This window comes from Mytilus edulis, chromosome 7 (assembly GCF_963676685.1).
Source record: "Mytilus edulis chromosome 7, xbMytEdul2.2, whole genome shotgun sequence".
Taxonomy (NCBI): Eukaryota; Metazoa; Mollusca; class Bivalvia; order Mytilida; family Mytilidae; genus Mytilus; species Mytilus edulis.
Window position 1 is genome coordinate 43,957,197 of NC_092350.1, and position 144,179 is coordinate 44,101,375.

The following is a 144,179-nucleotide window of genomic DNA, read 5'->3' on the forward strand; positions in this document are numbered from 1 at the left end:
TTTTGAAGCATATTTTCTAAATATACCGTTTTAGTCTGTGTCCCCAAAGGTACCCAATATAGGATAAGGCTATGTTGCTTCTAGGTACATTGTACAAATGCTCGCAATAGAAATTAGATGCTTTTCTTTGTTCTGTAACATTTTGGCGGGAATACCTAATCTACAATAGAACTTAGAATTATTTATTAAGAAAAGACACACTTTTAAAATTTATGAAGAAAAATCCACTGTCTATGCTGAGACTCGAACTCAAGACCTTAAGTATACCAACCCACGACACATACCCCTAGACCAGGACAACTGCAGACCAACCCTTAGTAATTAAACATATTTAAAGGAAGCAAGATATTTTCATAAGTGAGGGCAAGTAAGCATACCTTCATTCAGTGGTATATTAACCCTTTCAATGAATAAGGTGAATTTTAAGATTGGTTGTCAATGGGATTTTACCCTTTTTCATAAGTGGGGCGAGTTTGTAAACAAGAGTGGGGCAATTTTTTATTTAGAAAGTGGCGAATAAGTGTGGGCCGATTGGCCAGTGAGGCGAGTTGGAATGGTTTCATATGTTAGGGGGTCATAAAGGGTATATATTATATAGTAATATATAAAGTATATAATAATGGTTGTGTGGCGTTCTACAGTAAATTTTCTGAATTGTAAATGGTTTTATCATACTTCAGGAACTGTAATTTACGTTTTATCAAAACTTACTTTGGATTATACCTAAAACACAGCTTTCAAATGATTTACGAATTGTAGCCATTTTTAACGTTTTATCCCGCTATTATGGAACCGGAAGTCACCTTTTTATCATTTATGTATTGTTTTATCGTAGTTTTGGAACTGTAATTTACGTTTTATCAAAACTTGATTTTGAATGTACCTATAATACAGCTTTAAAAGGAGTTACGAAATGTAGCCTATTGGATATGACGCCATGTGCCAGCAGCTGAATACACCGTTTGAATCTGTGTCCCAAACCTTACCCAATATCTGATATGTTTATTCGGGGTTCCTATGCTCGCAATAAAAAAAAGAAAAAAAACACTTTAAGTTGAAGGATAAAGAGTACGTATGGTGAGCATATTTATGATTTCTCTATCGATGTAGCACACATAGAATCTTTATTGTCATATCCTATTAAATTCTAAGTCTGCGTTTTTAGATTTCATTTTCTTGTTCTCGTAAATTGATAGTTATTTTGAAGCATATTTTCTAAATATACCGTTTTAGTCTGTGTCCCCAAAGGTACCCAATATAGGATAAGGCTATGTTGCTTCTAGGTACATTGTACCAATGCTCGCAATAGAAATTACATGCTTTTCTTTGTTCTGTAACATTTTGGCGGGAATACCTAATCTACAATAGAACTTAGAATTATTTATTGAGAAAAGACACACTTAAAAATTATGTAAAACAATCCACTGTCTATGCTGAGACTCGAACTCAAGACCTTAAGTATACCAACCCACGACACATACCCCTAGACCAGGACAACTGCAGAACAACCCTTAGTAATTAAACATATTTAAAGGAAGCAAGATTTTTCATAAGTGGGGGCAAGTAGGCAGACCTTCATTCAGTGATATTTTAATCCTTTCAATGAATAAGGTGAATTTTAAGATTGGTTGTCAATGGGATTTTACCCTTTTTAATAAGTGGGGCGAGTTTGTAAACAAGAGTGGGGCAATTTTTTATTTAGAAAGTGGCGAATAAGTGTGGGCCGATTGGCCAGTGAGGCGAGTTGGCATGGTTTCATATGTTAGGGGGTCATAAAGGGTATACATTATATAGTAATATATAAAGTAAATAATAATGGTTGTGTGGCGTTCTACAGTAAATTTGCTGAATTGTAAATGGTTTTATCATACTTCAGGAACTGTAATTTACGTTTTATCAAAACTTACTTTGGATTATACCTAAAACACAGCTTTCAAATGATTTACGAATTGTAGCCATTTTTAACGTTTTATCCCGCTATTATGGAACCGGAAGTCACCTTTTTGTCATTTATGTATTGTTTTATTGTAGTTTTGGAACTGTAATTTACGTTTTATCAAAACTTGATTTTGAATGTACCTATAATACAGCTTTAAAAGGAGTTACGAAATGTAGCCTATTGGATATGACGCCATGTGTCAGCAGCTGATTTTTTTTTACTTGTCGTTAAGTCAACCTTGATACCAAATTTCATGCTTGTATCACGATTTGCACAATTATTTCCATAACATCTCCCACTAATGTGGGTAATGTAAAAGTTGTAAAAGATTTTACAGTTAAATCTTAAAAATGGCTAATCCCGATATAATACTGTCTATTTTTCAATGTTTATTCAATAATAAACTGTATGTAATTAGATCTTTGGATATTGTTTTAATATACACTTTCACGGTACTAAAATCTGTCGATACTTTTGGCATTGAACCAGTGTCATGTTTTCTCTGATTTTGATGGCGTCTTTACACTAAATTCATTGCACAGATTGATCTTTTAGTCTTGAACACATAATTGTTATATAAGATGTTATTGGCTTTGAACAGCTGTAAGTAACTGATAAGTCATCTTCGACGGATTTTTATTATTTGTTCCTTTGTTGTGATATAACACCACTGTCCTCGGTTGAGGAACACTGGGCGCTAACAAACATGTTCACCCCACCACATTCTGTAAGTTCCTGTACCAATGGTTGTCAATGGTTGTCGTTAGTTCAATTCTGTCATAATTAATTTTTTTTAAGTAAATTATTTTTTTATAAGTTAGGGCGCTATTTTTCTTATTGATTTTTTTAAATAGTTTCAATATCTATGTTCAAATAGCCGTCTTTATGGTATGTGTTTTTCTCATGATTGAAGTCTGTAAGTGTATAATCATATAGTCATCTCAGTCAAATATATTATTTACAATTTTACAGTATCACCACCAGAAAATGAAATGTAAATATATTAAATAAAGGCAACAGTAGTATTCCGCTGTTCGAAATTCATAAATCGATTGAGAAAAGAACAAATCTGGGTTAGAAACTAAAACTGATGAAAACTCATCAAATATAAGAGGAGAACTACGACACGACAGAAACACAACATTAAAATAAAACACACACAGATACGGACTATAATATAACAATGGCCATTTTCCTGACTTGGTACAGGACACATTAAGAAAAAAATGGTAGGTTGAACCTGGTTTTGTGGTATGCAAAACCTCCCGCTTTTATGGCAATGTTAAATATAACATTAAAATGACAACATTACAAGACAGGACTACAATACAAATAAATGGGAGAACATATTGGACAGAGAAACACAAGAAAAACAGCTAACAAAAGGTACCAGGTTTAAAATTTAATACGCCAGACGTGCGTTTCGTCCACACAAGACTAATCAGTGACGCTCAGATGAAAAAAAAATGGAAAGCCAAAACAAGTACAAAGTTAAAGTGTACTGAGGACCAACATGTTGTGACCAATACGGCTAGGGTTTTCTGCCTGAACATAAGAACATCCTTATGTTAAATGTAATGCATACTTTTGCAAACAGTAAATTTTATAAAATGAGTATATAATAGATATACATGATAAAATCGAAATCGTGAACTACAGAAAAAAAGGGTACATTACATAAAACAACCTAAAATTAACACAAGTTTAAGCGAATTCTACTATATTTGCAATTTTAGTGCGCAAAAAATAACATAACTCGTATTTCCAGTGGTATGGAAATTTAAAGACTTTGTAAATGTTTCAATTTGTAATCAGAGTTATTCTGCGACGGAAAAAAAATACAAGGTCATTGTTTTACTACTCAATTTCGAAATTCATTAAGTGTTACAAATCAATTCAAATATTTCATATAGTTATAATGAATACAAATTATTGAGAAACCAAATTAAAAGCTTAATATTCAGGTCAGCCATGATCTGCATAGCAATAGCAATGATAATCCAGCCCATCTCTGATATGACAGCTCGTTAATCATCAGATTTAATCTTGTTAAAGGCAATCAACTGTTGAGACAAGGAAGCATTTTGTTCTTTCTCAATCTAAAACTAACTAAATTTTTAGATTGCTTTCCAGTTTAAATGAAAATATTTGTTCTAGGATTATATTTAGCAAAATGCATCATTTAAGTACAAGCGCACTTTACTCATTAAAAAAATTATTTTCCAGTTTGAATCTTTGCTGTTTAGCAAATTTAATTGGTTTCCAAGTTAAGTTTTACCTTCAGGAAGGGATCGACGAAAAACGCAATATTGTTTATTGTTTTTTCTCTTTATTTTGTTGAACTAGTTCATTTTCACTTTATTTTGTCTTTGACTATAAAATAAAAAGAAGATGTGATTAGATTGCCAATGAGACAACTCCCCCTAAGACACTAAAATGACACAGAAATTAACAACTAAAGGTCACCGTACTGCCTTCAACAATGAGCAAAGCTCATACCGCATGGTCAGCTATAAACGGCCCCGAAATGACAATGTAAAACAATTCAAACGAGAAAACTAACGGCCTTAGTTATGTACAAAACATGAACGAAAAACAAATATGTAACACATAAACAAACGACAACCACTAAATTACAGGCTCCTGACTTGGGACAGGCACATACATGTATATACATAATGTGGCGGGGTTAAACATGTAAGCGGGATCCAAACCCTCCCCCTTACCTGACACAGTGGTATAACTTGCTTCTTTTCTTTTTGTTTAAAACTCAGATTACTGTCATTGCAAAAAGGGGTGCGTTACATTTATTGATGACATAAATTACATATACTGTGGATTCATTTATTTTCGTGGGTACCAATTTTCGTGGTTTGAGGAAAACTTGCATGTTCGTGGGTATTTAATTTCGTGGTTTTGACAAAGTATGCATATATTTCTTTAGAAAATTTGCAAGTCGTTGAATATTTAAATTCGTGGTTTCCCGGTACCCACGAAATCCACGAAAATTGGTATCCAACGAATAATAACGAATCCACAGTATGTAAAAATTGACGCAACAGAAAAATTAAAGTAATAAATAAATACGTACATATATTAAATTAAGAATTCCTTTTTAAAAGGGCAGACAAGTGACATGTTTCTTCTAACTTTAAAAACCTAGCCAACTCCACTAACTTTCAAAATAATACGGTTTGATTGAATGAAACTGCGACGGATAAAGTGGATGTAAGCAACTGAAAAAAAATAACACCACCAAATTGGAAAAAAATCAGGAAAGGGCTTTACAATTTATATATGAAGACTATGTTAGTTCATATGATGAACTACTTTTACGAGCAAAGGTTCCATCACTGAACATAAGACGTATGCGTAACATGGCTATTGAGTGTTTTAAAATTTTATATAAATTGTCACCACCATGCTTACATGATTTAGTTGTATTGAAAGATTGTAAAGATAATTTTTGATATTCTAATATTGTAGATATACCTAGGGTCCGAACATCAACCTATGGTAAAAACTCTTTTAACTACACAGCTGCTGTTTTATGGAATGATCTACCTGATGATTTTAGAAAAATTGCTAATTTTAGTCAGTTCAAAAATATTTTAAAGTCATGGAATGGAAATGACTGTAAGTGCACAGTTTGTGCAGACTTTTAGTTTACATATTATGTAAATTTATTTACCATCTAGATCATACCCAATTTTTCAAATTTTTATGCTATGCATTTTGTCAGCTTTTATGCCTAGTTTACACTTATATGCTTTTAGCTTTAATACCTAGCTTATGCTTATATCCTGCTTTTAGTGCTTCATTTTTGTGCTGTGAAATTTATTGCATGTGTATTATATTATGTGTTGTATTGTTATAAATGTTGTATCGTTAAAAATGTCTCATATGTCGGTTAAAAGCTCATTAGAGCTTATGTTTGACTATGTTTGTATACCTTGCCGACTCTAAATAAAGCTTATTTATAATAAAGGTCATTGTACAGCCTTCAAGAATGACCAAACGCATACCGTACCTGTAAAAGTACTCAACAAAAATTAACATACTAAAAACACAAATGGTCTGATTCATATACAAATCAATAAACAAAAACCGAAAATTAATCAAACTGGTCATTACCAATTCAATAACACAGAGTAAGAAAAGTACTATTACCTAACCATATTCCAGACAATTTGTTTTTTTAGCAGATACTTACTTGTGACTGAAGTTCTCATTAACTATCCAAGCAGTTACTCTTATATGTTCTCGACACATGTGTTAAATCAATGTTCAGAAATCTTTTTTTCCTTTTCATGACCACTTTATAAATAGGTCATGTTTATTTAACATGATATTTGATTAGTTCAGTGTCGCAAGTTGTCATAATATTGATAGTCATTTTAAAAGTTCAAAGAGAAAATACCACAAGTTTACTACTGTAAGATTCTGTAAGGATGGAAACATGTTGGTCAATTATGAAAATCTATATATGTAAGCACCCTGTTATTTATTCTCTATTATTTATTTTTTGGGTCCATTTTTCTCTATTAATTATTTTTTTAGTCCATTTTTCTCTATTCTTTATATTTTTTGCTATTATTCTCAGTTCTTTTAATCCTCATACATATCATCAACTTATGTGTTTATTTCATTTGTCACAGGATGTTACGTCACAACGTATCGATAATTCATTGCATTATTGCATAATCCTATATTTTTTTAATTCACAATTTTAATCTATGTCCCCAAACCTTCGCAATATAGGATTAAGATTTGTTGTTCTCGGTACCTATGATTGCAATAAAAACGTAAACAACACTTTAAGTTCAAGCTTTAGGAATACTTATTGCGAGCATATTGAAGATTTCTTTATCAATGTAGCACACACAGAATCTATACTGTGATATCCTATTAAATTCTTAGTCTGCTTCTATCTTTTTCTATTTATTCTCGTAAATCATGTAAATAGATAGTATTAAATATCTATTGAATACACCGTTTGAATCTGTGTCCCAAAACTTACCCAATATATGTTTATTCGGGGTTCCTATGCTCGCAATAAAAAAAAGAAAAAAAACACTTTAAGTTGAAGGATAAAGAGTACGTATGGTGAGCATATTTAAGATTTCTCTATCGATGTAGCACACATAGAATCTTTATTGTCATATCCTATTAAATTCTAAGTCTGCGTTTTTAGATTACATTTTGTTGTTCTCGTAAATTGATAGTTATTTTGAAGCATATTTTCTAAATATACCGTTTTAGTCTTAGTTTTAGGTACCCAATATAGAATAAGGCTATGTTGCTTCTAGGTACATTGTACCAATGCTCGCAATAGAAATTACATGCTTTTCTTTGTTCTGTAACATTTTGGCGGGAATACCTAATCTACAATAGAACTTAGAATTATTTATTGAGAAAAGACACACTTAAAATTTATGTAAAAAAATCCACTGTCTATGCTGAGACTCGAACTCAAGACCTTAAGTATACCAACCCACGACACATACCCCTAGAGCCGGACAACTGCAGAACAACCCTTAGTAATTAAACATATTTAAAGGAAGCAAGATTTTTCATAAGTGGGGGCAAGTAGGCAGACCTTCAGTCAGTGGTATTTTAATCCTTTCAATGAATAAGGTGAATTTTAAGATTGGTTGTCAATGGGATTTTACCCTTTTTAATAAGTGGGGCGAGTTTGTAAACAAGAGTGGGGCAATTTTTTATTTAGAAAGTGGCGAATAAGTGTGGGCCGATTGGCCAGTGAGGCGAGTTGGCATGGTTTCATATGTTAGGGGGTTATAAAGGGTATATATTATATAGTAATATATAAAGTAAATAATAATGGTTGTGTGGCGTTCTACAGTAAATTTTCTGAATTGTAAATGGTTTTATCATACTTCAGGAACTGTAATTTACGTTTTATCAAAACTTACTTTGGATTATACCTAAAACACAGCTTTCAAATGATTTACGAATTGTAGCCATTTTTAACGTTTTATCCCGCTATTATGGAACCGGAAGTCACCTTTTTGTCAATTTTGTATTGTTTTATCGTAGTTTTGGAACTGTAATTTACCTTTTATCAAAACTTGATTTTGAATGTACCTATAATACAGCTTTAAAAGGAGTTACGAAATGTAGCCTATTGGATATGACGCCATGTGTCAGCAGCTGATTTTTTTTACTTATCGTTAAGTCAACCTTGATACCAAATTTCATGCTTGTATCACGATTTGCACAATTATTTCCATAACATCTCCTACTAATGTGGGTAATGTAAAAGTTGTTAAACAGTTAAATCTTAAAAATGGCTAATCCCAATATAATACTGTCTATTTTTCAACGTTTATTCAATAATAAACTGTATGTAATTAGATCTTTGGATATTGTTTTAATATACACTTTCACGGTACTACAATCTGTCGATACTTTTGGCATTGGACCAGTGTCATGTTTTCTCTGATTTTGATGACGTCTTTACACTAAATTCATTGCACAGATTGATATTTTAGTCTTGAACACGTAATTGTTATATAAGATGTTATTGGCTTTGAACAGCTGTAAGTAACTGATAAGTCATCTTCGACGGATTTTTATTATTTGTTCCTTTGTTGTGATATAACACCACTGTCCTCGGTTGAGGAACACTGGGCGCTAACAAACATGTTCACCCCACCACATTCTGTAAGTTCCTGTACCAATGGTTGTCGATGGTTGTCGTTAGTTCAATTCTGTCATAATTATTTTTTTTTTAAGTAAATTATTTTTTTATAAGTTAGGGCGCTATTTTTCTTATTGATTTTTTTAAATAGTTTCAATATCTATGTTTAAATAGCCGTCTTTATGGTATGTGTTTTTCTCATGATTGAAGTCTGTAAGGGTATAATCATATGGTCATCTCAGTCAAATATATTATTTACAATTTTACAGTATCATCACCAGAAAATGAAATGTAAATATATTAAATAAAGGCAACAGTAGTATTCCGCTGTTCGAAATTCATAAATCGATTGAGAAAAGAACAAATCTGGGTTAGAAACTAAAACTGATGAAAACTCATCAAATATAAGAGGAGAATTACGACACGACAGAAACACAACATTAAAATAAAACACACACAGATACGAACTATAATATAACAATGGCCATTTTCCTGACTTGGTACAGGACATATTAAGAAAAAAATGGTAGGTTGAACCTGGTTTTGTGGTATGCAAAACCTCCCGCTTTTATGGCAATGTTAAATATAACATTAAAATGACAACATTACAAGACAGGACTACAATACAAATAAATGGGAGAACATATTGAACAGAGAAACACAAGAAAAATAGCTAACAAAAGGTACCAGATTGAAAATTTAATACGCCAGACGTGCGTTTCGTCCACACAAGACTAATCAGTGACGCTCAGATGAAAAAAAAATGGAAAGCCAAAACAAGTACAAAGTTGAAGAGTACTGAGGACCAACATGTTGTGACCAATACGGCTAGGGTTTTCTGCCTGAACATAAGAACATCCTTATGTTAAATGTTATGCATACTTTTGCAAACAGTAAATTTTATAAAATGAGTATATAATAGATATACATGATAAAATCGAAATCGTGAACTACAGAAAAAAAGGGTACATTACATAAAACAACCTAAAATTAACACAAGTTTAAGCGAATTCTACTATATTTGCAATTTTAGTGTGCAAAAAATAACATAACTCGCATTTCCAGTGGTATAGGAATTTAAAGACTTTGTAAATGTTTCAATTTGTAATCAGAGTTATTTTACGACGGAAAAAAAAATACAAGGTCATTGTTTTACTACTCAATTTCGAAATTCATTAAGTGTTACAAATCAATTCAAATATTTCATATAGTTATAATGAATACAAATTATTGAGAAACCAAATTAAAAGCTTAATATTCAGGTCAGCCATGATCTGCATAGCAATAGCAATGATAATGCAGCCCATCTCTGATATGACAGCTCGTTAATCATCAGATTTAATCTTGTTAAAGGCAATCAACTGTTGAAACAAGGAAGCATTTTGATCTTTCTCAATCTAAAACAAACTAAATTTTTAGATTGCTTTCCAGTTTAAATGAAAATATTTGTTCTAGGATTATATTTAGCAAAATGCATCATTTAAGTACAAGCTACAAGTGCACTGTACTCATTAAAAAATTTATTTTCCTGTTTGAATCTTTGCTGTTTAGCAAATTTAATTGGTTTCCGAGTTAAGTTTTACCTTGAGGAAGGGATCGACGAAAAACGTAATATTGTTTATTGTTTTTCTCTTTATTTTGTTGAACTAGTTCATTTTCACTTTATTTTGTCTTTGACTATAAAATAAAAAGAAGATGTGATTAGATTGCCAATGAGACAACTCCCCTCAAGACATTAAAATGACACAGAAATTAACCACTAAAGGTCACCGTACTGCCTTCAACAATGAGCAAATCTCATACCGCATGGTCAGCTATAAACGGCCCCGAAATGACAATGTAAAACAATTCAAACGAGAAAACTAACGGCCTTAGTTATGTACAAAACATGAACGAAAAACAAATATGTAACACATAAACAAACGACAACCACTGAATTACAGGCTCCTGACTTGGGACAGGCATATACATGTACATACATAATGTGGCGGGGTTAAACATGTAAGCGGGATCCAAACCCTCCCCCTAACCTGACACAGTGGTATAACTTGCTTCTTTTCTTTTTGTTTTAAACTCAGATCACTGTCATTGCAAAAAGGGGTGCGTTACATTTATTGACAAGTGACATGTTTCTTCTAACTTTAAAAACCTAGCCAACTGCAGTAACTTTCAAAATAATACAGTTTGATTGAATGAAACTGCGACGGATAAAGTGGATGTAAGCAACTGAAAAAAAAATAACACCACCAAATTGAAAAAAAAATCAGGAAAGGGCTTGCGATTTATATATGAAGACTATGTTAGTTCATATGATGAACTACTTTTACGAGTAAAGGTTCCATCACTGAAAATAAGACGTATGCGTAACATGGCTATTGAATGTTTTAAAATTTTATATAAATTGTCACCACCATGCTGACATGATTTAGTTGTATTGAAAGATTGTAAATATAATTTTTGATATTCTAATATTGTAGATATACCTAGGGTCCGAACATCAACCTATGGTAAGAACTCTTTTAAATACACAGCTGCTGTTTAATGGAAATATATATCTACCTGATGATTTTAGAAAAATTGCTAATTTTAGTCAGTTCAAAAATATTTTAAAGTCATGGAATGGAAATGACTGTAAGTGCACAGTTTGTGCAGACTTTTAGTTTATATATTATGCAAATTTCTTTACCATATAGATCATACCCCATTTTTCAAATTTTTATGCTATGCATTTTGCCAGCTTTTAAGCCTAATTTATACTTATATGCTTTTAGCTTTAATACCTAGCTTATGCTTATATCCTGCTTTTAGTGCTTCATTTTTGTGCTGTGAAATTTATTGCATGTGTATTATATTATGTGTTGTATTGTTATATATGTTGTATTGTTAAAAATGTCTCATATGTTGGTTAAAAGCTCATTAGAGCTTATGTTTGACTATGTTTGTATACCTTGCCGACTCTAAATAAAGCTTATTTATTATAACGGTCATTGCACAGCCTTCAAGAATGACCAAACTCATACCGTACCTGTTAAAGTACTCAACAACAATTAACATACTAAAAACATTAATGGTCTGATTCATATACAAATCAATAAACAAAAACCGAAAATTATTCAAACTGGTCATTACCAGTTTATTAACACAGAGTAAGAAAAGTACTTTACCTAACCATATTCCAGACAATTTGTTTTTTTAGGCAGATACTTACTTGTGACTGAAGTTCTCATTAACTATCCAAGCAGTTACTCTTATATGTTCTCGAGACATGTGCTAAATCAATGTTCAGAAAAGCTTTGTTTCCTTTTCATGACCACTTCATAAATAGGTCATGTTTATTTAACATGATATTTGATTAGTTCAGTGTCGCAAGTTGTCATAATATTGATAGTTATTTTAAAAGTTCAAAGAGAAAAAACCACAAAGTTACTGTTGTAAGATCCTGTAAGGATGGAAACATGTTGGTCAATTATGAGAATCTAGATGTGGGTCTATATATGTAAGCACCCTGTTATTTATTCTCTATTATTTATTTTTTTGATCCATTTTTCTCTATTGATTATTTTTTTATTCCATTTTTCTCTATTCTTTATATTTTTTGCTTATTATTCTCAGTTCTGTTAATCCTCATACATATCATCAACTTATGTGTTCATTTCATTTGTCACAGGATGTTACGTCACAACGTATTGATAATTCATTGCATTATTGCATAATCCTATATTATTTTAATGCACAATTATAATCTATGTCCCCAGACCGACGCAATACAGGATTAAGATATGTTGTTCTCGGTACCTATGATTGTAATAAAAACGTAAACAACACTTTAAGTTCAAGGTTTAGGAATAATTATTGCGAGCATATTGAAGATTTCTTTATCAATGTAGCACACATAGAATCTATACTGTTGAATTCCTATTGAATTCTTAGTCTGCTTCTATCTTTTTCTATTTATTCATTTAACTCATGTAAATAGATAGTATTTAATATCTACTGAATACACAGTTTGAATATGTGTCTCAAAACTTACCCGATATATGATATGTTTATTCGCGGTTCCTATTCTCGCAATAAAAAAAAGAAAAAAAACCACTTTAAGTTGAAGGATAAAGAGTACGTATGGTGAGCATATTTAAGATTTCTCTATCGATGTAGCACACATAGAATCTTTATTGTCATATCCTATTAAATTCTAAGTCTGTGTTTTTAGATTTCATTTTGTTGTTCTCTTATGAAGAATATTTTCTAAATATACCGTTTTTGGCTGTGTCCCCAAAGGTACCTAATATAGGATAAGGCTATTTTGCTTCTAGGTACATTGTACCAATGCTCGCAATAGAAATCACATGCCAGCTCCTTTGTTCTACCATTATTTATTGAGAAAAGACACACTTTTAAAATTTATGTAGAAAAATCCACTGTCTATGCTGAGACTCGAACTCAAGACCTTAAGCATACCAACCCACGACACATACCCCTAGACCAGGACAACTGCAGACAAACCCTTAGTAATTAAAAATATTTAAAGGAAGCAAGATATTTTTATAAGTGGGAGCAAGTAGGCAGACCTTGATTCAGTTATATTTTAACCCTTTCCATGAATAAGGTGAATTTTAAGATTGGTTGTCAATGGGATTTTACCCTTTTTCATAAGTGGGGCGAGTTTTTAAACAAGAGTGGGGCAATTTTTTATTTAGAAAGTGGCGAATAAGTGTGGGTCAATTGGCCAGTGAGGCGAGTTGGAATGGTTTAATATGTTAAGGGGGTCATTAAGGGTATATATTATATAGTAATATATAAAGTATTAAATAATGGTTGTGTGGCGTTCATAAGTAAATTTTCTGAATTGTAAATGGTGTTATCATACTTCAGGAACTGTAATTTACGTTTTATTAAAACTTACTTTGAATTATACCTAAAACACAGCTTTCAAATGATTTACGAATTATAGCCATTTTTAACGCTTTTCCCGCTATTATGGAACCGGAAGTCACTTTTTTGTCATTTATGTATTGTTTTATCGTACTTTTGGAACTGTAATTTACGTTTTATCAAAACTTGATTTTGAATGTACCTATAATACAGCTTTAAAAGAAGTTACGAAATGTAGCCTATTGGATATGACGCCATTTGCAAAATGAGCGGTGGCCATCTTGAAAAAATGGATTTTTTTTCCAGCAGCTGATTTTTTTTAATTATCGTTAGGTTAACCTTGATACCAAATTTTATGCTTGTATCACAATTTGCACAATTATTTCCATAATATCTCCCACTAATGTGGGTAATGTAAAAGTTGTAAAAGATTTTACAGTTAAATCTTAAAAATGGCTAATCCCGATATAATACTGTCTATTTTTCAATGTTTATTCTATAATAAACTGTATGTAATTAGATCTTTGGATATTGTTTACATATACACTTTAACGGTACTACAATCTGTCGATACTTTTGGCATTGGACAAGGGTCATGTTTTCTCTGATTTTGATGACGTCTTTACACTCAAAATTGGCTTTGAACAGCCGTTAGTACCTGCGAGTACTTTCAGATCTTTTGTGTTTTTTGTTGTTATGGGTGCTTAAATACCATTGCCACGTCCTTTCTGTGTTTATGTTACACGTATTTCTGCTTTGTATAGATCTGATGAGATAAGTCATCTTCGACGGATTTTTATTATTTGTTCCTTTGTTGTGCTATAACACCACTGTCCTCGGTTGAGGAACATTGTTTTAATATACACTTTCACGGTACTACAATCTGTCGATACTTTTCGCATTAGACAAGGGTCATGTTTTCTCTGATTTCGATAACGTCTTTACACTAAATTCATTGCACAGATTGATATTTTAGTCTTGAATACATAATTGTTATATAAGATGTTATTGGCTTTGAACAGCTGTAAGTAACTGCGAGTACTTTCAGAGCTTTTGTGTTTTTTGTTGTTATGGGTGCTTAAATACCGTTGCCACGTCCTTTCTGTGTTTATGTTACAAGTATTTCTGCTTTGTATAGATCTGATGAGATAAGTCATCTTCGACGGATTTTTATTATTTGTTCCTTTGCTGTGCTATAACACCACTGTCGTCGGTTGAGGAAGATTGGGCGCAAACAAACATGTTCGGCCCCACCACATTCTGTAAGTTCCTGTACCAATGGTTGTCAATGGTTGTCGTTAGTTGAATTATGTCATAATTTATTTTTTTTCAGTAAATTCTTTTTTTACAAGTTAGGCCGTTATTTTTCTTATTGATTTTTTTAATAGTTTCCATATCTATGTTTAAATAGCCGTCTATATGGTATGTGTTTTTCTCATGATTGAAAACTGTAAGGGTATAATCATATAGTCATCTCAGTCAAAAATATTATTTACAATTTTACAGTATCACCACCAGAAAATGAAATGTAAATATATGAAATAAAGGCAATAGTAGTATTCCGCTGTTCGAAATTCATAAATCGATTGAAAAAAGAACAAATTTTGGTTAGAAACTAAAACTGAGGGAAACTCGTCAAATATAAGAGGAGAACTACGACACGACAGAAACACAACATTAAAATAAAACACACACAGATACGAACTACAATATAACAATGGCCATTTTCCTGACTTGGTACAGGACATATTAAGAAAAAAATGGTAGGTTGAACCTGGTTTTGTGGTATGCAAAACCTCCCGCTTTTATGGCATTAAAATGACAACATTACATGACAGGACTACAATACAAATAAATGGGAGAACATATAGGACAGAGAAACATACGAAAAATAGCTAATAAAAGGTACCAGGTTTAAAATTTAATACGCCAGACGTGAGTTTCGTCCACACAAGACTAATCCGTGACGCTCAGATGAAAAAAAAATGGAAAGCCAAAACAAGTATAAAGTTGAAGAGCACTGAGGACCAACATGTTGTGACCAATACGGCTAGGGTTTTATGCCTGAACATAAGAACATCCTTATATTAAATATAATGCATACTTTTGCAAACAATAAATTTTATAAAATGACTATATAATAGATATACATGATAAAATCGAAATGGTGAACTACAGAAAAAAACGGGTACATTACATAAAACAACCTAACATTAACACAACTTTACGCGAATTCTACTATATTTGCAATTTTAGTGTGCAAAAAATAACATAACTCGCATGTCCAGTGGTATAGAAATTTAAAGACTTTGTAAATGTTAAAATTTGTAATCAAAGTTATTTTGCGACGGGAAAAAAAATACAAGGTCATTGTTTTACTACTCAATTTCGAAATTCATTAAGTGTTACAAATCAATTCAAATATTTCATATAGTTATAATGAATACATATTATTGAGAAACCAAATTAAAAGCTTAATATTCAGGTCAGCCATGATCTGCATAGCAATAGCAATGATAATCCAGCCCATCTCTGATATGACAGCTCGTTAATCATCAGATTTAATCTTGTTAAAGGCAATCAACTGTTGAAACAAGGAAGCATTTTGTTCTTTCTCAATCTAAAACTAACTAAATTTTTAGATTGCTTTCCAGTTTAAATGAAAATATTTGTTCTAGGATTATATTTAGCAAAATGCATCATTTAAGTACAAGCTACAAGTGCACTGTACTCATTAAAACATTTATTTTCCTGTTTGAATCTTTGCTGTTTAGCAAATTTAATTGGTTTCCGAGTTAAGTTTTACCTTCAGGAAGGGATCGACGAAAAACGTAATATTGTTTATTGTTTTTCTCTTTATTTTGTTGAACTAGTTCATTTTCACTTTATTTTGTCTTTGACTATAAAATAAAAAGAAGATGTGATTAGATTGCCAATGAGACAACTCCCCTCAAGACACTAAAATGACACAGAAATTAACCACTAAAGGTCACCGTACTGCCTTCAACAATGAGCAAATTTCATACCGCATGGTCAGCTATAAACGGCCCCGAAATGACAATGTAAAACAATTCAAACGAGAAAACTAACGGCCTTAGTTATGTACAAAACATGAACGAAAAACAAATATGTAACACATAAACAAACGACAACCACTGAATTACAGGCTCCTGACTTGGGACAGGCACATACATGTACATACATAATGTGGCAGGGTTAAACATGTAAGCGGGATCAAAACCCTCCCCCTAACCTGACACAGTGGTATAACTTGCTTCTTTTCTTTTTGTTTTAAACTCAGATCACTGTCATTGCAAAAAGGGGTGCGTTACATTTATTGATGACATAAATTACATATATGTAAAAATTGACGCAACAGAAAATTAAAGTAATAAATAAATACGTACATATATTAAATTAAGAATTCCTTTTTAAAAGGGCAGACAAGTGACATGTTTCTTCTAACTTTAAAAACCTAGCCAACTGCAGTAACTTTCAAAATAATACGGTTTGATTGAATGAAACTGCGACAGATAAAGTGGATGTAAGCAACTGAAAAAAAAATAACACCACCAAATTGGAAAAAAAATCAGGAAAGGGCTTTACGATTTATATATGAAGACTATGTTAGTTCATATGATGAACTACTTTTACGAGCAAAGGTTCCATCACTGAAAATAAGACGTATGCGTAACATGGCTATTGAATGTTTTAAAATTTTATATAAATTGTCACCATCATGCTTACATGATTTAGTTGTATTGAAAATTTGTAAATATAATTTTTGATATTCTAATATTGTAGATATACCTAGGGTCCGAACATCAACCTATGGTAAGAACTCTTTTAAATACACAGCTGCTGTTTAATGGAAATATATATCTACCTGATGATTTTAGAAAAATTGCTCATTTTAGTCAGTTCAAAAATATTTTAAAGTCATGGAATGGAAATGACTGTAAGTGCACAGTTTGTGCAGACTTTTAGTTTATATATTATGCAAATTTCTTTACCATATAGATCATACCCCATTTTTCAAATACCTAGCTTATGCTTATATCCTGCTTTTAGTGCTTCATTTTTGTGCTGTGAAATTTATTGCATGTGTATTATATTATGTGTTGTATTGTTATATATGTTGTATTGTTAAAAATGTCTCATATGTTGGTTAAAAGCTCATTAGAGCTTATGTTTGACTATGTTTGTATACCTTGCCGACTCTAAATAAAGCTTATTTATTATAACGGTCATTGCACAGCCTTCAAGAATGACCAAACTCATACCGTACCTGTAAAAGTACTCAACAACAATTAACATACTAAAAACATAAATGGTCTGATTCATATACAAATCAATAAACAAAAACCGAAAATTATTCAAACTGGTCATTACCAGTTTAATAACACAGAGTAAGAAAAGTACTATTACCTAACCATATTCCAGACAATTTGTTTTTTTAGGCAGATACTTACTTGTGACTGAAGTTCTCATTAACTATCCAAGCAGTTACTCTTATATGTTCTCGAGACATGTGCTAAATCAATGTTCAGAAAAGCTTTGTTTCCTTTTCATGACCACTTCATAAATAGGTCATGTTTATTTAATATGATATTTGATTAGTTCAGTGTCGCAAGTTGTAATAATATTGATAGTTATTTTAAAAGTTCAAAGAGAAAAAACCACAAAGTTACTGTTGTAAGATCCTGTAAGGATGGAAACATGTTGGTCAATTATGAGAATCTAGATGTGGGTCTATATATGTAAGCACCCTGTTATTTATTCTCTATTATTTATTTTTTTGATCCATTTTTCTCTATTGATTATTTTTTTATTCCATTTTTCTCTATTCTTTATATTTTTTGCTTATTATTTTCAGTTCTGTTAATCCTCATACATATCATCAACTTATGTGTTTATTTCATTTGTCGCAGGATGTTACGTCACAACGTATCGATAATTCATTGCATTATTGCATAATCCTATATTATTTTAATGCACAATTATAATCTATGTCCCCCAACCTACGCAATACAGAATTAAGATATGTTGTTATCGGTACCTATGATTGTAATAAAAACGTAAACAACACTTTAAGTTCAAGGTTTAGGAATAATTATTGCGAGCATATTGAAGATTTCTTTATCAATGTAGCACACATAGAATCTATACTGTTATATCCTATTGAATTCTTAGTCTGCTTCTATCTTTTTCTATTTATTCACTTAACTCATGTAAATAGATAGTATTTAATAACTACTGAATACACAGTTTGAATATGTGTCTCAAAACTTACCCGATATATGATATGTTTATTCGCGGTTCCTATATATAGCTATTCTCGCAATAAAAAAAAAGAAAAAAAAACACTTTAAGTTGAAGGATAAAGAGTACGTATGGTGAGCATATTTAAGATTTCTCTATCGATGTAGCACACATAGAATCTTTATTGTCATATCCTATTAAATTCTAAGTCTGCGTTTTTAGATTTCATTTTGTTGTTCTCGTAAATTGATAGTTATTTTGAAGAATATTTTCTAAATATACCGTTTTTGTCTGTGTCCCCAAAGGTACCTAATATAGGATAAGGCTATTTTGCTTCTAGGTACATTGTACCAATGCTCGCAATAGAAATCACATGCCAGCTCCTTTGTTCTACCATTATTTATTGAGAAAAGACACACTTTTAAAATTTATGTAGAAAAATCCACTGTCTATGCTGAGACTCGAACTCAAGACCTTAAGCATACCAACCCACGACACATACCCCTAGACCAGGACAACTGCAGACAAACCCTTAGTAATTAAACATATTTAAAGGAAGCAAGATATTTTTATAAGTGGGAGCAAGTAGGCAGACCTTGATTCAGTGATATTTTAACCTTTTCCATGAATAAGGTGAATTTTAAGATTGGTTGTCAATGGGATTTTACCCTTTTTCATAAGTGGGGCGAGTTTTTAAACAAGAGTGGGGCAATTTTTTATTTAGAAAGTGGCGAATAAGTGTGGGTCGATTGGCCAGTGAGGCGAGTTGGCATGGTTTAATATGTTAAGGGGGTCATAAAGGGTATATATTATATAGTAATATATAAAGTATTAAATCATGGTTGTGTGGCGTTCAGAAGTAAATTTTCTGAATTGTAAATGGTTTTATCATACTTCAGGAACTATAATTTACGTTTTATTAAAACTTACTTTGAATTATACCTAAAACACAGCTTTCAAATGATTTACGAATTGTAGCCATTTTTAACGCTTTTCCCGCTATTATGGAACCGGAAGTCACTTTTTTGTCATTTATGTATTGTTTTATCGTACTTTTGGAACTGTAATTTACGTTTTATCAAAACTTTTCAGATTTTGAATGTACCTATTATACAGCTTTAAAAGAAGTTACGAAATGTAGCCTATTGGATATGACGCCATTTGCAAAATGAGCGGTGGCCATCTTGAAAAAATGGATTTTTTTTTCCAGCAGCTGATTTTTTTTAATTATCGTTAGGTCAACCTTGATACCAAATTTTATGCTTGTATCACAATTTGCATAATTATTTCCATAATATCTCCCACTAATGTGGGTAATGTAAAAGTTGTAAAAGATTTTACAGTTAAATCTTAAAAATGGCTAATCCCGATATAATACTGTCTATTTTTCAATGTTTATTCTATAATAAACTGTATGTAATTAGATCTTTGGATATTGTTTTAATATACACTTTCACGGTACTACAATCTGTCGATACTTTTGGCATTAGACAAGGGTCATGTTTTCTCTGATTTTGATGACGTCTTTACACTAAATTCATTGCACAGATTGATATTTTAGTCTTGAATACATAATTGTTATATAAGATGTTATTGGCTTTGAACAGCTGTAAGTAACTGTGAGTACTTTCAGAGCTTTTGTGTTTTTTGTTGTTATGGGTGTTTAAATACCGTTGCCACGTCCTTTCTGTGTTTATGTTACAAGTATTTCTGCTTTGTATAGATCTGATGAGATAAGTCATCTTCGACGGATTTTTATTATTTGTTCCTTTGTTGTGCTATAACACCACTGTCTTCGGTTGAGGAAGATTGGGCGCTAACAAACATGTTCGGCCCCACCACATTCTGTAAGTTCCTGTACCAATGGTTGTCAATGGTTGTCGTTAGTTCAATTCTGTCATAAATTTTTTTTTAAGTAAATACTTTTTTTATAAGTTAGGCCGTTATTTTTCTTATTGATTTTTTTAATAGTTTCCATATCTATGTTTAAATAGCCGTCTATATGGTATGTGTTTTTCTTATGATTGAAAACTGTAAGGGTATAATCATATAGTCATCTCAGTCAAATATATTAATTACAATTTTACAGTATCACCACCAGAAAATGAAATGTAAATATATTAAATAAAGGCAATAGTAGTATTCCGCTGTTCGAAATTCATAAATCGATTGAAAAAAGAACAAATTTTGGTTAGAAACTAAATTTGAGGGAAACTCGTCAAATATAAGAGGAGAACTACGACACGACAGAAACACAACATTAAAATAAAACACACACAGATACGAACTACAATATAACAATGGCCATTTTCCTGACTTGGTACAGGACATATTAAGAAAAAAATGGTAGGTTGAACCTGGTTTTGTGGTATGCAAAACCTCCCGCTTTTATGGCATTAAAATGACAACATTACATGACAGGACTACAATACAAATAAATGGGAGAACATATAGGACAGAGAAACACACGAAAAATAGCTAACAAAAGGTACCAGGTTTAAAATTTAATACGCCAGACGTGCGTTTCGTCCACACAAGACTAATCAGTGACGCTCAGATGGAAAAAAAATGGAAAGCCAAAACAAGTAGAAAGTTGAAGAGCACTGAGGACCAACATGTTGTGACTAATACGGCTAGGGTTTTCTGCCTGAACATAAGAACATCCTTATGTTAAATGTAATGCATACTTTTGCAAACAGTAAATTTTATAAAATGAGTATATAATAGATATACATGATAAAATCGAAATGGTGAACTACAGAAAAAAACGGGTACATTACATAAAACAACCTAAAATTAACACAAATTTAAGCGAATTCTACTATATTTGCAATTTTAGTGAGCAAAAAATAACATAACTCGCATTTCCAGTGGTATAGAAATTTAAAGACTTTGTAAATGTTTCAATTTGTAATCAGAGTTATTTTACGACGGAAAAAAAATACAAGGTCATTGTTTTACTACTCAATTTCGAAATTCATTAAGTGTTACAAATCAATTCAAATATTTCATATAGTTATAATGAATACAAAGTATTGAGAAACCAAATTACAAGCTTAATATTCAGGTCAGCCATGATCTGCAAAGCAATAGCAATGATAATCCAGCCCATCTCTGATATGACAGCTCGTTAATCATCAGATTTAATCTTGTTAAAGGCAATCAACTGTTGAGACAAGGAAGCATTTTGATCTTTCTCAATCTAAAACTAACTAAATTTTTAGATTGGTTTCCAGTTTAAATGAAAATATTTGTTCTAGGATTATATTTAGCAAAATGCATCATTTAAGTACAAGCTACAAGTGCACTGTACTCATTAAAAAAATTATTTTCCGGTTTGAATCTTTGCTGTTTAGCAAATTTAATTGGTTTCCGAGTTAAGTTTTACCTTGAGGAAGGGATCGACGAAAAACGCAATATTGTTTATTGTTTTTCTCTTTATTTTGTTGAACTAGTTCATTTTCACTTTATTTTGTCTTTGACTATAAAATAAAAAGAAGATGTGATTACCAATGAGACAACTCCCCCCGAGACCCTAAAATGACACAGAAATTAACCACTAAAGGTCACCGTACTGCCTTCAACAATGAGCAAATCTCATACCGCATGGTCAGCTATAAACGGCCCCGAAATGACAATGTAAAACAATTCAAACGAGAAAACTAACGGCCTTAGTTATGTACAAAACATGAACGAAAAACAAATATGTAACACATAAACAAACGACAACCACTGAATTACAGGCTCCTGACTTGGGACAGGCACATACATGTACATACATAATGTGGCGGGGTTAAACATGTAAGCGGGATCCAAACTCTCCCCCTAACCTGACACAGTGGTATAACTTGCTTCTTTTCTTTTTGTTTTAAACTCAGATCACTGTCATTGCAAAAAGGGATGCGTTACATTTATTGATGACATAAATAACATATATGTAAAAATTGATGCAACAGAAAAATTAAAGTAATAAATAAATACGTACATATATTAAATTAAGAATTCCTTTTTAAAAGGGCAGACAAGTGACATGTTTCTTCTAACTTTAAAAACCTAGCCAACTGCAGTAACTTTCAAAATAATACGGTTTGATTGAATGAAACTGCGACGGATAAAGTGGATGGAAGCACTGAAAAAAAATAACACCACCAAATTGGAAAAAAATCAGGAAAGGGCTTTACGATTTATATATGAAGACTATGTTAGTTCATATGATGAACTACTTTTACGAGCAAAGGTTCCATCACTGAAAATAAGACGTATGCGTAACATGGCTATTGAGTGTTTTAAAATTTTATATAAATTGTCACCACCATGCTTACATGATTTAGTTGTATTGAAAGATTGTAAATATAATTTTTGATATTCTAATATTGTAGATATACCTAGGGTCCGAACATCAACCTATGGTAAGAACTCTTTTAAATACACAGCTGCTGTTTTATGGAATTGCCTACCTGATGATTTTAGAAAAATTGCTAATTTTAGTCAGTTCAAAAATATTTTAAAGTCATGGAATGGAAATGACTGTAAGTGCACAGTTTGTGCAGACTTTTAGTTTATATATTATGCAAATTTCTTTACCATCTAGATCATACCCCATTTCAAATTTTTATGCTATGCATTTTGCCAGCTTTTATGCCTAGTTTACACTTAAATGCTTTTAGCTTTAATACCTAGCTTATGCGTATATCCTGTCTTTAGTGCTTCATTTTTGTGCTGTGAAATTTATTGCATGTGTATTATATTATGTGTTGTATTGTTATAAATGTTGTATTGTTAAAAATGTCTCATATGTCGGTTAAAAGCTCATTAGAGCTTATGTTTGACTATGTTTGTATATCTTGCCGACTCTAAATAAGAGCTTATTTATTATAAAGGTCATTGTACAGCCTTCAAGAAATACCAAACTCATACCGTACCTGTAAATGTACTAAAAAAAAATAACACACTAAAAACACAAATGGTCTGATTCATCATGTTCATACACAAATCAATAAACAAAAACCGAAAATTAATCAAACTGGTCATTACCAGTTTAATAACACAGAGTAAGAAAAGTACTATTACCTAACCATATTCCAGACAATTTGTTTTTTTAGGCAGATACTTACTTGTGACTGAAGTTCTCATTAACTATCCAAGCAGTTACTCTTATATGTTCTCGAGACATGTGTTAAATCAATGTTCAGAAAAGCTTTGTTTCCTTTTCATGACCACTTTATAAATAGGTCATGTTTATTTAACATGATATTTGATTAGTTCAGTGTCGCAAGTTGTCATAATATTGATAGTCATTTTAAAAGTTCAAAGAGAAAATACCACAAGTTTACTACTGTAAGATTCTGTAAGGATGGAAACATGTTGGTCAATTATGAGAATCTATATATGTAAGCACCCTGTTATTTATTCTCTATTATTTATTTTTTGGGTCCATTTTTCTCTATTCATTATTTTTTTAGTCCATTTTTCTCTATTCTTTATATTTTTTGCTATTATTCTCAGTTCTTTTAATCCTCATACATATCATCAACTTATGTGTTTATTTCATTTGTCACAGGATGTTACGTCACAACGTATCGATAATTCATTGCATTATTGCATAATCCTATATTTTTTTAATTCACAATTTTAATCTATGTCCCCAAACCTTCGCAATATAGGATTAAGATATGTTGTTCTCGGTACCTATGATTGCAATAAAAACGTAAACAACACTTTAAGTTCAAGCTTTAGGAATACTTATTGCGAGCATATTGAAGATTTCTTTATCAATGTAGCACACACAGAATCTATACTGTTATATCTTATTAAATTCTTAGTCTGCTTCTATCTTTTTGTATTTATTCTCGTAAATCATGTAAATAGATAGTATTAAATATCTATTGAATACACCGTTTGAATCTGTGTCCCAAAACTTACCCAATATATGATATGTTTATTCAGGGTTCCTATGCTCGCAATAAAAAAAAAGAAAAAAAACACTTTAAGTTGAAGGATAAAGAGTACGTATGGTGAGCATATTTAAGATTTCTCTATCGATGTAGCACACATAGAATCTTTATTGTCATATCCTATTAAATTCTAAGTCTGCGTTTTTAGATTTCATTTTGTTGTTCTCGTAAATTGATAGTTATTTTGAAGCATATTTTCTTAATATACCGTTTTAGTCTGTGTCCCCAAAGGTACCCAATATAGGATAAGGCTATGTTGCTTCTAGGTACATTGTACCAATGCTCGCAATAGAAATTACATGCTTTTCTTTGTTCTGTAACATTTTGGCGGGAATACCTAATCTACAATAGAACTTAGAATTATTTATTAAGAAAAGACACACTTTTAAAATTTATTTAGAAAAATCCACTGTCTATGCTGAGACTCGAACTCAAGACCTTAAGTATACCAACCCACGACACATACCCCTAGACCAGGACAACTGCAGACCAACCCTTAGTAATTAAACATATTTAAAGGAAGCAAGATATTTTCATAAGTGAGGGCAAGTAAGCATACCTTCATTCAGTGGTATATTAACCCTTTCAATGAATAAGGTGAATTTTAAGATTGGTTGTCAATGGGATTTTACCCTTTTTCATAAGTGGGGCGAGTTTGTAAACAAGAGTGGGGCAATTTTTTGTTTGGAAAGTGGCGAATAAGTGTGGGCCGATTGGCCAGTGAGGCGAGTTGGAATGGTTTCATATGTTAGGGGGTCATAAAGGGTATATATTATATAGTAATATATAAAGTATATAATAATGGTTGTGTGTCGTTCTACAGTAAATTTTCTGAATTGTAAATGGTTTTATCATACTTCAGGAACTGTAATTTACGTTTTATCAAAACTTACTTTGGATTATACCTAAAACACAGCTTTCAAATGATTTACGAATTGTAGCCATTTTTAACGTTTTATCCCGCTATTATGGAACCGGAAGTCACCATTTTATCATTTATGTATTGTTTTATCGTAGTTTTGGAACTGTAATTTACGTTTTATCAAAACTTGATTTTGAATGTACCTATAATACAGCTTTAAAAGGAGTTACGAAATGTAGCCTATTGGATATGACGCCATGTGCCAGCAGCTGAATACACCGTTTGAATCTGTGTCCCAAACCTTACCCAATATATGATATGTTTATTCGGGGTTCCTATGCTCGCAATAAAAAAAAGAAAAAAAAAACACTTTAAGTTGAAGGATAAAGAGTACGTATGGTGAGCATATTTAAGATTTCTCTATCGATGTAGCACACATAGAATCTTTATTGTCATATCCTATTAAATTCTAAGTCTGCGTTTTTAGATTTCATTTTGTTGTTCTCGTAAATTGATAGTTATTTTGAAGCATATTTTCTAAATATACCGTTTTAGTCTGTGTCCCCAAAGGTACCCAATATAGGATAAGGCTATGTTGCTTCTAGGTACATTGTACCAATGCTCGCAATAGAAATTATATGCTTTTCTTTGTTCTGTAACATTTTGGCGGGAATACCTAATCTACAATAGAACTTAGAATTATTTATTGAGAAAAGACACACTTTTAGAATTTATGTAAAAAAATCCACTGTCTATGCTGAGACGCGAACTCAAGACCTTAAGTATACCAACCCACGACACATACCCCTAGACCAGGACAACTGCAGAACAACCCTTAGTAATTAAACATATTTAAAGGAAGCAAGATTTTTCATAAGTGGGGGCAAGTAGGCAGACCTTCATTCAATGGTATTTTAATCCTTTCAATGAATAAGGTGAATTTTAAGATTGGTTGTCAATGGGATTTTACCCTTTTTAATAAGTTGGGCGAGTTTGTAAACAAGAGTGGGGCAATTTTTTATTTAGAAAGTGGCGAATAAGTGTGGGCCGATTGGCCAGTGAGGCGAGTTGGCATGGTTTCATATGTTAGGGGGTCATAAAGGGTATACATTATATAATAATATATAAAGTAAATAATATGGTTGTGTGGCGTTCTACAGTAAATTTTCTGAATTGTAAATGGTTTTATCATAATTCAGGAACTGTAATTTACGTTTTATCAAAACTTACTTTGGATTATACCTAAAACACAGCTTTCAAATGATTTACGAATTGTAGCCATTTTTAACGTTTTATCCCGCTATTATGGAACCGGAAGTCACCTTTTTGTCATTTATGTATTGTTTTATCGTAATTTTGGAACTGTAATTTACGTTTTATCAAAACTTGATTTTGAATGTACCTATAATACAGCTTTTAAAGGAGTTACGAAATGTAGCCTATTGGATATGACGCCGTGTGTCAGCAGCTGATTTTGTTTACTTATCGTTAAGTCAACCTTGATACCAAATTTCATGCTTGTATCACGATTTGCACAATTATTTCCATAACATCTCCCACTAATGTGGGTAATGTGAAAGTTGTAAAAGATTTTACAGTTAAATCCTAAAAATGGCTAATCCCGATATAATACTGTCTATTTTTCAACGTTTATCCAATAATAAACTGTATGTAATTAGATCTTTGGATATTGTTTTAATATACACTTTCACGGTACTACAATCTGTCGATACTTTTGGCATTGAACCAGTGTCATGTTTTCTCTGATTTTGATGACGTCTTTACACTAAATTCATTGCACAGATTGATCTTTTAGTCTTGAACACATAATTGTTATTTAAGATGTTATTGGCTTTGAACAGCTGTAAGTAACTGATAAGTCATCTTCGACGGATTTTTATTATTTGTTCCTTTGTTGTGATATAACACCACTGTCCTCGGTTGAGGAACACTGGGCGCTAACAAACATGTTCACCCCACCACATTCTGTATGTTCCTGTACATGTTAAATAGCCGTCTTTATGGTATGTGTTTTTCTCATAATTGAAGTCTGTAAGGGTATAATCATATAGTCATCTCAGTCAAATATATTATTTACAATTTTACAGTATCATCATCAGAAAATGAAATGTAAATATATTAAATAAAGGCAACAGTAGTATTCCGCTGTTCGAAATTCATAAATCGATTGAGAAAAGAACAAATCTGGGTTAGAAACTAAAACTGATGAAAACTCATCAAATATAAGAGGAGAATTACGACACGACAGAAACACAACATTAAAATAAAACACACACAGATACGAACTATAATATAACAATGGCCATTTTCCTGACTTGGTACAGGACATATTAAGAAAGAAATGGTAGGTTGAACCTGGTTTTGTGGTATGCAAAACCTCCCGCTTTTATGGCAATGTTAAATATAACATTAAAATGACAACATTACAAGACAGGACTACAATACAAATAAATGGGAGAACATATTGGACAGAGAAACACAAGAAAAATAGCTAACAAAAGGTACCAGGTTTAAAATTTAATACGCCAGACGTGCGTTTCGTCCACACAAGACTAATCAGTGACGCTCAGATGAAAAAAAAAAATGGAAAGCCAAAACAAGTACAAAGTTGAAGAGCACTGAGGACCAACATGTTGTGACCAATACGGCTAGGGTTTTCTGCCTGAACATAAGAACATCCTTATATTAAATGTAATGCATACTTTTGCAAACAGTAAATTTTATAAAATGAGTATATAATAGATATACATGATAAAATCGAAATGGTGAACTACAGAAAAAAGGGTACATTACATAAAACAACCTTAAATTAACATAAATTTAAGCGAATTCTACTATATTTGCAATTTTAGTGAGCAAAAAATAACATAACTCGCATTTCCAGTGGTATAGAAATTTAAAGACTTTGTAAATGTTTCAATTTGTAATCAGAGTTATTTTGCGACGGAAAAAAAATACAAGGTCATTGTTTTACTACTCAATTTCGAAATTCATTAAGTGTTACAAATCAATTCAAATATTTCATATAGTTATAATGAATACAAATTATTGAGAAACCAAATTACAAGCTTAATATTCAGGTCAGCCATGATCTGCAAAGCAATAGCAATGATAATGCAGCCCATCTCTGATATGACAGCTCGTTAATCATCAGATTTAATCTTGTTAAAGGAAATCAACTGTTGAGACAAGGAAGCATTTTGTTCTTTCTCAATCTAAAACTAACTAAATTTTAAGATTGCTTTCCAGTTTAAATGAAAATATTTGTTCTAGGATTATATTTAGCAAAATGCATCATTTAAGTACAAGCTACAAGTGCACTGTACTCATTAAAAAAATTATTTTCCGGTTTGAATCTTTGCTGTTTAGCAAATTTAATTGGTTTCCGAGTTAAGTTTTACCTTGAGGAAGGGATCGACGAAAAACGCAATATTGTTTATTGTTTTTCTCTTTATTTTGTTGAACTAGTTCATTTTCACTTTATTTTGTCTTTGACTATAAAATAAAAAGAAGATGTGATTACCAATGAGACAACTCCCCCCGAGACCCTAAAATGACACAGAAATTAACCACTAAAGGTCACCGTACTGCCTTCAACAATGAGCAAATCTCATACCGCATGGTCAGCTGTAAACGGCCCCGAAATGACAATGTAAAACAATTCAAACGAGAAAACTAACGGCCTTAGTTATGTAAAAAACATGAACGAAAAAAAAATATGTAACACATAAACAAACGACAACCACTGAATTACAGGCTCCTGACTTGGGACAGGCATATACATGTACATACATAATGTGGCGGGGTTAAACATGTAAGCGGGATCCAAACCCTCCCCCTAACCTGACACAGTGGTATAACTTGCTTCTTTTCTTTTTGTTTTAAACTCAGATCACTGTCATTGCAAAAAGGGGTGCGTTACATTTATTGATGACATAAATTACATATATTTAAAATTGACACAACAGAATAATTAAAGTAAAAAATAAATACGTACATATATTAAATAAAGAATTCCTTTTTAAAAGGGCAGACAAGTGACATGTTTCTTCTAACTTTAAAAACCTAGCCAACTGCAGTAACTTTCAAAATAATACGGTTTGATTGAATGAAACTGCGACGGATAAAGTGGATGTAAGCAACTGAAAAAACAATAACAACACCAAATTGGAAAAAAAAATAAGGAAAGGGCTTTACGATTTATATATGAAGACTATGTTAGTTCATATGATGAACTACTTTTACGAGCAAAGGTTCCATCACTGAAAATAAGACGTATGCGTAACATGGCTATTGAATGTTTTAAAATTTTATATAAATTGTCACCACCATGCTTACATGATTTAGTTGTATAGAAAGATTGTAAATATAATTTTTGATATTCTAATATTGTAGATATACCTAGGGTCCGAACATCAACCTATGGTAGGAACTCTTTTAAATACACAGCTGCTGTTTAATGGAAATATATATCTACCTGATGATTTTAGAAAAATTGCTAATTTTAGTCAGTTCAAAAATATTTTAAAGTCATGGAATGGAAATGACTGTAAGTGCACAGTTTGTGCAGACTTTTAGTTTATATATTATGCAAATTTCTTTACCATATAGATCATACCCCATTTTTCAAATTTTTATGCTATGCATTTTGCCAGCTTTTATGCCTAATTTACACTTATATGCTTTTAGCTTTAATACCTAGCGTATGCTTATATCCTGCTTTTAGTGCTTCATTTTTGTGCTGTGAAATTTATTGCATGTGTATTATATTATGTGTTGTATTGTTATATATGTTGTATTGTTAAAAATGTCTCATATGTTGGTTAAAAGCTCATTAGAGCTTATGTTTGACTATGTTTGTATACCTTGCCGACTCTAAATAAAGCTTATTTATTATAACGGTCATTGTACAGCCTTCAAGAATGACCTAACTCATACCGTACCTGTAAAAGTACTCAACAACAATTAACATACTAAAAACATAAATGGTCTGATTCATATACAAATCAAAAAACAAAAACCGAAAATTATTCAAACTGGTCATTACCAGTTTAATAACACAGAGTAAGAAAAGTACTATTACCTAACCATATTCCAGACAATTTGTTTTTTTAGGCAGATACTTACTTGTGACTGAAGTTCTCATTAACTATCCAAGCAGTTACTCTTATATGTTCTCGAGACATGTGTTAATTCAATGTTCAGAAAAGCTTTGTTTCCTTTTCATGACCACTTCATAAATAGGTCATGTTTATTTAACATGATATTTGATTAGTTCAGTGTCGCAAGTTGTCATAATATTGATAGTTTTTTTAAAAGTTCAAAGAGAAAAAACCACAAAGTTACTGTTGTAAGATCCTGTAAAGATGGAAACATGTTGGTCAATTATGAGAATCTAGATGTGGGTCTATATATGTAAGCACCCTGTTATTTATTCTCTATTATTTATTTTTTTGATCCATTTTTCTCTATTGATTATTTTTTTATTCCATTTTTCTCTATTCTTTATATTTTTTGCTTATTATTCTCAGTTCTGTTAATCCTCATACATATCATCAACTTATGTGTTCATTTCATTTGTCACAGGATGTTACGTCACAACGTATTGATAATTCATTGCATTATTGCATAATCCTATATTATTTTAATGCACAATTATAATCTATGTCCCCAGACCGACGCAATACAGGATTAAGATATGTTGTTCTCGGTACCGATGATTGCAATAAAAACGTAAACAACACTTTAAGTTCAAGGTTTAGGAATACTGATTGCGAGCATATTGAAGATTTCTTTATCAATGTAGGACACATAGAATCTATACTGTTATATCCTATTAAATTCTTAGTCTGCTTCTATCTTTTTCTATTCATTCTCGTAAATCATGTAAATAGATAGTATTAAATATCTACTGAATACACCGTTTGAATCTGTGTCCCAAAACTTACCCAATATATGATATGTTTATTCGCGGTTCCCATGCTCGCAATAAAAAAAAGAAGAAAAAAAACACTTTAAGTTGAAGGATAAAGAGTATGTATGGTGAGCATATTTAAGATTTCTCTATCGATGTAGCACACATAAAATCTTTATTGTCATATCCTATTAAATTCTATAAGTCTTCGTTTTTAGATTTCATTTCGTTGTTCTCGTAAATTGATAGTTATTTTGAAGAATATTTTCTAAATATACCGTTTTAGTCTGTGTCCCCAAAGGTACCCAATATAGGATAAGGCTATTTTGCTTCTAGGTACATTGTACCAATGCTCGCAATAAAAATTACATGCCAGCTCCTTTGTTCTACCAGATTACCCTAGCTTGAGTTTCTTTGTTTTGCGTGCTTTTCTTTGTTCTGTAACATTTTGGCGGGAATGCCTAATCTACAATAGAACTTAGAATTATTTATTGAATAAAGACCCACTTTTTAAATTTATGTAGAAAAATTCACTGTCTGTGCTTAGACTCGAACTCAAGACCTTAAGCATACCAACCCACGACACATACCCCTAGACCAAGACAACTGCAGATTAACCCTTAGTAATTAAACATATTTAAAGGAAGCAAGATATTTTCATAAGTGGGGGCAAGTAGGCAGACCTTCATTCAGTGGTATTCTAACCCTTTCTATGACTAAGGTGAATTTTAAGATTGGTTGTCAATGGGATTTTACCCTTTTTCATAAGTGGGGCGAGTTTGTAAACAAGAGTGGGGCAATTTTTTATTTAGAAAGTGGCGAATAAGTGTGGGCCGATTGGCCAGTGAGGCGAGTTGGCATGGTTTCATATGTTAGGGAGTCATAAAGGGTATATATTATATAGTAATATATAAAGTATATAATAATGGTTGTGTGGCGTTCATAAGTAAATTTTCTGAATTGTAAATGGTTTTATCATACTTCAGGAACTGTAATATACGTTTTATCAAAACTTTCTTTGGATTATACCTAAAACACAGCTTTCAAATGATTTACGAATTGTAGCCATTTTTAACGTTTTTTCCCGCTTTTATGGAACCGGAAGTCACTTTTTTGTCATTTATGTATTGTTTTATCGTACTTTTGGAACTGTAATTTACGATTTATTTTAAACTTTGATTTTGAATGTACCTATTATACACCTTTAAAAGGAGTTACGAAATGTAGCCTATTGGATATGACGCCATTTGCAAAATGAGCGGTGGCCATCTTGAAAAAATGGATATTTTTTTGCCAGCAGCTGATTTTTTTTAATTATCGTTAAGTCAACCTTGATACCAAGTTTTATGCTTGTATCACGATTTGCACAACTATTTCCATAATATCTCCCACTAATGTGGGTAATGTAAAAGTTGTAAAAGATTTTACAGTTAAATCTTAAAAATTGCTAATCCCGATATAATACTGTCTATTTTTCAATGTTTATTCTATAATAAACTGTATGTAATTAGATCTTTGGATATTGTTTACATATACACTTTAACGGTACTACAATCTGTCGATACTTTTGGCATTGGACAAGGGTCATGTTTTCTCTGATTTTGATGACGTCTTTATACTCAAAATTGGCTTTGAACAGCCGTTAGTACCTGCGAGTACTTTCAGATCTTTTGTGTTTTTTGTTGTTATGGGTGCTTAAATACCGTTGCCACGTCCTTTCTGTGTTTATGTTACACGTATTTCTGCTTTGTATAGATCTGATGAGATAAGTCATCTTCGACGGAATTTTATTATTTGTTCCTTTGTTGTGCTATAACACCACTGTCGTCGGTTGAGGAACATTGGGCGCTAACAAACATGTTCACCCCACCACATTCATTAAGTTCCTGTACCAATGGTTGTCAATGGTTGTCGTTAGTTCAATTCTGTCATAAATTTTTTTTTAAAGTAAATTCTTTTTTTATAAGTTAGGCCGTTATTTTTCTTATTGATTTTTTTAATAGTTTCCACATCTATGTTTAAATAGCCGTCTATATGGTATGTGTTTTTCTCATGATTAAAGACTGTAAGGGTATAATCTTATAGTCATCTCAGTCAAATATATTATTGACAATTTTACAGTATCACCACCAGAAAATGAAATGTAAATATATATTAGATTAAAGGCAACAGTAGTATTCCGCTGTTCGAAATTCATAAATCGATTGAGAAAAGACCAAATCTGGGTTAGAAACTAAAACTGAGGGAAACTCATCAAATATAAGAGGAGAACTACGACACGACAGAAACACAACATTCAAATAAAACACACACAGATACGAACTATAATATAACAATGGCCATTTTCCTGACTTGGTACAGGACATATTAAGAAAAACATGGTAGGTTGAACCTGGTTTTGTGGTATGTAAAACCTCCCGCTTTTATGGCAATGTTAAATATAACATTAAAATGACAACATTACATGACAGGACTACAATACAAATAAATGGGAGAACATATTGGACAGAGAAACACACGAAAAATAGCTAACAAAAGGTATCAGGTTTAAAATTTAATACGCAAGACGTGCGTTTCGTCCATACAAGACTAATCAGTGACGCTCAGATGAAAAAAAAATGGAAAGCCAAAACAAGTACAAAGTTGAAGAGCACTGAGGATAAACATGTTGTGACCAATACGGCTAGGGTTTTCTGCCTGAACATAAGAACATCCTTATATTAAATATAATGCATACATTTGCAAACAGTAAATTTTATAAAATCACTATATAATAGATATACATGATAAAATCGAAATGGTGACTAACTACAGAAAAAAAAGGGTACATTACATAAAACAACCTTAAATTAACATAAATTTAAGCGAATTCTACTATATTTGCAATTTTAGTGAGCAAAAAATAACATAACTCGCATTTCCAGTGGTATAGAAATTTAAAGACTTTGTAGATGTTTCAATTTGTAATCAGAGTTATTTTACGACGGAAAAAAAATACAAGGTCATTGTTTTACTACTCAATTTCGAAATTCATTAAGTGTTACAAATCAATTCAAATATTTCATATAGTTATAATGAATACAAATTATTGAGAAACCAAATTAAAAGCTTAATATTCAGGTCAGCCATGATCTGCATAGCAATAGCAATGATAATGCAGCCCATCTCTGATATGACAGCTCGTTAATCATCAGATTTAATCTTGTTAAAGGCAATCAACTGTTGAAACAAGGAAGCATTTTGATCTTTCTCAATCTAAAACAAACTAAATTTTTAGATTGCTTTCCAGTTTAAATGAAAATATTTGTTCTAGGATTATATTTAGCAAAATGCATCATTTAAGTACAAGCTATAAGTTCACTGTACTCATTAAAAAAAACATTTTCCGGTTTGAATCTTTGCTGTTTAGCAAATTTAATTGGTTTCCGAGTTAAGTTTTACCTTCAGGAAGGGATCGAGGAAAAACGCAATATTGTTTATTGTTTTTCTTTTCATTTTATTGAACTATAAAATAAAAAGAAGATGTGATTAGATTGCCAATGAGACAACTCCCCCCAAGACACTAAAATGACACAGAAATTAACAACTAAAGGTCACCGTACTGCCTTCAACAATGAGCAAAGCTCATACCGCATGGTCAGCTATAAACGGCCCCGAAATCACAATGTAAAACAATTCAAACGAGAAAACTAACGGCCTTAGTTATGTACAAAACATGAACGAAAAACAAATATGTAACACATAAACAAACGACAACCACTGAATTACAGGCTCCTGACTTGGGACAGGCACATACATGTACATACATAATGTGGCGGGGTTAAATATGTTAGAGGGATCCAAACCCTCCCCCTAACCTGGCACAGTGGTACATGTATAACTTGATTCTTTTCTTTTTGTTTTAAACTCAGATCACTGTCATTGCAAAAAGGGGTGTGTTACATTTATTGATGACAAACATTACATATATGTGAAAATTGACGCAACAGAAAAATTAAAGTAATAAATAAATACGTAAGTATATTAAATTAAGAATTCCTTTTTAAAAGGGCAGACAAGTGACCTGTTTCTTCTATCTTTAAAAGCCTAGCAAACTTCATTAACTTTCAAAATAATACGGTTTGATTGAATGAAACTGCGACGGATAAAGTGGATGTAAGCAACTGAAAAAAATAACACCACCAAATTGGAGAAAAATCGGAAAGGGCTTTACGATTTATATATGAAGACTATGTTAGTTCAAAAATATTTTAAAGTCATGGAATGGAAATGACTGTAAGTGCACAGTTTTTGCAGACTTTTAGTTTACATATTATGCAAATTTCCTCACCATCTAGATCATACCCCATTTTCAAATTTTTATGCTATGCATTTTGCCAGTTTTTATGCCTAGTTTACACTTATATGCTTTTAGCTTTAATACCTAGCTTATGCTTATATCCTGCTTTTAGTGCTTCATGTTTGTGCTATGAAATGTATTGCATGTGTATTATATTACGTGTTGTATTGTTATAAATGTGTATTGTTAAAAATGTCTCATATGTCGGTTAAAAGCTCATTAGAGCTTATGTTTGACTATGTTTGTATACCTTGCCGACTCTAAATAAAACTTATTTATTATAGAGGTCATTGTACAGCCTGCAAGAATGAACAAACTCATACCGTACCTGTAAAAGTACTCAACAAAAATTAACATACTAAAAACACAAATGGTCTGATTCATATACAAATCAATAAACAAAAAGTACTATTACCTAACCATATTCCAGACAATTTGTTTTTAGGCAGATACGTACTTGTGACTGAAGTTCTCACTAACTATCCAAGCAGTAACTCTTATATGTTCTCGAGACATGTGTTAATTCAATGTTCCGAAAAGCTTTGTTTCCTTTTCATGACCACTTTATAAATAGGTCATGTTTATTTAACATGATATTTGATTAGTTCAGAGTCGCAAGTTGTCATAATATTGATAGTCATTTTAAAAGTTCAAAGAGAAAATACCACAAGGTGACTGCTGTAAGATCCTGTAAGGATGGAAACATGTTGGTCAATTATGAGAATCTAGATGTGGGTCTATATATGTAAAGCACCCTGTTATTTATTCTCTATTATTCATCTTTTTAGGTCCATTTTTCTCTATTAATTATTTTTTTAGTCCATTTTTCTCTATTCTTTATAGTTTTTGCTTGTCATTCTCAGTTCTGTTAATCCTCATACATAGTCGCAGGATGTTACGTCACAACGTATCGATAATTCATTGCATTATTGCATAATCCTATATTATTTTAATTTACAATTTTAATCTATGTCCCCAAACCTACGCAATACAGGATTAAGATATGTTGTTCTCGGTACCTATAATTGCAATTAAAACGTAAACAACACTTTAAGTTCAAGGTTTAGGAATAATTATTGCGAGCATATTGAAGATTTCTTTATCAATGTAGCACACATATAATCTATACTGTTATATCCTATTAAATTCTTAGTCTGCTTCTATCTTTTTCTATTTATTCATTTAACTCGTGTAAATAGATAGTATTTAATATCTTCTGAATACACCGTTTGAATCTGTGTCTCAAAACTTACCCAATATATGATATGTTTATTCGCGGTTCCTATGCTCGAAATAAAAAAAAAGATAAAACACTTTAAGTTGAAGGATGAAGAGTACGTATGGTGAGCATATTTAAGATTTCTCTATCGATGTAGCACACATATAATCTTTATTGTCATATCCTATTAAATTATAATTCTGCGTTTTTCGATTTCATTTTGTTGTTCACGTAAATTGATAGTTATTTTGAAGCATATTTTCTAAATACGCCGTTTTAGTCTGTGTCCCCAAACGTACCCAATATAGGATAAGGCTATTTTGCTTCTAGGTACAATGTACCAATGCTCGCAATAAAAATTACATGCCAGCTCCTTTGTTCTACCAGATCAACCCAGCTTGAATTTCTTTGTTTTGCATGCTTTTCTTTGTTCTGTAACATTTTGGCGGGAATGCCTAATCTACAATAGAACTTAGAATTGTTTATTGAGAAAAGACGCACTTTTAAAATTTATGTAGAAAACTCCACTGTCTATGCTGAGACTCGAATTTAAGACCTTAAGCATACCAACCCACGACACGTACCGCTAGACCAGGACAACTGCAGACCAACCCTTAGTAATTTAACATATTTAAAGGAAGCAAGATATTTTCATAAGTGGGGGCAAGTAGGCAGACCTTCATTCAGTGGTATTTTAACCCTTTTCATGAATAAGGTGAATTTTAAGATTGGTTGTCAATGGGATTTTACCCTTTTTCATAAGTGGGCGAGTTTGTAAACAAGAGTGGGGCAATTTTTTTATTTAGAAAGTTGCGAATAAGTGTGGGCCAATTGGCCAGTGAGGCGAGTTGACATAGTTTCATATGTTAGGGGGTCATAAAGGGTATAATTATAATGTTATCAAAGGTACCAGGATTATAATTTAGTACGTCAGACGCGCGTTTCGTCTACATAAGACTCATCAGTGACGCTCATATCAAAATATTTATAAAGCCAAACAATTACAAAGTTGAAGAGCATTGAGGATCCAAAATTCCAAAAAGTTGTGCCAAATACGGCTATGGAAATCTATGCCTGGAATAAGAAAATCCTTAGTTTTTCGAAAAATTTAAACTTTTGTTAACAGGAAATTTATAAAAAATATATTATATAGTAATATATAAAGTATATAATAATGGCTGTGTGGCGTTCTAAAGTAAATTTTATGAATTGTAAATGGTTTTTCGTCTTATATGAAACAGTTGAGATGTAAAATAGTTATACCACTCAAACTTGGTGTGTCAGTGTTAGATCACCCTCTGGTCTCCGGCCATCGAGGTGATCTCACATTGACACACCGCGTCCTCGTGGGATAACTATTACAGAAAACAACACTTTCAGTTGAAGGTCAATGAATGCGCATGGTGAGCATTTTTAAGATTTCTCTATTGATATAGCAAACAACTAATCATTATTGACATATAATGTTATATTTCTATTAATTTTTTGAAGTTTAAAGAGAAAATACCACTAGGTAACTGCTGTAAGGATGGGGAAATGTTGGTCAATTATGAGAATCGAGATGAGGTTCTATATATTTAAGGTTGATGACCCCTTCTGTGGCCATTTTTTTACGAATTTTTCAAACTTCAATTGTATCAAAACTACAGATAAAATGAATAATAGAGATAGGCCATTTAGTACATATTCCAAGGGGTAACTTGATGGAAAGAAAACATATTTACTGTTTCATTGCATTTACTAGAAAAAGAGTACTTTGTGGCAAATAAACCAAGATTTTTATAGAAAATCCACAGCCTTAAATACAGAGATTTTCGTTATAAAATTTGAAACATGATAGATTACTCACTTGCTTTTCTATGATGTGCTAGTGTTAATTTTCTACAAAATACTCTAACCAACCTGTAAATTCCAAAATACCTCGTGCTGAGTCACTAAAGTCGAGCGCACCCTAAAAGGCGTACTTGATTTGGTCCATATTTTTATTTGTTTTCTTCATTAATAAACTTGTTTTTGGGAAATCAATGCTAGCTCTGCATGCAATAATCATATATCTATCAGTCATCAAATTGCCAAATATGAGAGTACAAGAATAAAGGCTGTGGATTTTCTATAAAATTTCCATATGTTTAGCATTGAATCAACACAGGGGTATTATAGCTGACTATGCGGTATGGACTTTGCTCATTGTTGAATGCCGTACGGTGATCCATAGTTGTTAATGTCTGTGTCATTTTGGTCTTTTGTGAATAGTTGTCTCATTGGTAATCATACCACATCTTCTTTTTTATATATAATCCTTAAGTACCCTGTTATTCTCTGTTATTTATTTTTTTGGTCCATTTTTCTCTATTCTATTTTTTGCTTATTTTTCTCTGTTCTGTTAATCCTCATACATATCCTCAATTTATGTGTTCATTTCATTCGTCGCAAGGATGTTACGTCACAGCATATCGAGAATTCGTTGCATTATTGCATAATCCTATATTATTTTATATTGATTGACATAGACTGTTTCGATTGTATGAAATCTACAGAATCTGTTGTAAGAACATACATTAATTGCAACTTTCCATAGAATAAAGATATCTAGCAAAACTTTTAATTTTTTCGAAGAGGAAACTAATTGCGATCTACGAGTCATCGAACTTGCCCTATATTTACGAAAAGCATATGTCACACACAACTAAATCAAGCGTTTAATTTATCCACAATAACAACAATTTTCCCTTCATGAGCTTTTTTATGAAATAACATCCCAATGACAATAATCGCATTTATAGTTATAAACATGTGTTTGCTGCTAATAAAGCTTCTGTTTCTTTATACAAAGATTACACTGAAAAAAAGCTGCATGTTAAAGTAGTCATTACTTTTAACGATGTACATGCTTTGTCGATTTTAAATGATAGCGTATTAGATTATCAAATGCAAATATTCTAGTCGCGTTACTATGCTTAGTTCATGACTTAATATACACACGATATATTCAAGCCTTGTGGACTTGTCACTGGAAGCACAGTGGTTACCACTAGAGATGTGGTGTAATGACTCTGTAATTGCTAATGAGCCAGCTAACCACAAGAGTTCAAATAACGTGGATGTATGTAATAATAGGTTACGATACGACAATTGATAATGAGAAAACCACCTGTGACAGTGATGTAACAGCACAACATGAAGTGAATGTAAGCAATTATTATACCAAAACGTACATTGTACAACCTCCTAAAATGAAAAAAATAACAAACCGTATAGTCCGCTTTTAAAGACCGACATAAAGAATATTAGACAATTCATTTTGTATGGAACTGATTTATCTCCCGTAGCATCTGATAGTAGTATTGTCGTAAAGACGATTTTAATTATAAACATAATGAAAGCATCTCCCGTCATGCATCATTACCTTAATGCCAACGAACAAACTTATTTTGTCATGCATGACTCTACCGTAATGCCAACGTATCAGTATCTTTAATCATGCATGACTCTACCGTAATGAAAAGGAATAAGAAGATTTACCTCTGATGACTCTATTTAATTGCCAAAGAAAAACAATTGTTTATCAAGCATACTCTACCTTAATACCAACGATTAAGCATCTGGTTTCAGGAGTGACTCTATTGTAATGCCAACGAATAAATATACATTACCATGCATGACTTTACCGTAATGCCAATGAATACAAATCTCTCGTCGTGTATTACTTTACCATAATGCAAACAAATGAACATATCTTGCCATGCTGGACTCTTACTGTAATGCCAACGAATAACCATATCTTGCCATGCTGGACTAAACCATAATGCCAAGAAATACACATCCTTTCTACTGTATGCATGACGCTTTCGTCATACAAGATGAGAAACATGTCATATTAAAATCATAACATGTAACGAATGTTAACTGTGTACTGAAGTTTCTATGATTTGGTGTATACTTTAATGAGACAGCAACCAAGCAACACAAGTAAAGATTAGAGTAAAGTTGGACTAATGATTAACGAATAAATAAAGGAAGGGACCCTACTCACTCCTTATATACACTAATACCATAGATCACGGTAAGTGCTCCATAAATGACAACAATTAAAGCGATATTCGATTCCGTGGGTGATTTTTACTAAGTGCGAGGAGACATTTTGTGGTATGAATCAATACACCATGCATAGTCTTGACTATATTTGTCTGTAATGTAAGGTTTCCTAACGATTAAGGTTCGTGCTGTCATATAATAACAGTTATGAGGTTTTCATTTTAGAGCTAAGTTCTTTTACACGAATTCTTCTCTGTTGTCTTTTATTCTGCACGTTTATTGAAATTGATTCGTCCTTTGGCAATGCTTGCCTTTGATTGACCTTTTCACAATTCATATATTGTCAAGTAATTTAGCTTATATCTCGATATGCCTTAAGTCGGATAAATGTTTGTATTGTTTTAGTATACTACAATGATACTATCGGGCAATTTGGCTTGTTGTTCTATAATGTCTTTCCTAATTTGCGGTCTGTAATTATCAATATAAATTGTTGCTATTTTCCCGTATCTTTATATGTCATGGTTCAATGAACTGCCATATATGTAGCAACGTCAATCGACATAATCCGATCAAACTGATGGATGTGACCGTCTTTAATTATACTGGTACTCAGCCGTAATTGAAAATCTTGACAATATTCCGAAGGTATATTCCGAATATTATACGGAGGGAACCGACAAAGACCTTCTTGAACTTACAATGATATGTGGGTTTTTGCTTCATGTTGAACGCCTGATTTTGACTTTGACAGGAAGAAAGCAATATACATTCATGTTTCCTTGTTTTAGGCTTTAATGATGACGTCTAAGCAACTTATGCAAACATTTGATACATTGTACATCATTTTCGGGTGGGGTTTTTTTTCAGACTTAACAACGGCACTTACAAATGAGGAAAATTATTTGCGATTATTGTCAATACTCAGTAAAACTATCCGGATCACAACACTGTGAGATAAATAACATTTTAGATTCAGAGAACATTCTATGTTAAGACGTTTTGAACCTAAATTGAATGATTGACTGGTGTTTTCGAAACATTCAATACAATTTGATTGATCAGGACAAAAACAAACTAAGTTAACAATAAACTAAGTAGGTAGTTTCATTTTAAATAGTTTTTTTTTAAACCAGTAGTTACTGCATGATTGCAAATGAAACAACTCTCTACCATAGACCAAATTATACAAAAGTCAACAACTATAGGTCACCGTGCGTGCTTAAACAATGGATAAACCCATACCGCATGGTCAGCTATAAAAGGCCCCGTGCAGAAGAGTGTTCTGACGATGATAAAGAACTAGAAATGAAGACTGTCACTTGATCTGAAAGTTCACTGGGTAGAAGAAGAAATTTTGTATTTGAACATGCTACCCAAGAACTCTACAACGAGTTATTGATTAATTTACATATAAAGTTCGTAGTATTTTCGCTACCTGGAGAATTGCATTTAACATGGCCATCTGAGACGCATATATTTCATTATCGTCAATCATATAATAAAGCATCATATTACCTACAAGATATAATGTTTGAGAATCATGACATTCCAAAAAGTTATACTTCATGTTAAAATAATGAAATATCGTTCTCCGCTACCGCTGTGGTTAACCACAAGTATAGTGTAATTTAAGTATGATTTTATAATGTATATATTTGTATTATGGTAATAATATCTAAAGGTGCTCGGGTGTCTTGTGTTATCATTGTTGGTTCGTGATACATCCAACATTTCTGTACAATACCTGAGATGTTATTATAGCTGCTCAATTGGTGTTAATCTATTTTTTTGTCAAATCAAGCCATCAAGATCATGATAATATGCATTTTTGTTTACATTTATGTAAGTAAGTAAATATATTATATAGAAAGTGAAACAAATAACAAGCATATAACGCATCAGGCTAGTAATACCAGACCAGACTTTTTTTTTTAAAGATTTGGTAAAATTGAACGTATAATAAAGAAGATGTGGCATGATTGCCAATGAAACAACTCTCCACAAAAGACCAAATGACACAGAAATTAACATCTATAGGTCACTGTACGGCATTCAACAATGAGCAAAGCCCATACCGCATAGTCAGCTATAAAAGACCCCGAAATGACAATGTAAAACAATTTAAACGAGAAAACTAACGGCCTAATATATGTACAAAATATGAACGAAAAACAAATATGTAACACATAAACAAACGGCAAACACTAATTGCAGGCTCCTAATTTGGGACAGGCACATACATACAGAATGTAGCGGGATTACACATATTACATGTAGCTGGATCCAAACCCTCTCCTAACCTGGGACAGTGATGTTACAATACAACACGAGAACGAACTATAAAAATCAGTTGAAAAAGGCTAAACTCATTAGATGGATAAAAATACAAACAATACACATACAAGTGGACGTGGCCGGGTACTTGTACATCCAAACAACTAAAAGACACTAAGTACAGATCTGAGAGTACTCACAGTTACTGACAGCTAGTTCAAAGCCACTAATAACTAATAAAAAACAATCATGCATCTAAGTCTAAATTAACAATCATTACATACTTATTACATCCAAAACATTTGGAAATTTCACTTATGTTTGTTGTGTTGTGCAATTTGAATGTCAATTTTATCAATTTTAACACACACAAAAAATAAATTTGATTCTCAATAAAGATTAGAAAAATTGTCATTATACCATTTGTCAACAGCTACGAGCATAACCGAAATCAAATGCTCGGAACAATCTTTCAATATATATAGGAAGATGTGGTATGAGTGCCAATGAGACAACTTTCCATCCAAGTCAAAACTCATATAAAAGTTAATCATTATAGGTCAAGGTATGGTCTTCACACCGATCAGCAAGCCTAACACCGAACAGCAAGCTATCAAATCTTTTAACCAAAATAACATAGGTTTTTTTTTTTGCTAATCATATAACTAATAGTGTCAAAAGGCATTATCAATTTGTCTCTTAATTGTGCTTGTGGCACCTTTCATTTCTGTCGAAGTGGATACGTTTGAAATGAAATAAATTGCATTCATACAAATTCGTACTACAATAAACTTTTATAGCAATAGGCCTTTTCGAAAATGATTTTAACATGCTTTTAAAAATATGCAACAACATATCAATTGGATAACCAAACCAACAGTCATGAGTATTACAAAAATAATGAAATAAAACTTTCAGAGATGGTCAAGGTTCGAGTAACTTGCAACAGTATATTTAAAGTTTATCATGTCGTGTGTCCGTGTTAAGACTCTGTAGTAATGTTGTCGCTGTACACTAGCTCAATATGGTCAATTACAACACAATTTAGATAGACTAAATAATTTCATGCTGATCTTTAAATAGTTCCCGTGTTCCTTTTTCGTTTTATTTACTAGTCCATTAAACAATATCTGAATACCCTAATGAAAACATTTGCCCTCATTGATTAAAATTTTTATATCATTAATTCCAACCATTTTATCCATTTTCAGTTAGATATAAAATCGATGTATAATCTAGAATAATATTGGTAGTATATTATTGACTCGAGTTACTGTCAGTATTCTCAAAATATCGAATAGTTGTTCGGAATTATCATTCATATATTAATATTGCTTGCTTTTGTTGATAAACAATCCTTTACATTAGTACTAACTGTAATATGATGGTAGATTGGCGTTATGTCCCGTCATGCATTTCGTATCATTGTCTAACAACAATTACGTGAACTCAGAACAATTGTAACTCGACTATTACCGATTTGTTAAGTCATTAGTAATTAAGCAATGCAATTTTAAGATGTGTATTCGATAGAAAATAAATGAAAAAAGTATTTAAAATAGATTTGTTGGAATAAACGAAGAAAAGAAAGTATCGATATTCTGTCGTTATAAAACATCGATCACTTCGTTGATTAAAGTGGTGAAGTATAGATCTTAAACTACAGTCTGTGTATGAGGATTACATCTAAGCATAACTAGCTGAAGGACTATTGGTCGCTTATCAATCAAAAGGCGAAATTATCTTTAGCGGATAAACATTGTTGAAACAGTCACCAATTATAGAAATATGGTTGATAAACTAAGACACTTCATTGTAAATTTTATCTGTATTTACAGTTTACCCGGGAAAATGCACCCGTTTATCGAAATTTTCTGATAGCAGAGATGATACTAGAGTGTCAATCAAATTTGTTCATTCATTGTGGGAAAGAAGACAATTATTCATCTTTCATAACCATATCATTATGGCAAAGAGAAATTACGAAAAGTTAAAATGTGTATTATTATTAATAGTGTTTGTTTATTGTGTAAGCGCTGGTACTAATTGTAAAAATGAATGTCCAAAATTATGTCATTGTTCCGGTTTATGTAATTCAAGAAGAGTTGATTGTTCAGGAAAAAACCTGACAGCAATACCAGATGGCATTCCAGAAGATGTCGTAAATTTGTAAGTAATATTTTACTTTTGTATTTACAAGTATTACGTAAGGTACATTAGTAGTGTCTGTTGATTATCCTTCAGTAATCTTAACAAGACACTGTATATAATTGCTGCAATGTTAATACAGTTGGTATGCTTGGTGTATCTTACGAAAATATAGGAACATGTGCTAAAACAATTGTTTAAAATTTAAATCTCGTAGTACTATATATATCACCTTTGTACTTTAAATGTTTGCACCAGTCGTAAGTCAGGAATCTTATGTTCAGAAGTTGTCGTTGATGTGGTTCATAAATGTTTCTCGTTTCTCGTTTTTTTTTATACTGTAACAGATGAAACCGTTGGTTTACCTGTTTGCATGGTTTTAAAATAGTTATTTTTGGGACCATTAATGGCTTACTGTTCGGTGTTTACCAAGGCTCCGTGTTGAAGACCGTACGTTGACCTATAATAGTTAACTGTTATTAATTGTGACTTGTATAGAGAGCTGTAACATTGGCACTCATACCACATCTTTTTATATTTATATAGAGTTTCATAAATTTCCTACATGTATAGGCTAAAATCATTAACGTGGTGTACTTTTTGTACATACGATTATATCTAAATAATAAGATTATCGAATAGAGATTGCAATCACTTGTAGGAATATCTATATGTTTGCTGGCAGAAAATTGGGACTACATTAAAACAAAAAAACCAGAGTGTACTTTGTATTCATACATACTGTGCTCGACAACTTGCTTTTAATCTTGTGGTTCTGGTGATAATATGGTTGTTCTGTATTTTCGGGAACATTCTGTTTGCCATTATTTTCATATATCATACAAACGTGTAGATGTGAATCAAATTTGGACAATTGCAATAACATTTTGGTTCCTTATTACCTAATGGTATATTTTGTAATCACGGAACTATACTAAAGACAGCACGAAAAGAAGAAACTTTTAGTTGGACAGCAGAACCAACGCTAATGTAACAATTAGATGGACTCATCTGAACTATTAGAGTCAGGACCGCAACGACCGTCAGTTTTCGAGAGCACTGAAAACTAACAACAAACAAGAAGAATTACTGGTTCTGATGTTTTGTCCAAATCTATTTTAGTCCTTAATTTTCTGTTGATTACTTTAATCTAAACCCATTTGTTTACTCGTTTTGCCTTTCTACTATAATGAACAATATCGAAACCTCAATATTTCTAGTTAATCTGGATAACATGATTAATCAGAACATATATGGCAACTTTTATTTATAGTCTGTATTAAAGTGGTATTAACGAGCCGAAAAACGATTAAATCCTACAGGTCTGTATAAGTGTCATCATTTTTCCAAGCCATTGGTTTGTTTGTACATTTTCAAATGCATATTTATTAAGTGAGTATTGTTAAATCCCTCGGCCCCTAAATAGTGATATTAAGAACAGAAAAAATATAAAATTCTATAGACATGTGTCATAATTTTTTCCAAGCCGCCATTGGTTTGTTTGTATATTTGCAAATAAATATTTTTAAGTGAGTATTTTGGAATCCCTCGGTCCCTAAATAGTGGTATTAACGAGCAGAAAAAGAAAAACAATCTATAGACGTGTGTCCTCATATTGATCCAGACGTTGGTTTGTTTGTACATTCGCAAATGAATATTATTTAGTGAGTATTGTTGAATCCCTCGGCCCCTAAATAGTGGTATTAACGAGCAAAAAAAATATAATATTCTATAGACACGTGTCCTCATTTTGACCCAGACGTTGGTTTATTTGTACTAAATTCTCAAAGGAATTCTATAAGTGATTTATATTCTCTTCCTAGGGTCCTAAAAAGTAATACATGTAAACATAAATATCAATTAGTTATCGTGTTGTTTTGTACTTTATTGTTGGTGTTATTATTCAATATTATGATCAAAGCTCTACAAGAATTCATCATATTTAGGGGAATTCCCCATGCACAGAAGAGTAATAGTTTTGTACCAAAGTAAACTAACACTGTGACGTAAACGAAAACATTTGTTTTCACTTTTATATTGAATGTTGAAATGATGGATTCGCATATCGTTACACAAATAGATATAGGAAGATGTGGTGTGAGTGCCAATGAGACAACTCTCCATCCAAATAACAATTTATAAAAGTAGCAATTATAGGTCAATGTACGGCCTTCAACACGGAGCCTTGACTCACACCGAACAAAAAGCTATAAAGGGCCCAAAAATTACTAGTGTACAATCATTCAAACGGGAAAACCAACGGTCTAATCTATATAAAAAACGAGAAACGAGAAACACGTATAAATTACATTAACAAACTCCAACTACTGTACAACAGATTCCTGACTTAGGACAGGTGCAAACATTTGCAGCGGGATTAACGTTTTAATGGTACCAAACCTTCTCCCTTTTTCTGAAACAATAGCATAACATCACATAATAGAAAACAACACGATAAAATATCAATTGGAAGGCTTAACTCAATCAATAAGTAAACACGTGAAAGCTCTCTCACAGGCAAACAACCAATAACTGAAAAATGTAAGGACATACTGACAGTATTAAAAAAAACATTACTGACAGTACATTACAAATAAATATCTACACGTTACAATGTATCTACTGAAACTCCTTGCAACAAACCGCTATTTTATTAGCAGTATAACATTACTTATTGTTCAATTGATGATAATTTACCTCAATGAAATCATTACCCGGGTGCGAGATTTCTTAGCTGTATTAAACGACATATCCGTGACCTTGTGCTGCTTTCTCCTTTTTGTCGGGTTGTTGTCTCTTTGACACATTTTACATTTCCGTTTTGAATCTTATTTGCTTCACCATTCATCATTTTAAAAATAAAAAAATATCTTTGTATTAATTTCTTCACCGATGTATATCGCAACACTACACAAAGGTAAACCTTATTGATTGAAACTTATTGAATTATTAAAGAAAATGTGCAATGTTTATAGATGAGCTTTTGTCTTTAAATTGCTCTTTTAAAGGCTAGTTTACATTTAGCAGAAACTGTTGGCATTTTATTTTAGAAATACCATCAAAGTTTTTAACAAAAGAATACTTATTCATTTTCATTATGTTTTTTTTTTCAAATATTGATTTAAATTTTATGATGAAGAACCCATATAAGTACTGGTATAATAGCATGCAATAACACGTTGTAGATTTTTAATACGATAGTTTGTCTTGTAATTCACATTTCCCTGTGGAATTTTCATATTGATTTCATTATCCATCATAAAGATAGAATTGATATTGAAGTTCTAGACCGAGAAATAAAACTGCTACAATAAAGATTCAATTAGAACACTTAATTATAAAAGAATACAGGAGGTCACATCGGCTGTGTGGAATAAAGACGAGTGTACGGGAAAAGTAGCGCTATCTTCACGTGAAAGAACCATAGCTTCATATATATTCTTTGATAGTTTCATTGGTGGTCAGTGATACATAGTACAATTTCTTTCCTTATCATTATACCCTCATTTCACCTTGTAGTCTAATTTCCAGCCATATTTATGTTAAACAAATCGCCATGACACATGTAGACCCTATAAATATAGAATTGATAGTGAACTTGTTCATTGAATATATTTGCTACTGTACGGTAGGAAATGAAGAATTCAAAACCCCTCCTTAATAGATTCATTTGATTCATTTACGATGTTTGAATTCTATAGAAAAGTAGGGATGTCCTGGGAAATCTATGAAGACGGCCCAACATGGTCAATTTCTTTCGATTATCCAATAATGTAGACGTAATTCTGCACGTCTAAGAATAGAGTAATTTGTTTACCGTTACAATATGCACTTTAATTTATGTAAGTTAAAAGACACATAAGAATAAACAAAACATTGACAGCAGCAATTGCCAATGAAACAAACTCTCCAACCGAGTTAAAATGTATAAAAAGTTAACATAATTATATAGTTTAAAGTACAGCCCTTCAACACAGAGCCTTGAGTCCGACCAAAGAACAAGCTATAATAAATGGACACAGAATGATTGGTTCCCATGACTACTACTGAATTGCCATCTTTGCTTTGTCATGAACTTCAAGTCAAGCTAACCTTTTTTCAGCGAAAGTCTAAATCACGACGAAATGAAATAAGGGAATAAATAGATTATAAACATTTTAATTTTATTTATAATTGATTAAGGGATCCGGTTGTTTGTTTCCCTTTTGAATTACTTTACATTTGTCGTTGAGTGGCCTTTTATTTGCGTCTATACGGAATGGATTTTACTCATTTCTAAAGGCGGTAGGGTGACCTATAGTTGTTAATTTCTGTGTTTGTTTATTTTGGTATCTTGTGGAGAGTTTGTCTCATTGGCAATCAAATCAATTTTTTTGTTATGTGTATTTATACTTTATAGGTAAGCTAAGTAAACTTTTACAAAAAAATGACTTCAACATTAAATTACATCTATTTCAAAGGCTTCGTTTATACATGCATTTCTTCTATTCATGGTAGTGAAAAGTGCGAAAGATTAAGTAGTTTCTATACAAAATCATCGAGGCTGTCTGTTTGTACACTTGTTATGATCTGTCTGTCCTTTCATGTATTGCGTGGCAAATTAAGCCATAAAGTGGTATTGATTTGCCAAATGAAGTAGGCAAAATGAAGCGGTTATATTAATAATGCCAATTTTACTTACAAGTTAATCAAGTTTTCCTCGGATGTTTTATTTGATCTGATAGAAAAAGATGTTATCAATGACACTACCATGACGCATGACATATGTTTTAGAAGGATATGACTTGTTATTTGCGTGTCTAAATTAGAACTTCACTTTGGACAATATCATTTTTTAATTCCTAACGAACATTTCGATGCAATCACATACTCTGTACTTTTCCTTCATAATCATACGAAAACAGAGTACTTTTTCTGAAAAAAATAGAAAATGGAAGAACTTTGACTAAAATTAAGTGATTGGAGGGCATTACTAATTAAGATCATAATTGTAGTTCAATAATGCTTGACGTTTAACTTTGATGTTTTTTTTTTATACACATTCTAATAATTTAATTTTCGATGTAACGCGTCTCCTGATCGGCTGACGTTATTTTGTTATCAGTCCATAGACATAATTTAGTCATGTGACCGTGACGTCATCAACGTTTTTCTCATGGTTTTCTACGGTTTAAAATTGAATTTAGAATTAAATTATAAGACACGACTGTAATATTTTTCTGTTTATTCGATATAACATAAAAAATGTGGTACACACTGTTAAATAACGCGCTACGCTAACATAAAAAATGTGGTACACACTGTTAAATAACGCGCTACGCTAACATAAAAAATGTGGTACACACTGTTAAATAACGCGCTACGCTAACATAAAAAATGTGGTACACACTGTTAAATAACGCGCTACGCGCGTTTTTCGGTGTGCACCACATTTTTTTGTTATTGCTTCATAGACAGAATAAAATTACAGTCATTCCTTAAATGTTAATTAACTTTCTATGTTTGGCCGAAATATATTTCATGTATCGACGTAACATCTAAAATATATACAATTGTCGCATTTTACATTTTTGTTTGTTATACATCTATAAGAATTGTTATGTGCTGGAGCAAATTGTTGAGGGTCTGGACGGGATTGACAAGACAATGTATAATGGTCAATACATAAAACTAGTAAACAAATGAAAATGCAAACTGATTAAAATTAAAAATGTATATAATGAATAGAGAACATATGGATCTTGAAATGTGTTAAGCATAAAGAAGTGAAGAATCCTCCCCCTTCCCAAGCACCTCCTTACACCCACACTACCGTTTCAGACCCTCAATTTCATCTTGTATCATTTGTCTTTATAATATTATTTTCAGAAACGAGTTTCAGTCGTGTTAAATGGTTAGCGGGACAATATGAATGAATGTTACTCTAGGATAATTTATTACTCATGACGCGTTTTTTTATACTAAATCAACCAGTAAAACCCAAGGATTATCATTACTTTTTCGAGTACGTGTCTGTTCCTTTTGTAACTCGAAGACCTGCTAACCTATCGATATACGATCTACACCTACCACTTTCCAAAGTAGAAACACTAACACCTCTAATTTTAAGAGTTTGACAATACATTGTTTCATTTTATTTTATACGAAAATTACATAGCAAAATGTGTAACCGCCAACACTGTGTTTTTCAAAATATTTTGATGCACACTAAACTTCTTTGATATACAATCAATTGATTTAAATATTGTTATTTTGATTTCGTTTTTAAAAGTACAATGTATTGAAGCAAATATATTTTATGATGTTGCATAATTTATGCGCCTAGCTCGTTCGTTTTACTTTTCTGACATACAAGTTAGAACTATTCTCTGAAACGTTTATTTGATTATTCAATTGCGAACCATGCAAATCAAATCAAACTTAATGTACTTGATTGAAATTAAATCGTTAAAGGATATATTTGGTATTGGTAAATCATTCTGTTTCCCATTGGGGATAGACTTTACATTCGCTTATATATAATTAATAGTTAAAAAAAACGAAACATGATGTGTTTCTTCATTTTCTTTTGTATGACATTCTGCATGTATTCTGTGGTTGTATTGCGCATGCTTCAGTATTTTTGTACTGTTTTTACGGTGTTGTATTTATTGTACTCGAAAGAACAACAGTGATGTTGTAGTGCTCAGTGGTGTGATTTCAAAATTAGCAGATAAAGTACTTATTATATAAAACTCATGTTCAGTATCTACAAACTGCACCACGGTCACAATACTTCAAGGTCGTAAAATATATTAAGATTCAAGTAGTCTATCTTAACATTAATCGTAGCCTCGTCTAGACGTGAGACAATTTAGACATAAATATACATATTGGTAAAACACTTATCAATAATTCGTAAAGACTGTTTGCTGATCTCAAGACGTCTTACATTAAATAGTTTCCTGACTTGTTGTTTCATTGATCCGGTGTCGGTGGCGTAACAAACTTCTGAAAAGCTTAATATTTCAGTTGGTAAAACACCTGGTCTTATTGACGCATAATCTGAGTCTTTTAATACCGGTGTTGTTTTCAGTACTATATGTTGAATATTCAAATAAACAAATTACATTTTATGAATTATAGTTTATGACAAAGAACCTGTCAACGTAGATTTTGTTTTGGACTTCGTGTGGCTAAGTACATATGTACCATGTTTTCTATATTGTGTTAAGTGTACTGTTGTTTGTCTTTCGATTATATTTCGCTTTGGTCATGGCATCGTTTGGTTTATTTTTCCTACTTAATCTTATGAATTTGAATGTTCCTTTGGTATCTTAGGAATCTCTTTATCCCTCCATCTGGCAAAATGAAGAAAGTATTCAAAACTATCTCGAAAATATTTCACATCGAAATCGGTGGTAATGATTTTGCGCAAATCCATTTTCCCCCCATCTATGACTAGTACTTTTAATTGAACCCCTTTTGTACTTTCGAATTTACCACCGTGAATTTACGCCCATTAGATAATTACAAATTATGTTTCCAATCAACACACTGACTAGTAGACGGCAATATTATAGTTTTCACTACATGATACGTGCAATCAACGTCAATATTGTCATTCGCAAAAAACGTTTGGAAAGTTGTAAATGATGCTCACGTGAACATTGTGTCACTGTGGGGTAACATTTCTGTCACTATTAAATGCAAATTAGTGCATAAATGTTGTGATCCTGCAGATTTTACGAGTTCTCGTGAACCCAAATCGAAAACAAATGCACTTTATTTGCTCGATATAGCATAACTGATGGCAAGAATTGGTAGAATTTTATATCAAGAGCACTAATGAACGATAATATCTTATATTTCGTGTTTTCAAGGAATTCAACATATTTATGGACATCTGACGTTATACAGCAATGTATAGTTAATTGAAATAGTTATCAATCATAATATAAAGAAAGTACGCGTGGTTGCAATAAGCATTTGCGGAATCAATTTAATAATTGTAAAAGGAATTTTTATAAAAGTTTGTGTAGAGGAATATATATTTGTTTTGATATCTTGATATTAGACATCAGCATCCTTTTTTCAACAATTGATAAGGGTCTTGATGTGGGTTTCCGGAATGAGAAAATGAGACAAAAATGAAATAAAAAGAAATGCCTAAAAAAAGAATAATAAAGAATCAGGAGGTGATATAAAGGGATAAACAATAATTGTCAACCAAGGTATAAAACATAGATTAAAGAGTGAATAATTGAAGAGCCCTCTCATTCTGACCCTCGTAGATACAATGTGTGTGGCAAGATCTCAACCTTTTTATCACCCCAAGTTTAGAAACAACAACCAACAAACAATAGACTGTCAAATATTCTCAATCAACACAAAATCAGAGGATAAACGGAAAGCATAACAAAATGACAGAGACCAGTAATAGAACAGCAACATTCTTGCTAAAAAAAGTACATCATGTGGAGGGATAAACTGGTTTTGAAGTACATGTTAATCTTGGAAACCGCATCCAAACAGCAAACGTACAAATAAAAAACCTTTAGAATAGATATAGGAAGATGTGATATGAGTGCAAATGAGACAACACTCAATTCAAGTCACAATTTATAAAATTAAACCATTATAGGTCAAGGTACGGTCTTCAACACGGAGCCTAGGCTCACACCGAACAGCAAGCTATAAAGGGCCAAAAAGATAACTAGTGTGAAACTATTAAAATGGGAAACCCAACGGTCTAATCTATATAAAAAAAAACGAGAAACGAGAAACACTTATGAACCACATAAATAGACAACAACCACTGAACATCAGATTCCTGACTTAGGACAGGTGCAAACAATTGCAGAAGGATTAAACGTTTTAATGGTACCAAACCTTCTTCATTTACTGAATAAAAAGTATAACATTACAACATAGAAAGACACACTATAAAATATCAATTGGAATGGCTTTTCTAAATAAAAAAAACGTAGTAACACGTCACTACATGCACAATGAACGAATACATTTGATCTGTGAAACAATGTAAATACATAGTTAGTACAAATAAGGGATGGATAAAAGTATAAAAATAGAAAGCTTGATACCATACACAATTATAATACACCAAACGTATGTTGTTTATACTGTTAGGCATTTAAAAATATTAACTCTTTGAAAAAGTAAGGAGAATTTTTGAAAAATTCAAACAGCTAACAAACTCGCCTTTTAAGAAAATGCGAAGTTGATAGTTTAGTATAAAATCAATGTTTTAAAGAATTCATGCTGCAAATAACCTGTCATCTTTAAATAGAAGTTATATTGCATTACGTGATTTACATGCAATATCTTAATCGAATATTATAGTGAACGAAATCAAAGTATTGAGGAAGGTAATGCATTTATCAGTTTTCTGTAAAAAGTTTTTTATATGCTTCGAACTGCGCCGTCTATTACAATAGTTTATTATATAATATGTATGGTTTGTTTGATACAATTGTTATCTAATAGTCGATTTTAGTTATTTGTCATGAGATTGTCGTTCGTTTGATAAGTTTAATAAAGGCAATAGTAATTTAAAAAATTCATGTTACAAACTAAAACCGAGGGAAGCACGTCAACTGTAAGAGGAAAACAAAGTAACAACGGGAACATTGAAATGTAACAAAAACAAAAGCAAACCTGATTTATTGACTAGCCAAACCTCTCGCTCTATGTCAATGTTAATGACAGCACTACGTGACAGAAATATAACAGGAACACGAGCAAGAACATTCATCACAGAGAACAAATAACATGATAGTGGACACAGCATGCAAACTGCAGAACAACAACGAACTTATTCCATCAATAACACTGTCAACAGGCCCTTTTGTATCTTTCGTCGCTCTTCTTTGTGCTAAACAGAGTTTGCCTTATCAGAAAGTTGAACGCAATTTAAAAAAAAAAATGAACATGACTTTTTCTTTTATTAGAAAATATAGGATACCAATCAGCATGACACTAGAATTTAAAAAAATTACTTGAGTTTGTATATTGTCCTCTTTCAGTTCATTTAAACAAACAAATATCATTCTGTATTGTCTTAAAATATTTAAGCTGGAATCCACAATTATCATTGACTGTATGAACGTTTGGTTGATTCGTTTATAAATCATGTCGTTCAATAATTCGAGCACATCATCATTATAAACAACACTTAATTTATGTGTCATTTAGTATTTTGTGGAGAGTTGTCTTATTGGCAATCATACCACATCTTCTTTTATAAACAGTTCATGCTTCTTGTTATGCTTTCTTGTCCTTCAAGTTGATTGAAATCTACTTGATCAAATAACAACGGGATTTATTGGAAAAGTTGTTTCAATGTATGTTTCTTTGATTATCTTGTTAACTAATGGTATTAAGACGTGTTGAGATGAAAATAAAACTTATAAAACGTAATTATCGTCAGACAATAAAGTAAGAAAAGTCACTTATATGGTTCTACAGTGTTAAATCTGGAGATATTGATGATTAATGAGCAACATGTCATCCTTTAACAGTGTAAAGCGATACTTTGTCTCCTTAAATGCTGTGATTATCTGGGTTGAGTTAAATCTTTTATATATTTAAAATGATAGGTTTTGAATATATTGAACCTACCAAGAATATATTGTACCTACCAAGAATATATTGTACCTACCAAGTATACTGTCAAACAGCAAATCAGAAACTGCGCATGCTCGACTTAAAATATATTTTCTATTACATTTATGTAGGTATTAAAAACTTTATACTTTTTGTCCAGACTATCTAATATTGAAAAAAAAATAAGTTGATAAAAATCTGCGTATTGGGTTGTAGTCTTTGATACGTTCAAATGTAGAATAATTAACACGACGCATGGCATTTATAAAGTGTCGTTTCCATTTTTTAATTATGTTTTTTTTTTTTTAAGTTATAACTATAATATTAAAAAGTAACGTTCATCATTTGGATGACCATAATATAAAATCTGTATCTCATATAATAGAAATTAGAATTATTCCATAAACCGTACTCACAATCTTGTCATCTTTATCTGTTCACTAGGCTTAAAAGAATTTAATACAGGTTTAGCACTTGTTTTGGAGAAGAAATAAGATCTCTTCTTCGTAGACTTGTATAAAAAAAATCTTCACTGAGGGCAATTTGTTTCAAAAAGAATCAGCAAATATGTAGCATATTGTTTGACATATTGTATATCTTTTAAGGAGACATTCATCATCTATAAACACTCTACCACAATGATTTGAAAACATAAAATGCAGATTTCCCTTTTTTCAGAGGGGCACACTTTCATATTTATAACATTTTAATTTGTATCAGACGGAATTATTAGTACGTACGAACGTTTGGCTTTATTTTACTACAAACGCATTCAGTTTAATCATGTAAATACTTGACAGGTTTTGCTTTTGATTAAAAGGAAAGATTAAATTACTTGTTGACTCGGTTTTAGACCAAAACATATTAACTTTTGTGTATTCTAGTTTGTATTATCTGTTCTGTAGTGTTTGTGATACTTTAGTACTTTCAAGGTTGAACAGCACGATGGATGATGCAGGTCTGGCTTTTAATGAACACGCGTCGAGCAAATAGTTTGACTTTATTTTGTTGACTGTTATCTGTCATGCAAAAAGTGACACTAGTCGAGCACCAGAGTTAACTATCGTGTTTTGGTGAGTTTGGTGGTTCTCAATTCATCGTTTTCTGGCAAAGTGTTTCGTCGTTTTTAGATTGCCTATAGTGATGTATGTTTATATTGATCTTACCCCGCTGTTATCTTCTATCCCTTTTTATATTTGATTTAGGATCAAAATTTTGTTTTTATATCAATAAACTATTTTCATATATCATATAAATTAAGGTGACACTGTAGAGAAGTAAACCTTTTAGTCGATTATCAAGAATGTACTCAACTGTGTTTTGTCTTATTTAAAGAAATATGCATACTATTTCATAAACATTCAATTTGATTTATATTTTTAGTAGTTAAAGACCCCATTATGGTATCATAATTTCATTGTATCTAATACCTAGACATACAATTGTCTTAGGGGCACTTATTTCACAATCGTTTTAACCATATTTTAAAGATTTGTTAATTAAGTTTTATGCAGATATCTTCAAGGCAGTCAATACCAATACTATTTAGTTACTGTTACTGTCTTTTACTCAACCCATTTATCGATACTGATGATTTAATATTGGACTGAAATTGAATTGATTGACTGCAAACTACTTTGACAGAAATTAGTTAGGTTTTTTTTTTTTTTATGAAATGAAAAATAAATAGAACTTTTCCTTATGCGATGCTTTAGAAATTGATTTAGTTGTACTGGTTCTCTTTCGAGATACAGTTTATGTTAAAGATATATATATAATGCATATTTTAAGGCGTTTCTTGTCGTATAAAACATTGAGATGTGTCAGTATTGATCATATGAAAGACCGACCGTATGGAGTTCTTTATTTGGGGAATCCTAGTACCCTGAGGTTTGTTAAAATCATCTTAAAATGTTAATTATGTGACTTATATACCAGCAAATCAATATTAGTTTCTGCATTAGATATATTTAAATACCGGTATATAATTCATCTTTAATTTATCCTAGTATAAACAAAACAAAAAACAACATGGAATGATCGAAATTCCGAATCAATATGGTGCTTATCCCATGCTTATTTGAACAACCTGTTCAAGTTGTATCCATGAGCAATGGACACGTATATATCAAGTCAAAGAGTATCAGGATGGACTATAGTTAACATATGTGATCAGTTGCAGACATAAAATGTCACTTGTAAATAATGTAACGACCAAATGATGATATTTGCGTCCGTTGATGTTGTGAAAAAATGATTTTACTGTCATCCTTCCTCATACAATGTTTGGAGCAATCCTTTTTACTAATGGACAGAGAATGCTGTTAGGTTATATAGAATATGACAAAGTGCTTGTTTAATATCAGTTTAGGTACTATAAGACAATCATTCGACATGTGTTTCTTAAAACAGACCTTTCGTTTTTAAAACAAGCGACTCTCTTCAAATTAATCTTACGATAACATTGATCTTAAAATATATTAGAATTGTCCATGACTTATGAGTATTTTACACGTATTCTAAAAAATAATTGAGCATTATTTGATTCTAAGCATGCAACAAGTGGAGCTCATACTGTGTGATAATTAAATGCAACATATTTCATGATTAATTCTGTCAATGGAGAACGCAATAAGTGCCACAATTGGATCGTTAGCTTTGCCTCAAACACATACGTTATTCATAAACAACCAGTTTCTAAGTTTATACGATATTCCAAGGTTTGCTTTTCTTATCAAGATTATCTTGATAGAGGGTTACTGCTCTCATCGAAGCTTTAAACCTAGAGTTCATAGTAGTACATGTTGAAATCATTCCTTCAAAGAATTAACGGACGCCATCATATTTGGTTGACCGCGATGGAGTATCTGTTTCACAGATGACGACAGATTCTTTCCAACTGTCGTAACTCCGATCCTGTCCTCCTTTTTCCGAATATGATCTACCACATTATATTATTCATTGGGTTTGTACTTGCCCAAGGAACAACACGATAAGTGCTATACGTGGAGCATGATACGCTTATCTTTCCGAATCAAATGAGATCATCCCGATTTTTGTGGTCTTAATATGTTGTGTTTGAATTACTTCACATGGCCATAAAAGTGCGAGGTTTGGCATGCCACAAAACCAGGTTCAACCCACCATTTTTTCCTTTAAAAATGCCCTGTACCAAGTCAGGAATATGGTCATTGTTATATTATAGTTCGTTTCTGTGTGTATTACATTATAACGTTGTGTCGTTTGTTTTCTCTTATTTTTGAGTGTAAATTCACTTTGCGATAAGACGTGTCACGGTACTTGTCTATCCCAAATTCATGTATTTGGTTTTGATGTTATATATATTATTCTCCTGGTATTTTGTCTATGTGTGTTACATTTTAGTGTTATGTCGTTGTTCTCCTCTTATATTTAATGCGTTTCCCTCGGTTTTAGTTTGTTATCCCGATTTTGTTTTTTTTGTCCATGGATTTATGAGTTTTGAACAGCGGTATACTACTGTTGCCTTATTGAATATATTTTCATGGCTTATTTTTGTCTCATTGGCAATCCTACCATATCGTCGTATATTTATTTTATTGGTATATTATGTTTGTTATGAGAAACACAACAGCTACCAATTTTGGGTCGATAACTGTATATAATGAACATAATTTGTTAGATAGGTTACAAATCAAATTAGACCGCAATTGATCCTTAGATACCAGATTCTGATTTGTAATTTTACCGATTGGCTTCCCGTTTCGAAATGCATGTATGACATTTTGACTGTTAATTGAATATCACAGCGGGATTTGCATGCATAGCCGCTTATTTTGTCGTCCACCCTCCCCGGTCTCCGGATCCGTTTGCAGTTTATGCGATTCCCTCCGATTTTGTGTAACCTTGATGTGCATCTTCTTTAATAAGTTAAAAAATTTAAACGTTAGTAACCTATTGTAGCCTTAATTTGCAAAACAGTCGTCAATGCAACTCAAGACTCATTTATTTCGGACTGCTTTTAAGGATTTCTTGTAGATTTTATATTTACTTTTAATTGACTGCATTAGTTTTAGACAGTTTTGTATATACATTTGTATTTTAGGGTACATGCATTTTTCGTTTCTTTTAAAAAAAAATTAAAAAAATTTATATGCTTGTTTGCTTCTTTTAAGATAGTGCTTTGTAATCTATGTTTTAAGTATTTTTTTGTATTTTATATATTTCAAATGTGAAGCGCTTAGAGTAATTTTTGTTATTATATAATGCGCTCTATAAATATTGTATTTATTATTATATTATTATTATAATGTTATCGTTCGAAAGTTCCTTCGTCTGCAACAAATGGGGTCATTTAAACCGTCACATTATTAATTACGTACTGGTTCTGAGATACGTGATAATTATATCCTGTGACCTAAATGTCGTACTAATTACTGACAATATTTGATCGTCATTTACGTTAAAGATACAATGTATGCTCATCTGCATATATAATGGATCTGTTACTTCTTATATCATGGTAGAGGGTATAGCTCTACAATCAGTTGTCAATTAATATACTTATTTCCCTAATGGAAACCTTTCATTGTCGAAAATGGATTGGTATTTACATATATGAAGCCATGTAGTCTAGACAATTAATATGATCTATTACCTAAACACGGCTAAAAGTAAAGATCGATTCATATACTTCTACAAAAAATTAAATACGGTTACTTTTAGTCATTATATGATCAAAAGGTAAAAATTTTCAGGAAAAACTTAGTTGCAAAGATGAATTCGAAGTACTAAAATTGTAATATATTATTCAAAGGGCCAATCAATCAGGTAATTAATGCAATACATGTTTGTGTAAATAGATGTTATTATCTTATAATGTTTAGCGGAGTTTTAAGCATAGGCCGTTTTTGGTTATAATATTATTTTTTTCTGAAGCAAGTTTCATGTTGTCGTATTGAGAGGTTTAGCTAGCTACCAAACCAGGTTCTATATAATAAAATGTCTGTACCACGTCAGGAATATGAGAATGGTTAACCATTTCGTTTGATGTGTTTTTTATAAACTTTTAATTTTGACATTTGATTAGGGGCTTTTCGTTTTCCTCGGAGAGCAGTATTTTTGTGATTTTACCTTTTAATTGTAGCCTTGCTTTTCAACAAAGTGTAAAATAATACTGAAATCAAAGTCCCATTCAACAATTGAAAGTTCATAAAAACCGACAAAATCAAACACTGTCAATCAACACATTCGTAGCAAGTTAAAAACAACAGTCACATTTTCAAATATCGTACAAATATAACGAAAATGTTTTTGGGTTCAACCTTGTTTCATAGCAAGTCAAACCTCCAATAAATATACATGACAGTTGTTAATAGTTCCACTATATTGACATAATTAAATGAGCAACTTTTTTGCCAAAATCATTCGGAGTGACAGTTTTGTTCAGACGGCCGGAAGTAGAGCATTTTCAGATTCGTAAGATCATGAACCATTTGTGTTAACGAATGGCACTACAAATTATGTTTACGATAAGACTAAACATGGACAGCACAAGCCCTTTTATGTAATCATTGGAGAGCTATATGATACTTTTTATAATTAGAAGTCATTAGATGTAATAGAAAAAAAGGCAACAGTAGTATACCGCTCTCTGAAAGTCATAAATCGATTGAGAGAAAACTTGTCCGAAAAACAAACTAAAACTGAGGGGAACACATCAACTATAAGAGAAAAACAGCGAAACAACAGAAACCCATTGTTCCTTCGCTTATGACGTGCATGGTTATAATGTCACAAAAACTCACGCCAATTTCTTTAAAAAACATTTTAATCTTTAAAAAAAGATAACAGTCTTTATATCAAATAAGGGGAAGATATTTTCGTAAATTCTTCATAAATGTTTAAGCTAATGTATTGTAAATGTTACTTTTTTATTACTACCAAATCTTTAATCTCGATAGACCAATCCACAGACTTACTTTCATAAGGTAATCAACGAACCATATCTTAATTGATGAACATATATGTTAAAACTGCACTTTAATTGATAAAATGTTTTAGTTGAAATCTTACTCTTAAATAAGTACCAATGTATTTTGTAAAGAAAACATATAGGATTATGCTTAGTTGAAGTCATTTTCATATCTTGACTTACATCTAGAAATTGACAATGAGGGTCGGTTGAAAACAAAACTTTACGACAAAAGAGATGATTTCAGCTTTCCAATTGTGAACTTTCCATTTCTAAGTAGCAACATTCCAGCAGCACCTGCATACGGGGTATATATCTCCCAATTGATACGATATTCCCGTGCTTGCATTTCCTATCATGATTTTCTTGATAGAGGGTTACTGCTCACAAGGAAGCTATTAAACCAAGAGTTCCAAATGGTGAAGTTGAACTCATCCCTTCGTAAATTTTACGGACGCCATCACGAGTTGGTTGACCGTTATGGAATAACCGTATCACAAATGATATCGGATATGTTCCTTACGTCGTTACTACAATCCCCTTCCCTTTTATGAATGTGACCTACCGAATTAGACTAATTACCGGATTTGTAGTCACATAAGCAACACGACGGGTGCCACATGTGGAGCAGGATCTGCTTACCCTTCCAGAGCACCTGAGATCACCCCTAGTTTTTGGTGGGGTTCGTGTTGATTATTCTTTAGTTTTCTATGTTGTGTCATGTGTACAATTGTTTTTCTGTTTGTCTTTTTCATTTTTAGCCATGGCGTTGTCAGTTTGTTTTAGATTTATGAGTTTGACTGTCCCTTTGGTATCTTTCGTCCCTCTTTTCTAAAGAAATCGGAGATGGCGAATCAGGCTTTTTTAAAGCAATTTTTATGATCGATTTTACAATAGTGTTCTACTGTAAAAGATGCGTACATTTTTTCTCATATATGTTAAATTAATCTTACAAGTGAAAAGAATATAATTCATTTCAAGTGTTTCTCTGATTAAATCAGGACAACGGACCCTTACTCTCCTGATCAACAGAGTTTCTCCCCCGATTAAACAAATGTAGTAAAAATTAATTGTAAAAGCAATACAAAAGGTTTATTAGTATTTCTTTTTCTTTTTTACATTACTAATTGTTTCTTCTTAAATATTCGTGCATGTAATTCGATTATACAATGTATCTCGAATATATATCAGCTTTGATAAGTGTTTGTCATTACTATAAATTTTCACTTCTACATTCTTTGAACAAAAAAGCAATTAATTTTGTAAAAAAAAACATGTCCATTCTCCATAAAAACTGTATAAGGTGATCAACGAATCAAATCTTAATTGATGAACACATATTTAAAAACTGCAATTGAATTGATATACATGTTTCAATTAAAATATTACTCTTATATAAATACCAAATTGTATAAAAAAGACGTATATATATATGAATGATTGGTTTGAGTTAGGTTTGTTTTGATTTTGTTTTGTTGTTTTATTTATTTGCAGTGTTTATTTATTTCTGGCTAAAATGTTTTAGAAGTTAAAACTTGTAAAATTTCATACATATACTGAATACCTTCAATTCATTTGTATTTCTTTTTTTTCAACACTGACCACTTACCGAGCTTTTAACTATTATTTCCTGTATACACTAAGCATGAAGGATGAACATATGAACATGTGTTGTGCCTTTAAATTTTAATGAGTCAGAATGTTTACTGTTAGGAAATCTTGTCTAAAGTATTGATATATATATCAAAATTTGTTATAATACTAATGCGTGTGATGCATGCGTTACATAAATAATCCAAAATAAGATAAATGTCAATGTTACAGTAATGTATAGTCTTACTAGCATTGCACTTGTTGTAAAGGTAATAGTGTTGTCTAGACAACAATGAATAAATGTTTATTTGTTTCGGTCGTAAAACAAAAATGATGCACAAAACGCGTACAAATATATCTTTATATATATATATATACATTTAAGGATTTTTCTCGTAGATCCTTGATAATTGGTAAAATAATAAAATGACATTCAATATAAAAAAAGATGTGGTATGATTGTCAATGAGACAACTATCCACAAAAGACCAAAATGACACAGACATAAACAACTATAGGTCACCGTACGGCCTTCAACAATGAGCAAAGCCCATACCGCATAGTCAATCAACACTATTTGAGTTTTAACAAGACTTCATTAGTATTAACTTTATATTTTTTCAGAAATATTACTTTAAGTAGAGTTAACAGACTCTTTGACTTACTATTAATTGTTTATAGTAAAAGACAGAATATTGAATTGTGTTTTTCATCAAAGTATGGTTAAAGATTTGTCTCGTTTTTCCAATAATTCATTTTGCCTTAATGTAAATTAATTTATTTATGGACAGAGTCAAATCTACCTCAACAAATAACTCCTACTACATGCTTTTTTAAAAAGACATTTGGACTTTTCAAGGTTTTATTGAAATCCCAATTATTTAAATAAAAATTCTCTGATTCTGATGTAAAGTACATTGAATAATGAGTATGTTTATATCTTGACATGGAATACGTAGACATTTGAATTGAGAGCCGATAAGATTTGCATGTACTTTATAAGCGTTATTCAAATGTACTGCGCACTTTAAGATTTTCTGGATGACTGTATCAAGATTTAAATTATATTATCCTTGTGCTTTTATTGCATTCAAGTCTTATTACTTAAATGTACAAAGAAATTCTGCAAGCGTACAAACTAAGTAATTTCAATTCAAACTTGAGACACGAATACATTCTTTCTAATTCAGTTGTGATGCAATAATAAAAGTGATTTAGGCTTGTAAGGAAAATAAACAAAATCTCAAATTCTATTTGCATTTGTAAGTGATGTTTTTCTTTGATGATTATTTTTCACATTCTATGAATATAAGGAGATCATGTGTACTTGTTTGTTATTTTCCTTTCTATATTTCAACGTGTATTTAAATTCCATGATGAAATAGCTGATATTTTCTGAGTTTATTTTCGCTATGAAAGACATTAGTTCTATAGTATACTTATCATATCACTTGCGTTACAGCGCAATGGGGTTCCACTGTTTAACCGTCAGCTGAACTGTCATTGTCATTTCACAGAAATAAAATAACTTACTTTCTTTTGTAAAATAGAAACCGATCTTATTACTATATCAAATATTATGGTATACAGTGTTCATAACATGACTGATTATATAACTGATGCTGATGCTACAACTACATGATTCTAGATATATAGTCGAGTGTTTGATCTTGGCAGGTATTATGAACAAACCCTCTTTTAATTTACCTGGAGTCTGATACCTTTTTATATTTTTTCCTATCTAAGGGTGGTAAAGAATATATACATTGGACATATTTCACTTTTTAATTATATTCCTGAGTTTTTATAATCAAAATGCGTTTTGAACATTGTTGCCTTAGTTCGTTGAACAATTGAAAACATATGTATATATAAAAGAACGAATAACTAAAGAGTTTTCCTGTTAATGGCACATACTGGTATTTTCGCATTTTTTTGTACTTTAATATACAACTAATGAGATGTGTTACGATAAAATGCATTTCTAGAATAACCAGACTCATGTCAAAATGACATAATGTCGGTTACATCCCTTCTAGAATTTCCTTACTCATTTAGTCAAACTTCATTATAGTAAATTTAAAGGTCGTTAATTTTTTAACGTTATGTAAATGACGCCTTTAATAGGAAATTGCTAAAATTAAACTTCTATTTACATGCACAGTTTCCATTCATCTTTTATTCATGCATTTTATCGAGAAAATATTCAGAGATCTATACCTTGATATCAATGCTAATAATTAAAACAGTCGTATTGCCAAACAACAGATATTTTCCTTCCAGCATGTTGAAGTATGTGAAAAATCTCCCTGGAATAGTCAATATCTATTGACTAAGCTGCTTAAAACATGTTTAACACATACACGATAATGTAAACACCCATGCAAAGACAACATACTATTTAAATTTTGATTTTAATGTCATCGTAAATCCTATGACAAATTTGATAGGAACATTGGTTAAAACAAAATTTTCAAATGATCTCAAACAAGAGATCAAATATATTCCTTTTTTTCAAAGCGTTTATTAGGTTTATTCGTGATTGACAACCGACAACGCAAAACTAGAATGCAAAATCTATGCAACGTACAGTAGGATATACAAGAACAAGGACGTATAAATAAAGGCAACAGTAGTATACCGCTGTTCGAAAGTCATAAATCGATTGAGAAAACATAAATCCGGGTCACAAACTAAAACTGAGGGAAACACATCAAAGTTAAAACGAAAACAACGAAACAACAGAAACACTAAAGTGTAACAGAAAGAAAAAAAAAGACAATGCAACACACACAGAAACGAACTATAAGATAACAATAGCCATTTTCCTGACTTGATACAGGACATTTAGAAAAACGGTGGGTTGAACCTGGTTTTGTGGCTAGCCAAACCTCCTGCGTTTATGGTAATGTTGAATATAACACTAAAATGACAACATTACTTGACATTAAAAACGTGTATAGCCAATCTGTTTACTAAACATTTTATACAATACTAAACTCCTAGGTGAATTTAAAAGGAGGGAATTCTATTGCACCTAAAATCAACTGATCAACAATATCAACCTACGGAACGAATGGAAAACAACGGTCATATTTCCTGACTCGGTTCAGGCATCCTCTTAATTGAGATAAAGTGGGTTAAACCTGTGTGTATAGCTAGCTAAATCCCAACTTGTATGACAGTTGTTTATATTATTTTCACAAAATTGGTTACCAACCCAAATAGAAATTATAAGTTAACTTAAAAATTATTGATATCATTCGGTAAAACTATGTAAACATACATCACAGACGTAAACAGTAGATTTAAAGCAACACATTAAAGTGCATATGTCTGGCAACAGACATCTTGAACTTTGGGAGAAAACAATGTATGTAGCTTTCATTCTTTCAAGAGAAGTAAACAACTAAAAGAAATAAACACAACATACTTAACGAAAACAAGAACTCATGTGACCACTGCTAATGAGAAAAAAAACGCTTATGAAGTAGACACATTACAACACTAAAAAGCATTGCACCAGCAAAGTGATTATGATGATATAATAGTACAATGTTAACGCAGTATAAGAGGTCGTTAAGTGAATTTAAACGTATTTGAAGAACAGTGGTGGGCAAGATTGTTGGTTTTGTTTATTTTAAGAGAAATTGTTTAGCATTTCCATGCTTTCCTTTTCGTTTTGCTTATTTTAAACTTATGTTATGTTTTTCATTCTGCAAAAATAATAATGTTAATGTTATAAACCTTTTTTTTTCTTTTTTTTTTTTAATTAAATGGTTCTGTTAATGAATGATTCAAAGGGTAGTTTTGAATCGTGCTCAGGACCAGATTGTCTTGAATTGAATTGAACCTGTTTTGTACTTCAATGAGATGCTATGGTATAGCCAGAGTTTCATTAAAGTTAACAATCGGCTATAAAACTATTCATCAGAATCAATCTTTCTTGATCCTGATGACCAGTACGTAGGTGTAAAAAATAAGTTGTCAATTAAACTGTTAATGGTTTCAATCATTCGTTTATCGGACCGATGGCCTCCTGCAGTGAAGTATTAAACAACCGTTGAGGCGTTCTCGTTTAATATGATACGATATAACATTCAAACAACGTTTTATTGTTCATGTATATGTACTGTCTTGATTAGAATGTTAACAAGACTATAAGATATAGAAAGGACTCCTGCGTGTTAATCTTCATATCAGAATATTTCCACCGAAATGTAATGAATAAAATATGAGATTAAATTCTGAATTATTGAGCAGGACAATTCTTAATGTTCTATTCTGTGGCGTATGCATATGCCAGGTGGAAGGGCAAAATAGAATTATGTTTTCAAGATTTAAAAATAAATTAAAAAAGGACGAAATTAAACGATATGAAATGTCAGGAATTACAAAACAGATTTTCCGATTTGGCCAACAAAATGCAGAAACGAGTTTTTATTCTCATAAACAGAAATTATATAAGCTTCTATAGTGATTACAATTTACCCTTTTCTACATTGTATATACTGACATAGACATAATTCAGACGTAATGTAATAATAATTCCTGTTTCTCTAGGTTTGTGTTAACGTAATTAACAAGTACAGATAATGTAAAGTTACTACGTTGAGTGCAACAATGTTATTCTTGAAGGATACACATAGACAATAAAGTGTTAAGCAATCAGGGACAAGGGTATTCTATTTAGAAGTTGTCAGCAATTCAAAATTAGTTTAACCCACATTCTTATCAGTTTCTGCATATTTGCTTTCGCATTTGGTATACACATATAAAAAAAAAATTGCGTGCATCTTTGATACATATACTCTCCGTATCTAAAACATGTAAAATAACAGTCATTTCTTTCTTTATGAATATGGTGATATACGAGTAACATCAAGGAGCAACCTCAATGGACCAATCCCTTTTTGAAATAAAATGGTTCGCCTTTAAGCGTTCTTTTTTTAAAAACAGAACAATATCCTGCACCAATTTCTTGTTAATTGTTCTTCAAAAATTATTTGTGCAAAGAGTTTACCGGTTCGCATCATATATGTTCCGCTTAGATTCACTAGTAAGGGTCTATTGATCTTACGCAGAACATCGGGTAAATCTAAATAAAACAATGTAAAGCAAACTTCGGAATTTTTTCCCCTTGAGATTGATGTTTCCTTCTCTCTTTATTGTATATTCAAATTGATGTGCTGATTGCAAGTATACTGCATAATCTATTGCACTATACCGTATATTTAGTTTAATAAACTGCCATTGACGTTCCATACTGTAATATTAAAAAAGAAAATAAATGATTACATGTCGATGCACTATTATAAGTGATGGTAAGAATGTCATAAAACAAATTGTATTATTACTAGTTGTACATGTAGACTTTATACATGGTGAATGATTATTTCATTTTGAAACAGTTTATTTTTTTGTTGTATGAGTTATTACAGCAAAACTACTAGAATCCATGGCCATATAATTGTCTAGTTTTCACATTAAGATTTATTGTGGCTCCATTTCAATATGCATAGTTGATGTTTATGAGCTTTATCTCCAATTGAACAATATGACACTACGTCTTGTTTTGTTTAAACTTTCATTCTACTATTGTTTAGTTTGGGTTCGATTTTTTGGATAAAGTTCATTCAATACCATTCCGATATAATGATATATTTAAATTACAAAAAAACTATATAAATAAGTAGGTATATGGTTATTATAAACGTAGTCCCTCAATGAAGTATTATAAATCAAATTTTTCAATATATGTTTGTTTTAAATCGTAAAAATGGGATGACATATAAATTGAGTGATGAATTGGGAGTATAAGAATATCTTTTCCTACTGAATATAAACAACTGATATTGTGATACAGGAGTTTTGACCATGGGCAATTATCAAGGTCAGGGGCATGCCAAAACTAGTAATGACATAGGATGAACAATAGTGGACATGTTTCGTTTTCTCTCGTTGTGTTTTGTTTGTTTGGCAATTGTTTTTCCTTTTTTAATGTTGTGTCTATTTTTGTCTTAGTCCATTTGGGTCATCGTACGTACCGAAAATGTATAAAACGTCATTGCTATCGTCATTGATATAATAAAAGCGGCATATGTTATATTTTATTTAGATTTCGTCAATGCTTATGAATGAATCTTAAATAGTAAATCGTTAAACAAATTCTGTTTACGTAAAAGTCCGTAATTGATCATATCCAATGCGTAAGTCATTAGTTATTTAAGCTTTAATAACTTGAAGATAATCAATGACCACTCGTCCAAAATAGACCTACATGCAGATAGCCATACTAAGAAAATTGTATTGTGTAGTACCAAGTGAACTAATGCATTTCTATAGACACTAAAGTGAATGGAAAAAAATATTTTTCTTTATGATTTGTTAAGCTGTTTTTTAGAATTATTCAGAATACTTCAATGATTTATGCATCAAAACGATTCATACGGTATTTTATTTGAAAACTTTGATGCACATAATCGTTTTCATAAGAATAATATAAAAGTTCCAATTATTTTATACTGTATTTATATGTGATCAGTAAGGAAAGTCTATCTAACAGCAGAAAATAGAATTGTTGTAGCATCAAAATCGCTTTTAGATTTTTTTAAGTTCTCAGTGCTCACAACAGAGGATTTGCACAAACTATAGTACAAGGACTATATCGTGTATTTGTTATAGCTTTTGGGACTTTTTGGGTTATTGAATGGTCTTCAACTACGTCTTATTTGATTTTGTTTTGCAACTATTTCATTCGAGCGTCATTGACGATTCATGAGTATAAAGACAAAACGTTCGCCTGGTATATTGGATAAGTGTCTAAAATTGTCTGCTTCAAATTAAAATATGTTGTGTTAAATTTGATGAATCTATTATCAACATGACGTCAGTACCGGTAAAATCACGTTTCACTGTTTCTAGACTTTGATGCACATGCCAGACAGTAGATAATGCTTGTATACATTTTACACGTAGACTCATTATTTTAGAGTTGATGCAAATGTGTATAACTGCTGTCGTTTGTGCTATACTTGTAACGCACCAAATTTACAAAGAATTGTATTTTTTCGTTTACAACATTATGTAGCACTGTGACGATATTGCTTGTGGTGAACTGCTAGTCCTGAAGGTATCAGTACTTTCCTGACTAATACATTACTTTCTTAAATTTTCCGTTAATAAAAATTTTGGGATTTAATCCTCTAAAGGAAAGATTGAGCTCATGTGGAATTAAGCCATGCTCTCTCAATCTCTTTGGTTTTAAAAAATCCTATAGAATTCCCGTATTTGTACTGTTTTGCTTTCTGATTTATGAATTTGAGTGTATTGAGTTATTTTTGAACTTGGTTAGTACCACAGGTGGCGGTTTGCATGTCATCATCTTAGTAGTCAACGCTTGCCACGACTTTAAAAAAAAAAAAACACTTCATTTATTCTTCATGAAGGTTATTCATCAATAAAAACTCTTAAGACGCACAATATATAAGTGTTATTTTCAATTCTATAATGAACCATTGAGAAATTGAGAAAACTAACGTTCAAACAGCTTCTGACAAAGTTTTATGTGCATCTTATATATCATTTTTGGTTCCTGCTGTATTCATTTATTTATACATCATGTACATGCTTGGCTTCAAAATTGTTAAGTTCAAACGTTCTTGGTGTAAGGTGATCCAGCAAAGCTTCGCACTCACAAGAGGGAAGGAATGATTAAACCATTATTTGGAAAATGTAAAATATTAAACTTATTCAAGCCTATGTAAATATTTTTGATAAATGAACAGGTTGGCATACTCTAGATACTGTACTGCCGAAATGTCATTTCTGATGTCACTGTTGTGTAATTAACATATCAAGATTTAAGTATTTGACCCCTTGGAGGTTGGTCGAAATATTAATGAGCTTCAGTCTTACCCAACAAGATTTGTTACGCAAAAGTAAATACTTAAAGATATAGATTTTAAGTAAAACTATGGTTTTTAGCAAAGCTGCTGCTGGTATCTAAATATTAGTGTCGAAATTGGTAATGGAGACTCTTTTTGGCAGGTTTTGCTGTTTTGCACTTGGTATAAGACAGAATCCAAATGAATAAATATCGATATCCATCTAACATATGTCTTCTGTCATTAAATATTTTAGATATTTTTGTTTTCGAATTAAAGGTGCCAGAAGGGTTGCCTTATAGTAATTTCTCCTGAATTAAGAGTTTATTTTTATTTTTGAGTACTTAATTAGTCTATACCACAGTTATAAAACTTTGCTCAGTGCTCGGAGCCCAAAATTCATGCTCGAAACATGAAATCCAGCATTTTGATTGGTTGATTTTGAAGAATAAGTACAAACATCTGACTCGAAAGTTTCATGACTTCAAGGCCTGCAAGTCGCCGTGTGTATCATAATATCTGCAGTCAACTATACATATTTAATTTAACACATTTTGTCACATGCAACAACATTAAATGTTGATTTCATGAGATACTCCATATGCCTTTTCAACCTTATATTTCCCATTTTATGCATTTTTAATCCAGTTTGATGGTAAAACATCGATAGAAAATTATCAATGTGTCATGTTCTTTGAAACAATACTATTAACCTTTGTTATTTAATGACATTCAAGGAGTATTGGATGTTTTTTTTTTGCATATTTTGTTAAATGAATTGATTTTCAAGGTCTATTTATAAATCCGACTACTTGATATATGAACATGAATTTCCGCTGATTCAAGTTTCTGTAAGAGATTGATCATGTGAAACATTTAACAATAATTTTAAATTGCAACATAGGTAGATAAAACACGTGAATGTTTTGAGCAAATGATAATGGCATTGTTATTCATTAAATTCCTTTGAGAATTCAATGTATGCTCATCAGTTAAAAAAGATTGGCATTCCATTTGATAATGATTTTTTCTTCTTTCTGTTGTCTCGTTAGAAGGAAAAAACAAGAATTGACGACATATTTTAACAATGTTTTACACAAAATATTAAATATTGTTCTGGAGGTATACAATGTACCTCATACATTACTATGCATTATGGCCTGAAGGGGAAAGTAGTAAGGAAAATATTTGATGGCTCACACTACAGTTTAAATCCTTTCTGACGATATCGCAAAAGATTCTCCTTGACATGAAACTTGGAGAAAGTGTATAATTAAAACATTCTGAACAGATATTTGATTAATATTTAACATATGCAAGGTTATAAATAGTTAAAGACCTATGAATCCATGGGGTTTGAACCATACATTAGCAATCGAAAACAAACATTGTTTTCAAAAGAATGATTTTTTGTAATGTTTTTATATTGACAGTTGGATGGATATTCTAATCCTATGCAATATCGACGTAAGAAACTGTCTGAAATATACCAATTTTATCAAATAAAGAAAAATAAAAAATCGTTCAAGGGTATTTTCTAGTTTATTAAACTCAGATTATTTTATAGTGCATGACCATGTTTACTTTCCTCTGGATTATTTGATACAATCAAACATTGACAGACTCGATCATAAATCAGGAGAGAAACAACATAAACAATTTATAGTTACATAATATCAATAGATAGAAACATGAAAGGAAATGTTTTTGTAATATATTCAATTAACTCAATGAAAACAACAGATAAAAAAATGTTTCATAGAACAAGAAAATGCAACAGGCAATATCTTCATTTGTACTCAAATATTAAATTCAATTGCTCGTAAATATCGTATACGGAATGTAATTTTGAGATACTTTATCCGAAATTTGCAATAAACAATCTAAAGAGCTAGAGTTTTCCTCAAAACGGATTGCACTTAACAAATATATGATGTAGAGTTTAAACAAATGAACATGAAATTTTAATTTCAAATCTGATTGTCATTGCTTTTGTGTAGGCCCTAACTATCTTCTTACTCTTCTTTTTTAGATTTTAAAATGCTCTATCACATAGTGAATTTATCTTCCATTTTTAATTCATTTTATACATGCATGTATACATTGTATACTGTCGATAAATAGACTTGGACAAACACGACGAAATGCTGTATGAATGTGCCTGTCCCAAGTCATGAACCTTAAATTCAGTGGTTGTTTGTTGTTGTGCTACATATTTTCTTTCGTAAATTACTTTTTTGTACATCAACTTGGCTGTTAGTTTTCTCGTTTGAATTGGTTTACATTTGTGATTTTGGAACTTTTATAGATGACTATGGTATGCGGTTTTCTCGTTGTTAAAGCCGTATGGTGATCTATAGCAGTTACTTTCTGTGTCATTTTGGTCTCTTTTGGAGAGTTGCCTAATTGGCAATCATATCATATCTTCTTTTTTATTTGAGACATCCAATACGGATTGTATGAAAATGCATTAGTCTACGTCCGTCTGAATAAAGCTTTTTGACACTAAATTCAATGTTTGAGAGTATCATGCGTGCTACAAGTTAACAAAGTTATAATCCGCTTTCTATCTAAGTTAACCTCTTTGCAGACCTAGCTAATCTTGTTGACTGTTTTTTTTTTATTCTTGTCTTGAGTTCGCAATAATTGACTCCTAGCATTCAGGCAAGCGCTGTCGACCTGTGTATATAATATGAATTTGTACTGTCTGCAAACTGACGTAAGAAAGATCTTATCAAATTTATTGATCTTCAGAACGGTTGTATTTTCATTTTAGCACTTTATTTTGGTATTTCGATGTTTAATATCTTGACTAGATGCGACTAAAAGAAATTAATTGCATAACTTTGTGATTGTATTAATTGTACTCATTGTATTCATCCGGCCCTTTAAGGATGTTGACTCAGTTTGCAATCCATCCTTTGTTTTAACAAGCACATAATATATTAAGGAATTGTACAATCACTGAACGGCTTGTTTTTAAACATCTTCATTTTGATGAAGATAACAGCTTTATTCTGCTTTTTTCAGTTTTCTTTTTTGTGTTAAATAATGTTTATTATATTAATCAATTTTGCTTTATAATTTTACAACACAGCTTGTTTAGATTAAAAGACACAGCAATCGAATAAATACTTAGCTCTGGTTATACATAATTGAATGAGTTAAATACATTTTTAATGAAGTACCATGGCTTTTCTTTAGCAGCTAAACATTTAAATAGTTGAATTTTTAAAGCATTACTGATTTTTATAATTACTTTCCCCCCCCCCCCCACAATTCTAGAAGATGAGCTAACACATCTTCAGTGAAATAAACACAATCGCTATATCAACGTTAGTTGTACTTCACTAGTTCAGCGAATAACTTGGAATGTCATATATTTTGTTAAAAGGTTAGTTAAAGACATATAATCATCAAGCAAGTATTTCAACTAGCATATGTATTGTGCTAACCTTGAGAAAGGAAATGGGGAATGTGTCAAAGAGACAAAAACCGGAGGCGGACTTCAGTTTTGCTAATAACCATCAGAATCAAACAATCGACACGTGTATGGTGTAAGAGTTTTATTTATAGGTATATTTTGTATTTGAAATAAACTTATAGATCGAACTCCTTCAACTTGTTTTCTGTGTGATCTCAATAATAAATCTACATTAACACCTTTCTTCACTGTGGAAACTTTGAAATATATTCTCTTCACGTTTTGTTAGATCTCTAATATTTAAAAAAAAAATCTACAATGAACTATATATGTAGGAGTGACAGGAGTTTTTTCAACATTTGTATTTACATAACTTTTGTCTGCTTAATATCATAACTAGTGCTGTCAAATTGATGTTTCTAAAGCACACAAAGACGTTGCTTTATCTGTTTAAAATTAGATTGTGTTCAATGTCGCTTAATTATCGTAGCTTTACTAGTTTGAATTTATTAAAATTACTAGTTTATCTTTGTACGAATTTGCCGATGGAATGAGGTGCACCGTGACATAATTGTTAAAAATGAAATCAGTACACAGGTTATGTAAATACTAAATATTGTTATTGTTTTACTGACCCTTATTTCTATATTTGATTCGATATGTGACAAGGGTAAACAAACAAGTAATCAAATAAGATAAACTTATTTGATCTAATAGTTTTGAAATATAAATAGGATTTTTTACATTTTCATGACTGAGTATTCTTCCTTTTTTTCATTTTGCACTTCTGGCGTATTAAAATGTTCAACTTGTTGCCTTTTGTTGGCTGTTGTTCGTGTGTTTCCCTGTCAATTGTATTCTCCAATTTATTTATATTGTAGTCCTGTAGTGTTGAGTTGTCATCTTAATGTTATATTTCACATTGCTATAAAAGGGGAGGTTTGGAATGCCACAAAACCAGGTTCATCCCGCCATTTTTTTCTTTAAAAATGTCCTGTACCAAGTCAGGAATATGGCCATTGTTATATTATAGTTCGTTTCTGTATGTGTTTCATTTTAACGTTGCGTCGGTTGTTTTCTCTTATTTTTGAGTGTAAATTCACATTGCGATAAGACGTGTCACGGTACTTGTCTATCCCAAATTCATGTATTGGTTGTTATAATGTTATTCTCGTGGGATTTTGTCTGTTGCTTGGTGCGTTTCTGTGTGTGTTATATTGTAGTGTTGTGTCGTTGTTCTCCTCTTATATTCAATGCGTTTCCCTCAGTTTTAGTTTGTTACCCCGATTTTGTTTTTTGTCCATGGATTTATGAGTTTGAACATCGGTATACTACTGTTGCCTTTATTTTATCTGTATATTTGTTTTTCTTGTTGTGTGTTTTTTCATTAAACATTGTTATGGAGATATACCTTTACTGCTTATAGACAGCAGAAGTGGAATGGAAAATGTAATGCGACACACCTCACAGTTTTTATTTTTCAATGCAAATATTGCGATGCAAACTTTGACGGATATATTGTAACTGCATGCAAAATCTAAACGTCAATGTTTTCTTAAAAAAGTGTGATATAAAAATGTCAGTTATACTCCAACTAAAGTCCTCAAAGATAGAATGTTTGCACCTTAACCACCAGTAAGCAACCCTCGTGAAAACATTGTTATCGAAGAATTGATTTTTAACATATTAATAATAAGGTGAAAAAAAGTAAAATTGCAAAAATACTAAACGCTGAGGAAAATTCAAACCGGAAAGTCCGTAATCAAAATGTCAAAATCAAAAGTTCAAATACATCAACCGAATGGATAACAACTGTCATATTCTGACTTGTTACATGTATTTTCTTATGTAGAAAATGGTGGATTGAACCTGATGTAATAGCTAGCTATACCTGAAAAACATTGCTTTCGAAGAATTGAATTTCACCATGCTTCATATATATTGAAAGGAATTTACTAATCACTTAAAATGTCGACGTAAAAGGTTGTCTTAGATATACTAGTTTTGTTTTCATTTAGACATCAGAAATCGTAAGTTTTCTTGTTTAATAAACACAGCTTATTTTATAGTACATAAACGTGAATATTTTTCCACCAGATTATTTGATACAATCAAACATTGTCAGATCTGATCATAAATAAGTACAGAAACAACGTAAACAATTAACTGTTACGTAATATTAATAGATAGAAACATGAAAAGAAATAGTTTTGTAATATAATCAATTAACTCAAAGAAAACAACAGACTACATATGTTTAATAGAAAAGAAAAATACAACAGACAAGATATTGATTTGGACTCATATAAAAAATTCAATTTCTCGGAAATATCATAAACGAAATGTGATTATGAGATACTGTACCCCAAATTTGTAATTAACAATCTAAAGAGCTCGAGTTTCCTCCAAAATACAATGTGTTTGATAAATGTAAAATGAAATTTGGTGTCATTTCTTTTGTGTTGGCCCTTACTATCTTCTTACTTTTCCTTTTTTAAGTTTAAAATGCTCAATCACATAGTTTATTTATCTTTCATCTTTTTTTTATTTTATGTATGCATGTACATGTATATACTTTCGAAAAATAAACCAAGGCTAAAACAGCGTAATTCTGTGTGTATGTGCCTGTCCCAAGTCATGAGCCTGCATTACTTGTTTTTTGTTGTGCTACATATTTTTGTCGTTATTATTTTTTAACTAGACTGTTAGTTGTCTCGTTTGAATTGGTTTATATTTGTGATTTTTGCCCTTTTATAGCTGACTATGGTATGAAATTTGCTCATTGTAAAAGCCGTATGGTGATCTATAGTAGTTCATTTCTGTGTCATTTTGGTCTCTTTTGGAGAGTTGTCTAATTGGCAATCATTGTTGGAGAAAAAAAAATACATCAATGGAAAAAAATCGAACAAAGTGCCTGAAAAACATAACATGTTAATGCATGGGATGTAATTGGTGTGGTTTATTCATTCATTGTTGGTGTTTGTTAAGATCATTAGCTGCGACATGTAAGACTTTAAATACTTTTTTTTATTGTCACGAGCTATCATTATCATTGACTGCACCATCTTATTTTGTTATTTTCGTCTTCAAAACTTTCTCTTAGTAAGAACATGTGTTAAAATATTATGAAAAATCATAATTAAACGTCATACGACATTACGGGTTCTATTCTCAGTTTTTGTTACCATATAAAAATCATGTTTGATTCAAATGGACAATGTAACTATCCCTTTCAGAAATGATGAAATACATTATAATTTTCAAACCCAAAACTAACATTGTTCATAAAACTATTCTTGAATTTATGAACGAATTCATATTTACCAATGTTTGTTATACACAAAAAGTAAAATCACAAAAATACTGAACTCAGAGGAAAATCTAATCGGAAAATCCATAATCATAAGTTCTTTAGAGTTCAAATTTGACTACAATTGGAAAATTTACGTGATTTTTAAATAATCATGAAAATCTATAACAATTATTTCAATTGTTTGCTGTCGACAGAAACCGTTTATAGAATCCATTGTCGTTACGGAATATCCGTTTCACATATAATATCCGATATGTTCCTTTTGTCGGAACTACAATCCCATCTCCTTTACACAAATGTGACCTACCGAATTAGACTATTTACCGGGTTTGTTATAATATGAAAAACAGGAGGGGTGCCATATGTTGCGCAGGATCTGCTTACCCTTTGGGAAGCATCTGATACCATTCGCAGTTTTGGTTTTGTTCGTGTTGCTAAGTCTTTAGTTTTCTGTGTTGTGTACAGTGCACTATTGTTTCACTGTTTTTCTGTCTAAGACACGGCGTTGGCAGTTTATTTTCGATCTTGTTTGAATGTTCCTCTGGTAGCTTTCGCCCCTCTTTGTGGTATATTTTGCACCAAGCAGATCGTTTATCGTTCTTGAAAGACTTTTTTATTAATAATACGTGTATTATAGCCATGCGTCATTTTTATAATATACTTTATATTCGAAATAACATTTACAAAGTGAACTCCTTCAACTTGTTTTCTATGTGATGTCATTTATAAAGTGACAATATCAACTTTCTCCACTGTTGTAAGAACGAATTGGAAATATAAATCGTTTCATATTTTGTTAGATATACAATTTTATTGTTTATGATAAATGAAAACAATCTATTATATTTTTGTTTAATATGATGATCTACAATGCGATGAATTATATCTGTAGGAGTTAAAGGAGTTTTTTGAACGGTCGTATTTACATTATTTTATCTGCTTAATATCATCACTAGTGCTGTCAAATTAATGTGTCTAAAGCACACAAAGACGTTGCTTAATATATTTAAATGAGATTATCATTTGGGAAATGAATCGTGTTCAATGACGTCGCTTACTTAACATTACTTTTCTGGTTTAAGATTCTGAAAATTATTGATTTTCCTTTGTACAAATGCGACAATGTTATTTGTCAAACCTTGACATATTTGTTGAAACAACAGACACATGGAAAATGTAATCAGTATATGGTGAGGTTTTGTAAAGACTAACTATTGTTATTGTTTAACTGACCTGTATTTTAATATACGATATGTGTCAAGAGTAAACAAACGAGTAATCAAATAAGATTAACTTATCTGGTCTAATTGTTTTGAAATATAAATAGGATTTTTCATTTTCAGTACTGAAAAGTCTTGCTTTTTTTCAATTTTTAGAATAGTACAAATGTTAGGTGGCACACGCCACAGTTTTAATTTTTGGAATCAAATATTGCGATGAGACTTAGGCGAATAACTGCATGCACAATTTAAACGTCAATATACTCCTAGACATGGAACCTTTCAAAGAGTGTAAGATAAATATGTCAGTTATGCTCCCACTAACTCCCTTATGTCTATGAGTTCAGACAATGTTTTATACATGTTGTGCATATGCAAGGTTATACATGGTTTTATTACAACTTCACATATAATACACGATGGTCTTGATCATTGTTGATATATAGATTCTGCGTACTGATGTTGTTTATCATCTTAACAACGTGTTTTATAGTTCTTTCATTTGTCTTTGTTCTATTATTAATATTACTTTTACTGTTGAATGGTTTTATGTGATATCCGTTTGACGTGGCTCGGTACTCGTCAATGTGTTTGTATTGTCTTTCATTTTTTGGTGGCGTGTTTTGTTTATGCGACTTTTTTGTATTTCTTTGGTTCTTATAACGTGACTCTGTACTTTGAAATATCCCGTCAGTATGATATCGTTCTATTGTATGTCATTATGATATATTTCTATTATGAATTACAAAATACGTTGAACCATAAACGTTAAAATCATTCAATCGCGTAGTGGAGTTAACTATTTGTGGATTCTTATAAATTCTATATATAACTTTTGGACTATTTTCAATCTCGGTCTATTTCTGAAATTTATTCTTACATACTTTTGATTTTTTAACCCCATATACTATCATTGCCTATGTAAATTTTAAAATTGTTTATATGCACATTGAACGACAAATCTATGTGACGTATAAAATTTTCTGACGTCAGACACACAAATCAATGAATGTGTTTGTAGATAGATGTTTTTGTGTTCTGTTAAATTGTTCCTTTTAAAATTGTTATACGATGATGACTGATGTACCCATATTTTGACTATTTTATTTATGTCTGATTAGTTAACGCATTAATATAAATATAACGGAATTTGATGAGATGGTCATTAAAGTGAGAGGGTTAGCGTTAAAAAACCAGGTTTAATCCACCATTTTCTACTTTTGAAAATGCCTGTACCAAGTCAGGAATGTGACTGTTCTTGTCCATTCGTTTTTGATGCGTTTTGTTATTTGATTTTGCCATGTGATTATGGACTTACCGAATTGATTTTCCTCTAAGTTCAGTATTTTTGTGATTTTACTTTTTATAATTCTTGCATCTTAACCACCTGTAAGCAACACCTACGAAATCATTGTAATAAAAGACTTTATTTTTAACATGCTTTATATAGTGATAGTTGAGAGAATTATGTTATCAAGTACAATTTCGACGTACGAGATTGTCTTAGATATACGAGTTTTTTTTAAGACATCAGAAATCGTTTAAGCATGTTTTCTAGTTTAATAAACACAGATTAGTATGTAGTGCATGAAAATGAATATTTTCCACCAGATCAGTCGATACAATCAAACATTGTCAGTTTTGATCATAAATCAAAAGTGAAACAACGTAAACAATTTATAGTTACATAATATCAATAGATAGAAACATGAAAAGCAAATGTTTTGTAATAACATCAATTAACTCAAAAGAAAACAACAGATTACACAATAGGTTTCTGAAAATAGAAAAGAATACACAACATAACTTGTTTTTGACTTAAATATAATTTTTCATAAATAACTTAAACAGAAATCTAATTGCGGAATATATTAATATCCCAAAAAAGTTCCCAAGGATGCAATGAGCGCTGGCAGGCTTAGTGGTCTAAGAAGTCAAACTAACGTAGCCTGTCAACATTAACTTTATGAGTACGAATCCCACAATTACAGGTGCACTCGACACCTATTCTAATTGACTAGGATTGTCAGTTTTTCTAACAAAGATCAACTGTTCTCTCCGGGCACTGAAGCTTCGTCCAAAAAAACAAAATTGTGTCTCACAAAATATCACAACAGTGCTTAACACTATCCAAGCAATCAATCAATCAAAAGTGAGATGGATTTTAAAAATAAATATAGATTAATGTTTTTTTAAACATACGAACCGTTTACTTTTCTACTCATTTAATTGTCATGAATTGTTTATTATCCTTTAGAGTGCGTCTACTTTTTTAGAGCTTTAAGATATTCAACTACGTAGTAAATAAATACGATACGTTAATCTATTGCTCTTTATTCAAATTTCATGCAGTAATTGGGTAGTTAGAAAAATGCAAAAAAAACAGCCACCTAATTTCTGGACGGTATGTTTAAATATGCATTAATTCGCGTCCGTATGTAAAAAGACGTGTTATACTTTGGAAATGATCATGCTATCTACAAAATCAACCATATCTTGTCCAGACCCACATTCTATCCAAGTCGACCTATTTTTGTAAAGCAAATTTGTTTAGCTTACTGCTTAAATGTTCTTATCGTGTATATGCATAAAGCATGATCCATTAACCTATTAAAATCAACAACCAAGCATGCAAGCACTGTCACCTCGTGTATATCAAAGGAATTAGAATCGTCCAGTATTAAAGGCGCTTAATTCTAATCAGACGTAAAAAAGACCTAATCATGTGCATATGTCTTCCTAACGTTTATATTTATCATCTTATTTATTTGTATTTGGTCTTTTGAAGTTTAATGTCTTGACTAGTTGTGACTAACTCTAGGAAATTTATCACGCTTGTGATTTTTTGATACTCATGTTGATTATATCACGATTTTCGGATGTTAACTCATTAGACAATATATCCTTGTTCGTGTCATATAATAGGAAGGAATGGTAATTCTTCAGTAATTGAACATTATTTTTAACATGTTCATTTTGATGAAGATAACAGCTTCTTTCTCTATGATCAAAGACCATAAATTCAGTGATTGTGTTAATCATGCATACACCAGAATTAGTCGCCCTAGGTACATGTACAAATTTGTTTATACACTTTCGTATTTTAAGTTTCTTCGTGTAACTATCACGATTCACACCACACGTACAAACGATAGTTCAATAATAAAGCATTAACTCTTAATTTTACTGCGAATGTTTTCTTTAATTGTCCATTTGTCTAGGCTTTATTGTAATTACAACATATGTTTACATCTTATAATTGTTACTATTACCTATAACAAAATAGAAAATAAAAGATAATTACATGCAAACCTAAAGAGAACATTTTGTATTACTTTACTGCAAAATTCTAGTAATACACCTTAAGTGCGTTCTCTACGAAGCAAGTAAGACAAACTTTGTTAATTGTAATGGAAATAAGCAAGAGATATATTGGTGTGTGTGTCGATTACTCAAAGTAAGAATGACCCCAGTGGTATCATCTACATAAAGAAAAGTCATAAAAACAAAACATATGTACATAATAAAAATTGTCGCTTCGTTTGATTCTACCTATATTAAGGTATTAACATAGTTAACATAGTAATGTTACTCTTTTCGTTTTTTATCCTCAAATTGTTTTTCCGACTTTGTTTTCGAAACATGCAACAATAACCTGCATCTTTTTTGGATTAATGGATATACCGATATGATACACTGTAACCTTTTTGTATTTACGAGTTAAATACTGTAAATTCAGAAATTATTGCATGTATTTATTATTGCGATTTATTGCGAGTTTAATTATTGCCATTATAAAAAATCTGCATGAAGATCTATGTTTCTGTTATTAAAATACGATTTCTTATTATTGCGATCCTCACCTACATGTAGTCGCATTATTCGCATTGATAAAAACCTCGCAATAATTTCTGAATTTAAAGTGTATGAAATGTAGCACAACAGTTTGTAACAAATAATAATTCTTTTAATGGGTAACAGGTTATTATTTTGCCATGATAAATAGTCGATGAGCTGTTACATCTTCAGTGAAAAAGTTATACTCGCTATATCAATTACGTATGTCTTCAATTAAATCTTATTCGTCGATTAATTTGTTATGTCAAACTTGGTTGTTTCAGTAAAAAGCTTTGTAAGAGACATATAACCAACAGAAATATATTGCAAATGTCATTTATATTGATCTGCTTTACACCTAGAAGATAGTTAATCGTTCTATAAAGACATTAATATCAATAATACAAAAGACCTTCAGCTATTATAGGAATGCATTAATTTTATGATATATTTTTTATTTGAAATCGATTCTACTAAGTAAATTTTAATCGATTGATCCCATTCTACTTGCTTGTTGCGTGATCTCGTTAATAAATCGACAATATCACCTTTCCCTACTGCGGTAAAAATAATTCATCTGAATATCAACACTGCAGGATATTTTACTATCTATTACAGTTTTTTGTACATTTTTATCTAAAATACAATTACTTCAGTAGGAGTCTAATGAGTTCCTTCTGCAAGACCAAGTTCCGTTACTTTTATGTGATTATGATCGTCATTGGTGTTGTCAAATAGATTTGAACGGAATCACATGCCAACTTCTTTTTAAATATTTAAAATGACACCTTTAAATGAAGAAAAAATCTTGGTTAATAACAATCATACCTTGGCATAGCTTAAAAGAGGGACGAAAGATACCAAAGGGACAGTCAAACTCATAAATCTAAAACAAACTGACAACGCCATGGCTAAAAATGAAAAAGACAAACAGAAAAACAATAGTACACATGACACAACATAGAAAACTAAAGAATAAACAACACGAACCCCACCAAAAACTAGGGGTGATCTCAGGTGCTCCGGAAGGGTAAGCAGATCCTGCTCCACATGTGTCACCCGTCGTGTTGCTTATGTTATTACAAATCCGGTAAATAGTCTAATTCGGTAGGTCACATTCATGAAAGGGAAGGGGATTGTAGTTACGACGTAAGGAACATATCCGATATCATTTGTGAAACGGTTATTCCATAACGGTCAACCAACTGGTTTAAGATTTTGAAAATTATCGGTTTGCTTTGTCCTCATGCAATGATGGGATGAGTGCAACCTTGAAATTATTATTCAAAAGACAGAAATATTGATACATGTAATCAGTTTACAGTTTATATAAAGACTAAATGTTGTTGTTGTTTTAATGACCTATATTTCATATTTGTTTCGATATGTGTCAACAGTAAACAAAGGAGTAATCAAATGAGATTAACTTATCTGGTCCAATTGATGTTAATTATAAATATAAGATGTTTATGTTTCAACTCAAATGTTTTTTTTTTTTATTATTCATTTTCTTTAAGTATATAATAAGTTTTATTCTAATAAAAACATTTTTGGCAGTAAATTTTTTTTACACTAATTTTTAGCTACTGTTTCAACTTGTAAAGGTTTTATTTCTTATCAAAGGTGTAATAAGAAACCAAATATTTCCATGGTCTTTGTCTAGGAATTATGCAAGTTTTCGATTTCAGGCAGTCAAGGTCATCATGGTCATGGCATGATCGGGGTCAATATTAATTATCATTGGCCACACATATTTTAATTAACCAATGAGGTTAAAGTGCATGCTTACTTTAAACAAGCGTCAAGTTGCGCCCGCATTATCGCAATTGTACTGAATGCTACTAGACTCTATTTTTGTTTTACCAGAAAAGTAAAGATTTTCAATTTCCCACCCCCTACACCCTCTTTTTAAATTTTTAAGTATTATCATTTTATTATATCTATGTTGATTGTATATAATTGTTTGTTTATGTTTTGTAATTTGTTTTTTGATAAGTGGCGGTATGTATTCCCCACCTTTGCAATTGTTGTCATTTATTCAGTTTTGTTTAATGACATAATTGCCCATCACTGTCAGTTATATAATGCTTTATGATATTCTTAATAAATGACTTTTTTCACAAATCTTGAGTTAGTTATTCTGCAAATGAACTAGCAGTTTAAGTAATAAAGTTGACTATTATAAAAACGATATGTATATATAATACTATTAGTCCAATTCTAACGTGAGAAATTTATGATGTTTTTATACACTTACAATGTTAAGCTGCATCAGGAATGTCGATACAGTTAGCTATCATAAATGAACTATAACGTATATAGATGAAAAAGAACAAGATGTTTCATCCATAAGATCCAATTTTAATGGTAAACCGTTTTATACCTTTGACTTGAACTTATGATATTATAGCTAAACCTTTAATTTGTCGTGGGCATTAGACTTAAGTCGACGAGGAAATATTTAAAGTATGAAAAAAGTAATATTACAAAAATACTGAACTCTGTCATGTCCGTGGAAAATTCTAAATGGAAAGTCCCTAATTAAATGACAAAATCAAAATTTAAAATACATCAAACGAATGGACAATAACTGTCATATTCCTGACTTGGTACAATTTTCTTATATAGATAAAATGAACTGAATCTAGTTTTATAGCTAGCTAAACCTTTCACTTGTAGGGCAGTCGCATCAAATTCGATTTTATTGACAACAATGCAAGAACAAAACAAAACAAACAAACAAAATAGGTAAAAAAGTCAAAATTAGTTGTTCAACAGTCAACATTGTGTTTTAATCTTAATCTCAATACGTCATGTACGTGTGATAAGTAAACCAATAGCGTTGATTAAGCGATTTCTAACATAAAGCACAACCTCTTACAGCGATGCAATTTTCTTGTCAAATATTAACAAGGACAAAACAATATTATCGAACACATATAACAGTGATATACTTTAATATTACTTTTATTACATGTACAAATATATAAAAATAATTGATAAATGTTATGGGTTTTGTATTAACATTATTTTTTTTTCAGAGATCTTAGTATGAACAACATGACTAGCTTTCCTGACAATGCCTTTTTAAAGTTTAGAAAGTTAGAAGAATTGTGAGTATATTTTCTTTATCAATGTAATGGTTTGCCATCCGTTTGAGTCTGTTGACCGTCTTTCGTTAAGTTCTTTCTCTATTCTCTAAATGTGCAAACTGTATGAACCATACCTATGAAATCATATGAATAATGTATTGAAAGTTGTTCACACATTTCTTATTATGTTAAAACATAAAAAGCAGCACAATATACCACTAAAGGCAAATCTTGATTCAACAAGTCTGTAATACAAGTAATTGAAATACGATTTAGATAGTCTCGTGGCTAATTTATCATTTCGTTTGTAGAGGGGCGGCATACTCATCATGACAGATGCATCATGAAATTGGAACAAACACAAATGAAAGTCACATTTTCTTCACCATCTCAAATACTTTAACGGTACCTGGAACAAACCTTCTATTCCAAACATGTTTGCTCTCATTGAATTTTATGCTTTTGTATACATAAGCAGTTCTGTATATTATTCGTTGTGTTCAGGGTTTCCCCTGGGTCAATTATTTTTTTCGCCACCTCTTTCGCCAAAACATTATATTGTTCGCCACTTTAATTTTTTTCCCCCAAGTAACACAAATAATTTTTTCTTTTAAAATTTCTCTCCCCCCCCCCCTAAATAAGATAAATGTGTCCAATTGTTTTCTATGACTATTCTCTCAAACTTGTCTTAGAGTCTACATTGAAATGAATAAATACTTAACATTTACCTTTAAAAAAATAACTATATAGGTAACATTATTTATATTTTGAACAACTTTAAAAGAAGGGAGCCACTTACTTTTACAAATAAAGAAGATATAAATCCTAGAATATTAAAAATTCTAGTATATCAGAAAGATTTACAGTTCTTTGGGGAATTTCTCCAAAATAAAATCATGTGCCCTTTTGTACGGAGAAGTGGTTTTTACAACAAAACAAAAGATATATCACTTGAAATTGATCTCTCATGTAAGTGGAAGTCATTGCATTGAAGGGTTATTCTCATTCGAGGGGTTGTTCGCATCCTTTTGAATAGATTTCTTCATAACGACAGTTTTCTTTTCTAGACCATCGCAAATAAGTAAAACTATGCTTGAAACACGTGTGTCACTAAAACGACTTTAAAGACCCACTCAAATCAGTTATTTATATCAAAGTTAAATGATAAAGTTTTAAATCAGAGACCTTTCTTGCTTTTTCTTCATTACAACAGTTTTCTTTTCTGGACTATCATTAAAAGAAGTAGAGGAATCGTCAAAAATTTGCTTCAAACACGTGCGTCGCAAAGAGGTTAATAAATCCTTTATGTGACATGTGACGAAAGCCATTTAACCATATCATTTTGTCATATAATACAATCAACACCTTTATTAATTAATCCTTTCATGTCGATAGCTATAAAATGCAATCTTAACGAGTTCATTGTCTGATCAGTTAATGTCCGAGAAAACCGAAAAAAGTAAATAAACAAGATGGCTGAAAATAAATCGTTATATATATTTCTTTCGCCAATGACGAATTTTAATCCCCACAATTATTATTTTTTCGCAAATTTTGGAAATGGCGACCGCGAGCGGAAACCCTGGTTGGGTTATAACGAATGCTGAATATTTAATTTGATCACCAGGTTCTGGATGGATAAACGAGTGTATAACAACTGGAAATAACGTTAATACACATCAATAACATCTTATTTATTACACTGTTGTTTTAAACAGCTTTGAATTTCACACTATCGAATGAAACAAACAAAACTCATCCCAAAAACATTATATATACATTTCAGGTTTTTTTTGGAACAACACTGTGTATTAAATACTAGATACGAATAATAAAAAAAATGTTTTTGCGGCCGATTAATTTTTCTGGATTAACTTCACAACGAACAATCAAACATAATTAGAAAAGGAATTTCAAATTTATAGAAATTTTCGTAGCTATATGTGTTTTTGCGTCCGATTAATTTTTCTGGATTAACTTCGCAACGAACGATCAAACCTCATTAGAAAAGGAATTTAAATGCATAGAAATTTTTCGTAGCTGTATGTGTCCCCAAAACAAACCAAGTCTCTATTAATCTTATTACAATTATATAATATTATATTGCATTACAAAAACTGAACTTTATCTTAAACATGTTAAATATCAAAGTAAAAAAGGGGGATGTTTTTAAAGGTGGTGTTCGTTGATATTTACACATCTGTTTAAATAACAATCAATGTTTCAATTTTATTAAAAAAAAATCAAGTTACTTTGTGTGAATGTGTTTGAATAACAACAATAAACAAAAGATAGTCCCATTGTTTGTCTTTTTTTACAGGCGACTGGCAGGGAACAAATTAACAGACATTCCACCTAAAGCTTTCCAGGATCTTTACTTCTTAAAAGTTATGTGAGTACTTAGAATTATTTTCATATGTATTGCCAATTGAAAATTGCGCACGACTATTGAGGCAAATATTTCCGTTTCTTTATATACATGATATACAAGGTTCATAAAAGTGATACAGTTTGTAAATAAATTTTCGTTACTGAAATACAAGAATTCCTAACTATTTGATATACTCATATTTTGCCTTAAAAATTCAATAGAATTTAAATTTAATTTTGCATGGTAAAACGATGAAAAAAATATTAAAAAAAATCCATGACAATACCATGTACGAGAAGCTTAGAAATACATGTGTACTAGAATAACTTGTAAAGTATTGTTCTTATTCTTTATTGAGAAAATAAACCTTCGACAACGAGCAACATCATTCTCTAAATTATTTTAAAATTATGCATTTGAGATTTTTTGAAAAACTCCTAATTGCAATATATGACAAATTGAATGGAGTGACTCATTGAGATCCTTTGGCAGTAAAGATAAGAGGATAAAGTTGAAAACACAAACAAATATACGCATGCACAAATAGGAATACCAACAATGTATCTACCTACCGTATCACATGACTTGTAATAGTTAATTCGATCATTTACAATATAATTTGATGGCAAATTAATACTAAATTAAGTTCCGAGTGACTGATGTATAAATTGACGATATGAAACCAAAGGAAATTATAGCAGACATTATGGTATTTTGGCAAAGTCAATCATACAACTTTTGCATATATCCTTAAGATCAAACAGAACGAATTTGCCTCAACTTTTGCGATAAATGCAACCATAAATTGAAGATGCATACCACTATATGCCGACTTCTTGTACAGACTAAACACCAAATTTCAACTTACTATGAGCAACACGATAGTTGTCCTATGTCAAGAAGGATGTAATTACCATTTTTGAGCACCTTGCATAACATATGTTTTTTCATCTCTGTTTAGTCTTAATTTCAAATTTATATAGTGTTTTTTTTATTTAGATCGTTGTTTATTTTTTCGTTGTAGTTATCATGGAATTATATCCCCGTCTCCATTTTTATATGCATAAAACTTGTTATTTTCAACATGGTCATTTGATTAAGAAAACATAAGAAATTGATATACTATAGTTCTGTACCAAATACCAAACACATTTTTAGCCAACCATAAAGCAAACGTGCATTGTAATAATTGTTTCGTGCCTTCAAAGTTGCTGTTAAAGATCAATAAATATGATTTCATGTAAATGTAATATTCTTATATGAAAATTGATTTACATGTCGTTTATTTTTACCAAGGGTAAAGACTAAGTTTTACATTTATCTTATTAGCACAATAATGTTGCAGCAGCAATAAAATATGAAAATAGAACTAGGACGGGGTGTCGTCAAATAACCTATTAATATTGTATAAATATATTCTTGCTTTTGTAGAAACCTTCAACATAATTCATTCAGAAAAGTTCCCGCAACTTCATTTCAAAACCTTTCGTATCTCAGAGAACTGTAAGTACTTTCATATTCAAAGCATAAAATGTAATATCGGAAAATAAAGAATGTCTTTCGGTTTTTCTTTACCTCGTATTGTTTAAAATGCATATGCATATTCAATAGATATATTTCATATTCTTATACAAACCAAACAACGAAGTGTGGCTATATGGCTTCGTATAATTCGTTTTTTATCAGAAAGAAAAAAAGAAGAAAAAAGAAATATAAAAAAAAAACGTTGGAAATTTTATTTTAAGATATGACTTTTGCCTTATATTTAGACAGTGTATACATGGTATGTATATTAAGAAATTAATAACCATTGATAAACACAAACAGTCGCTTTATTTATGTTTTGTATTTTCAGGGATCTTGATGCCAATTATATAGAAGATGTCCCAGACGAAGCTTTTAAGCGTTGTATGAGCTTACAGTTGCTTCAATTAGACGCTAATCAATTAAACAGAGTTCCAACAAAGGCATTACAGTATTTAAAATCCCTCCATGCTTTGTAAGTTTTAAATATAAGATATTACAATTATAATTATATTTACGTAAATCATGGTATGGATTATTTTGTGCAATACGTAACGGAATAAGTAATTAATCTTACGTTGCGATCGATCAAAATTTAACAGCTTTTTTCTAAGATACCATAAAATTAAGAATGAAAATGGTGAATGTGTCAAAGAGACAACAACCCGACCAAAGAGTAAAAACAAACGAAGGCCACCAATGGGCCTTCAACACAGCCAGGAAATCCCACACAAGGAGGCGGACTTTTGTTGGTCCTAAATGATCGTTAAACTTTGCAAATGTGAAGTACAGATTTTTCTGGCGATTTATGAAAGCTTTAACACGAAAGACTATGTGGAATGTAAAGTTTTTAAATTTATTAATTTCATTCAGACATTGCTTACCTTAGACATTAAATTTATCACTGGTACTACAAAAAAAAAATTTAAGGGCTTTTTGGCATTTTCTTCACTACTTGGAAGTGAGAACTAATTCAGAAATCAGAAATATCAAGTTTTAAGGAACACATGTCAAGTTTGAACTACACAATGTCAACTCAGAACCGAGAAATGTCAACTTCAAACTTAGAAATGTCAACTTGAAACTGAGAAATTTCAACTTGAAACTGAGAAATTTCAACTTGAAACTGAGAAATCCAACTTGGTAGTGAGTCATTTCATCACCAGAAACTCATCTCCGTCTTTAGTACGTTGGCCACATGGAACACTGCTATTGTCAATCAACTAGTTGTAGTATGATGTTTTTTCATTGTATTTGCAGAGACCTTTCAGTGAATAAATTAACGAACATTCCAGATTATGCATTCAGCAACTTAACCAATTTGATTGAATTGTAAGTATCATTAATTGATGATCAAAACAAATTGGGTTAAATCAAATTTGAAAGGCTGTTTCTTATATGTATGCATACGTGACGTAAATATTAAAATACAGTTCATTGTTCTTCCAAAGTCACCAAACTTGGGATATTGCAATAATTTACCACATATATAACATCATATCTCGAAAATAATATCTTTTGAAATTTTGTATGTAATAAAGAAAGAGAAGCCTTTATTTTATCATTTGAACAATTTGCTTGTCGAACCCTGCACTCGTAGATGATATTTCCTTGGGCTAAATGTAATTGGATTCCAAACAATTATAGATTTGTCAACATTGACCAACATCTCAAAACAATACAGATTGTGGTAAGAGTTGACAATTATATCGTTTTTATTTCAGTCATATTTGGCCCTAGGAGATAATTGTCCGAAATGTAGTGAAAATGTTTATTAGAAATAGAAAAAAATATAGAAAGAAAAGATATGTTATTAAATTAGGATCAACTAAATAAGATACTTCAAATGTGTTAATACTATTGCTAGCTTCTAATTAATTGTTTAAGCAAAAAAAGAAATTGGCAAACTTAATAGAATAAATCTAGTATGAAAATAAATTCATTGAAAAAATATCGGTTAAGCTGTCATTAATCATTACTAAAGCGCAAATTCATGATTTATACTGTATTGTGACGTGACTTTCTCTAATTACTCTTGCTGTTTCATACATAACATCACTTTCTTCAATATAATTGGATTTAATCAATCAGTCTATATTGTTTTTAGAATACTTCACGAGAACAAAATAGAAGAAATCAGTGACCACGCATTTGAAGGATTGACTTCCTTGTCGCGATTGTAAGTATATACATGTCAAAGAAACTCCAAAAACAAGACTCATTAGGGATAAAACTAGATGAAAAGTAAACACAAACAACAAAATACAACAAACAAAACATGGTCCCTTATAACCTGACTTAGTAAAGATAAACAACCTTAATTATATGATAAAGTTGCACTTAGTAATAAAAAAACAAGGAATTAATAGTTCATTTTCAAAAGTACTGATTTTAAAATGTGTACAAGATATATGCTTATCTCTTTTATTGACAGCTGTCTATTGAACAACATAGAGTACATTCTTCAAAATCCAGAGTGTTATGTATTTTTATTTGTTCAGTAAAAATACATATTTGTTTAATACATTCTCTGAAATTCCTTTCAACGTACTTTGTAGTAGAAAGGGAGCTTTAAATAAAGGACATTTAAAAATAAGGACAAACAATACAAGAGATTGAAGGGGAAAACGATAAAAACAGTTGTCAAAAAACACCACACATAACAATACAGATTGAAGGGAAAACACGATAAAAACAATTGTCAAAAAAACACTACACATAACAATACAGATTGTTGAGGATGAACATTTAAATGCATGGATGAATCTTAGGTCACGTACTTGAGTTTCCTGTTTCATGAAACTAATGGCAATCGCCATATTGACAAGTTTATAATAATCTTCTTTTAACTTTTTTGTTGGTAGACATTCGTCATAAACGGGAAAAAAACGAGCATGAAAAATAGAACAAAACAATAGTCAGACCAGCAAATATCAAATGTGCAAAAGATGTCATTAATATTGTTTATAATGAATATAAATAAGAAAAAGTATTTTAAACATTGTTTTGCAATATTGAGTACAATTATCAAATATATATACATTTATAAGTGAGATGTTTAGCTAGCTATAAAACCAGGTTCAATCCACCATTTTCTACATTTGAAAATGCCTGTACCAAGTCAGGAATATGACAGTTCTTGTCCATTCGTTTTTGATGCGTTTTGTTATTTGATTTTGCCATGTGATTATGGACTTTCCCAATTGATCTTCCTCTAAGTTCAGTATTTTTGTGATTTCACTTTTCAGTACAATTATCAAATAAATATACATTTTATATATGACAAATGTGGATTTGTTATATTAATGATAAAAACAACAAAGACTAATATAACATACAATGTTTTAGTTTCAAATTCTATTTCAGAGAACTGCCAATGAATGACCTGCGCAAAATACCAGCTGCCTTTATATCTCTTAAAGATTTAGAAAAATTGTAAGTAGAAAGATTGTACTGACACTGGCTGGTAACATGTATAGATTTTTAAGACGTGATGAAAGTTTTAAAAATATTTATGTTTGAATAACTGTTCCGATTATTTTTTTTTGGAGTAGTTGTGTTTGTATTTGTGTTTGTGGTCTATTTTTCCCCTTTCAAATACATTTTGTAGGGGAGGGGGATTAATGCATTAGAATTTCCGGCATGTTTGTCAAGAGCGAGCAACATGAAATTAATGAAATACATGTCATGTGGATCACATTTATTTTTGAATTTTACCATTTCAGTTATGCATGCAGTATTTCCTCGTTTCTTCTTTGATTTTTGGATTAATACAAATTTACAATGTAATGCAGGTTAGTTATTACAAATTTTCAGTAATAATAGATACACATCTAATGAATATGCTTCATTTTTTCCGTACCAGAAAGATTCCAACTGCTTGTTTTTGTATAGATAAATCCCAATGCCATTAGTATTCAAACCATGTTTCATGCACCATAAAATTCTTTAATCAGTTTAAAATATAATTTCAGGTCTTTAGAGGATAACAGAATTGACTTTATACCGGATAATAGTTTTGCTGGTAATAAGAAATTGGAAATTCTTAAATTGCGACGAAATCCTATCAGATCGTTCGGAACTAAAGCTTTTAAAGAACTTCCGAATTTAAAGGAATTGTGAGTAAATAATCTTAACTGACATTAGTACTTAACTTGATTTCCTTTTCCTTTCAATTCACGTAAGAGTTCATATAGCGTAAAACAGCGAATGATGAATGTCTTCTGGAAACCGGAAGAACAGAGTAGTATAGATGTTCTTGATGGGCTTTCAAAAATAGAAAATAATAGGTACATGCTACCAAAAGTGTAAAAACAATAAATATTAGACAAAACTGGGCAAGAAAAAATATTAAAAAAAGAGAATAATGGGAGCTAAATATGCAGAATAGAGAAAAATGGACAATATCTATAAACAAAAGAGAAACATGGCTAAATAAGACTTGTAATAAATATGAAATTGAATGACCCAGTATCCAAACCCTCTAACATCGGAAACATTTCACATGTTTCCTTCGAAGTGTCCAGAATATAATGTTTTGTGTGTTAAAATCGTCATCTATGTATATGTAACCTACTAGAAAAAAACTGAGTAAAAATCCATGTATTTGTTTTAAATTTCACTTTATTGGTTTAATGGCTAATGAATAGTTTGGCATACCCCTAAATATGTATGATAACTATTATAATTGTTCATATTCTTTTATGGTTTTACTTTGTTTTGCTTAAATCAAAACAGTATGATATATGTCATTAACAGGATTATTTCGGAAGCCAGAGATATGACAGAGTTTCCAGATTTATCGGGGAGTGTTAGTTTGAGAGAATTACAGTTCGACAGAAGCAGTATATCAAAAATTCCTGATAAGTTTTGTGAAATGGTACCTGCTATTCAAAGGCTGTAAGTATTTTGCTCGTTACATTACTAAAACCTAAATGATATGTCGTATAATTAAAGATGTTTATAAAACAACAACGTTGTTTTAAAAGCAGAATAGATAAATAGTCTAAGATCTCTCGGCTTCTTCAAAATGTAAATGAAAATATAATCTAACATCAGATGCATGCCCTGTATTTTTTGTTATGTCAATACAGCAGCTATAACTTGCTTCCAGAAATATTCCAGGTTTATTATAATAATTAATCTAGTAAAGTCCAATTACTGCAAACACGTGTCATTCCAAGAACTAGGTACTTTAAATCAATTAAAAAGTAACATAATTACAACAATTTACGTAATAACAACTACATCAAGGTTATATTACGTCATAACCTACAAAGTAAATTAAAATATCACTTTGATATGTCATTGCTGCCGAAGCGCTTTTCTGGATCTTCCGCTTTTCATCAAGAACACGCAAACTAAAACATTTGAAAGCAAAGAGTGTATAAATAAATATCCACAATACATGACGAGGAGCAATAGAGTAATACAAAGAATAACAAAACTCATCTATCAAGGTCAACTTTGTCTTAGTGCGTTGGAACCTTAGTTTCGTATTAATTACTTAATTCAAAGTATCTCTGCATTGCATTTACTACATTTTTTTTTACAGCGATCTACATACCAATAAGTTAACAGAGTTGCCTGTTTTAAGTGGATGTTTAAATCTTAAGTTGTTGTAAGTAGACAGTTTTATCTCATAAGTAATGTGCTATTGGTTTTTTTTTATGAAACATTTTAAATGAATATTTATAATGAAAATATACAAAAGTGTATACTTCATTCAAATTTCATTAAAGTAAAAAAATTAAAAGTCAAAGACCTTTAACGATCAACATACATCAACAAGAACAGTTGTATGTAGGGCACAAAGCTCCAATTCGTCCCTTGTTAAGTAAATCAAATTGAATAGATTTGATATCTGAAAGACAATAACAATCAAAACCAAGGAGTAAAAAAAAGACTCACAAAACTAAAGGACATTTACATCAACAGTTATAATAATAAATAAGAAACAACGCGAACGCCACTAAAAACCGCGAGTGAAATCATGTGCTCCGGAAGGGTAAGCATTTCTTGCACCGTATACGGCACCGTCGTGTTATTTCTTTGTTCAGTTCGGTAATGATACTGAAAATGATAGAGAACTTTATAATATGACAAAAGATAGTTGTTTACTATAATCGAAGTTAACTTATACAGTGCTTCGACATGTAGGTACAGTGTAACGACAGGGATTGTCTCGCTGCGTTGAAGACCAACTAATGGCCTTCAGCTGATGTCTGCTCTTTTGTTGGGGTTTTGTCTATTTGGCATATTCTCCATTTCCATTCTCAATTTTATTGCATACTAGTATTTTACGATTGTCTCCATGTTTTTGAAATTGACGCATGACGGGTTAAAGTGTATAGCAGATCATTGTCCTATTCAATGCGATTGGAGATATTGAGGTTCTGAGTGTTCCTCTCAAATACCTTTGAGTTTGTACTTCGATTTATGATATTAAGAGTTCCATAGGCATAATCACCTTTAAGTAAAATATGCAAACGAAAAAATTATGTAAGCTCAGTTTTTTATGAGATGAACTTACCATTTCAATAAAACTTATTTATACGATCATTCAAAGAGGAATTATCAAGTCCTCTGCCTATTAAATTTAATAATGTATTCCCTTGATAGGCGGACTTACGTACATGGTAAAAACAATGACTATGCTTTAGATCTATAATAACATTAATTATTGTCTTTTGATTTGTAGAAATATTGGAGAAAATGAAATAACGTCACTCCAAGACAGAATATTTGTGAATAATTCAAACCTACGAGATTTGATATTATCACATAATTGTATTGAATCTATTGGAGAAAAGTCCTTTGTTGGTCTGGCTAATTTACAGTATTTGTAAGTGTTTTTTATGTAAATGTAAATTACGATAGTTATACCATTTTTATTTTTCCCTATGGTAAAAAGAGTTGTTTGTGAAGAATTTTACTGTCGTCTTTTAGACACGTAAAAAAATTATTTTTTTAGGACAGTAAAGAGGTCAATGATAATTCTGACAAATACAGTTTTATGAACAAATGTGACAACCCTATTTTTTCTTGAAATAAAGTAATCGTGTTTGTTTATTAGTAACATTTATATATAAAAATAATAAATCTGATTATGGTATCTTTGCGAAATATTTTTTGTATAAATTTGAAATTTCTTACATTATGATAATAATCATTAAAAAGGCATGAGACAATACTTTGCCTGAGAAAATACATATAGTTTATATTTATAAGCAACCACTTTAGACCACTGAACGGTTTTGAACAATGAGGAACACTTAATATGCTGAACAGTAAATTATAATCGCTTTGACCTGACAAAATGTAAAACAATTTAAACGGAAATATCTACGGCATGATTTATGACAAAAGGAATAACGTAAAACCAACATGACAGACAGCAACTAACGAGTATATCATCTGATGGGCGATTCATCATTATCCCAAAACTTTCTTTCAAATCACAGATCATGGAATAATTATTGAGTCGGATCACATGTAATCTTTTATTATGTATTTGCCAATCATTCCATAGTATGTTTGTCTTAATTTTAAGTACATGTATCTACAAATTTATAAGGTCAAATCTATGCTGACTTGAAAACTGTTTAATTGTAATCTCCATTTTTGTCCGTAGAAAATGTAAATCCCTTACTCCCAATTATATTTTTTATAAACAAAAATTGTCAAAAAACATTTAAAACGACGATGATAATGGATTATTTCAATGCAAAAAAAATGAAAGTTTATTAGGACTAATATGCCATCATCTTCACAGGAATTATCAATAGAGAAATAAGAAGATGTTGTATGACGACAACGCGACAACTAGCCTCCAAAGTTCAAATCATGTGGTGTTACAGAACAGAATAAGTCTGTTAGAAAAGAAGCTATTTGAAATGATTTCATTGGCTCTAATCTTATGGAATATATTCGAAAACTCTTTGATACCCGATTAGTATGAAATTCCAAAAACAACCTATAAATTAGGCTATCCATTTCAAATATCATTTGCCTCACATCATTATCTAGCATTACATATATCTTACAATTTTTTTTACTTTTTAACGGCAATGTCTTAGAATAAGTCCATTACAAGGCGTACAAAATATTTCAAAATATAATTCATTGGAGACACAAAGTATCACAAATTTTGTCAAAAATATAATCAACAATTTTTTTAATAGGATTTCTTTGTCAGTCGAATTGATATAAGCTATTATTATCTAATTCAACCGTATTGGGAATATATAAAAAAAAAAAGATGTGGTATGATTGCCAATGAAACAACTATCCACAAAAGACCAAAATGACACAGACATTAACAATTATAGGTCACCGTACGGCCTTCAACAATGAGCAAAGCCAATAGTCTTTATCTACGACTGATAAACTATAATTATTTTATAATATTAATCTCATACATAATTGAGAAATTCTGCAATAAACTAAGATAAAGGATTCAGATGTAAAGCATTTGATAAATTTCATTCGTAGTGCAAATCTGCCATTTATAACAATTGTATCGGTTATTTCTTCTTGCATTGCGTATTTGCATTTTCAATGTTATTTCAGAGATTTATCACACAACCAGATTGCATATATACACGATAAAGCTTTCTCTCCACTGGAGAACCTGGATGACTTGTAAGTACAACATACAGTGGCGGATCCAGGGGGGGGGGGGGGGTTCCGAGGGTTGGAACCCCACCTTTTTTTTGGCCGATCAATGCATTTGAATGGAAGCATTTTAGCTTTTTCTATGTCTATATCAATGTGGTTACATTGAATTTCAATTGCATTTCCCGTTTCGCGAATACTGTGAAATTTCTGTATAATTTATAATGAAAGCTCTTTCATATATGGTGCACATAGATCATGTTAACTTTACCTCGCAAATTTTTTTTTTAGTCCCTTCTTTTAGTAGTAATGAAACAAAGTACAGTTTGGGCTGTGTATTAAAGGGAAAAAAACATACTCATTATGTCCTCTTAATTTTTATTTTTGGCGAGAGAGGGTAGGTTATTTTGTTGTGTCGTTAGGTTGTTGTCTAATATGTTATTTGTAAGTATTCCGTGTCTCATTTAATTATATTCATGAAAATCCAGCAACTGCGCATGCAATATTACAAATTGATTACCGCTGCTATCTTATTTAGAGTTATACTGAAACACAATTTAAATGAAGCCATTTCAAAAAAAATAAGTTTTATCGAATTAATATGGATAAAACGTGTCCTTGGCCTTTCTCAGTTAAAGCTTTTAGTGTTATAAATGTAACGACATTTGCACAGCTTCAAAGCCATAATGTTTTCCAATAAAAGATGCATTAACAAATTTCAAAGCAATAATGTTTTCCAATAAAAGATTCATTAACAAATTTCCTATGGCGGATATACCAATTATTAGAATTCACAAAGAGCTTGAAGATGATTTCTTTCATTTTTAAAAAAGGATTTCGTTTCCAATAAGGAATCCGATGTCAAACTATTAATGCTTAGTCGGTTGGTTACTTTAAGTTTGTAATTATCATAGTATCATAATGTTGTGTGATGTAAAGTTGCATTACTACTTCATGTTAGGCTGAAGGATGGAAACTGTTAAATTGAATAAACCCGCTGCATTCATATTTGCACCTATCCTAAGTCAGGAACCTGTTGTTCAGCGGTTGTCGTTTGTTAATGTGGTTCATAAGTGTTTCCCGTTCCTCGTTTTGTTTTATAGATTGGACTGTTTGCCTTTACTGTGTGGATTGTTTTACAATAGTCATTTGGGAGCCTTTTACAGCTTGTTGTTTGGTGTTAAAGCCCCGTGTCGAAGGCCGTACTTTGACCTGTGTTTACTGTTTACACATTGTGACTTTAGTGGACTCATACCACATCTTCTTTTTTCTATTGACATATATGATAAAAATAGAACTCAATATACTATATATGGTAATTCAATTTTGTATTTATTTTAATTTGAAGAAATCTGTCTGAAAACCAGTTTCCAAGTTTACCAATGGATGGACTACAAAACCTTCAACAGTTAAAGACATTCCATAACGAAGAACTCAGAGATCCAATCCCTGCAAAAGAATTACCAAAGATTAAAACACTCGTGTTGTCCTATGCTTACCATTGTTGTGATTTTCTAAACCCGGCGGTAAGTTGAAAACAGGGGAAAAAACTTCGGAATTCTAACCTTGCAAAAACAATATAATTCATAAGGTCATTAAGCCTGGTAACTATTGAATTGTCCATGTAGTTCAGTTAAATGAAAATAGAAACTATATGTTGACTTCATGGTTTTTGTTTTTGTCATTGGGTTGCTGTCCCTTTAAATTATATTCTACATATTCATTTAGTCGAACTATTCCTGAACTGCCATCAAGAGTATACAGAAATTCATTTGTAGTAAAAAAAAAAGACACACATATACTAATTGTCTTAGAAATAAAAAAAAAATAAAAAAAAGGATAGGACGATAAATGATAAAACATCTTTATATGCAAACTATTATAATACCTTGACAATTTTTCTATTTTTAACTTTTCTTTATTTCCAGGCGAATGGTGAATTAAAATTAGAAGAGCATACTAACTGGTTATTCCCAAATACATCTGAGCCTCGGATTGGCAACGGAACAAATTTAAATCATCCATGTAAGACAATTTATATCAAGTTTGTTTTTCAAACGATTTGTTTTACAATAGATCGAAAGTCTTATAGTTATATGACATTAGACGTGTGTTATATCATATAGTGTGTGCATACACGAACATGTGCAATGCAGTGTAGTGACATTAAAGTTGACATTGGTATTTATAGATATAGGAAGATGTGGTGTGAGTGCCAATCAGACGACTCCCCATCCAAATAACAATTTTTTTTTAAAGTAAACCAGTATAGGTCAATGTACGACCTTCAACACGGAGCCTAAGCTCACACCGAAGAACAAGCTATAAAGGGCCCCAAAATTACTAGTGTAAAACCATTCAAACGGCAGTGGCGTAGCTAGGTCATTTTTACTTGTACGCCCGAACCTGGGTGAAGGTCTATGGGACCGAACCAGGCCAATGCATCTGCTGATAGTGGGTTCAACGGGGCGAAGTCCAAATAATTGTATCGAGTTATCGAGAATGAGATATGATTCATGCCATTAATAAAACTCAACAATAGCATCATACTTTAGAATCTAAATTTATGGTTGATTTGTTATGTTTAATTTATTCATTGTGCTAATTTGGAACATAATGATCAGAGAGAAAATGTCCAAACCAAGTGAATTACTCTGAAATATGATCTAAATTTATGGTTTATTTGTTATGTTTAATTTATTCATTGTGCTAATTTGGAACATAATGGTCAGAGAGAAAATGTCCAAACCAAGTGAATTACTCTGAAATATGTTTCAAAGGAGCCGTGTGGGGTTAAGCATTTAATTGACAAAAAAATACATCGTTAATGAATATGAAATAATTAATTTTCAGAAATGTTCAGGTACAATATTAAAATTCGTAAAGAGGTCTGTGGTAACCTGGGTGCTGTTCTCAGGCGAAGCTATCTTAGGATTAGGACTTTTCCTAAGACCATCTTATAATACTTTGTTGTCCCAAATCGGGTTCTCGAAGCTCTCTTAACTTAAGATATATCGCACTTTTCGTCCGAACTTTATGATACCTAATCATCCTATCTTCATCCTATCTTTAGGACACGTCTTAGATAATAATTTGTAAACACATGCTTTGTTTACTTAATACGATACCCTTCTGAATCTTCACTTTACTTTAAACAAATCATACATTTTCTTTAGACTATTTTCTCGATCTGGAATATAAACGTTTGCCCAATGTTCATGAGAACCTATGGAGGTTCGTAAGTTATTATGGAAAGAAATTCCCAGCCTTGTCAGTATACATTTGTAGAACTGAAAAGCGAACATAAAATACTTTCACAGTTTTTTCCTTAGACATTAATGATAAAAAAAGCTTCTTCCGAAGTTTCATAAAATTCGATGTAAATTCTTTAACCCCAAACTGTAGATATTTTATAAAAAAAATTAATCCATATACTGAACCTAAATATTGACGCCATTTGACGAAATTTTGGAGCGCTAGGTCTCGTTTTCGCGACATAAATGCAAAACCACATATTAAATCTCATCAGATAATTAATTGCTTTGAACAAAAGAAAGTTCGCAGACTTTTACAGAAAATAAACAAATATATGATATGATAATATTTGGTTTAAAATAGAACTTCGTCCCTTTTATTCCCAATTGAAGAAATAAGTAAAAGGCTTATGTGCATTTGACCAGTTCTTTTTATTTTTAGATTGATTTGTTTTTTTATCGAAATTCAAGTGTACGCCCGGGCGTTTTGACGTAAACGTAGCTACGCGCCTGAACGGGAATATATGCGTTTTTACATTCTTTTTCATTCTGTATAATGTTGTTCCGGTCTCGTTTGGGTATGAATGTTTTCGGAAAGATATAAGATAGTCAAGATCAAATGATATCTATAATAATACACAGGTGTAGTTAACTGCGTTTTTTTCTTTTTGAACTTTAATTGAACTCAAAAACTAACTGCTTGTATTTTCGTCAAGGTTGTTATTTGCTTTTAATATAAGATAAATCGTTCTGAGTATAAGTAGATGATATAACTATATAAAAGGATCATTTTACATTTATATAAAGAAAAATCTCTTCTTAGATTTAAAAAAGAATAATATTTTTCAGATGGCACACAGTATGTTTTCCCGTTTAATAATTATCATTATAAACCGATCGAGTACTTCGCAGCACCGGCCGATAAGGATTTCACATTCCCAGATACTCCAGATGTACAATATCCAGAAGAAGAAATATCTGTTAAATCACCAATTCAATGTGAACCTCTGCCAGGTATTACATTTAATATAAAATCAATGAGATGAGGTTTGATTGACAATGACGTAAGTAGTTATAGGTAATTGTAAGGCCTTCAACAATGAGGGCATACCATGGAATACACATATTTACATGTAGCAACATAAAATGGGTCAAACGGGTAGGTACGGTTGTTTATGTATTATATAACCTGCTTTAGCTAATATTTGATCATTTATATAAATCTCGACATATGATATCGGTAGGTAAGAGCATTGTGGCAAGTTATCATATTGGCATTAACTCGGTAGATCAAGGACAATTACTATTGATTACTATTAAGAGCCTTAGCGTAATCAAATATTTTCAAAAATTTCCTTTTACAGGGGTGAAGATCACACCAGAAACTACTAAATTTCTAAACGTAAATACATAAACATATTATTTTAAAATCTTTAATTTATTAATTTTTCCATGCACATATGAATTAACATGATGCAGCATACACTACAATGTAAAGAAATGACAAATAACAAAAAAAAACAATACAAGTTATGCAAGGCTATAATTGAGTTGGTTCATTGATACAACAGCATACATATTATTTACTTTTATCCAAAACCATTTATTGATTTCGAACGCTTATACTTATAGCAGTATTTTGGGAATAAATGTAAAAAAGGAACACTTACAATAAACAATCATGTATTTTCAGCAAGCCTAAATCATGTTTATATTTATATTGTAGGACCTTTCCTTCCCTGTAATGACCTATTTGGTTGGTGGACCCTTCGATGTGGTATATGGATAGTTTTCATGCTGTCTATATTTGGGAACGGCACTGTTTTATTTGTTTCAATAAGTGGTAGATCAACAATGAATGTTCCTAGATTTCTAATTTGTAATTTAGCATTGGCAGACTTTTGTATGGGTGTCTATCTCGGAATTTTGGCTGTAGTGGATGCTTCAACGTTGGGTAAATAAATAATTATAAAGAAAATTACTTAAAATCTAGTTATTAAATGTTTTCTGTTGCTATAGTATAAGTAAATTCATATGTAGCTAATGGCGAACCATGTAACGCCTTGGCACGAAAATTTAAATTTAACGAAACAAGTTTCAATCTACTAGTATCGAATTCAAAATTGAGCAGAATATGTTTGATCACTTACGAACGTTTCATTTATTTAAAATTTAGATAAATTGAATTGTTGTATTTCGACAAATGATGCATACAAAAGTATAGCGAGTTCATGAATGGTTTTTACTATGTTGAACCAAGTTCTAAAAAACGAGGGTTTTGGTGGAGTTTACAAAATAAAAAATAATAGTACAGAATAAGGTATAAAAAAAGAATAGAGAAAAAAGGGCGAAAAAAATATACAAAAAAAACGAAAGGACAATAAAGTTTAAAAAACCCAAACAAAATGGAAAACTAAAGAATAAACACTGACATAATCAAAACATTCAGGATAAAGTAAACTGCTTTGTTTTTTATGGAGATTATATTTCTTAGTTGAACAATTCGGAGAGGCAAAAGTTACAAAAGGGATATTAAAATCATTAATAAGAAATATATACCGACAATGCCATGACAAAATCGAAAATCGACAAAAGCCATCTCATGTGTTCTAATAGCAATTACATGTTTGAAATCCATTTTCAGGAGAATTCAAGAATTATGCAATAGATTGGCAGACTAGTCCTGGTTGTTTAGTTGCAGGTTTTCTTGGCATTGTATCCAGTGAACTTAGTGTTTTCACTCTAATGATCATAACAGTAGAACGGCATTATGCTATTGCAAATGCCATGCAATTCAATAAAAGACTGTCACTGAGAAAAGCAGGTAAGGTTATATTCTCCTCATTTACATATATGTACTGTGAGCATGGTTTATTTTTTAATCTAATAGTCGGATGAATTTAAGAAAGGTATAGCTATAAAGGGGTCTTGATAGGCTTATCAAACATAATAGCTGATAATAGGCAAAACAGATGCAAATTTGGACCTAAAATATGAGATAAAGAATATTTCTGGCCCTTTTATAAATGACCACACAAAATGGTATTTTTCTCATTGTTGAAGGCCGTATGAGTGCCTATAATTACAGATAATATCCTCTTTATTTGAACTTTTGTGAGTAGTTGTCTTATTTACAATCATAACCTATCTTATTTTTTGGATTATTGTATGCCAAAATATAAAGAAAAAAAAACATGTAATAGGCCAAGAAATAAAGAATAGAAAAATGACATAACTAATTTCAAAAATACAGAAATGAACCCAATTACATCAGTCCCTCGTATATACTCATTAAAGCATATGACATGTCCTTATTTGAAGTACTACGTAATTATACACAGAACTAGTACGAAAGGACTTCAAAAACATATTGGTGTTCTCAGAGTTCTCAAAGTGAGATAGCTTTAAGAAGGAGCAAAACTCATACTTCACTGCAAGTTCAATAATTGTAGTCAAGAACAATCAGACAAAACTATAAATTCATACTTGTACTTTCTAAGATGGATACATTTATAGAAAATTATGAAAAGATGTTTTTTTAAGACCTGGCTGTGTAAATTGCAGATAAATTTAAAACATACATTGTAATTACCCTGGTTCGAAATGAAGGATACCCGTGAGAAAAGAAATCAGAAAATCTTGAGTTACTCCCCTTTACAGAAAAATATTGTGAAGGATTATAATAAAAATCCTAAACTAAATTAACAAGTAATAATTGAATAACCAATATATACATAGTGCTTTAAAACTACATTGTAGGTATTATTATGACAGTTGGATGGTTGTTCTGTGGTGGTCTTGCCAGCTTGCCTCTGTTTGACATCAGTAACTATCGAAAATTTGCAATCTGTCTTCCATTCGACATAAATGACAAAGCGTCTTTAGGTAAGCTAAAAAAAAACTTAGGCACCACAATATTCTCATTAATTGTTCGTTTGAATATTATTCAAGATATATAGAGAAAACAACATCTTAAGTAAACATGAACTCACTCCACTGCTCTCGCTGCTCTTTAAAAAATGGCAAATGAAAAGTGCATATTTTATGATAGCTGTGAAATTTCATAGCAGCACACGTGCAATTTAAGTACACTGTATACAATTTGTTTTGCAAGAGGTGAAAAACCTTTTACACTGTTTTACATATATATGGAATTTGATGATACGATTGTGTGTAATTGATGTACAGTTAATTGATTCTATTGGGATTTTTTTCTCCGTACTCATAAGTCTGACTCAATTACGGAGATATAAATTCATCCAATTAACGTCAAATGTGAGAAAACAAATTATCGAGGGAACAATTTTGTTATTTCGGGTCTTTAATCTACAAATGGAATTTCAGTTATACTTAATGATAGAGTACACCACTGCACGTTAACCTACGACTTGCTTATGGTATAAAACCTAATACAGTAATGAAATCTATTTTAAACCAAATCTAAAATATAAACTGCTACCGATATAATTTAAGTCGATGTTGTGACATGAAAACTATTATAAGCGACAACCATTACTTTAAAGGTTCTTGACATTAAAGCAACCATATAATGGTATTGATATATTGAAGGAAATATATGTTTTGGTCTGTAAGCAATATCGAGATTACTAAAACATCGTAAAAACTATTCTGAACGTTGAAATTAAAGCAGAACATCATCTTTTTGGTTGAAAATATCTCCTTTTTAATTATCAATATAATCCAGTAAATAAAGCAATTGAAATCAATTAGTTAGGTCTGTGACAATATAACATTAAACCAAATTAACGTTCTCTACTACATTAGAAGTGTGATTTTCATTTAAATGTGAGTCCCTCTTGTTCAGTTTGTAATTTTTTTTAAATTGACAATATTAGATTATCACGATCTTACAAAACAACATTGACACGTGTTAGCTAAAACAAATGATTGATATATATATTGGCTTTACGTTTAGTTGCAAATATTGCATGTATATACAGGACAACTTTTCTAAGTGAAACAACTCTTTAAAATTAATCTATGGTGATCAATAATTTTAGAGGGGGGAAGAGGGGGCATGGGAATTCGATTTTTTTCTGATTTAGGGGTTGATGGCAAATCTACATTGTCTGTGAATTTTTTTACAAGTTTTCTAAACTCCTGACGATTCAGAGGTTGATATATTGTTATAGACACTCGCTCATTTAGAGAGACTCTAATTATGTTGACCTTTATATATCCTTTTTGTGTTGGGGTGTTGTCGTTTTATCGTAAAATTTACATTTCTGATTTAAAAGAGTATGATGATACCATGGGGAATACACAATTAAAATTCTTTTCAGAATATCAGACAATACCGTACAAACTTGAGGTCAAGTCGTTGCAGTGATAAATATATTTTAAATTGCCTGAAACAGATACTATAACAAATCATACCCTTTTAAAACATTTCGATTTATACTAGTAGACCCCGTACCGAGGAAGCGGCACCTGTATTGTTTTCACGGTCCGTCCGTTTGTCAACAATTTTTGGTTACGCAAATCTCCAAATTAATAGAAAGGAGGCCAATGAAATGTTATACAGTGTCGTTTATCAAAATTGTAGGAAGATGTACATATTAATTTTTGTTGGCTCACCTATTTTTGGAGAAAAAAAATATTTTTCTAAAAAAATTCAATAAACAATTTTAGTTTTAGGATTGCAATAAAAGGTAGCAACAGAATCAATCATTTTTCTCATTGAAAAATGTAAGAGTGGGGATCTACCTGATATCGCCAGTTTTGATAGGTTTTTTGTCAGTTTTTTTTTTAAAACATATATCAATCTTACAGCCTTTAACATTATTCTCATTCTGTCATTGATACATTATATTTTTGTTATTTGATAATGTAAATATAGTCACAGCCATAAATTACAGTTTACAGTCAACTACTGGATATTACTTGAAAATGGCGTGACCTGTACCGGTATTGCTGTTTTATGTGTTTTTGTGCAATTTAACTATCAATTGTTAGCATACTTCCCCGAGAGATTATTCTGTCAGACAAAGTTTATTCATACAGTCGTTTTTAGAAACCAATTAAACAAAATTGTTTCACTTCAAATTATCGAGGAGCTTCTTGAGACTATTTTTCTTGGCAAATTGTTTATTTAAACACTTCTTCGTTTTTTTCTGGCAAATATTCAATAGGACTTTGCTTGGTTGATTGTTGCATTATTAACGTCCTGTGGTAATTATTTCATGTACGTTTTTTCCGACAATGAATCACTTTGCGTTTTGTTGCTTTAAGAAATGTTTCACTTTTCTTGAACCCAAGATATCGTTCATAACACCTATTTTTTTGTTACATACAAGATACGGTATGATACAGCTACCTTCAGACTAATGAATTCAAAACACAAAAATTACATCCTTCTGATGTCCATCACATTGAAGTCTGTCAGATATGATATACGTAAAGTATTTATGTTATTGGAATTTGTCAAACTCATCTGCCTTACGTCTTCAAACTTTCAAATTCATTTTTAGATTTGCTATCTAAAAAATTTGAATATATTAGGTTATACATACAATCACATTTTGCTACATTATTTTTTAAAGATGATAATTTCTTAAAGTCAGGCCTCAGTTGATATTCAATAATTTTTAAACATGTATAAAAAAAAAAGAAGATGCGGTATGATTGTCAAGGAGACAACGCTCCACAAGAGACCAAAATTAACACAAAAATTAACAACTATAGGTCACCGTACGGCCTTCAATGTGTTCTATTTGATATATACTATAACGTCAGTAGTTATTATTATACACTTTATAAAAAGTATTCATATTGTTTTATAGTTTTCATTTTATCAGTCAAAATTAGCATGATAATGTGAGACAATTTCATGGCCAAGCAACGATTTTATCATACATGTTCTTTTAGATAATAACCCCTCTTGTCTAACATTACGAAAGATGATTTGTGTTATCTATTTATTCCGTTTTGAATTTGCTTCTTTCAACAATTATAATGAATAAAACTATGTAATTATGCGTAATTTGTTTTCATTATTGAAATTTTTTATATGATAAATTTCTGTTCTTATTTGATTTTTTTTTAGGATTTGTTTGTTTCATCATGCTGTTTAATGCTACATCCTTCATTGTCATTGGTGGATGTTATGTCAGAATGTACGTGTATATAATGAAATCCCAAGCATGGAATTCTAAAGACTTTAGGGTAGCAAAACGAATGGCTGTTTTAGTTGTCACCGACTTTCTTTGTTGGGCACCGATCATATTCTTTTCTGTTTCTGCTGCGTTCGGAACACCATTGGTAGGACTCAATGAAGCAAAAGTACTTACCATTTTCGTCTTACCTTTAAATAGTTGTGCGAATCCCTTTCTTTATGCAATATTTACAAAACAATTCAAACGTGACTGTGTGAAGTTGTGTAAAAGAATTGAAGAGTCGTCAATTTCAAGAAGTTTCTCAAATTTCAATAGCCTACGTCTTTCATTCGGTATAAATGCGTCTTGTCGAAATTCCGAATTGCATAGTCCATTCCATGAAAAAAGGGGAAGCAGTCGAAGTAATTCGGATAGTTTTGCGAGTAGCTCTGTAGGCGTTCCGAACCAAAACGGAGAAACCGATAACATCAATGGTCAAAAATCGTTTACAATATCAGATAGAGTCTTTCAAAATCTGGAGTTAAAACATGGAGTTGATAGAAACAAACGTAAACCACTTCTTCATCCAAATAATAATTCACAATTTTCATCGGACAAGGAATGTGCATGTCAGAGATGTAAAAAACAAAATACAATTTCTGTTGGGTCCGGAGCAACAGATACTGAAATTGTCATTCATTTAGATAGAAACGGAGAAAAGATTGTTCCGAATGACGGCATACAACAGTTAAATGAAACAAATCCGAATGATGTTGAACTAAGTGACGATAGTGATAACGAGACATCAAAGTCAGACGAAAAGTTATTATTTAAAATCACTGATGAATTATGCGCTGAATGTGGGAATAACCTAAATTCCATGCATTGTAAAAACTATTGTCAAATTGATAGTAAACTGAAAGACATTTCCGTACGACCAAAATCTAATATAGCTATGGTAGGGAAAATGCAGCATACAAAATCTGCACCTTTTGTCCCGTGTCGTTCAAATGAGAATATTTTAAAACTTCCACAGCTTTCAGCTAATAAAGACAAAACATCACATATAAATGAATGGAGAAAGTCGTCGCATTTATCATTCCTTTGGAGAAATTCATTAGATCTAGACACCGGTATGCCAAAATATAAATCAAACAGTTTGGTGGAACTTGCCAGATTACCAAAAACATTTGATAGGTCACCTTCGAAAAGACGTAGTCTTTCCTCGAGGCATGAAGGCTATCTTTTATTCAAAAATTTAAAGAGAGATTCAGCGTATGAAAATGAGGAAGAAATGTTTGAATATGAAGAAAATTTGAAAGATTTTCCAGTACAGTTTTCACAAAATAAATACTCAAATTGTGATTCGGAATATTCACAAATTGCCTTGGAAGAAATAGCTGATCACAATATTCAAAACTCTAAAGTGCCTAAAGTTCAGGAGGCATACAAAGACATAACAGACTTTTCGAACAGTAATGATGATGATGATGTTGCTGAAACACAAATGCTATTAACTGATTCAAATGTGACGAACAATACACTTAACCGAGACATATGTGATAAGGAGAGTGGATTTAGTTCAGACAGCCAACTTCTCAAGTGTTAACCAGTCTTTATTTCCTAGAACGCTCAATTTTAACCTGTTTTTTTCTAAATACATTGAATGTATATAACTACCAATATTGACATATATTTTTGTTTCGTTAAAACAGTATTGTTGTTGCCTTGTCTGCCTAACTGTGTCCCAACGTCGAAATATACATGTAAACTCCCTTAAAAAAAATCTAAAAAAACGTACACAAAAAGCTCAAGTAAGTCCACAAAATACTGTATGTAGAAATCTGGTTACTAAACAACACGAATCCCATCGAATACCAGAGGTGATCTCATGCTCTGGAATAAAAAGTAATCGTGCTCTACATGTACCTTAAGTTATTACTTGACCCCAAACATCTTTGGCTAATTGTGTTTTTGATGACTGTTCATATGTAGACGAAACCGCGCGTCTGGTGTACTAAATTATAATCCTGGTACCTTTGATAACTATTTACACCACTGGGTCGATGCCACTGCTGGTGGACGTTTCGTCCCAGAGTGTATCACCAGCCCAGTAGTCAACACTTCGGTGTTGACATGAATATCAATGATGTGGTCATTTTTATGAATTTCCTGTTTACAAAACTTTGAAATTTTCGAAGAACCAAGAATTTTCGTATCCAAGGCATAGATTACCTTAGCCGTATTTGGCACAACTTTTTTGGAATTTTGGATCCTCAATGCTCTTCGACTTTGTACTTGTTTGGCTTTGTAAATATTTTGATATGAGCGTCACTGATGAGTCTTATGTAGACGAAACCGCGCGTCTGGCGTACTAAATTATAATTCTGGTACCTCTGGCGTACTAAATTATAATTCTGGTACCTTTGATAACTATTTACACCACTGGGTCGATGCCACTGCTGGTGGACGTTTCGTCCCAGAGGGTATCACCAGCCCAGTAGTAAACACTTCGGTGTTGACATGAATATCAATGATGTGGTCATTTTTATGAATTTCCTGTTTACAAAACTTTGAAATTTTCGAAGAACCAAGAATTTTCGTATCCCAGGCATAGATTACCTTAGCCGTATTTGGCACAACTTTTTTGGAATTTTGGATCCTCAATGCTCTTCAACTTTGTTCTTGTTTGGCTTTGTAAATATTTTGATATGAGCGTCACTGATGAGTCTTATGTAGACGAAACCGCGCGTCTGGCGTACTAAATTATAATCCTGGTACCTTTGATAACTATATATTCATTCAATGTTTATTACACAGGCGGAAACCCGGTTGAAATAGAACAAAATAATCGAAGCTCGTTATTAGAGAAGGCGATAAATGCTTACTGAAATGTTTACTATGGTAACAAAAATTTTAAAAATTAATAGAAACAAATAAAATGACAATTTTTTGCTCAATTACGAAGTGTTTTATTTTAAAAACACAATTTTCATAAGTTTTTAATTTACCTATTAGATAGTTAAGCAGAACAATAGATATCAAGTCGACGACATGGGTATCTGTCAAGTTGGATGAAGAAAATGCATAAAAATGGATAACAATTGTATCGAAAAGAGAAAATCGAGTGCACTTTTTTATGTTAGGGCGTGTTCGGATCTAATATTTTGTCTTGGAAACGTAAAAGCAAAAATATTTAATACATCATCTCACTTCAGATTCTATCATTTTTATATATCAAAGCTACAGGTTGACTTTATAGCACAAAATCACAGTACTGAAAGATGAAATATATGGGTCAAGTGAAATACCAATCTGATGAATCACAAAAACAGAGTAGGTGCGTTCGAATAGCTATATGTTTTACTAAAAGTACTTGACGACAGTTTTTTAAGCTGGGTGATGAAAATGCATATCTTCCAAAAAATATATTTGTGTGTGTTAGATAACTAGGGTTTATAGTCTTCATTCACTAAAAAAATCTAGTCTGCCCTTCCACAAAATATTTAATTATAATATTTTTAAATGTTTATGAATTTTCGAAAACTCAACCTGACAACCGATAAGACAATAGTTTTAAGTTGAATCAATGCAGACTAGGTCATTGACTGATGCTCAATAGCTAGTAGATACATTTGTCTTTTAAAATGCAAACTGACATATAAGGATCGTAATGGTGCTATGTGGTGAAATTTATCGGTTTTCAAGAGCAAAATTGGCAGCGCGTCATCCCTACAATGGCCTCCATTTATACGATTGTGAAAATAAACTGACGTAATGGGGAGATAATTTTGAAGAAGTAGAATCCTGACTGTACTATTGTTATTAAAAGATACATTGTCAGTTGAATTTTTTAACACATAGTATTTGCTGAGGCTCATTAAGTGAATATGTTTTTTTTATCGAAATGTGCCGAACTTACAAAACATATAATCAAACGAAATAATAATATTCATTGTTTTGATTATTTTGATTGGAATGTAAACGACATCATCTAGTAATAACCGATTAAATGTTTTTCAATTAATCCAAATAAGAAGTTGTTACCATATATGAAAGTAAAAATGTGGGTTCAACTTTAGCAGAAAATAGAATTCGTTCATGATAAACAAGCCCGATTTAACAAATAAATTGGTGTAATACATTTAGAAAATAACTCAAGTGAACTAAGAATATATAATTTCAACTCAACACAGGATGAAACAGTAAATTCTGCTTCATATAATGACTTACGTCTTAAAAATGACAATGAGTGTCGGCTGAGAACAAAATTTACGACAAAAAAAACGAATTCAGCGTCCCAATTGTTTCCATTTAACAACAATCGTCAGCGCCTCTTTACAGCGTATATATAGATAAATCTGTTGTAGAGTTGTCACTGGTTTAGACGTACTTATAAATATTATTATTTTCTGTGACTGTATCTTACATTAATTTGTAGGGTCCTTTACAAAAGATAAATTTTAGCTGATCTCTAAGATTAACAATTTCATGCCGTATATATCATATAATGTTGTACGACGCTAGATTAAACTGAATTGGAAAGGCAACACCCGGCCACCGAAAGCTTCCTTTTTATGAAGCCCAGGTGGTCGTGTGGTCTAGCGCACCGGTTGCAGTGCAGGCGAGTTGGTGTCACGATATATCAGTAGCATGGGTTCGAATCCCGGCGAGGGAAGAACCAAAGATCTAACATTGTTGGGTTGATGTTTAGACGAGTTGTATATATATATATATATATATACAACTCGTCTGAACATCAACCCAACAATGTTAGATCTGTAAATTTGCTTTCGCAAATTTTTGGTTCTTCATGCCATATATATCATGTACTGTAGTACGCCGCTAGATTAAAACTGACGTGGAAAGGTAACACATGCCCACCGAAAGCTCTTTTTTTGAGAGCCCAGGTGGTCGTGTGGTCTAGCGGGACGGCTGCAGTGCAGGCGATTTGGTGTCACGATATCACAGTAGCATGGGTTCGAATCCCGGCGAGGGAAGAACCAAAAATTTGCGAAAGCAAATTTACAGATCTAACATTGTTGGGTTGATGTTTAGACGAGTTGTATATACATTATGTACACAGCCATGTATCACCATCATTGATGGCGATCCGATGGATACATCTGTTGTAGGGTTGTCACTGACTCAGACGTACTTATATATATATATATATATATATATATCCCCCAGTTGATCCGATATATCAGGGCTTGTATAATCTATAAAAATTTCCTTGATGCATGGTTGTTGCCTATAAATTAGCTATCAAACCAAGGTTTGCAACTAGTGAAGTTGAAGTCATCCCTGCGTTAATTTTACAGACACAATCACAGGGTGAATATCCGTTTATATGATAGAGTTTATGTTCTAATGTCATAGCTACAATCCACCCCATACCTTCCCCCCGAATATAGCATACCGAATTAAACTTATTACTGGGCTTGTACTAACATGATCAACACGATGAGAGGTACAGTGTGAAGCAGGATCTGCCTACAGTTCAAAAGCACTTGAAATTATTCGAAGTTATTTGGAGGGGGGGTCGTGTTGCTCTGCCATTGTTTCTAATGTTTTGTAAACTGTTGATTGTCCGTATTGTCTTTTTATTTAGCCATGGCGTCAGTTCTTTTATAGAAATATTTAAGTGTGCTTAGGGTGCGATATCAACTCTTGTTTACCAATGAACAGGTGTTTTATGCGGTGATTTAGTGAACAACCTTTGGGTATATTGTTTTTTACGGATAAATAGTTTTCTGACTTTATACATAAAAAAAAATCACAAAAATATTGAACTCAGAGGAAAATCAATTCGGAAAGTCCATAATCACATGGCAAAATCAAATAACAAAACGCATCAAAACATTCAGCCACAAACGTTCAACCACAAACATTCAGCCACAAACATTCAGCCACAAACGTTCCTGAAAATGGTTATATAGCTGACTATGCAGTATGAGTTTTGCTCATTGTTGAAGACCGTACGGTGACCTATAGTTATTAATTTCTGTGTCATTCTGTTCTCTTGTGGAGAGTTGTCTCATTGGAAATCATACCACATCTTCTTTTATATATATATATATATATATATGTGTGTGCAGGGATACATGTTCTACACACTTTTATTACATATCCGTTTCACCTTTGTATTTTTTTCAAATATTTGATCAATTTCTGTCAATGAATGTTCTAATTGGCAGTTAAATAGTTTTTACAAACGTTGATTGTATTGCCCTTTTCTCAAAATAAGGACTCTTGTGGAAAAACTTTATTATTGTTTAAAGCAATGGGCCATTCCAGTTAATTTCTGACATGTGGGGATGGATGGGGAGATTTTTGTTCATACCTATCGGAAAAAAACATCATGAAAAACTACCTTTCAGATCTATAAATTAAGACCTATCTGATGTAGAGGTTCTGTTCATATTGGGTGGATGGGCTTTCATGGGAAAAATTGACCTATCAGAATTTTTTACTGCAAGGATTGTACCCATCAGAATTTTAAATACAATACCAGACAATGCATGATACGAAACTGTCTACATTCCAAAGCACCCCTAAGATCTGAAATAAGTATTTTTTGTAACCCCTAAGATGTAATTATTTTTAATTATTTACTGCTGCAAGACCCTCAGAAATGTTTGCGTATAAGTGTACGTGTCAGATGAAAAAAAACTAAATTTCACCCCCAAGATGTATAAATTTTACACCCCTCAGAAAGGACCATCCATCCCCCTTTAGCAGATTTTAACTGGAATGTCCCAATAGGGTGATCAATAGTTGTTAACGTCTATGTCATCTGGTCTCTGGCGGAGAGTTCTCTCATTGACCATAATACCACGTCTCCTTATCTTTATATACATGTATTCTGAGTGACATTGTATCCGTCTTAAATAGTTGTCTAACAGCCTTGCTATTATGACTGTTCATGTTTTGATGTATAACTGGTAAGATTTGTTTAAGATTTCTACTTGGATCGATGAACGTTAAAACAAATTTAACAATCGTATTTGCGTCAGAGGCTGTAATAGTTATTTGCCATTAAGCTCTTTTTATGTTAACTATGTAAAACAATCTGGCGTGTAGTTCCGATCTGAAATGTTAAAGGTTAATGGATTAACTACGTATGATATTTCTTTAACGTTATGGTATATTTAGCATATGCAATGAGACATAACAATATTGACATTTCTCATCTTAGATATTTCTGTTTCAATAATAATTAAAACAATTAATAAAAATGTTTTCAATTGATTTTAATAAAATAAACATAATTGCAGGATCGGTACGAAAATGTAAGAAATGCTGATTTGTCCGTAATGACTTTTTCATTCTTCTACCAATGTGTTCATTTAACACTTAATAAAAAAATTATATAACTGTACCATTAAATTAGTAAACGTCATGGAACCGCGAAACCTATTCATTTAAGTGTTTAATAATTATTATTATTCTAGCATTGTGTTCGAAATAAATCCTCTCATTCAGAAAAACGGAAAACAAAAATAGTGAATGCATCAAAGTAACGCTAATCACCATGTTGAACTGTTTTTTTTTCAAATACATATATATTTAAAAAATAAAATCACAAAAATACTGAACTCCGAGGAAAATTCAATCGGAAAGTCCCCAATCACATGTCAAAATCAAATGGCAAAACTCATCAAACGAATGAACAACAACTGTCATATTCCTGACTTGGTACAGGCATTTTCAAATGTAGAAATTGGTGGATTGAACTTGGTTTGATAGCGCTAAACCTCTCACTTGTACGACAGTCTCATTAACTTCCGTTATATTTACAACGATCCGTGAACAGAGCGACTTAGATTTCCGTTACTTAGCCATCATCCTCTCACAGCTTGTTTCCTGAAGCTTACGAATCTTTTTATATATATATAAAAGTGGATGAACGCAATTACAGGCAACTAGTTAGTATTTTAAAATGAGACAAACCCATACCGTCTAGTCGGCTTTAACATGCCAAAACAGGAAACATGTGAAACAAATTTAACAAGATACCAACGGTCTACGGGTAATTTATAGCAAAACAATCGAAGAAAAATTAAAAATGACAAGTATGAACAAACGACAACCACTAAACTGCAGCTTCTAACTTGGCACAAGCACGTGCATTATGTTGAATATGTTTGTAAGCGTTTCAACATACCTGTAACATTAAACAGTGGTATTAAAGCTAAACATTAGAACGATCTGTAAAAATCAGTAGCAATTGGTTGAACTCTAAACCTCGGTACGAGGTACAATTAACACAATAAAAAATCAATAGAAACATAACTTCATAATATGAGTACTTGCAGTTACTGAAAGTCTGTAATTACTAGACATAGTATAGAACTGGATGAGGGATATTGCAGGCATAGTCATTATTTTGCTGTGAACAATCTTGGTCTCGCTTCGTTTTTGTTTAATACAATTTGATATTTTCCTTTAAATCTTCTGTCTTGAACGGAATATTTAAGAATAATACTTTTGTTTGCCAGGTTATACCTCCTTACTTTAATGCAACTCATGTCCCTTTACTGCAGACATTGCGTATGAATAAAAATTGCTAATTATAAGATTATAATTAATGGACTTTAAATCCTAGTATCTTAATAACAACTTCACATTATTTTTTCTGCTTTGAATGATATTGGAACAAAGATAACAAATCTACATTGCATGACTTCATTAAGAAAGTTCGAATGTTTTGCAATTTTATGTTATATATTTCGTATTTAATAAAGTGTTCTTTCGTTCAACTATATATGTATATAAAAAATAGTATAACGCAATGCCCAAGGTGAATATTAAATTCAATAAGCCTGGTTTGAAATTTAACCTCATACTAATTTCAGTTTTACAGGGAATGTCTTGTGCAATATTTGATAAAATTATATTCTACGATTTGATATGTACATAAAACCCAAAAGCGATATAAAGCCCTTTGAAGATAAAATGGTTGATAACTTTAATTATATATATAGTATAGTGCCTGTATTTACATGCTTCAATGTAGAATCTCATCTGGATGAATAGTAATTTGACGAAAAAGTCTTATCCCTTTCAATTTTCGATCGTATTTGTGCTTTGGTATCGTCTATGAGTTTTGTAATAAATCGAAAATCATAACACGAGTTCGAATTTAACAAAGAGAAATCTTACAAGATCTTGTCCCTGTTGTGTTTTTAATAACCTTGCAAGGATCATACGTGGGTATTACTAGATTTATATCACTTGACTGGGCGGGGTTTAAGAACCTCGCTTATTTAAGACCAGTCCATCAATAGACAGGAGTTTAAGGATAAACTCATCAATGAAGTGTCCAGTTATTCGTCCCATATACACACAGTTCTTTATGCGTTTGGTGACACCGATAGTAGGAAAGAATTCAATAATAATTATAACGGCAATCATCCTTATCACACACATCTTCAAATAGACTGTCCTTATGCAAATTAAAACATAAGCTCCGCCCGATCAGTTGAAATAAAATTGGCAATAATACTTTTCAAAAACATATATAGCTTATTTTTGCTACATGTATACTGAGTTACAGATTGTCGTTACGTTTCGGTTCCGCTCCTGTGATTTTTAAACTTTGACAATGTCATTAAAAGAACAATTATATCGAAAAAAAATCAAAACATCTACACGTTGAGCTGAATTTTATAATGTGAGTCTCCAATTGTCGACTTCAAATTTGTTCAGCTCTGCTGATTTTGCGAAAAAATTGGCTTTGGAGTAAAAAAAATATGAAAATAACAGTTCTACCAACTCGTTTTGTAAACGCCTTTACATATCGAGTTAATTTTTAGTAAGTGAGTATACTTTTGGTAGGATGAGTTTCAGATCGTGTTTATGTTTTGGTTCTGATCCACTAATAATTGATGAAATACGTGCTTTGAACTCTGCAGAATATATCCACATCTAAAACTACTTTTAAGTATTTTTTTGAAAACGGGTCATTCGTGTCGTTTTGACACAACTAATTTATAAATAAATATAAATCAATTGCTTTAAAAAAGCAATTGTAGGTGGTCTTTCCCCCTTTAGAATTAATTGAATTGGGGGGGGGGGGTTTGTTTGTTTGATTGTTTGCTTGTTTGTTCGTTCCTGTATGGGGTCTATATTATTGTTACCGGAGAAGTTTCATGTTTAGTTTGGAAAGTTTTTCTTTTATTTAAGGTACAGCGCGCGCGCCACATCACGTGACACGGGTTTATAATAACGAAAAGATAGTCTTTTTATTTCTTTTTAGGTGGGGACTTTGAACAGACAACATGTATAGAGACGGAATAAACACAATGTAATTTCTTTTGTCATTGTAGGAAATTGACATTTTGATGACAGTTCACAAGCAGTGCATGTTTTGGATTTAATTGATCCGGTGTAACTTTAAAACACATTTATTGATCATTTTCTGATATTGTACATTTTTCAGCACCTGTTTGTAACACAGATTAGTATTTCAATCTCGGAGCGGACATTTTATTGTAGGTTTTTACTGAGATTTACGGACCTAGCAAGCGATTTTTACGCATTGCCATTTCTTTTCTCTAGGAAAAGCTTTGAGAGATATCTGCACCAAGTTTTTTTATAAACTTTCAGTACATGTATGCCCTGCTGACTGGAAATTTTGAGGTCGATTGTACTTGTAGTTTCAGAGTACATGTGGATTTTTTTTCAGAAGTGACGCAAGAACAATATTGAATTTCGATTTTTCATGAAACATGATTTATTGATCATGATCATGATTGATTGATTGATTGATTGATTGATTGATTGGTTGGTTGATTAGTTGGTTGGTTGGTTGGTTGGTTAAACACGTTGCTTAAACATGTTGCTTAAACACGTTGGTTAAACGCATTGGATAGGCTCAAAATTGGATCCCGTATTTAACGCATGAAACGGAAACATGCATTGATTGATTGATTGATTGGTTGGTTGGTTGGTTAAACACGTTGGTTAAACATGTTGGTTAAACACGTTGGTTAAACATATTGGTTAAACACGTTGGCTGGTTAAACACGTTGGATAGGCTCAATTTAAACAAGCGAAAAAAAAACCCCATCTTGGATCCCGTATTTAACACATGAAACGGAAACATGCATTGATTGGTTGGTTGGTTAAACACGTTGGTTAAACATGTTGGTTAAACACGTTGGTATTCCTACCACGTTTCTTTATTTGATCAGATATTAATATTCATAAAATGGTATCAGATTTGAAATTATATCGCTTAAAGAACAGTTCTTCAATTAATATATTTCTATGCCTAAACTAGTTAGTCACTTTATAACACTTAACGCAAACTTTGTAATTCTGATAAGAGATGTTCCTACTGAGAGCTAATCGTTAGCATGTAACAAACGCTACTGCTAATTGTCATTCAAAGAACCTTCAATTGACATTATTGTGCTACACGGTTTGACGTATGACAGTAATAACGTTGACTTTAAGATAAATCGGGAAACCAATTCACAAGTTTGCATTACATTGAAAAATTCGTCACCTTTTTTTATTTGAATTTGTATCGATTTTTGTTAAATGATTTGTTAATAATTAAGGCCATCAATAATGGAAAACGAGCGGCGAAACATACCAAACGGACATTCAAACTAAAAAAAACATACAATTCCATGAAATACGAAAAACGACGAAAAGACAAACAACAATACTCGAAACACAACATAAGCAACTTAAGACTAAGTATGTCCATAAACACCTGGGGTGATCTCATGGTCTCAGGGACAGTAAAAAAACCTGTGATAAGTTTAATGCGGTTGATCATATTATATAGAAAAAAGGACTGGCCTTGAAGGCATAAAACTTTGCTCAGTGCTCGGAGCACAAAAATCATGCTCGAAACATGAAATCCAGCAATTTGATTGGTTGATTTGCGAGTCTGAGTACAAAAATCATGCTCGAAAGTTTTATGACCGCGAGGCCTTGATGATATTCAATTATGACATAGTTAGTTGCACACAAACAAGGCAAAACTGTGCAGAAGTTTGACACAGCTAAGGTATTCCGCCTAAATTTTAATGCAACTGGTTTCCTTTACTGAAGACATTGCAACTGCAATAGAATTACTATATACCAAATTTCAATTTAAGTTTTTAAAACATAGTATCGTAATTACATGAAATCAATACTTTCTGTTTCCAACATACCGCTTTGAATATTGCAACATATATTATGAATATGCATTACATGACTTGTTCAAGCAAACTAGAGTGTTATGTAATCTTATGGTATATGTCTAGAATTTCATACAGGGGCCTTTCATTCAACTGAATTATAAAAAAGTGAGATAAAATAAATACCGAAAATGATATAACGCAATGCCTTATATGCATTTCATTTAATGCAATTCAATTGACCTGATTGGAAGTTCAAACTTAATATTATTTAATTTTACAAGGCATCATGTGTTGCGATTTTTACGGTATACTCCTCGATTTGATTTATTAACTTAAAAACCAAGTTAAAAAAAACTTAAGGACAATAAATTTCTTGCGTCCGAAGCGCTTTTCTGGATTTACCTTCACAAGGAACGCTCAAAGCCAAACATTTGAAATCCAAAGATGTATAAGTACCGAAACCGTTGAAGAGATATATGTAAAAAATACCTTAAATAAATAGCCAAATTCATCTAAAGCCAACTTTGCCTGAAGGAGGTGAAACCTTAGTTTTTTTAATAATTTCTAAATTTATAAGCGGACAATTTTAGTAAAGTTTGTTAAATCATGTCAGTACCAAAATACTGACTACTGAGCTTATGATACCCTCGGGGACTGATAGTCAACCAGCAGAGGTATCGACCCAGTGATGTAAAAAATTGAAAACAGCACGTTTTTAATTTCTTGCGTCCGAAGTGCTTTTCTGGATTTACCTTCATCAGGAACGCTCAAAGCCAAACATTTGAAATCCGAAGATATATAAGTACCGAAACCGTTGAAGAGCTATATGTCAAAAATACCTAAAATAAATAGCCAAATTCATCCAGCAGAGGTATCGACCCAGTGCAAAGATTTATTTTTTTAAAACCTTGTCATGTGGTTTAATTGCTTATTGTCTCAGATAATATTAATCCCATATACCTTATTGTTTTTGACATAATTTAACATCAAAAGATGTACTAATTTGAAATTGCAAACCTTAAAGAAAAGTACTTTATTACCGTGTCTTCACTTATTAGTTTATTTTATTAAAGTGAACGCAAACTTTGTTATCATGATGATAGAAGTTTCTACTTGGAGTTAATTTAAATCAGTTACAATTTATTTTATTGAACGAATTATCTGTTTACGAATAACCTTTAACTGAAATTAATATATTGGTATGCTACGTGGGGTAATATATGACGTCAAACTGCAGATAATTTTAAAACTATTTCACATTTGTTATTTAATTACAGTACATCTTACGTCTTTTACCATTAATTGTATCGGTTATTTGTAAGATAACTTGTTTACTTTTCAACAGAAACACTGATAAATGATAGCTAGAGTCTAGCTACGTGATTTTCAAGCTCTTATTGGAAGATGTGGTTGGAATAACGACAATTGGGACAAGTAAAATGTATAAACCATATAAAGTTAATCATATGTATAGCTTTATACTCCTAGTGACAGTGACCGATTTCATTGAGCCGCAACTCCTCAGAAACCATGCAAAGTCGGAAATATTTATGATATGACGCATACATGCAGTGTTTTGTACCTCCTAAATATGTTTTTGAACGTTTTTCCACGGGAAACGCAAATTTTTGAGAATATATCCAAATTCGAAGGCTGTTGTCGCTTAGCGTTTTAATCGCTTTTGCGCATTCACAGTCAACGTACTGTCGGCAGAATTTAAAAGAGGGGCGGAATATACCCGATGGACAGTCAAACTCATAACAAACTGACAACGCCATGGCTAAAAAAAGAAAAGACAAACAGATAATTAATAGTACAAACGACATAACATAGCAAATTAAATACTACGCAACACCATTTAACCTGGTATATAAATAATATTGGACAATGATGTAGATTAAACAGAACACCATACCAGGCCTTTTCCTTTCCCCCCAATAGTTGATATTACCAATAAATAACAAGTTCCTAGTGGAAGTCGGTACTGATTCCAATTACATATGTCACAAAACTACACGGTGTATTCGCAGTTTTGTTTATTACCTCGGACTCGTAATAATCACACCGAACGTCGTCATTATACAGGGAATAACTGTGCACCTTATATCAGCGTGACTTTCCCAAATAACGATACGAATATAAAAAAACAAGCTAGATAAAGATTTTCTCTTGTTACATAGGAAGTACAAATATAGTTTATATTTTTCTGCAGTGTACATGGAATACAAAGATTGTTGCAATTTAAACTTTCTGCTGGAAAGTATAGTTTTTTCATATCAACTTTTGAATATGTTTTTGAATGAAATCAATCCGATTTAAACGTGTATCACAATGAGGACCCCAAATTGGCCTAATATATATATTTATTAAGAAATTACCCCCTTTACAACGGGGGTACTTGTAGGCAGGGTACCCACAAATGCGTCTAAGAGCATATACAATGAATAATGTACAATTACATGTAAATAAAATACAGATAGGACAATATCAAAGTTAAAAATTAATTCTCTTTTAATTAAAACAAGTCAACATTCATGTAAAACAGAACAACATTATATATTAATATAAAATCTCAACATTTAGAGATCACATCAATTAAGTTGCACACGTAAATCACAGTTAGCTTAATTTTCTAAAATTGAAGATCTGTAAGTGTACATTTCACTCAACATCTTTTTACTAAAAGTGTCAACATGTTTACAAACATTTGGATCAACCTTATAAAAATATTCACCTAGCAGTATGTCTATTTTTTCGTAGGACGCTAACTCTGTGAAGCAAAAGTCGGGGAAGTTAGTACTTAGGTACTTATTTATATCGGCAAAATACTTATTTCGTATAGGAGAATATTCAGAACATTCGAGAACGAAATGTTCCACGGACTCTTCAGATTTGCATGAACACATTTGACAAATGGTAGTCTCGGACATATTCATTCTATACAAAACTTGATTTATGGGTAAACAATTTGTTCGTGCTAACAATTTTAACCTTGAAGACTTAAAATCAAGCAAGTTTGAAAATAAGGCTGTCTACCGGACGCAAGGTTGAATTTGGAGAACGCATTAAGACTGCTTTTATTTCTTATAACTTGAAATTCTCTTTCACGAACAAACCTTCCAAAAAACTTTTTGAAAATATTCAGGTTAACATTTGAGTTCTAAAGATGATCAAGACCAACAGAATTAAACACATTTTTCATATACTGGGGATATCCCCATCCTCGATGTAGTGTTAAGCCCTTTAGCTCGTCAAATATGATTCGACATAATCTATTCTTATCTAGGTCATGAAATCTAGCAAAATAAGACACCCTTTGTCTATCTAGGAAATCATTTATCGGTTCCCAACCCAAATCTACGAAGAGCCGACTTAGGGATATTCATATTAGTACTAAAAATGAATTTCGCCGATTTATATTGCCAAGTTTCAAGAATTTGTTTGCTTGAAGCTGACGACGACAGCCATACAGCACAACCGTGTGCGATAGATGGCCGAATTACCGTGTTCCATAGGGCATCTCCGAAGGATATGCGATTGAAAGATCCGTGCTCATTTAGCAACTTTGTCATATAATTGAGCTTGCGCTCGAAGTTATCTTTTAAGTAACAATTTATATGGTAGGCAAAAGTCAATGAACGGGTAAAATAAACACCGAGATATTTGTATTCATTGGCTTCCTGAAGGAGCAGGCTACCTAATTGCCACTTCTTATCTTTATCTAAACGCTTGCCTATTATCATAACCTTGGATTTGTTTTGGTTAAATTTTAGATTAAAAACGATTTATAGAGACGGATTACCGGGAGTCCGTATATTTTGTCGCCTCATGTTATCTATCAACCTGCATTTGTTTGATAAAAAGTTTGACTTCGTGATATATCTTTAACTGTTCCTGGTTTCTACGCATGTTTTAAATGATTAATTGTCATTTGATTGTAGCGTTTTCTTTTCTCACAAATTTGATGAAGACACTGTCATACAGTATAAAAAACGTTATAATTGTCAAATCTTTTCGCATTATAGTGGAGTATCAAAGTTATCCTTTATCAAATGTTTGTATTTAGTTTGAACATGACTAATAACCGAAAATGGTGGATTAGTAATAATTCTACTACGTTTTATACAATGCAAATATATGCTTATCGACCAAGGCCTGAAGGGTAATCTCGACACTTACCAAATGATCGGTCTCAAACCGTTGCTTCAGATTTTCTTGTATATTTGCAGCCAAGTCTTGGCTTGTGCAAAGTTTTTAATATCTCATTGTAACTTAAGATAAGGAGAAGCAATAAAGGCAGATGTCTCTGTATATGTGTTACATCCAGACATTTTATGATTTAATAAACCATATAACTCTATTCTTTATGAACACATTGTGAATAATAACTTAAAAGCACCTATGTATACGTAAATATTTGTTAGTGTTATTGGTGATTTTCGAAGAACCTTAATAATGAGATGGTTGTTTAAACCATACATTTAACTGCATAAATGTAGTTGTCACGTTTGGTTGTTTTGTTTTCCGTGCTCTCGTGTGGTACCGAAACCAATTGATTGATGAGTATTGTCATAATCTGTGCCGATATTTACTCCTTACGCAATATTCTACACAAATGTATCATTAAATGAAAAAGTTCTATACTTATGATTCAAATCATATAAAGACGAATATGATCAGATATATACATGCCATTATTGGTTTAAGATGAAATGTAATACCATTTGAATATATTATGCAAACACATTGATTTTCTAATTCTAACCATTTATTTAAACTTCATGCTTGAATTAGATTTTTAGTTTTTTATGTTGTTTTTTTTGTGTAGGTCTCTTCTCTGACTATCATTATTTCAACACGACTCTGGTATCAAACTCCATGAAGTGTCTTCATTCGTGCCATACTGCTCCTTATTGCAACATTAAGGAAGTTCAATAGGTGGCCCACAATTTCGGAGTTTTACATAGATAAAGGTGTACCGCCCTATTAATAATTAGTTATGCAACTTATTTCTCTTTACTGTAGACAATTCGAATGCAAGAAAACTGCTTAGCATCAAACTCCAATTTAAGCTCTTTAAAACATAGAACATGTATCGCAGGTACAGTGTGTCAAACTTTCTGCTTTAAACATGGCGCTTTGAATATTGCTACATAGATAATGACTCTTTATTGCATGGCTTTAATAAGCTATTTAGTATGTTATGTAATCTTATGTTCTACATTTCGTATTTAAAGTCCTGTGCCTTGGTTCAGTTTTATTGTTAAAAAGTGATAGGCAATGCACTCAAGGCGAATTTCATTCAGGTTAATTCAATTGACCTGGTTTTACTTTAAAACATGATTTAAAAATTCATGTCTTGTGCAATATTGGATTAGATAATACTCAGCAATCTGAAAGTTAACATTAAACAATACAAAGCCTTTTAAAATGGAAAATATTTGTGAATTTTAGTAATAAAAAGTGCCTGACAATTTACGTGCTTTAATATTGAAAATATGTTGGTTTCAGCGTATTATAATGTAAAAGTCTTTTTCCTATTAATTTTGTATCATGTGTGTTAAAATAGTCAAATATTATAATTTTTTTACAATAAAACGAAAAAAAAACACGAATCTGGCTAAACGGATGGAAAATTAATGTCCGTGGTGTATTTTTGTTGTGTGTTTACATTATTGCAAAACTCTCCATCTAAGTCACAATTTGTAAAAAGTAAACCTAAATAGGTCAAAAACGGCCTTCAACATGAAACCTTGGCTTCAACTGAACAGCAAGCTATAAAGAGCACCAACTAAGCTATGCTAATAGTGTAAAACATTTCAAACAGGAAAAATAACGTTCTCGTCCTTAAAAAAAAACGAGAAACACGTATGAACCACAGAAACACACGACATTTACTGAAAAACATGTTCCTGAATGTTGACAGGTGCAAACACATTCAGCGGGGTTAAACGTTCATCTGACGCAACATTTACTCTAACTGAAACAGTAGTACGGTATAACAACATAAAAAGACATACTATTAAATATAAGTTGAAAGGGATTAATACCGCAGTCCCATTAGGCCACGATCGCACTACGATCTGTGAAAAAAATGCAATTTTTGATGACCGTAGTACGATCGTGTAGGTCGCAGTAAGGTCGTATCACGGTCGTGGTGAGGTCTTTAAGATCGTGATGAGCGTGGCCAACTTTGAACATGTTCAAAACAATCGTGCTGCGGTCGTGGCGAAATCAGATCGTAGTAGAAGCGTAGTGAGAGCCAATAAGATCGTAGTAAGATCGCTGTACCATCGTAGCGAGAGCGTAGCATTCGTGTGATTCTATTCGGAGAAACTACGCTACGATCTCACAGCGACGTTATTACGACCTCACTACGACTACCACGTTCTGACCGCGACGGTATTACGACCTCACTACGATTTCCACGTTCACACCGCGATCCAACTACGTTTCCACTACGACTATACCAAGCTGTTCACGACCATAGTACGATTCTAGCAATTAAGTCATTGCCGTCCTCATCACGCTCTTCTTACGATGTGACTACGTTCATACTACGACATCATACTCATTGTCATTTGCACATAAAATATATTAAATCTCTCCAAATTTTGTTTGTCTGTAAATAATTGGGACTTCTTGTCCATTTTTGCTAACGGCTCAACCATGCTTCTCGTTTTTATATAGATTATTAGTCCGTTGATTTTCTCGTTTGAATGGTTTTACAATAGTAATTTTGGGGCCCTTTATAGCTTGCTGTTCGGGGTGAACCAATGCTCCGTTTTGAAGGCAAAACCTTGGCCTATAATGGTTTCCTTTAAAAAAAAATTGTTACTTGTATGGAGAGTTGTCTCATTGGCACTCATACCACATCTTCCTATATCTATTGAGACATCTTTGTCATCCCTGCTATCGTTCACTTAAATATCGTCCTTTCAGCATTATGGACCAGCAATAGGTTGTAATTTAGGTTGGATTGGTCGGTCCAAAATCTCTACTTGATCAGGATTTGTTACTTTCAGAGCTCTCTCTACCTCGACCTCTACATCAACCCCTACCACCACGTCCACATGTTCTAGTAGATTTTGGTGGCATGACTATTGTTTCCGAGAAATCTACGTATTGATCAGAAATAGAAGGAATGGAATTGTATTGATATGGAACACGATGATGACGTTATTGCTGAGAGCGTAGTAAGATCGCGGTATGAACGTAGTATAATAGTGGTAAAGAACGTGCTATAATCGTGGTAAGATCGTGTTGCAATCGGATAACTCGTGGTATGATTGTAGTGAGAACGTAATGAGCGTAGAAAGATCTTGATAAGCGTAGTGAGGTCGCAGAATAAGCGCGATGAGAACGTGGTATTATCGTAGCGGGATCTTTGTAGAAGCGTAATGAGGACGTGGTAGCATCGTGAAAGCAATGAATATTTACATTTTCATGCCGCTCATACCGCGACCTCACCACGATCTGAATTTATTTTAGATCGCGGTGACCGTGGTGCGATCGTGGTCTAGTGGGACTTGGGCTTAACGTAGTCTAAAAGAAAACAATTAAATATAACTCAACAAAATAATTTGATCTATGGCACATTACGTAAAACAATGCCGAAAAATATAACATGGGACAAATTGCGGAAATAAAGTAACGTACTCAGGTAACTTTAAATATTTTAACTTTGTTGTTAGAACTTTAAATAAATTTGTTCTTCATAGTACGAAAACAGAAGTGAAAATTTATCGTTATACTAATCAAACGTTGGGCATATACAAATATGAGAAAAAATATAAACTAAACTGCAAAGCTTGAATAACCAAAATGCATTATAAATTATGTCAACACCTCAAATCACGAATTCAGAGTTTGTATGGATAATTGTATCATTGACACTAATGCCCCATTAGTTCATTTGTATCCTTTTTATTTTGTGTTTATCGACAACTGTCTTATTGGCACTAATAACGCATTATCATTTATGGTATAAGTGTACATGACAAGGTGTGAGATTTTGAAATTCCAAAGACAACAGTTCATCTATTACCGTGCTGTAACATATTAGTTACATTTATAAAACTTGGCGCAAACTTTGCTATCATGATGATGGATGTTTCTACTGGAAGTTAGTTTTAAGTAGTATTAATTTCTTTTATTTAACGTTTCAACTAATTGTTTTGCTAATTACCTTCAATTGGTGTGCTATGTGGTTAACTAAATGACTTTAAGATATGTTGCAAAAGCAATTAACATAATTTTGTAATGTTAAATCTTATACATCATCGTTCTTTTTGCTCGAATCTTTATTGGGTTTTTGTGAGTTGATTTGCCTACCGCACACACACAGAAAAGAGAAAAATCACAAACATACTAAAATCAAAGGAAAATTCAAAAAGGAAAGTCCCTAATTAAATGGAAAAATCAAAAGCTCAAACACATCAAACGAACGGACAACAACCGTCAAACAATTGCATGATGCATACACGATATGTTATTTTGTTAAGCTAATCATGAATATGCACAAATGATAAACGTTCCCCTGTTGATTTCATGTTCTACTTGAATAACTATATATTTGCTTGAATTAAGTTCAGACAAGGACACCAAATATTTTGTATACTACGTTACTCGAGTAACTTTTCGCGGCAAAATCGAAGTACCTTATCATCATATAGTTGTTTTGGTTTCGATTCAATTAATATTATTCAACATTTATAAAATTCAGACGTTAAAAGTGTGATTGATTGGAAGATTTTAAACGCCACTATCAGTATTATTGTGCCATTTCGCGATGGTCAATTTTATTGGTGAAGGAAGCCGGAACATCCAGTGAAAACCAACGACCATCGGATGGAAAACTAAAAATCTTTGGCAATTGCTATTGGAGTCGAGCGTATCTATCACTGTCGACAATCAGGTGATACAGTAGTTCGACTTCTAAGATCACATTAAAGACTTTTTAGTTATGACATGAAAACTGTGGATTCTCAAAAACATAAGCGTTATAATTTTTGCTTATTATGTTTTTTATTTCCTCTCACAATCTTTTTTGACTGAAAACTAATTTCAAAAGCAAACAAATCTATAAAAAGAATATTTATTGTGTTGCTATTTGAGATATTATCTGAACATAACCCCTTTCTGTGTTGGTAAAGCTAGAGACGAAAGAATACTAGAGTGTTGCATACCGTATATCCTTTACATCTGAAATTATCGGTTTGTACATTAAATTGATGAATGTATCTACTCCGAGATAGTTTATAACCGATAATGGCTTTTATTGAACTCGTTCATAGATATCATACAGACACCGCTGGATGATATTTCATGACCTAGTTAAGTTGTGGTCCATGCAATTACTCGTTTATTAAAGTAGAACGTGATAAGGATACGATCATAATAACTAAGGTCTTAAAACGACAGACGATAACATGGGTTGCTTAAAAAAAAGCTTTATGCCATAGCAGACTGGGTTATGTCTTTAGTTTAAACATGTTGCATTGGCCAGTTCTGAACCAATATCTATCTCTGATAGAATGTGAAAGTTTGAAATGATTTAACTGACTTTTCTGAACCTAGAATAGATGCGACTATTTATGGAAAAAACAAAACACAGACGTTGAAAAACATCATATGCCAAAGTTCGAAATGATTTAACTGACATTTTTGAACCTAGAATAGATGGAAATTTTTATTGAAGAAAAACCATAGACCTTGAAAGACAAAATATGTCAAACCTGATGTAAATAAATAAACTCATCATAGATACCAGGATTAAAATTTTATATATACGCCAGACGCACGTTTCGTCTACAAAAGACTCATCAGTGACGCTCGAATCAAAAAATGTTAAAAAGGCCAAATAAGGTACGAAGTTGAAGAGCATTGAGGACCAAAAATTCCTAAAAGTTTTGCAAAATACAGTTAAGATAATCTATTCCTGAGGTAGAAAAGCCTTAGCATTTTAAAAATTCAAAGTTTTGTTAACAGTTAATTCATAATAATGAACAGAAGTGCTGACTACTGGGGTAGTGATACCCTAGTGGAAATAAATCTCCACCAGCAGTGGCATCGACCCAGTGGTTGCAAATAAACTCATCATAGATACCAGGATAGAAACTTAAATTAAAGTAACATGAACTCAATTAAAACTTGGAAAGAAAATGTTGAATATGCTCCGGGTAGAACAGTGCATACAGTCAGAATTGCTACAGGAAGTTTTACTATTTGTAATTGATGTTATCTTTCTATAATCACATTTTTATCTGTCTCCTTTTCCGGATGCACAGCTCCATGATTTTTAGGAAACACAATATGATTATAGTCTTTATAATCACTATTCAACAATTGCGAATAAACTTGTCAGTGCAAATATTGATAAGACAGCTTGAACGTCTTCAAAACTATCTCAGATATTTGTATTTGAAAAATTACTCACATAATATATAATTTTCTCCTTGACATTAATAAAATGACGTCATATGTGCGACTTCCAATATATTTTACAAGACAACATTCATTCATCGTTTAATGTTGCCATTAATAACGTCAACCTTAATTGTAGCATGCGTGCTATTCCAGACGGCATGACATCTAAATGTTATATCCTCTGTATTTTAAAAAATCATGGATAGACTGAAATAAATGAATCTACGATATGTGCGACTTCCAATATATTTTACTAGACAACATTCATTCAGGGTTTCGGTTAATGTTGCCATCAGAGACGTCAACCTTAATTGTAGTATGCGTGCTATTCCAGACGGCCTGACATCTAAATGTTATATGGTCTGTATTTGCAAAATTAATAGACTGAAAAAAGTGAATCCACGAAAAATTCGGTTTTTTTGTTTGGTTGTTTCTTGTTTATTTTTTGTGTTTGCAGTAAACCTTAATAAAAATCATACAAGAACTAATGCATACCCGATGGTTAAGTAAATGTTTAACTTTTTTATACAGTAAAACAGTAAAAAAGATAAGCTAACAGAAGAAGATGCATTTCCATATGATTTAAAAGTTATCCTACCAATTAGCTTATGTTTTATATTTAAAGGAAGAAAAATATTATGAAAAAGCCACCAGAGTATTTCGACCGAATGCGTTGGCTTTCCGTTTAGTTGTAATATATAATTTGAGGAAATGATTATGTCTAAAACTTTTACTGTTTCTGGGGAGTTGTAATAAAAAGTGAAGTTCAAAATTTAGGTTATGGCGTTCATCTTTCAGATCGAACTTAATTTCGTGCGTATGGCATGAGGACATCATAAGAAAATAGGTATCTACATGGATGACTTAATATTTATGAGATATATGAAGATAAAACTGAAGATAACTCTGCTTTATTGTAAATGGATCGCTTTGTTCCATTTGAACAGATCATTTTGAGTAATTGTAGAAAATTATGAAGAAAATATTGTTTAATTTGTGCAGTTTTAAGGTATCTAGGCAGAAGCAATACACACAAACACATTATACAGGTAGATAACTTCAACCTATCATTTTTGTTTAAAAAGGATGAGTTCAAATGCGCACTTAGTGTTTGAGTTCATGTACAAGATACCTTATCGACATGTTGCGAAACGAAAAAGACATTCTCGATCAAAAGGCTTTTCTATTGAAATATTTAATAATGCACATTATGTTCATTTAATGAAATATTTAACCAAAGAACAATTATTGTAGATAAAGAATTGCATCATATAAGAAAAAACAACTCATCTACTAAGGGTGTCATATCAAAATTGATTTTATATAAATTAATTCTACATTTTGTTTAAAAATCAATCGCTTCCAGTGTTAGTAGGTCAAACTGTTATAGCATGGTTAGTATTCCTGTTAAACTATATAGCTATTGAGACATTAATTGACATAGCTACCGCCAGGCACATGACGACTAATTATCTTTTATTCATGGCGTGCTTTTCTCAATTGATAATATAAATGTGTCTTATGGCAACATGAAATAATTGTTAAATCGTCTGGATCATATTGTTAGTTTCTAATGAACTGAACTGACTCCCTCAGACACAGTTTATCTGACTATATTCATTTGGCCACTTTTTATGTGTTTTTTTTTGTGTCATTTAGCTCTTCAACTGTTTATGTTCTCATATTTTTGGGTCATTTAAAAAAAATGTCGATTTTTCAGCACACCCATGCTATTTTTTTTTTATTTCTAATGGAAATTTCAATTGTAATGGTTTAAATGAATGCTTGTCGGATTTGTGATCCAGATCGGCAATCTATGAAGAGCACCAACTTAACTAGACTAATAGTGTGAAACATTACAAACAAGGAAAATAACGCTCTCATCCATAAAAAAACAAGAAACACGTATGAACCACAGAAACTCACGACAACTACTGAAAAACAGGTTCCTGAATTTTGACAGATGCAAACACATTCAGCGGGATTAAACGTTCAACTGACGTAACATTTACTCTAACTGAAACAGTAGTACAGTATTACAACACAGAAAAACATACTATGAAATAGCAGTTGAAAGGGATTAACTTAGTCTAAAAATATACACTGAACAAAATAATTTGATCTATGACACATTATCAACATAATACTTAAAACAAAGCCAAAAATTATAACTCGGGACAAATTGCGGTAATAAAATAACGTACCCAGGTAACTTTAAATATTATAACTTTGTTGTTAGGAATTTAAATAAATTCGTTCTTCATAGTACCAAAACAGAAGTTAACTTTATGGTTATACTAAGCACACGTGGTGCATATCAAAATGTTAGAAAAGATATAACACAAAACAAGCAAACCTTAAATAGAATGTCATTCATAACAGTGTAGCTACGGACATTCATTGACTGGGACAAATTAGGTGAACGTTCGTCTGTTATGCCCTCTGCTCACGACGTACCTATTATAGACATTTAAACTCTAAGGTCACTAAAGGTTCTCGACGCCTAAATAAAATAATTAGAAATACTAATCAGGAATTACCTTTGTGATTTGTATATAGATAAAAAGGCCTTCAACACAGAGCCTTGGCTTACACCGAACAGCAAGCTATACAGGTCGAATTGGCTTTAAAAGTTACAATGCATGTTGTTGTCTGTTTTTGTAATTCATATGCGTTTCTTGTTTCTCATTTTTTTTTAGATTGGGCCTTTTTTCCCCGTTTGAATGGATTTACACTAGTAGTTTTTGGGGTACTTCATAGCTTGCTGTTCGGTGTGAGTCAATGCTCCGTGTTGAAGGTCGTTCCTTGACATGTAATGGTTTACTTTCATAAATTGTTACTTGGATGGAGAGTTGTCTCATTGGCACTTATACCACATCTTCCTTTATTTATGTGTTGATTGATCATCTTTTTTGCGGACGTCAAAGCGATTTAACAACTGCGGTTGTCGAATTAAGTCATCTTTATAAAACTTTTATCTGGTCTTTAGTTTTATTTTAGTAAGAATGCATAATCCAATTTTTTCTAAAAGGTGTGCAAATACATGTACTTGCAAGTTATTGGAAAATCAAAAAGCTATTTGGATTAAACGTTGTGAAATTTGAATTTACGTTATTGTATTGGTAAAATGTAAAAAAAAAAATATATGTATATAGGAAACTTGAAATCATTTTGTTATTTTTTGTCATGAATTTGTTTTGATGGCATCTCGTATGTTGATAAATATGGCTAAAGGGGTAGTCAGTTTGTCTCATACGTCATTGAGACACACAAAAATAAAACGAAAATAGAATTAAAAAAAAAGAATATATATTGTTATGCGTTTACTTTTCTACATTGGCTACAGGTATTGGGGGAGGGTTGAGATCTCATAAACATGTTTAACCCCGTCGCAATTTTGCGCCTGTCCCAAGTCAGGAGCCTCTGGCCTTTCTTTGTCTTGTTTGTCTTGTATGACTTTTAATTTTAGTTTCTTGTGTATAATTCGGAGTTTAGTATGACGTCCATTATCACTGTACTAGTATACATATTTTTAAGGGGCCAGCTGAAGAATGCCTACGGGTGCGGGAGTTTATCGCTACATTGAAGACCCATTGGTGGCCTTCGGCTGTTGTCTGCTCTATGGTCGGGGTGTTGTCGCTTTGACACATTCCCCATTTTTTTTCTCAATTTGATCATAAGAATATAAGTTTTGTAAGAAACATGAGAAATTATATTGGATATGAAGATAAGGCAAAGTGACAAATATCTGAATGAATGAATCGTTTTATGGTATTAAACAAATTAAATGATTTTTTAATTATCCGGAACTCTTCACAATCAAAACCCACATGTTTATACATTGAATAAATCGTAGGCCATTCTGAAATTATCACAACGTAGAAGTATTTGTTCTGTTAATCAATGAGATGTTTTTTGAATTAACCCCATCAACTTAATAGTTTTTTAACAATGGATAAACCTATTTTTTAATTATTATTTAATGATATCAGCGCTGAAGATTATTATTCTGGTAAATGACACTGTTGTAAGTGATGATTTAACAATTATTTAAAACAAATTCCTCAAAAACTTTGTAAAAAGAAAGTTTCATTTTATGTATCGAAATGTGTAACAAGTGAATATTTCAATCCCCACTGGAAGGCCTCTGAAATACTGGGTGAGCATAAAATCATAGTCATTGACAAACAAGTTACAACTTACAAACATTTATCCGTCGACCACACTGTTATGAAATTAATTCTAAAAACAAATGCATCATTGATCATGTTAACAGGTCAAATCAACACGACATTACAATTTGAGAGTTTGTATGGATAATTGTATCATTGACACTAATACCACACTATTTCATTTGTATCCTTTTTATTTTGTGTTTATCGACAACGTGAACTGTCTTATTGGCACTAATACCGCATTACTTTTTACGGTATAAGAGGACATGACAAGGTGTGAGATTTTTAAATTCCAGAGACAACAGTTAATCTATCATCGTGCTATAACATATAAGATACAATTATAAACGTGACGCAAACATTGCTATCATGATGATGGATGTTTCTACCAGGAGCTAGTTTTTTGTAGTTTCAATTTATTCAATTTAACGTTTCAACTAATTGTTTTGCAAATTACCTTCATTTGATGTGCTATGTGGTTAACTATATGACTTTAAGATAAGTTGCAAAAGCAATTAACATAATTTTGTAATGTTAAATCTTATACATCATCGTACTTTCCGCTCGAATCTTTATTGGGTATTTGTGAGTTGATTTGCCTACCGCACACACACAGAAAAGAGTAAAATCACAAACATACAAAACTCAAAGGAAAATTCAAAACGGAAAGTCCCTAATAAAATGGAAAAATCAAAAGCTCAAACACATCAAACGAATGGACAACAACCGTCAAACAATTGCATGATGCATACACGATATGCTAATCATGAATATGCATAAATGATATACGTTCCCCTGTTGATTTCATGTTCTACTTGAATAACTATATATTTGCTTGAATTAAGTTCAGACTAGGACACCAAATATTTTGTATACTACGTTACTCATTTAACTTTTTGCGTCAAAATCGAAGTACCTCATCATTATAGAGTTGTTTTGGTTTCGATTCAATTAATATAATCCAACATTTATAGAATTCAGAGGTTAAAAGTGTGATTGATTGGTTGATTTTCAACGCCACTATCAGTATTATTGTGCCATTTCGCGGTGGTCAATTTTATTGGTTAAGGAAGCCGGAACATCCAGTGAAAACCAACGAACATCGGATGGAAAACTAAAAATCTTCGACAATTGATATTGGAGTCGAGCGCATTTACCATTGTCGACAATCAGGTGATACAGTAGTCCGACTTCTAAGATCACATTAAAAACTGTGGATTCTCAAAAACATAAGCGTTATAATTTTTGCTTATTATTTTTTTTTTGTTTCCTCTCACAATCTTTTTTGACTGAAAACTTATTTCAAAAGCAAACAAATCTATAAAAAAACAATTTAATGTGTTGCTATTTGAGATATTATCTGAACATAACCCCTTTCTGTGTTGGTAAAGCTAGAGACAAAAGAAGACTAGAGTGTTGCATACCGTATATCCTTTTCATCTGAAATTATCGGTTTGTACATTAAATTGATGAATGTATCTACTCCGAAATAGTTTATAATCGATAATGGCTTTAATTGAACTCGTTCATAGTTAGCATACAAACACCGCTGGATGATATTTCATGACCTAGTTGAGTTGTGTTCCATGCAATTACTCGTTTATTAAAGTAGAACGTGATAAGGATACGATCATAATAACTAAGGTCTTAAAACGACAGACGATAACATGGGTTGCAGAAAAATTAAGGATAAATCATTGGTTGTCGTTATACGACTGCGACGACCGCTAAGGTAAACATAATGAAGCTTTATGCCATAGCAGACTGGGTTATGTCTTTAGTTTAAACATGTTGCATTGGCCAGTTCTGAAACTAACATATATCTCTGATAGAATGTGAAAGTTTGAAATGATTTAACTGACTTTTCTGAACCTAGAATAAATGCGACTATTTACAGACACAGACGTTGAAAAACAAAATATGCCAAAGTTCGAAATGATTTAACTGACATTTCTGAACCTAGAATAGATGAGAATTATTATTGAAAAAAAACCCATAGACCTTGAAAGACAAAATATGTCAAACCTGATGTAGATAAATAAACTCATCATAGATACCAGGATTAAAGTTTTATATATACGCCAGACACGCGTTTCATCTACAAAAGACAAAAGACCCATCAATGACGTTCGAATCAAAACATGTTAAAAAGGCCAAATAAAGTACGAAGTTGAAGAGCATTGAGGACCGAAAATTTCCTAAAAGTTTTGCCAAATACAGCTAGGGTAATCTATTCCTGAGGTAGAAAATCTTAAGTATTTCAAAAATTCAAAGTTTCATTAACAGTTAATTTATAATAATGAACATATCAATGATAACTCAAGTCAACACAGAAGTGCTGACTACAAGGGAAGTGATACCCTAGTGGAAATAAATCTCTATCAGCAGTGGCATTTCGACCCAGTGGTTGCAAATAAACTCATCATAGATACCAGGATAGAAACATATATTAAAAGTAACACGAACTCAATTAAAACTTGGAAAGAAAAGGTTGAATATGCTCCAGGTAGAACAGTGCATACAGTTAGAATTGCTACAAGAAGTTGTACTATTTGTAATTGATATTATCTTCCTATAATCTCATTTTTATCTGTCTCCTTTTCCGGATGCAGAGTTCCATGAGTTTTAGAAAAAAAATGTGATTATAGTCTTAATAACCCCTATTTAACAGTTGCGAATAAACTTTTCAGTGCAAATATTGATAAGACAGCTTGAACGTCTTCAAAACTATTTCAGATATTTGTATTTGAAAAATTACTGACATAATAGATACTATTCTCCTTGATATTAATAAAATGACGTCATATGTGCGACTTCCAATATATTTTACAAGACAACATTCATTCATCGTTTAATGTTGCCATAAATAACGTCAACCTTAATTATAGCATGCGTGCTATTCCAGACGGCCTGACATCTAAATGTAATATGTTCTGAATTTTAAAAAATCATGGATAGACTGAAATAAATGAATCTACGAAAAATTCGGGTTTTTTTTGTTTGATTGTTTGTTGTTTGTTTTTTGTGTTAACAGTAAACCACATAATAAAAATCACGAAAAAAATAACACATACCCGATTTTACTGTTTCTGGGGAGTTGCAATAACAGGCAAAGTTAAAAAATTAGGTTATGTCTTTAAGATTGAACTGTATTTCGTACGTATGGTATAAGGACATCATAAGAAAATAGGTATCTACATGGATGACTTAAGGTTTATGAGATACAACCACATACTATTTATCTTGAAGACAAAAATGAAAATAACTCTGCTTTATTGTAAATGAATCGCTGTGAGGTCATCTTGAGTAATTGTAGAAAATTCATGTACAAAAATGACATTCTCGATGATCAAAAGGCTTTTCTATTGAAATATTTGATAATGCACATTATGTTCATTTAATAAAAGATTTTAAAACCAATTGTAGATAAAGAATTTTATCATATAAGAAATAAACAACTCATCTACTAAGGGTGTCTTATCAAAATTGATTTGATATAAATTAATTCCACATTGTTATCAAAAACCAATCGCTTCCATTGTTAGTAGGTCGGTCAAATTTTTACTGCATGGTTTGTATTCCTGTTAAACTATATAGCTATCGAGACATTAGTTTACATAGATACCGTCAGGCACATGGCGACTAATTACCTTTCATTCATGGCATATTTTTCTCAATTGGTGATATAAATGTGTCTTTTGGCAGCATGAAATAATTGTTAAATCGTCTGGATCATATAGTTAGTTTCTGATGACCTGAACTGACTCCATCAGACACAGTTTATATGAATAGATTCATTTTGCCACCTTTTTATGTGATTTTTTGTGTCATATACTTGTAGCTCTTCAACTTTTTATGTTCTCATATACATCCTTGTGACGTCTTAGGTATATCCAGAAAAGACCATCAAATGCACGATATGAATAACGTGTTGTTTGAATTTTGTGAAATCACAATCAATGTATAATGTTTTTCTTGTGTTGAGCAATTGATATTGTATAAACAAATCACATACATGTTTTAGATGGTGACACATTAGATTTTTATCCGACAAAAATATGCCTCGATAAACAATGCTATTAGTCGTCTCTATTTGTAAATCAAAAATTGAAAGTAACAAACTAGGACGAAATGTACATAACATTATAATTAGAAAAACAACAAACATGAATCAAGATGGTCGATAAATGATTGGTTTGCACGGATCCCATTGAGACAAGTGTAAATAATCATTCTCGTATTAACCAATCAAAACAACGCATTTTGACATAATGTACAATATCATGACACCAGTGATTCATACAGTATATACTCAGATTAAAAGTTTTGTATGCGTTTTTAAAAATATGTGACGTCACAAAATAATGATATGTTTGTCGTGAGATTCAGGCATATAATAATTGTAACTCACCAGAGTTTATTCGGAAGACAAGCAATTATATCCAAAATACAGTAATAAAATAAACAATCAATTATATCAATGCATGTGGTAAAAGGTGAAGAGTCAAAATGTATATATATAAATACGTATTACGTGTTTCGTCATCGGTATATGATGATGTACATGTAAAACATGGACTAGTTCAGTACTATATATAGCACCACATGTTTGTATTATTGAGTTTTTCTACATTTTGATATAGTAAACTTGCTCATTATTCTAGGCCGTATGGTGATCGCTAGTTGTTACTTTCTGTGGCATTTGGTCACTTGTGAAGAGTTGTTTCTTTGGCAACCATATCACATCTTCTTTTTTATAATTAGTCATTGTAAAAGTGTTGATATATATATAATGTCAGGTTATTTGAAAGAAAAAATGAAAATCATATTTTCGTTTGGTTATCCTGCCACTAGTAAGATTGACATCTTTTGCTAACATATAGTGACGTCGATGTAAATATATGCTGTAATGTTACAATGTCGTCATACTCGTAGTTTGGAGAGACAATAATGACAATAATAGAACAGGGAGAACGATATGCAATGTTAAACTAAGTTCTTACTATCATTACTTCTAATTTAAAAGATGACATTAATAAATACCATGGGAAGTAATATTTAAATACATGTGTTGCTCATATGTTGAGTTTAGAAAACTCTAAGAACTTCTCCAATATCTTAAATTAAAAACTTTTCGATTATGCAATATAATTACGATATTACACTTTACTATGCATTGAAGCGGTATTTTATTGTTGACATTGTTTAAACTACTGTAATTTGCTACAACGCTCAGTTGAAAGATTGACTACATTGTCTCATCAAACAGGGTTTTTTCTACAAATTTAGATCATAAATACAAATTGAGTGTATTAGTTCATGAAACAACTTTGCGAGGACCACAGTGAGTTTTAAAACAAATATGATATTATAAAAATACTGGAATTTTATTTACCATCAACATATATATATGAGTTTTACGGATTGATATTTGTTGTTCTCCAGTCCAGTGGTAAACTCATCAATACTTTTATTTAAATATGATAACTTTGAAATTGTTTCCTGTCCTAGTACATCATCATGTTTGAGATGCGAAGGAATTAACATTTTTAAAAATCTGCTTTGAGTAAAGTGCTTAATGCTACAATATTTATGTACTTTATTAGTAGTTATTGTAACACTTATTTATTTTTGTCATTAAAGTTGCAATGCCGATAAATTTGACATGACAAATAATTGAGACCAGTGAATATAGCTTGTCTTCAGTACCGGTGAATCAACTTTAAAAAAGTATTTTCAAATTTCCCATGTTTCCTGCGATCATTGTTCCATGCTGAGGCACATCTATATAGTACTAAACTAGGTCCTTTGTGAGGATCAATAGTATTTGAATTTTGATATCGTTCAAAGTGATTTCAATCTTCGATCTTTTTTAACACCAAATCCAGTTCTCTATCAAAACATTACTGTACACCTCCCCTATTTTTTCAGCAGCATTGAAACATAGGTTGTATTAATTTAAAAGATGTCAAACTTTGTTACCTGATTAGAGTTTTTTTCTTATAATTCATAAGATTTTCCTGGAATGACATGGAACACGGTTATGACAACAAATATATGTTATACTAGTTATGATATTAATTTCAACATCTGTTACACCTTTACATACATTTTTAAGCATGCCAATTCCCTGTTTTAATCTCACTACTCTGCTAAGATACGCCTGTCGGTTGCCATTTGCTATGTAAGTTCTTTACCGCCATATATTTTTGGAATGTTCTTGTCATAATTGTTTCATAGTGTTCAAATACATTTAATCTATAAATCTATAATAAACAAGATGGTTAGCAATTATAGTCTGATTTCGGAACTTTAGGCTGTAAGCGTTTATGAAAAACAGAAAACTGAAAAAACAATCCAGCAAACACATTTATGGGTTCAGCACCGTATTTGAAAGAAGTAATTTATAAATACTTGGATATATTTTCCAACCTTTTTTGGCCTTTCTTTTTTTAAGATGTAAGATGTCAATAGCTGAAACAACGTTAATTCTCTCCGCGCCAGAATTCGTATAAGGCCTCCACGTAAAATGTCATTGGGATTGATAATTGTCGTATATTTCAGTTTAAGAAATGAGGTTCTTAATCCAGTTTTAATCCACTATTTCCTACATAAAAAAAATACCTGTACCAAGTCTGATCTAGTTTATACAGGGGCGAGCCAGCATAACATTAGAAAAAAAACTGTACAAGATTGTTGTAAATTACTTGTACCAAGCAACAAAAACCAATATCGAGTTAAGTGTACTCCCAGTTAATGAAAATGAAATAACAAAAAACACTTAATAAATGTTTAACGTGCGAAAAAGTAAAATAACAAAAATACCAAGGGAAATTCAAAACGGAAAGTCTTTTATAAAATGACAAAACCAAAAGCTCAAATACATCTAACGAATGGAAACCAACTGGCATATCCTTGACTTGGTACAGCAAAGCACTTTTCTAAAAGTATCTTCATCAGAAACTGCCACACACATTCACACTTAATCCAGGGAAAGATACGTTTGAAGTTCATGGTGTTCCTAAATATTATACACTTTATTTAACTTAAGGTCAATTTTGAATGAGGGAGTTGGAATTTTATGCTTAGTTAATTTTTAATTCATCCACGGATATTTCGGGAAAATATGATTTAATTAAAGGCTCAAGTAATAACTGTGTCGCGTTGGACAACGATATGGCAGACTGGTTGGACTACTACTGTACTAGAGCACAATACTACATATGTGAGAGTAATTTTTGTAAGTTAGATTTAAATCCATTTTATTAAATCAAATGCAAAGCACAATACACAGATACAGCTTATACATATGAATCCGGTTATTTTGTAGGCCTGTTTTGGGTTTATAGCTCTTAAACGTTTATACATCCTTGGGTTTCAAATATGTGGCTTTGAGCGTTTTGAATGAAGGAAAATCCAGAAATGAGATTCTGAGGCGTGACATTTATAACGTGTTGTTTTTATTTTTTATTTTATACAATATTTATCTAATGACAGTGCTTCAAACGGAAACTGCAATTTTTAATGTTATTGCATTCCATATACACAGTAAACAGTTCCACACAACATGCACTTTGGTAAATAACTTTGAAAAATACGTTATTTTAATTCAGACAGAACGCTTTCTGATGAAAATTACATCTCAAAGGTTTTATTGTATTTTTTTTAATATACATAAAACAAGAAAATATTGATTGATTTTTTTATTTTTTTTTTTTTTTTTTAACTTTTATAGGTTTCTAGTTTAGATGGAAATCCTTCAAACTACATTACTGCAAAAGGAGAATTGATCACAGCTTTTGACTGTTTTTCATTATGACCCAAAGTATGATCTATCGTCAATATGACTTTTTGAAATAGTCAATTACTGAGTTTTCCCTAGTATAAATGATTGTCAATGACACAACATTTATAAATGGCCACGGTGATATGTTTTAAGTGTTTTGTTGTGCTGACTAAGTAAGCGATTTCCTAGAACAATTTTAATTGGATAACATTTTAGTTTCGACCTGAATATGCATACAATATTTGCCACTGGGCGTTAACACATCCTTTTGTTCACAATTAAAAATACACAATAATGCATTAGAAATCGAAAACGCAGAACAATCTTTTGTTCAT

General features: G+C 31.6%; 1 protein-coding gene across 1 annotated transcript; it reads left to right on the forward strand.

Moving 5' to 3' along the window:
- Positions 1-44,603: 44,603 nt before the first annotated feature.
- Positions 44,604-111,018, forward strand: LOC139481549 (leucine-rich repeat-containing G-protein coupled receptor 5-like). The gene is made up of 20 exons (XM_071264966.1): positions 44,604-45,524; positions 86,376-86,447; positions 88,747-88,818; positions 90,229-90,300; positions 90,653-90,796; positions 91,582-91,653; positions 92,429-92,500; positions 93,688-93,756; positions 94,296-94,439; positions 95,080-95,220; positions 95,876-95,941; positions 97,022-97,165; positions 98,893-98,964; positions 100,286-100,463; positions 100,866-100,962; positions 103,041-103,205; positions 103,918-104,145; positions 104,836-105,015; positions 105,951-106,076; positions 109,258-111,018. Exons 1-20 carry the CDS (start codon positions 45,322-45,324, stop codon positions 110,913-110,915), a joined length of 3,975 nt encoding a protein of 1,324 aa, XP_071121067.1. The 5' UTR covers positions 44,604-45,321; the 3' UTR covers positions 110,916-111,018.
- The last annotated feature ends 33,161 nt before the right edge of the window (positions 111,019-144,179 follow it).

Coding starts and splice junctions, on each gene's coding strand:
- LOC139481549 (XM_071264966.1), top strand. CDS start 45,322: ATGGCAAAGAGAAATTACGAAAAGTTAAAATGTGTATTATTATTAATA. Junction 95,942..97,021: donor TGTTTAAATCTTAAGTTGTT/GTAAGTAGACAG, acceptor TTTGATTTGTAG/AAATATTGGAGAAAATGAAA. Junction 97,166..98,892: donor CTGGCTAATTTACAGTATTT/GTAAGTGTTTTT, acceptor ATGTTATTTCAG/AGATTTATCACACAACCAGA.